This window comes from Siphateles boraxobius, unplaced genomic scaffold, assembly GCF_051911475.1.
Source record: "Siphateles boraxobius isolate OS27281-9 unplaced genomic scaffold, OSU_SipBor_1 66, whole genome shotgun sequence".
Classification (NCBI taxonomy): Eukaryota; Metazoa; Chordata; class Actinopteri; order Cypriniformes; family Leuciscidae; genus Siphateles; species Siphateles boraxobius.
In genome coordinates this window covers 22,036,888-22,158,783 of record NW_027509193.1, presented here as the reverse complement: position 1 = coordinate 22,158,783, position 121,896 = coordinate 22,036,888, and the positions used below count along the sequence as shown (strand labels likewise).

The window sequence follows — 121,896 nt, the reverse complement described above, 5'->3', positions numbered from 1 at the left end:
GGAGATGCACAGGAGATGGAGATAGTCTTGCAGAGGAGATGGAGATGCAGAGGAGATGGAGAGGGAGATGTAGAGGAGATGGAGATGCAGAGGAGATGGAGATGGAGATGTAGAGGAGTTGGAGATGGCCCTGAGGCTGAATACTGGAAGCCAATGGCTGAGGGAATTCCTGGAGGGACTTCATCAGAGCCAGTCACTCCCGAAGATTCAAGGGCCTTCATAAAATGTAAGAGGTCTATGTGTTATTTTTTATTTAGGCTATTTTTGATATTTCCATTAATTTTACTTTGGGTTGGGTTGTATTGTTGTTCCCAACAGATTCTGATGGTAATATCTGTCTTTTGGAGCCTCCTGTCCCAACAGAACCCCATACAGTTGGAAGTAGCCTACTCAATACACCAGAAATTATGACAAATGGTATTATAAAGTGTACTCAACTAAATGCTCATCCTCACAGGACGATCGGGATGAAGAAACAGTTTCTGACGCCACAGAGAGGGCTACAGAGGTAATGTTAATATTATGTGTCTACATATCAAACAATCTCACATTCACATTTCTTCACATTATTATGTGGAGTAGCCTATACAATCTGAGTTTGTATCTAAGTATAAAAGGACATTCCTATCAGAAACGGGCTTGACTTACCCTGCTTTCTCAGGTTTGACATACCTCCCATTCTGAAACGGAAAACCCAGAGTTTCCCTCATTTCAGGGAACATACTCAGAGTTTTCACTTAACCTCCTTTCTGAAAAAGGCCCCTGGTGTGATGTATTACAGCCTTTCTCAATGTTTACTAAAACCCATTAACCGAAATCCTAAACCATAACGTTTCAAACCATTTTACAAAACTTTAAAGATACATTCTCAATTTTACAGCAGTTGCAAGTTCCTATAGGTCTCCCTGCCTCTCACAAGGGTTATACGTATTTTGAAACAAATGTGTTTTGATAGCAATTGTTTTGAATGTTGTTTCAAACACCTAGTTCACAGTCCTTAAAAACAAAAATTTCAATACTATATTTTGTACACTGAAAAACATTCAGATTCAACTATACTGAAGGTGTTTTCTAAAAACTGTGTTTTCAAGCAAGGCTTCTTGTAAATGTCATGGAGAACGTTGTTTTAAATCTTAAAAATCTATACAGTAATAGCCTATTTTCTGGCCCGAAATATATTATTGTGGAAATTGCAGTAAATTGCAAGAGACAACTTTTCACGTTGAGCACACAAATGCATGCGTCATTTATTTTTTGTAGGCAAAACACTGAAACAAAATGGCGCTGAAAATTATGTATGTCACAGTCACTACATATGTCCCCCCAGAATTCACCATATCAGAAGAAGAACCAAACAGTCAACGGGTAGGTGGGCTTATCAACAGGCCACAACGGCTGTGCTGTACTGGAGGTCGAGGAGACCCCACTCCAGCCGGTGTCCCGTCATGACACAGATGTGGGGCACGGAGTGTGTGAGGCTTGGGAGGGAGGGGAGCAAGGGGTGGGGGCAGAGCAGGAGGCCGTCCGCATTGTGGGGGCTGGGCCAGGTCAAAGTAAGTCGGTTTGAGGTGGTCAATGGAGAGTCGCTCCGGTTTGCTGCCCCTGTCCACCACAAAATGTTTGTCCCCCGTCTCCAGAACCCGGAATGGTCCCTCGTAGGGCGGGCGCAGTGGTCCCCTGTGGGCATCGTGGCGAATGAAAACCTAGTCAGCCGTCTGAATTCCAGCTGGGATGTGTGACTGAGGGAGAACGTGACGGGAAGTAGGGACAGGTGCGAAAAGCCTCGCATTGTCCAGTAGATTAGACCACTGGAAAGTAGCAGACCAGGGAACTGTGGTGCTAGGGACAAAATCCCCTGGTACCTGCAGCGGCTGTCCATAAACAAGCTCTGCAGATGAGGACTAAAGATCCTCCTTTGGCGCAGTTCTGATGCCCAGCATCACCCACGGGACCTTGTCGAGCCAGTTGCTGTCTTTGAGGCTGGCACACAGGGCAGCCTTAATAATTAAGGCTAATTATTAATAATTAGGTCAATTATTGATCTACGAAAATTCACAGAGTCCGTTAGCCTGCAGGTGATATGCGGTAGTGCGGTGGAGTTTCACTCCGAGGCTCTGTGCGACTGCGTCCCACAGCTCAGACGTGAACTGCGCGTCTCGGTAAGAGGATATGTCCGAAGGAGTGCTGAAACGGGCAACCCAGGTGCCAATAAATCCCTGTGTCATCTCAACAGACGCCACTGACGTCAGAGGCACAGCCTCGGGCCAGCAGGTGGTCCTGTCAACCATGGTTAACAGATATGTGAAACCGTGAGAGGAGGGCAGAGGACCGACCAGGTCCACGTTCACATGTTCAAAACGTCTCTCTGGAACTGGGAACGACTCTAACGGGGCTTTAGTGTTGCGGTGTACTTTGGCCCGTTGGCACTCAACACAGTTGTTGAATCCCTAACCCAATGCCTAACGTCCTTCTTGAGGCCGTGCCAAACAAACTTTGCTGCAACCAGTCTCTGTGACGCTTTCGAACCTGGGTGGGAGGACCATGGATGGCATCAAAAACTTGTCGTCTCCATCCCTGGGGAACGACCGGCCGAGGACTACCCATGGAGATGTCACACAGGAGTGTGGTGCCGGCATCGCCAAAAACCACGTCTTTGATCTGCAGCCCTGTAGTCGAGGTTTTCAGGAGTTAAACATCCGGGTCTGTGGCCTGAGTTGCCGCTATGCGGTTGTTATCCAAACCCAGATGGACTGCCCCCGCCACAGCCCGTGATAGGTAGTCTAGGTAGATAGGTAGTCAGTACGCAGTTGTTCTTACCAGCAACGTGCTGCAAGTCTGTGGTGAACTCTGAAATGTAGGACAGATGACGTTGCTGGCGGGCGGACCACGGCTCAGCCACCTTGGCCATGGCAAAATTCAACAGCCTACGGTGCACAAAAGCAGGGAAGTGTCAGCCTTCCAGCAGGGAACGAAAGTGTTCTTTACATCCACCAATAGTCCATGGGCACACAAAAAATCAGCGCCGAGGAGGGGGACGGCAACCTTTGCTGTAACAAAGTCCCAGCCGAACTGCTGTCTTCCGAAACACAATTCGACGTACCTCGTCCCATATGTGCGGATGGGGCTACCATTGGCAGCTTCCATAGGGGGGCCATGGCTGTTGGTCACCATGTCCAAACGGGATGCAGGCAGGACACTCCTCTGTGCTCCCGTGTCGCACAGAAAACGCCATCCAGTGATGCTGTCGTGGATGAAAAGAAGCCTGCCTACGCGGCCGACACTCATGACTAGTACTGAACGCCGGCTCTGGCATTTCCCGACCCGCCGAAACTGCGTGGTGAGCAACATTTCTTAGCCTTGGTTCCAAACTTTGCATGGTAGAAGCACAAGCCTGAAGGTTGTTGGGAGACAGAAGACTGCTGACGACGAGAAGTGGTTGCCGCTATGAAGGTGGAGTTGTCCCATGTCACCAAAGCGAAATTTATCAGCCTCCTCAGGCAGTCTCTGACAGTCAGTGATTGTGGTGTTGGCTATAGCAGCTCTCACTTGGGAAGGCAGGTGATGCAGGAAAAGCTGGATGAAAAGAAAATCGGGTCTGTGCTCGCCCAAAAGATCCAGCATATGGTCCATGAGCTCTGACAGTTTGCTGTCACCCAGTCCTTGAAGGCAGTTCAAATGTTTTCAACAGGTGGGCTTTGAGTGCTGTATACTTCTCAGTTGCCGGAGGATTTGTAAGAAGGCTCACCACTCTGGATGCCGTTGAATTACAGAGAGCCGACACAACGAAGTAGTATTTTGTTGTATCCACAGTGTTCTCACGCAATGCGAACAACACTTCAGTCTGGGCGAACCATGCCGATGCAGACGATTCCCAGAATTTGGGGATTTTGAGGGTGACAGCGTTCGTGGTCATGGTCGTGTTGTGTCTCTGGATAGGCTACGTCCAGCAGACTAACGTCGGGGTCACCAGTGTGGAAATTACAGTAAATTGCAAGAGATAACTTCTCACGTTGAGCACACGAATGCGTGTGTCATTTATTTTTTTGTAGGCAAAACACTGAAACAAAATGGTGCTGAAAAAGCATCTCACGTCATCACGCATACATAACATTTGAAGAGACCACGATCCCTGAACAGTCATAAAGAAAAACTCAAAGAACAAAGTACTGAGTTTATGACCAACAGTGTAGAGCTACACTTAACAACAAAGGGGAATTATGTAGGGTACAGTCAATACACAATGATATTTTTGTAAGATACCTTTTAGATTTTTTGCTGTTTCCTGAATTGTTTATCATAATTGTTTACTGTTTTTATGATTTTGCTTTTACCGCTTTTTTAACCATAATAAAAGTATGTGGAAATAGCTGTGAAAAAACAAACTAGGCTATTAAATCGTGCACTCTAAAGAGACATGCATATCAGTTAGCCTACACTAAACTACTATAAAATGTATGTAGCCTACATTTTCCTTTTATAGACATACTAATTTTATCCTAAAACCCTGTTTAAAAAAACAGCTGCATTTTATTTGTCAAGAAGCCTAACAAACAATTCCAGCGTCAAACCTTCAGGCGTCCTATCTCTATCCCTAAGGCGGAGTTATTCACAGGTGTGCGCGCGCGTGGGTGCGGACAGGTAAAGCTGGAGGAGGTGTATAGAAGTTTAGTTCTAACCGATTTAGTTGGTTTAGTGTAAGGACGAATTAAAAACACACATTTTGATCGTGATTCATGTGCTTTGCGGAGTACCAGATACATTCTACCCATTACCCAACGATCGATTTCAGATGTTGCAATCTCAGATAAGGACCTAGACTAAAGTTGAAATTCTCAGGACAAAAGGGACCCTATGAACATGAAGAAAACATATTCTGGTGAGTACAAGACCAGCGAACGTTTCGTGTAAACTGACAACCGATGTGATATCTGCTCTCATAAAATGGATATTAGTCTAGAGACCACTAGCTTATGTAAAAGTGAAAGCAACCTTGAAAAGTTCATTTTTGCTGTTATATCCTCTTTTTTTATTTTAAACAGTCGATTTACTAACACAGCATGTATGCAAATTATTAGAATTCATTGTAACATCTAAAAACTTATCTTATAATTTTATAAACAATTTTAAAGTAGGCATAGTAGGATAGTAGGCACAATTAACCGATTAACTGAAAACTATCTCCCAAATTTTCAATTAAATATTTTTTTTTCTCACGTGCTGTGAATCTTTCGTCAGGGTTAGTTCGATTATTATTAGGCTACTGAATTGATACTTTTTGTAAATAAATATCTCCAGTAGGCTACTTACTTTATGACAAACGTTGGGATCTTGCACAATTATTTATTAGATGTGTTCTTTCCTTGAGAATGTCATACGTTTTGCATGGTGTGAAAATGAATAAAGTTAGCCAAAGTTAGCGCAGTTAGCAAAATGTAATCTTTTTTGTCATACATTTGTGATAAATTTATTATAAACTTATGGGCCTATATAATTTATATGGGCCTATATAACAAACACAATTTGTTGGTGTTTATGTGAGCTACGTGTACCTCCCACACTGATCGCAATTATAAACGCAAGCATCATGCTGTTCTGGTTACCACCTCTAATGAACGCGACTTTGGCAAGTGAAAAATTCGAGTGAAAATACGCACACTGACTAACCTGTGGGCTAACCTAATTTTATGATTTGCAGAAACATTTGAAAAACCCTCTGAAGGAAAAAAGAAAGAAGACTGTCTACCCTTACGAAAAATTAGTTTATTCAAGTGTTCTATTATTATACTTCTTTTAAACTAAAAATAAGAAAGTATACTTTCTATATATTTGATCGAGATATACTTAAAAGTATAATTAAGTATTCAAAGTATACTTGGCTTAACCTATTAAATATAACCTACTTTTTTACATAGTTTTTCATACACTCTTATGAAACTTACATTGTTTGAAAATATGGATTAGAATATTGATATAAAACAGATATGTTTCTAATTCTGCGTATCTGAATTTTTGTGTAGGCTAGTCCACTGGTAGTGTACACTTAGACAGTAAAAGAAATGGACACAGCGACCCCCTTGATTTCAACAGAGAAAACTGAAGCCCGATTAGAGCACTCACTTCCTGATGGCTGAGCGACTGCGCAGGCTCAAACTGAGCTTGAGACAGTCTGACAGTTGTAAATCTTCTAGTAGCTGTGCCAAGACAAATCTGAATCACCTAATTCCTCAAAAACGTTGTTGAAATATTTTGTCCCGTTGCTTTTATGGACTCTCTATCTATGGGCTTCTGCCTTGACATTATTTCCCCCCGATTGCCTCATAGACACTAAAAGATTGTCTGCGAGCTTCTCCTCCTGTCTATATGGTAAATTCTCTAAAGTGCGACTGAGAGTCGCGTGGTTATGACATATTTGTTAGCCTATTTTTACAAAAACGGCTTCTACGGGGCCATAACGTAAGATACAAATTAATGGAGCCTTTTATACATTGTCGTGTTTCTTTAGAAATAAATAATGGACAAATGAAGTTTTTGGACGCCTCAGATGTAAGGATATTCGCTGTCAAAGTGACGCCAAAATGAATGGGAGTCAATGGAATGCTAACAGCAGGTGAAGTTCTGCTACAATGGCGGCTCCCGCGAGGCTTCAGTTTCCGGCTGATGGATTACCCCCTTGTCCGTAGACGGGCTCTGATAGGGTGCTTTTCATTTCTTATTTGTGCATCCTCGTTTCCTTTCCTCGCTTCCTTTCCTAGCGCCTCAGCTCCTCCCCCTATAGGTTGTGAGGGAAGGACGCAAGGAAAGAAAATGAGGACGGAGGTATCAAATGAAAGCTTTTTTTATACATTAGAAATACTTGATCACTTGAGCGTCACTTCATAGCGTCATCAGCAGCGCTCAAAGGATCTGCCCTTATGTTGTTGAAGTTTGTTTATTTAAGAAATTCATAATGAATAATAATAAAGCAAGATACCCTGTTGAAATATGTGAGATGTGTGGTTTATAAAAACAGCAAGGGTAAAGTACAAATTCAAATTGTTGTCACCGATGTGAAGGGGGAGGAGAATGTATATGTGCGTCACGTTTAGTCAATAAAACACTTCCGCATAGGATACAGCTGTGTATCCTCGCTCATGACTCCTCTAAAAGCCTCCTCACTCCTCGATCCTCGACTCCTCACGGTGCAATTAGAGAATTGAGATGTCCTTCAAGATGGCTGTGCTTGATTGGTTTCCGGGTCATAGGATGGAGGACAGAGGAGCGAGGAGACGAGGAGGGATATTGAGAAGCACCCAAAGTGTCTCGTCCCTGGTCATTGTCGCCTATCAATGACGTAATATACACCCTTGAGTGTACACAGAAATTGACTGAATTTTCCAGCTATCCATGTTTTCACTGTTATACGGTAGGGTCGCTATGACACATCTTCTAGTACAGAATATCCGGATCAAAACACAGGAGAAGAAGAAGCTGAAACAAGTGAGTGAAGATTCCTCACGCAAATGTAAAATAACGTGATCATCAAACATTAAACAGCATGTATATCAAAACTGCTTAATGTTCCCAAATGAAATGAAGCGTCACACATGAAGAGAAAACGACTGTGAAGCTTTGGGGGTGTTGGACTCGATCTACCCCATCTGTGTTTTGATCATCGTTCTGAATCTGATCAAGGCAAAAATGTGATTTTCATAACTTTTTTGTTTAAAATATTGGCTTTCTTTATGAAACTTACCGTTTCATAAAGTGTTGATAAAAAAAGCAAGCATGAAGCTAATAAAATATTTTTAAATTTAGTAAAAGTACAGTTAAAGGTATTTTTCAAGTATAAATAATATCCAACTTTGATCATAGTAGTATACTGACAGTGCAAAAATAATATATAAATAGTAAACTATAAGTATAATTTTATGTTCACGTAAAGAAAACTAACAAGTATACTTTGCAGTATAAACTACTAAACTAGTAGTTTACTGAGAGTACACTTCAGTGTGTACTTAAATAAACTAAAAAATTCTACTTGTATTAAAATAGTAAATTACTTGTATACTTATAAGTTCACTTGTAGTAAAGATGTATTAAAATGAGAAACCTAGTTGTGTACATAAAGTTTACTACTGTTACACTTATAGTACACTTAAACGTATACTTTAATATACTAAAAGTGGGCCAATTTAGTCCCAAGCAGTATTGACATAGTATACTTAGAAGTTTACTACATGTACACATTGATATTAGTATACTTAGTACATAAAGTATACTTAAGTATACTTCATAAAATGAACTTGAAGTATACTTCTTTTTCGTAAGGGTAAACCCATTTTGTCAGTTTTAAATACATTCTAAATCATAAACATCTTAAAGAAATTTTCTGACGTTTATTTGATATATGACAGGAAGCGTCCTATGAGGTATTGCAGATGAGCAAAACACTCTGAACATCAAATCCGTGTCTCTGTGATGTGTGGTATCAGGGTAGCGAGATCGCAAAACCAACATGATAAAAGTGTCCGTTTGTTGCCATTTTTGTTGTGTACTTAAATAAGTGATACATTGATCATAATTAATTTGATCATATTAGTCACACAGAAATAAAGTGGTATTTACCGTTAATTTACAAAAGAGAGAGGACACACATGCTTACACGTAGGCCTACTTTCTTATTGTAATCACAATTAGAAAGAATGATAATTTCTAAAAAAAAGTCCACCAAAAATACGACCTGAGGAGCTTTAGCACTCTCTCCAGTGACAGTCCCAATACAGTTAGATTTTCAGTCAGAGAAATAGATGAAGCTCCCAGAAAACTGGAGTTACTTTATTTTATGACATATGCAGAGCTAAATATTGGTTTCAGAAAGTCCGGTATAAAGAGACGAGACATAACGACAGATAAAATAAATAGCCTACATGATTGTGATAGCCTATATGATTTGTCTGATTTCGGTACATTGTCTGATTTCATGATTTGTCGAAGCAGTCGTATTTACCATGTTTACTGTGGTAATGGTTAGCGCGCATCGTTTTTTTGTATTTCATATAAACATTTCTGCTTTATAGGATGATCAGAATCCACATCAAATCACAAACAGAAGTTATTACAAACCCTCGCTGTTGGCTGAAAGTGAGTTTTGAGCTAAAATGATTTTAAAAGTCTTTCATGCAAAAAGTTAATATGTGAAATCATCCATGGCGCTGCCTTTGTTCGTAACCACTCCTCAAGCCCCAGTTGGCCCGCTTTGGACCAAGGTACTCGGCGGACCAAAAAACCCTGGCCGTTGGCCCCGAGAAAGCCCAGACGAGACCCGATTAAGCCCCGGAAGTGACTAGCACGCCCACTTTTGCCCTGACAGTGGAAATACGGCTTTTAAGGCTGGCCACACACTTGTAGATTTAAGCCCAATTTTTGGCCCGTTAGCAACTCCCAATGATCTGGTGGGGTTTGGCCCGATTCGAGGCTTCACGCAACCAACATTTTGTCCAAAAAATCCTCAATTGTGTGGTGTCATTTCGATTATTTTATTGTTCCCGGAGCCCGCACAATCCCCAATCGTACAAATCAAACATGTTAGATTTTTAGGGTTCTTAAGCCAATGAGAACAAGCAAGCTTCAATGACTGGATGTGGCCTGCTTCAATAGCTGAAACTTGGCAACCACAAATTTCCCACAAAAGTGGAGTATTGAGAAAGAAGATCACCAATATTCTTTTACTTGGATATTTTATGGGAATATTTTATGGGAATAATCTTTTACTGGAATATTCCCATAACCCAGTAAAACTAAACTCACGCCATAAGAACCAGCTGACGATGTCGATTGTTCTCCATTTGTTTTTCTTCTTAAGTCACGTTTGATCTCACGAGTCTCCATGAGATCTCGTCTCACTGTGAAAATGTTACTACAATCGACAGGTGTGTGGTCTCGCGGTCCGGACGAATCTAGTGTGTGCTTTCCGAGGATTATAATGTTAAAAATCGTTTGAAATTACCCTTATGTCTGTGGACTCCCACAGTTTTTAAGATTTTAAAATCGTCTGTCCTAGTACAAGGGAGATCATCACATCAACTCATTTGTGTGACCATATTTACTGGACATGCTAGATTCCCTGTATTACAGTTCCAGTGGCAAACATTCATTGCTTGTTCCCAGAGTTTTAACTTCACTATTTCCCCTTCGTTGTGTAACGGAGCCTGCGGCGCTACATAGAGCTCTTCCACTGAGAACAGCCGCATGTTTCTTCCCTATAATCTTGACAAAGTCATAAGCCGAACTCTCTGTGTACACAATGATTTGGCAGGAATGTAGTGTTTCCTCGGGCCTGCCAAAGTCATTGTCACAGCACACCCAACTCCTAGCACACACATGTTGGATCATGTAATCAGTCAGTCCTTTTTCTCCGTCTTTCTCTGGCAGCACACAGTGTATGTGATCTCATTCAGAGAATATCCCTCAGGTACAACTTTGGCCCCCACTCCAAGAACGATGATAGTTCACCCAAAAATAAAAATTCTGTCATCATTTACTCACCCTCTTGTTGTTCCTAACCTGTTTGACTTTTTTTTTGAAGAATGTTTCATCTGCTTTTGCCCATTGAAGGAATGATAACGGTGTCAAAAAACAACAACAACAACATGGAACAACATGACAGGGAGTAAATTATGACAGTGTTATTTCTGTGGCTGAAATATCACTTAATAGTCATCAGCACTTCAAGTTTGTTTTTATTGATTTACATATTTCAAAGATTATGAAACACTTTGTATTGAGTGTGCACACCCTAAGCACTTGAGGTAAATCAGTAACTCACAATGAAAAGTAATCAAACACTAACACAATAAGACTTCACTAGACATGTTCACGCATACAGGGCAGGGCGTAAATCACACAGATAACTTATTAATTATAACATACTCTCAGCTCTTTCTGCAACAGTTTAATGCTTGGATGAACTTATGATTCCTGTTATGAGTCATTTTGTACCTCCATTTTGTTTATTGGACACGGTTAAGTGTGAAGATCATCGGCAAAAACTGAATTTCTACCTGTTGGATTGAATGCAATACTTCCATGTGGAATTCTGTGAGGTTTCATGCTAAAAAAATGTCTCCCATGTCTCATCTGGAAGTGAATAATTTTGAGCGGATGAATGAATCTCTTTGTTAATCCTTTATTTTGGATCATTGCCCAACAGAGCTTACTGAGGCAATAGAGACTCTGCACTATAGCACATATTTTTTATCAGTTTCTGGCTCCTTTTCCTTCACTGCCTCCCTCCCCTTTCCTGACCTGCCCTGTCATCACAGTTGAGTTGACAGGTGAATCAGCGGCAACACAAATCTCCCGTAAAATTAACCCATGCTTTGAAATTCCTCTCCTCTTCAGAGGCATGTCGACTTGGAACGTTGATCACAGTCATTTTCAGGACCATGTCACACATTTCACATGTGCTAGAATGTTTCCTTTGACAGCACTTGACTTGACACTGGAACTGACAGATGGTTTGGTCTTTTCTTCCTACATGTCTCACTGCTTCTGTCTCTGTCACTCAAGACTTAAACTTAACTTAACTTAACTCTGTCACACAAAAGCTTAGTGATTACTGAATGTCCTGGATTGATAATGGCCGCTTCCTCTTGTTGGGTGTGTATGGCTAAGAATCAGGAGAGCGGAGTTAAAGATAACCTACAGTCACTGTCACATGTCCTGCAAGGCTACAGATTTCTGTTAGCATTACCATAAAGTACTGCAAAAATAATGATTGTATCCAAAATAAACTCCACCTGACTGTCACTGGTCAACCAAAGACATAAAACCGCCCCAAACTCACAACATTGGATGAGCCGGTGTTGCTAATACGTCAGGCTGGTCGGTATGTTTAAAAACAGAGTGATGTTTTTATAGCACCACAGATTTACAGTGATTAAATTTTTTCGGGGGAATCAATCTACAGTTTTTTTTACTTATACAATAGATGTGGGATGGATACATTTTTTTAACAGAACAAAAATTACATAAAGTCACTTTGAAATCAAAATTGACAACTCGTATTTTTATGGAATATTGCCGCAATTATTATGAATGACTTATCCATGTACATTTTTTTTAAATTCATGTACCCTTGTAATCTTTAATCAAAATAACTGCCCCTTCCTTTTCCAGCAACATCTCTTCTCTTCTATGATGACGTGTTTACTGGCGCGAGGGCGGGCCAGCCTGTCACTCACATGACATCACAGCAATAGCAAAACCACAACCATCCATCAATTCAACCATTTTTACAATTTCATGCCGACTTTAAGCTTTAAAGCTAAGATTAAACATATCTAAGCTGCTCACATTGTATTTATAACAATTTAGTCCAGTTCTTTCTTGATGTGTCTGGTTTAATTGGAATACTGGTCTATAGAGGAAAATAAAAGGCATGGTTTTGTTTGAGCTTGTTTTTAAACTTGAAGTGGTTATTTTTTCTTCCATATTCTTTATGGTTGTGAAACAGGATGTCTAAACATGTGCAATGTTTGAAATAATTACAATGATAGTGATTTCAAAATTTAACTATTATTTCCCTTTAGATAGGGTTTTACCCAATTAAATTTTTTAGGAGTGGCAGCAATATATATAATCCAAATAGACAATTAGCTGTAGACAGTGCATTAGAATCTTAGTATGTAAACAAATTATTGGATTTATTGTTTATTTTATACCTGTAAACATAAGTAATGCAACAATTTATGTAAAGGATTTTTTTAACTTAATTTTAATTGCTGCCTTCTCGTTTTAAGTAAAATCAACATGGTGCCAAGTTAAAAGTAGCACTGATAAAATGTGTTGCAGTTTTTCTTACATTTTGGCTTTTAGAAAATAGTGGCAACATTATATATATAAATATATATTTAAATATATATATATGAACTTCAATATACGAGCTTGATAAAAATGATCATTCTAGAAGAAAATTTCAGATGGCACTTAGAGGCTTTTGCATCTAAGTGCATATATATCTATATATATATAAATTATAGTTGTAATTGTAGGCCATAATGCATGTAACACAACCCACATTTGAGCGTATGTATGTGGCAATGCTGGCCTGTTTAGTCATGTCCCAATGTTATGCAAAGGGGACCCCTCATATTTACACAGAAAACAACCCAAATGATCTCACCCTTTCTTAACTCTGTAGTGTGTCAATAAAACTGAGGACATTTTCAGCCACTTCATAAAATTTGAATTGTGTCAGCTCACCCTGACTAAATTTAATCTATTCAGTGTTACATGATTGTACCTGGTACATAATTTCTGTCACTCAGTCTTTTTACCTCCATTGTCTGAATACTTCCTGTACTTTGTGGCCTATTGCATTTCAACACCATTACGCTTTTATCTTTAGACTTGCTTAGTAGTGTCTAAGAGGGCTTGATGGGGAAAACAGCTGTAATAATAATTTGTACTAAATTTAGTAAACAATTGTTTTTTTTTGTTGTTTTTTTCACAAATTTATTTGAATAGCATTTTTCATACATGGAATGTAACTCAGTGCTTTACAATCATAAAAATAAATAATGGGAATACAAATTTACACAATGTCAAAATAAAGATATTCGAAAACAACTATAAAAGGTTCACAATGTACAATAAAGGAATTGGCAAAAAAGTTTCACCTCAATATCAATATGAAATAATATAGATTAAACATTAAAAAAACTAGAAGAGAATCAGAAGGTAAAATGAAAACATAAAACACTTACACACAACTTCAATTCAATTCAATTCAATTCAATTCAATTCAAATTCAATTCAATTCAATTCAAATTTATTTGTATAGCGCTTTTCACAATACACATAGTCTCAAAGCAGCTTTACAGAAAGTGCATTTCGGAAATGTACATAGAAAAATACAGTTAGTTAATCATGTATTAATTTATGGCATAACATATCGCCGGTTTTGAGTCGTCTCTTGACAGGCGTCGAGTCGTCTCTTCACAGGCGTTGGGGCATCTGAAGTCTCCGTGAGAGGCTGGATACAAACTGGAGCTGACGAACGCTATTTACCTCGGGACTACAAACCGAGATAACAGCAGAAAGGCAGATGGGAAATAATTAGCATAGCTGATGTTCATAATGTTAATGTATTCGAACTGATTCAGCAGTAGTATTAAAGGTTAAGCATTAAGTGAATGCTTGGTTAAAGAGATGCGTCTTTAATCTAGTTTTAAACTGGGACAGCGAGTCTGAGTCTCGAACAATATCAGGAAGGCTATTCCAGAGTTTAGGAGCTAAATGTGAGAACGCCCTCCCTCCTTTAGTGGACTTAGATATCCTAGGAATGACCAGAAGCCTCGAATTTAGTGATCTTAAAGAGCGCGATGGATTGTATGGCGATAGAAGGTCTGTTAAATACACAGGAGCTAAACCATTTAGGGCTTTATAGGTCAGTAGGAATACTTTGTAATTGATACGTAACTTAATAGGTAACCAGTGTAGAGATGATAAAATAGGTGTTATATGATCATATTTTCTTGATCTAGTAAGAACTCTAGCGGCTGCATTTTGCACTAACTGTAGCTTGTTTATTGAGGATGCAGGACAACCAGCTAATAAAGCATTACAGTAATCTATTCTCGATGTCATGAATGCATGAACTAGCTTTTCTGCATCAGAAACAGATAGCATGTTACGTAGCTTATCAATGTTTCTACTTCACACCATATTGTTTTAAAAATATGTAGCCTCTTTCACTTCATTTGGTAGAAAATTCCAAATTTTTGGAGCTTAGTGGCTAAAAAAAGTACCACCAGATAGATTTACTGTATAATGTGCCAGAAGATTAGCGCTCGAGGATGGTATAAACTACGATTTGGAACGTATCTCGACAGACAGTCTGAAATGTATAAAGGTGCCAGATTATGCAGTGTTTTACAAAGCAATAAAATAACCCTGAAGTCAATCCTTTGATGAATTGGTAACCAATGTAATTCCATTAAAACCTGTGTAATATGCTCTTTACTTTTTAATTTCATTAGTACTCTGGCTGATTTTGTATCAATTGTAACTTCGCTATACAGTAGAACCCTTAGGTAAGCCAGTATTCATAGCATTACAATTATCAAGATGAGAGAACATAAAAGCATAAATGAGTTTCTTAGCATCATCCAAAAATAATAAAAGACAAATCTTAGCAATATTTCTCAGATGATAAAAAAGCACGTTTTTATCACTTGATTAAAATGAGTCTTAAAACTCAGGTCACAGCCCAAAATGACACACGTTCTTTACTTATTTCTTAGACTGTATATTTTTGTTATTTTAATCTTATTTTTGTTCATGTATGCAGAAAAAAAGTAATTACTAAATCATTACAATATCTAAAAATAAATAAAAGCACAGACAGCTTCAGTTTATAATGCAAAATTAACCCAAAGATCAGGTGATGCATTAGAAAAGGTTAGGTGGTCCAATCTGTTGGGAAACCAAAGAACTGAATGACTGTTTCTGGGCTTGATTGATTTAGTCTGAACCAGCGACATTGTGGTGGATAAATAGTACGAGGGCACTGTTTCTCTAAAGAAGTCTATTTTTATCTGTTTGAATTGCACAAGAGTGGTGTGTTGTAAAGCTAATGGCCCCATCTCTATTTTTGCATTTTGTTATATCTGTGACGCATGCTGCTAACAATTGTCAAGGGATTTTGTATCAGTCTGTTGCAATGTTCAGGGAAGGAGGCGAGAACCGACGAACATTCAAATAAACTTTATTAAAATTAGGGCTGCAACTAACGATTATTTTGATAATCGATTAATCGGACGATTATTTTTTCGATTAATCGATTAATCGGATAGAAATTAAATTAGATTTTTTTTATTATAACTAAATAAAACCGTAAATCAGGGTATTTATGTGTAAAAGTGTACTTTAAAAAGTGCAAAAGCCACACATTGAGTTTTACTAATATCAATATTTGCATTGTTTTTAATGATAATTGCTGATGGCAAGTTGACAAACATGATTATTGTTAAAAAAATGATATCCAACATATTATGTTTTAACACAATTTTTGTTAAAACAAATTTACACAGACATGTTGTTCAGATGTGAATATCTGAACTAAAAACAAACTAAAAACATCTAAAATATATAATTCATTTAATTTTTATTTAAAATTAATTATATATAAGGAATATAAGGATAAAGAATATAATATATATTATATATAATATATAAAAGAATAATATAAGGATAAATTGATTAAATAAATATAGAAAGACTGAAAACAATTGTGTGAATGTAGAGCCGCAGTAGATCGCGTTTGAAAAACAATTAAAACTTAGTAGACAAATGCTATAAAAAGAGAACGGAATGGAGGTAACGTTACCAGGCTTGAGTAAAGGACAGGAGAAATTATGCATTAGTGCACAAGCATTCGCTGAAAACCACTGAGTACAGTGACTAAAAAACAATATTTTACTGCTGCTGTTATTAACTGCCTTTATATTTAGTGCTTCGCTTTGTAAAGACCGTTTTAATTGAACCTATTTCTGCGGTAGCGCTATTTTAATCCATCACTTACGTTGCGAGCGAACTGATTGCGCAACCTGATGCTCGAGACAAAATACAGACATCCCAAGATCCCGGAAGTCCCGGGAGTCTCCCGCATATTGATTGCGGCTCCCTGATGCCCGCGAATTAGTTCAAACTCCCGAAATCGCGCAAGCGAGACAGAAGAGACTGCTCCAAACCGTGTAGCGCGCGCGCTCGGCAGAGCGCCTGAGGGAGAGAGACCTTGCGTGTGTGTGCGTACCAGTAAACGCTCCCCGTGACGTAAGCAGACCAACTAATCGATAATGACATTCGTTGACAACGATTTTCATAATCGATTATAATCGATTTTATCGATTAGTTGTTGCAGCCCTAATTAAAATAAAACAAAACAAGCTAAAATACCGCCAGAAGCCCCTCGCGGACGACTGCTGGCTTCCCTAAAATAAACATAACGGCCAGCAGCCCCTCGCGGACGACTGCTGGCTAAAATAAAACACAAATACAAAAAACAAACCTCAACTAAAATGCAGGCCTGTTCCTCTCTCGATCATCAACGTCGTCGCTCCTCCTTTATGCTTCCGCTCCTCCGTGAGAGATGCGAGACCGGTGTGCTTCACAGGTGTTGCTCATTAGCAATCGCACCACCGGCCTCGCGCCGTTCTCTCACGTCCCTCGGCCGTCCTGTTCGCCACACAGTGGCCGTTTCTCAATATGCGTTCTTGTCTGTACTTGTGTTCTTGTGGACTTGTGAAACGTCATCATTCGCTGCCCAAGTACTGTCTCAATACACAAGTTTGCATTTTGGCAAGAACGGTTAAAAATCCCGGAAGTGTTCTTGACACGCCCATTTTACCGAGGATGCATCGGTTGGTAACTTGTGTGAACTTGACGGCAGATATATCCCAGCATTCATTTCGGCATTCAAGGAAGGAGCGTGGAGCAGAAAGGCAGAACAACAGTAAGTCGTTTTTCTACAATTTCGTATGCTATTTCATCACTAAATTCACTTCTGATAGCATTTGAGGCGAGAAATATACTGTGTAGATTTCAAATATTGCCATTTTTACGAAAATTTATGGCGAATCGAAAATATGCTCAAACATTTTCGGTAGTGAAGAATCTCCATAAGCGCACGCGGGTGTAGCTAGCGAGCCAACCGGCCAGTCATGCTAAAAACCTGGCTGTTATCATCAATAATTCTTGTTATGTTTGGGTACTGAAGACGGCGCTGTGTGGGGGTATTGCGCAATACCAGCAAGAACACATCGCCTCAAACTGTCAGCAGCGTTCTGTGTGCTCGTCACCTTGTAAGTTCATTCTTCCAAGAACAACTAGCAAGAGCGTTCTCCCCAAGATTTCCATTACACGAGAGTAGATGTTAAAACTTCATGCTGATTTGTACTCGGCTTTCGCCAAGATAATCACCAACTAAGACGTAGCTTTACAGTAACCTATGCTTCTCCATCCATTTACGCTTCTTTCCATCTAGTGACGTGAATCTTCTGTCTGGTGTTAATACAGTGTATTGCGCGTCAGCACACACAACGGCTGCAACCACAGTGCGGTCCCCCATAACAACCCTCTGGATTGAGCGGAGTAGGGAACATCTCTAGGGTCTTCAAGTGGGCACCTTCCGTCCTCAGTGTTTCGTCGACTAGCCCACGACACCTCAAGAGGGCTCGACAGTGACTCTGGCGTCCCAGAGTCACCCCCCTCCGTCCCCCACTCAACTCAGCCCAGCTTACTGACCTCTACTTCCCTCTTGCTGCTGAGACCTAACCACTATCTCACAATCTCTCCGCAACCCAACCATACGCGCCAACCCGTTTGACTAAGGCTGTCGAGCCCCACTGGTGCGTTAATATGCAGTTTCAGTGGCAACGGTTCCGTATGGCATACCACCTACCACAAAACACAATATCTGCCCAACCACCCGTCATTCACGCAATATACACAGGAACGTAATGACTGTAAATACTATACAACCTATACAAATAAACCCACAGTTGCTGCTGAGACCTAACCACAATCTCACCGCAACCCAACCATACGCGCCAACCCGTTTGACTAAGGCTGTCGAGCCCCACTGGTGCGTTAATATGCAGTTTCAGTGGCAACGGTTCCGTATGGCATACCACCTACCACAAAACACAATATCTGCCCAACCACCCGTCATTCACGCAATATATACAGGAACGTAATGACTGTAAATACTATACAACCTATACAAATAAACCAACAGTTGCTGCTGAGACCTAACCACAATCTCACAATCTCTCCGCAACCCAACCATACGCGCCAACCCGTTTGACTAAGGCTGTCGAGCCCCACTGGTGCGTTAATATGCAGTTTCAGTGGCAACGGTTCCGTATGGCATACCACCTACCGCAAAACACAATATCTGCCCAACCACCCGTCATTCACGCAATATACACAGGAACGTAATGACTGTAAATACTATACAACCTATACAAATAAACCAACAGACCTTTCAAGTTTTCAAGAATTCTACGAAACCGTAGCATGGCGGCCTGTACACAGCCAGCTAGAATCTTTCCGTCTCAACCACAGCCAGTTGCTGCTCCTTTCTGCTGCTTCAGATAAGTTCTTTACTGTACGACGCAACTCTTGGCCACTGAATCCGACGTCTCTGAGGAACCGGGTTGTAGAGTGTGCCACAAAACCACGACAACCCACTTCCACTGGATAAACCTGGACTCTCCATCCTCGCTGTTCTGCTTCAGTGGCCAGATGAGCATACCGCAGTTTCTTCCTCTCATATGCCTCATCTACCGCATCCTCCCATGGCACTGTTAACTCTATCAGTTGAACAATGCGTGCTGATCCAGACCACAAAACAATATCTGGCCATAGGTTAGTGGTGGCAATCTCAGGTGGAAAAATAAGCCGTTGATCAAGATCAACCAGCATCTTCCAGTCCCTAGCAGCATCCAGTTGTCCTGGGCGAGAATTGGTGTTAGCACCTTTTCTTGGTGGTTGCTCGCCTGGGCGGAGGAATATTGTCTTCTGCGTGTAATGTTTTGCTAGAACAGGCGGCAATTTATTGGTCATACTACGCTTGCCTTCCAATGCTAAAGCCAAACATCGCAATACTTGGTCATGGCGCCAAGTAAACCGACCCTGGCTAAGAGCCACCTTACATCCTGTCAAAATGTGCCTTAATGTGGCAGGTGATGAACACAAAGGACAAGATGGATCCTCTCCTACCCAGAGGTTTAGGTTCTGCGGTGATGGGAGAACATCATATGTTGACCTAATAAGGAAACTGATCCTACTCTCTTCCATTGACCAAAGGTCTTGCCAGCCCATTTTGCGTTGTTCCACACTCTCCCATCTCATCCACTCTCCCTGCTTGGCCTGGGAAATGGCCTTTATACATCTCATCCTCTCCTCCTGCTTTCGCACCTCGTTGACAACCAGCTTCCTCCTTTGGGCTGGGCCTGCCTTGTGCCATTTAGGAGGAGCTAAACTGAGCCCAAAACCCCCTCTTCCATGCTGTACCTGTCCCACGATATCCCCAATTTGAAGGTCAGCCTTTGCCTCTACTACAGATTTCTTTGCTGACCACTTTCTACCAGTTTTTACCACAGGGGCTGTCTCCCTTACACATTTGTCACGTGACTCTGCTAAAGTCATTTCCAGTCTGACCTTGGCACACTTAAACTCCTCGGTTAAAGCAGAGACTGGCAGCTGCAATACTCCTTTACTATAAAGTCCCACTCTGCTGAGGCAGCGTGGAACTCCCAACCATTTCCTGATGTATGAACTTATTAACGCTTCCAGCTTATCCACTGTTGTCAAAGAAACCTCATACAAGCCAAGCGCTCTCCTCCTACTACCCATTTTGATGCCCTAATGATTACTTCCATTGCCATGGTAAAAGCCAGTGGAGAAATGGTGCATCCTGCCATTATTCCAACCTCTAAGCATTGCCATGTAGTGCTGAATTCTGGAGTGGAGAAACTAAATTGCAAATCTCCAAAATAGGCTTTCACTAAATTTGTTATCGACATCGGTACCCTGAAAAAATCAAATGATGCCCAAAGAAGCTCATGTGGCACTGAACCATATGCATTAGCCAAATCCAGGAATGTCACGTGGAGCTCCTTCCTCTCCTTTTTAGCTGATTGAATTTGTTGCCAGATAACACTGATGTGTTCTAAGCATCCTGAGAATCCTGGAATGCCCGCTTTTTTGACTGAAGTGTCAATGAAGCCATTCTTTAATAGGTAGGTTGACAATCTCTGAGCAATAATGCTGAAGAAAATCTTACCTTCGACGTTTAATAGTGAAATAGGGCGAAACTGACTGATGCTTGTAGCATCTTTTTCTTTGGGTATAAAGACTCCCCCTGCTCTGCGCCATGCCCAAGAACACAAGTCCGTTCTTTGCATTCTTGGTTTTGAGAAACGGCCAGTCTTTAACAGACATGCCTGTTGATTTTTTATTGGCGCCAGACCATTCAACCAGAGCCAATAGACAGATTCATCTGCAGGAAGAGCAAACTGACTCATCAGAGTTTCCGGAAAGAGTCTCTGGGGATTTGCCAGATACGATAAATAAACCTGCACATGTGAAAGGAAACAAATGAATGCCTTGTCACCTGTTAAACGGAATAATTGTTGCGTCAAACCCATTCAACCCTTTACAGAAACCGTTTTTAGAAGTATCTTAACTAAAGGCCTGTGTTATTTACTTGTATAATGTTCTGTGTTCTTAGAGTGTGATATTATTTTCATGGCAATTAACCCAAGGCTGTAATGTTTTTATTTTTTATGCATAGTTCTCATTAAAAATACTGTAACATAATGCGTTTTATTACAGTCAGCATAAATTAAAGTCATTGCAACAAATGCTACCACAATTACAGTAATGAGAACAAGATAACTCTTCTGCATTACGGTTATAAGAATTAGGAGTTAAAATGTACTTATCATGAAAGTAAACAAGTTTTATGTCATTATTTATTTTGATTTTGAGGTTAAATATCATCTGGATGTGTTGGTCCACTTATAGAAAGGCATGATCACATTTACCAGCATTGCACATCTCAGACGTAGAGTATGACCTACATTACAGTTCAAAACTGTGCAAACAAGTTTGACCTTTACAGGTAAACCTTTTGAGTCATCTCTGTATCTCTGGTGTGTTATAAACCCTGTCACTTTGCAAAACTCTATGATGAATCACTTTTTTGTAAGATGTCTGATACATAACGTGACCATGAAATTTAAAATTGACAATTCAAATTTTTATATGGGATATTGCAGAATGTACTATAAATGATTTATCCATGCACATCATGTTTTGTAATTCATGTGCCCTCATAATATTTAATCAAAATAACTTCCCCTGCCTCTTGCAGCAAAATCTCTTCTCTTCTCTGATGACGTGTTTACCAGCGTGAGGGCGGGACAACCTGTCACTCACATGACATCACAGCAATTGCAAACCACAACCATCCAATTAATTCTGATGGACAAAATCAAGTCCCACCCTACGTTTTTTCTTGTTCGAGAAGCTGTTTCACTTGAATATCAGTCATGATAGAGAGGAAAAGACTATTGCAACTTCCGTTTCATGCTGACTAATCCTGCCGATCTTAAGCGTTCTATTGCCAGCCTAGATTTCAAAAGACAGCAGCGTTTGATCCGTCTTTGTGTTTGTGACCCATCTGATTTTATTTTACAGACACATGCAGCCCTTAATTGAGTGGGCCGAGCTTCAATGCTCTGATGTCTTTTCCCAACACATCTGCTTTCCTCTGCTCCATTTCTTCTGGACACCGTGTCCTTTACATCTTCCTCTATATCCTTCCTCCTAAGCAGATAATTCTGATACGTGTTTCCATTATGTCTTCTGTGCTGACAGGCATTGCGAGGTCCACCAGTGGCAGGCTGAGAAGGCCAGAGAGAGGAGAGGCAACAAGCCCTACTGGTACTGGTACTGGTAAGTGTACATATTCACGCATGGGTTTGCTGTTGTTTATTATAGTGATGATACACTATCAAGTAGTTTCACCAAAAAATGAGCCACAGATCTGATCTGATCTGATCTGTGGACAGGAGCCTTTGACAGGAGGAAAAAAATTAAATGCAAATAATAAAATGCCACTATACAATTATGTATAATTCATACATTTTAAAAGGAGAAGGAACCTCTGTTGTTGATGATGTCAAATGCTGTGCATCCAATTAAACTGTAGAGTACGGAAGAAGGAAGGGTTTGCAGCAAGAATAAATATGGTTTACGCATAATGCTGATCACATTTTTTTTAATGTGGCAAACTATCAGCTGACTTACATCCTTAAAACTATTAAAATATAAAAGATGTTTGAAAGCCAATTTGTTCATATTGTGTTAATGTTATTCATTCGAAATAAAATAAATTAGATCATAGATATTAATACTAATACATTTTTTTTATTTTTTTTTTATTAGTTTTATTATTATGACTGCACACAACACATCCAAAAAAAGTGAATACTGTATGTATGCGTTGGTAAAAGGATCCACTGCATTGGATATTAGGATTTTAATTATGATTGACAATGCTTGTGACTTAAAAACACAGCTGTTCATGGACTGCTCAGAGATAGACTACAGTTAATGGAAATCTTTCATGACTCGAATGGCATTTAGTTTGTGTCAAGTGTTCCTGTGTTTCGTTTCATGTGTGTAGTTCTGTTCTAGTGTTTTCCTGTATGTGTGTTAATTAGGTCAGTCTTCCTCCATTCCCTGCCTGTTTGTCTCCTTGATTACAGTTTTGATTAGAGTCTATAGTTCAGGTGTCTTGTTAACTAGTCTCATTAGTTCCTCTGTTTGTGGTGTACTTAAGCCCTGTGTTTAGTCCTGTTTAGTTGTATGTCTATGTTGCTATATACTTGGTTGTTCTGTTTGTGTTTTTGAAGTTCTCATTTGAAAACCACCAGTTTGATTGAATGATAAAAAATGGTTTGGAACCATGGTGGATTTCCACTTGACATCCAGTGTAATATGTAATATGTATATGTAGCAAAATCAGTGTTTTAGAGTCATACTGATCCAAATTAATGATACATAGACCTAAATGTGTTTTTGTATAGAGTAATTGAGTTTTTAAATGCGTGTGTGCCCGTGTTTGGGGGGTAGTGCTTAAAGCAGCTATTTATTTTTGTTTTCTGTGTGAGAAGGTTATATATTTAGAGAGGGAGAAAACCACAGAGAAGTTGTTGTGCATCTATTGCCGTGTCTCAGGAAGCACTCTCTTGCAGTGGTCAGAGCGAATCATTTCAGATGTTTACATTCGTGGATGTATCTTTGCACATATGGAGTTGCATGAGGGCTCACACCTTGCATGCCTGTGTGTGCGCGTGTGTTATCTCACCACTGAAGCATCCTCTGTCAGCGGGAAGCGCAGGCTGCTTTTGCAATGTCAGCACTTCTGCATAAATGGGGGCTGGTTGAAGATCCAGAGATCTGCCTGACAGACTTCACGAACAAAACATACACATAAACACATGCTCATGAATGACGCACACAAGAGAAAGAATGCTAATTAAAGCAAATTCTGTTTGTGTGCTGTCCAGGCAGTCGCAAATTTTAAACCTGTTTTACTCTTACATAAAACTTAAAACAGATTTGTCCAAACTGTGTAAAGTGTGTGTGGTTCCAGGTATGTGCATGTACATGTGCTTGTTTTTTTGTTTTGTTTTTTGGGTGTGCTAATGTGTGTCAGCCATCAGAAAACATAAAAAAAATAACTTTTTAGAGAAGCATAAAAATAACTGTAATACTAACAAAAAAATTCAGTCCTATTTAAGTTAGAAGTTTTTGTTCTTTTAATGTAGTGTCAAGTTTGCTATTAAACCTTCATAATTATGCAAGTGTGAAGTTGTAAAACTTCATATATATATATATATATATATATATATAATTGAGAATATAAAATAGAGTTAACATATATAGCCTAGAAGTATTGAAGTCACCGACTTGCTGTGGAAAATGTCAACATGTTTTGTCTTTATGTTTTGCACTTAACAAACATGACATGTTGTTGATTAGAAAGTGTATCCTGGCGTCACCGAGTCTAAATGTCTACTTTAAACAGGAGACATTTGGACATTGTTATCATTATTATTTTAAGCCATAGAGCTTATATTTTGGTGGAAAGACGTACAAAAACCACTAAAGCATACGAAAGCCACTCATCCACTGGCATCCATTAAAAAATGTCTCCTCCCCAGATTGGCGCGACTATATATAATTAAATCACAGCCTTTGCAATTTGATTATCACACCAACTGGCAAGTAAAACTGTTTTTATATACTAGCCAATGGCAAATTTTACTTGCATTTGGCACTTGACAAGCGTTCACTTAGGACCCTGGTTGAGATGGGTGTCCTGCACAGTGTCGCTTGCTCTTGAAGTGCTGTCAGATGCAATCCAAGCATGAAATATCTGAATAGACAGCATTTTGCAGTTTGTTTAGTATTTGTTTAAAGGCCATTTCATGATTCACATGGGTCATACTTCTCAGGTCGGAGATTACGGAAATCCATATAAAAAACATTATTATTCAGTAACTATTACTTTAAGTTATTTACTAATCAAGCCTAGTGAGCAATTTTGGCCACATTTCTGAGTATTTCAACCCCTTAGCTGTCACCCCCCCATCCCTCCCCCCGCCTCAATAATATATGATAATTGACATTAAAATGCACTATACAAACTTAAATGGTTGTAATTCAAGAATGCTTTGGAATACAGACCTAAGTTTGGTCTTGTTTTAAAGAAAACAATCAGCAGATTATTACTGAAGCACTTCAATAAATTAAAGTATGAAAAAGTTATGGAAGTTATAATTTACAGTAAATCAAATATACTTTATTAATATATATTTTTTAATATAAAATAAATATTTTACAAAATATTTTTTACTATAAAATTACTATAAAATGAAAGCTATATATCTAACCAAGTTGTGTTCAAATTTCAAGTTGATGTCACAAAAATTGAAGTTCCCATGAGATTTTGTTTAGGCGTAGTACCAAAAATAGCCACCGAGTGCCATTGCATTCCATTGAATTTAATTGTATGCATTCTGCCATAACAAATTAATACATTTCTATCCAAATATCACTTCTGTCACTAAATATGGAACCTTGAGACTCAGACCTTTCTGACAATATGTGTTTTGTCAATATTAGAAAAGGTTTTGATAATAAATTATGAAAGATGATGCCCAAAAGGGGAGGGGCCTAATAAAAAATACCGTTTCTATGGTAACTCAACATCCAATTTCAAAACGGGTTTCACAGGATGAATTTTGAGTTTGTTAGCTTTCAAATGATACCTAATTTATGATAACTACTAAAATATGTGATATAATAATAATAAAAAAATTATTTATATATATATATATATATATAATATATATTATACTTAATAGAGGACTTCTTACTTTACTTTTTAAAATATAAGTTTATCTTTTTTTATTGACAAATACTAGATTATGTTTTATTATGAACTTTTAGCATTAAAAACCAAAGTTTCAATTATTAAAAGTGTGTGTGTCGACTTTTTGTGACAAAGGTCCGAAACTCCTGTAATGACGTCGATTTTTTGAGGCGCACTCTTGTCATAAATTCATATATTACTGTTCAAACATAATTTGTAAGAAAAAAACAGCGCTAAAATATCTATTTAGGAGTCTTAGACCTTTCCAACGATATATAGTTTGTCATAATTAGATTAGGATTTAATAGTAATATAGCGAAGTAAAGTTAGATATCCCGTATACGGGATTGTGACAGTTAAGGGGAAACAGCATTGTCAATTTTTTAGCTCTTCTGAGTGGATTGGAGTGTGTTGTATGTTGCTAGCAAAGCCCGTTTCTACGGTAATACTGTCACAACCTCTCTTTGAGGGATGAAATGTCATGTGTTTGGGAATTTAAGACTGTGAGTCTGGCAGTGGGTGTAGATCTTTGAATACTCTCATAGAGGCAGTATTGTTCCTGTGTTAAGAGGCCTTTAGGGAGAATGCTTTACAAATCACTACTTTACAAAGTACCAGGCTACAAGCGCAAGACATCTGTCAACTTATAACATATTGGCATTTGTTAATCAATATTTTTTTGTGTTGCCATCTTTTCAGTATTATATGCATCAATATGAATATTATTGATAAATAGGTAATTTAAGTAGTACAATATCTATGTATGTATTTATGCTATGAGTCTGGGGAGGCTGATCTTGGCTGGTGTACAGTATTTCTTCAAGTATTTAGGCTTGTCTCCCAGCGGCCTGCTTTGCCAGACGACCCTGCAAACCACCAGAAAGGAAAGCGAAAGGTCATTCCCACTTCCTGAAAAAAGACACATCATCCTGACTCCAAATGCTTTCAAACAGAGGTCTGCATTTGCTCTCATTGAGCAACACAAAGAAAAATGAAGTAATCTGCGTTGTGTGTCTTGGCTGTACTTGAAATTAGGAGCGGCAGGCAGCGCATGAAACTGTTTGTCTACGGTCTGAGTCAGTGTTCAGATGTTTGTTCTTGATCACAGGGGTGTGATGTCGGTCACGTCTATCTCCTCGACATTTCTCTCGTGACTTACCAGAGCCCTGAAGAAAATCAGAGGGCAGTCCAGGATTCCTCAAGCCGCCGAGAGAAGATATTTTGGGACGAAATGCTCATATCACATGGGCTTGGGTTTCCATCTTGTACACAATGCTGCCTCAGTATCAGAGGACGCAGAGAGAGAGAGAGAGAGAGAGAGAGAGAGAGAGAGAGAGAGAGAGAGAGAGAGGACAGTAAAAGCAAAAAAGCAAGGACGATCCATATGATCAGCACATGGGCATGCCGTAATTCTGCATCCGCTCATTATTACGGCACACGGAAGACATTAAACCAAGAAGATTGGGGTAGAGTTAAAGAGAGAGGAGGAGAGAGAGAGAGAGAGAGAGAGAGAGAGGAAGGGAGGGAAAAGCCAAAAGAGAGCGAGGGAAAGCAAACAAGGAGGAGAAAGTGTTGGTGCGCTGGGAGAGAAACAGGAAGTCCAACAAAAAAAGGTTGGAGGAGAGACAGGCTACATGTGGCAAAGGAGGGTGTGCGCTTAGCAATGGAGGGGGACAAAATCGCAGGTAAGAGACCGGCACGCCACCATTGGGACACGACCCAAAGAGATTCTCATATACTGAAGTCTGTTTTCCGCTCTTTTCCATTGCTCTGTAAGATTTTTATGGCAGTGGTCCTGTGTTTGTTGCTTTGGCTGGGATCTGTCACATATGGAAACTTTGCTTCTTCACACATTTTGTAGCTAAAATTGGATTCATCTTGCTTCTTTTTTTACCTTTTTTTTTTTTTTTTTACCAGACATAGCATTTACGCTATACACTTTTGTCCCTAGTGGCGTTGGTGCTGCAGAGCAATGTGCGTTTGTAAGATTTTCCATTGACAGGGCTGGATTTTCCATAGGCTTTGACTGGAAGAGGGAACCTCATCAGGCTGTGGCAACAGCAAATAAAGAGAGCTGTGTGTGTGGATGAAACTCTCTGTATCAGTGCTGTGGTGTGCTCTGCACTGTCAGCACACAGGCTTTTTGTAAATGTGCCAAGGACTCTTAGAGTGGTTCTTGGTGGGCAGAAAAAAAACAGCGCTGTGAAACTCACAAAAAAGTGAATACAGTATATAATACTGGCCTTTATCCTTTATCTGAGTTGACACACCTGGTGCCCTGAGTGAGAGCCAGAGCCAGGATAAATATATGAGGAATGACCCTTATGATCTCCGTGATCTCACAGTGCAAGTCCCAGATCACTTCAGAGATAGTTAGACATCAGCCCAGGTGGGTCTATAATGGATTTGGCAGAAACTGGGAAAGAGAAAAGCCACAAATCAGCATGATCTTAATGTGGGTATTTGAATGTGAAATGTAGTTCTAGCACACATCGAATGCATGCATAGACATAGAAAGGTACATCCATAATGTATTAACAGCATCGAAACATATGCATTTTACATTTATGCATTTTAGGAGATGCTTATATCCGAAGTGATATACAATAGACGAACTAAGGAATTAGTCACAGAGCCAACAATATTATGTACAATTCCAGGTTTTTTAGGAAGCTAGACAATAGGAAGAAAGCTAGAGCAGAGGTGAAATGCAATGAAATAATTTTGTATGTAAGTGCCCTAAAATAATAAGTGTTTGCGGATGAAGTCTGTCTTTAGCTGCTTTTTGAAGTTGTGCTGATCAGACAGAGGTTGGCAGATCATTTCCCCAGAGGGGAACAGAGAGGGTGAAGGTTTCGGAGAGCGACTCAATGACTTTTTGTGAAGGAACTTGGGTTTAATGTGTTTAATAGGTTGATTTATGTTGTATTTGATCAATGACATTAAATATGTTTAACTGCCTCACTTTTTGAAGGATTAAACTCTTGAATGGAGTTGTCATAATCATTTTATCTTGTTTGCCTTTTGATCTTGTCTTTTGAGATCTACTGCTAAAAATGACTACACACCATAAAAGTCCATGTGTTGATGGACAGACAGAGAGAGAGAGAGAGAGAGAGAGAGAGAGAGAGAGAGAGAGAGAGAGAGAGAGAGAGAGAGAGAGAGAGAGAGAGAGAGAGAGAGAGAGAGAGAGAGAGAGAGAGAGAGAGAGAGAGAGAGAGAGAGAGAGAGAGAGAGACTAAGAGTGATGAAAAACAGGAAGTGGTGAATAGGATTATGTAAGAATGAACCTGTAAGGGGTAAATGTGCAGTATGTGTAAAAGGTCACACTGTCTTAGGGTTTACGGTCACATCAAATTTTCACAACCCATGTTTTTGTCCACTGGAATTTTTGGTGAATGATTGACACAGTACCCACAACCTATTTCCCAGGCTATTCTGTTACTTCAGACTGTAGTCTCATTTTCATTTGAGTCAAATGAATCACAACTTGTGATGATGTAAAGTGAGGACTATAATATAATATAATATATTATATTTACAACTGTCCGATTAACCATAATGCAGTTTTCTCACAGAATTTAACAATAAAAAAATTCCGTAGACACATGTCCAAACTCGAGCCACCTCCTCAAATCTTAAAAAAAAAGAGTCTTCAACCCACTGTTTTACAAATTTTAACTTCGTCATGCTTTATACAGCTAAGCTTTATGGCTTCCTCTCTTTTATATTTTACTCATGAAAGATAAAAGAAATGATAGAATGAGAATAGAAAACAAAAGGCATTGGACTATTCAGAATGGCACGGTTCATAAGTCATACAAACAATGAAATATGACGATGTGATTGATCCTTTTGAGGGATGGTATCAGGTCTAATCTTGTCCAGAAACTTTTACTCTTGAAAATCTAGATTCACTGAACATGTTCTGTGACTCTTAAGTTTGTCAACTCCCTATATATAGAGAGAGGAGGAGAAAAAAATACTGTTATTGTGTCAAGAAATGTAGTTTTAAGAGTTTTCAGGTGAGAATATAGTTGTTTAAAGCACCTAATTCAAAATTTAATCTGATGTTTTCAGAGTTGTGAGATCCAGTTGATCTCCGGGCGCTCGGCGCTCATGTACCCCGCCTGGAACAGCCTTACCTTGGCTAGTCCTTCTGATGTTTGCCGCTGGCTCTGATGTCTACCATTTACCATTTATGTATTTACCAGCAGTACGCCTCCTTCTCCTGGAGCAAGAGGAGTGTTCCCTCATGGACACACAAGGGATTTTCTGGGCCTGCCGTGCCTTACTCACTAACCTGACCGCTCCCTCTGTGTGTTACACTGACGCCCAGAGATGGTTTTTCATGGACTTTTGTGTAGAGCTCCTGCACTCATTTTGTATGGGCACCCATTTCCACCACATAAAACAAAATCTTCTTTTTTAAATTATAATTCTGACAAAGACGAAATTCCAATTCATTTGTCATAATTATGGCAGTCAAAATTAAGATAGTAAAAATTATGACAAAAGTCAGAATTATGTCTTTCTATTTGATAATTTTGACTTTTTATGTGATAATTAAGATTTACCAAGGTATGATTTTTTTCTCTTATGCAGCTTCCATATTTTTAAGTTTGTATATTCGATAACACTTTAGACATTCTATTAAATATAAGTGAATTTGCAACTACATGTCAACTAACTGTCATTAGAGTATTAGTAGACTGTTTGCTTAAAATTTGCTAATACTTTGTTTTGTTGGTCCCCCAACAGACATTCTACTGACTATAAGTAACTTAGCAACTACAAGTCAACTTATTCTACTAACCTGAACCCTAACACCAGTCTACTGACAGTCTACTAATACTCTAATGACAGTTAGTTGACATGTAGTTGAAAAGTTACTTAAAGTTAGTAGAATGTCTAAAGTGGACTTTCAAAATAAAGTGTAACCGTATATATTTTTATTATTTATTAAATTCAGATGCCCTGCCCTAGAGGATGACATCATATCCTGTTGCCCATATTCGTTGGGCTTGTGCATTACCACACCTTTAAGATAAACACATCGCACTTGGTACATTCAGCGGCTGACCCTGCATTTGAATAGCATATAGCAGATTATATATTACTACATCAATATATAATATCCTTTAATCTTATTATTTATTATCTGATAAAACTTAATATACCAAGGGTGTTTAAATCCTTGTGGATTAACAACGCCTCTTGTCTGTCAACGTCATCTAAAAGAGCAGAGTTGTCACCAGGGCCTCAGATGTATAAAACATGTAGTGTAAAACTCCTTTACGCAAGGCCAAAAAAAGATGAGACAGAGAAACTTGTAAATGAAAGCTAAAAGACCCTTCAGCAGGACCCTTTTGGTGTGAGGGGAAACAGCCTTCCTGTTTACATCCAAACAATATCTTGTGAAGGTAGCAAATAGAAAATGGTGTGAAGTGAGCTGTTAAACTGAAGTGCGTTCAGTGCAGTTTCAGGGTTGTCATGCAACTAATTTTTTTGTGTGTGTACTTGAGTACCTGTGATGACTGGTTCAAATTGTGATTCATAATTATTATTATTACTACATTTTTAGTAAATGGTAAAATAGTATTTAAATACTTTTTTATATACGCAACATACACACACGTTTACGGCAACTCTCCATAGGCATAATGGTTTATACTGTGCAAACGGTATATTCTATCTCCTTACACTAACCCTTCCCCTAAAACTACCAATCTCACAAAATTTTCTGCTTTTTGTGAATTTCAAAAAACACCTTTTGGTATGTTCTTTTAAAGCCATTTGGTTTATGAGGACACAGGAAGTGTGGACACAGGACATGTTTAAGTTGTCATACCCATGTCATTATACACAGTTGTGTCCCATCAAAACACACACGCACACGCACGCGCACACGCACACACACACGCGCACACACACACGCACACACACGCGCACACGCACACGCGCGCACACACACACACACACACACACACACACACACACACACACACACACACACACACACACACACACACACACACACACACACACACACACACACACACACACACACACACACACACACACACACACACACACACACACACACACACACACACACTTGTTTGTTTTATTTCTAATTTCTTTTTAGATAACTGGTATCAATCTCAGACAGGTTTGTTAAATAGTTTCCCAGGTCTTCTTAGGTCAATGGAAAACCTAACACTGCAAGTGTGTGTTGAACTTTTGATTACTCGATGGGACACACTTATAGTTTTTATTTATTATATTTTCAATACTTTGCATTTTAAAATAAACTTCTACATGTCTGTTCAGTAGTCGCTATGTATCTAAAAGAAGACACAAATTAAAAATTGTGGTGCTTCTAATCAAGTGATAAAAACAGTTGCAAATGTTTTACTAAATAGGCCATATTTGCCATACCATATTTGCCTGGATAAAATGTGCAGCAATTTATGTTTCTACTACCAAATTATATGTTGCTATCTAATTAATTTAAATTACAGTGAAATGATTTCCTCGACAGCTCGCGATTACGGTATCTGGAACATAAAGAACATAATGGGATACGCTTAGCCACACTTAGATAGTGTGGGATTAGTCTACATTAAGGGCACTGCATTTTTAAGACATGGGACAGTCTTTTGCACTTACTTCCTATCACGTGCAAGCACTCTGAAGTGGTCAAGACGGCAAGTGTGGGTATTTGGACAAGGCATAAGTCACAGTTGTCATGGAATACGAGGAGGAAGAAAAATCCTTCTGAAGATGAAAAGCATGATATTGTGCAATGTCTTGCAAAAGGCATGAAAGCAACTAATATTTTTACGAAAACTGAGTAGAGATTGTTGAACTGTCAAAAGATTTGTGAGTGATGTAGAACACAGAGGAAGGCCCTGTCCCAAATGACACACTTTATATGCAATTGAGGTCTTGTGGACTTGGTGACCATGGTACACCATGGTGTCACTTGGCGGTCGATATGCGACCTCAATGCGCACTCTTCCCGACAGTCTATGGCTGGTGTATTTTGAACAGGCTTGATGGCATCATGCCCCTGAAAGTCAAACAGCCGCGAAACTCCTCCCCTCATTTATCTGATTGGGCATTCGCAATGATTCCTGGGTAGGTAACTCGTGTGGAGGGTGCTAAATTGCGGGCTACGCCGAAGTCCGCATCGAGGGCACAAAGGGAGGGCTCGCGAGCACACTCTGAGCGCTGAAATGCCGAATGGGACACCCTACGGACTCGTACACTCGGAGAGCATGCGCAATTTAAGGCCACGAGACCGCGAGTCCACATGAAGTGTGCCATTTGGGATCCAAAATAGACTCGTAGAAAGACCGTGAGTGCTTAGGGTGCCATTTGGGACCCTAAAGTCTTTCCCATTTGGGAAAGTTTCAATTACAACAAATTAATTGTATTAAAATCAGTTATTTGAAGCCGCTGGTGTCTCTGGTGTCTCGAGAACCCCTCCAAGCAGGCTGGCATCTGTGCATAAAGTTGCATTTCAGGTACCCCTAACCAAAGCTCACAAACACACACACACACTCACACACACTAAATTCACTTCTGTCTCAAAAATCTGAGGAGGTACCTAGCATGATGCTTCTGGACAGATTACAGTGCCTTTCGACGACACATTTTACTGGCACATTCTACTGCTCCTACATTTCTACACTCACCTGACAAAGCTGAAAGAGTACATCTGAGCAGTGGTGGCTGATGAAAAATAACTTATGTGGGGCTGTGCCATATTCAGTAAGTTTCAATAGTCTGGTAACTATCGGAGCCAGGTCTTTTAGTGTTGTGGCTCCCAGGTTGTGGAATGCTCTTCCTCAAGACACTCTCCTTCAAAAACCTCTTAAAAACACATTTATTATCTGAATTACTCCTCAGCTCACAGTCTTTAAATTCTACCTTGTTATGGATATGTTATTTGTTTGAATCTTTAACCTAACTTTGTAAGTGAACTCTGTTACTTTCTGGCCTTGGTATGTCTATCTTTGATTTTGAGGTTTATTCTGTTCAATTCCTTTGTAAAGCGACCTTGGGTTTTGGAAAGGCTATATAAATAAAATTATTATTATAACTAATAACCACCCAAAATCAATTTAACACAAACTGCAGGACACCAGTGCTCTGTGAAAAAGTAATTATTTAATGCCAATATTAAAAGGTTGAGGCATTTTTACACAAAAACAAACATATTGCACAAACTTTCCATTTGCATTTGAAATTGAACGTAAACAAGTGATTCATTAATTAGCTGATTAAATAAAAAAGTATTACCTACAACAATTTTGAGTGATTTTTCAAGCAAATATTCCACAACATGTAGCCTACAGTAAATAGCAAACATAGTATTAAAGGGATAGTTCACCCAAAAATGAAAATTAGCCCATGATTTACTTACCCTGAAGCCATCCTAGGTGTATATGACATTCTTCTTTCAGACGAATACAATGAGAGTCATATTAAAGAATGTCCTGGCTCTTCCAAGCTTTATAATGGGAGTGAATAGCTGGATGTCTTTGGAAGTCCTTCAAAGCGCATCCATCCCTGATTAAAGTGCTCCACGCGGCTCCAGGGGTTAATAAAGGCCTTCTGAAGTGAAGTGATGCGTTAGTGTAAGAAAAAAATTAAAAATACATATTTAAAATGTTATAGTCTATAATAACTAGCTTCCGGCAGACAGCCACACGGCACGCATTGATTTACGCCAAAAGAGTAACCCTTGTAGGAGAGATTTCTCCAGCGCCCCAGAGCTGATGAGACGTGCAGAGTGCAGACAGGTGGAGGGGACGTGTAGAAAAACCAGACATTTTGAATTTATAACATATGTTTCACATATACTGGGTGCATTTAATATCTCAAACATACAAAATATTGACAATTTGTATACATGATTTATGCATGTATTTACTTATTTATTTCTTGTATGTATTTATTATGTATGTATTTACTTTATTTATTGCATGCGCCCTAGCGCCCTCTATTGGCCAGCCGCTCCTGTGAACTCACTTACAGTCTTGGTGTTAGAGACCCTCTCCAGATGTTCTGCTGCTGCTGGAGAGTGTTATGGGGTCATGGGAGATGACGGCAGTGGAGATAGCCTGACTGGTAATCTAAAGGCAGTGTGTAAACATGCAGAGGCTCAGGGAGGAGGAAAAGGACACAGAAGCTCTACTTTGCTTCTAAAATCAGAGTTCAACAGACAATGTAGCCTATAGGCCTACACATCAGGACATTTAGCAACACAGATGCAACATCACATGCCACTTACAGGTCCCACCTAAATGAAAGCTAATACTGAAGTGATTGTTTACATTTTCCAGTGTCAGGGATATCTCTCTCTGTGGTATGTGAAATGAGTTATGGCTTTAGACAGAACGTGTTTACAGAAGCCTCTCTCAGCCTGGTACAGCTCTCCATAATATAACAAGTGAGATCGCACCAACTGAGAAAGAAATCATGCGAGTGTTAATAATTTCATTTCAGTTTTTGAATGCAAGAGGTGCTAGAATTCAGACTGACATTCTCAAACGAGTGTCAAATTCCATAATCGTTTGCGCATATTTTGTGTGTTATATGTTATAGCGACCTCTAGTGGTTATACTGCTCTTTTTAATTTTATGAAAGACCGGACAAAGAATGCGAATTTTTGACTGTATGATGTGTTTGAATGTTGTATAGAGTTGTGCACGTCACGGATGAAAGTTAAATTACATAGCCACCATATTTTAAAAGCAGTTAATAAAAACAGTAATATTATGAATTATTATTACAATTTAAAATAACTTTTTAAGTTTAATATATTCTAAAATGTAGTTTGATGGAAAACTGAAATTTCAGCTGCCATTAATCCAGTCACATGATCCTTCAGAAATCTAATTTTGATTTGTCATACTCGTGTATCATTTCCTATTATTATCAATAATAATCAGTTGTGTTTTTTGCTGCTTCTAATATTTTTGAGGAAGCTGATGCATTTTTTCAGGATTCTTTGATGAATAGAAAGTTCAAAAGAACAGCAATTCTGGTTTGTGTCATTATAAATGTCTTTACTGCCACTTACGATCATTTTGCATCCTTGATGAATAAAAGTATTTAATTATTTTAAAAGAATTCTTACTGATATCAAAAAATACGTATTATTTAGCTACAAAAAGGAAATAAATGAATGACTACCGAAGTGACATTGTTAAATCCGAAAAATAACTTCAGAACTTCAGGAGAAATTGAATTATGCTCACTTCTGAGTAGTCTTTCTGAATAATAAGCAAATGAGCTAGGACTTAGGGGTGTACAGTACTTCATCTAATTCATATTTATGAGTCAGGCTGACAAGGTTAATGTCATGTTCCCCCTGAAACTTTTCAGATTGTTCCTATACATTTAACAGGATCTCGTCATCTTTTCCCCTAACAGATTTGTGCGTGGTGTGTATATGGTGTGTTTGCGAGTCTGTATACAGAAGGCCTGGTGTTTGCATTAGACATGCCTGAAGAGCTGTGAAATCTGCTGTATTATTAGTCACATACAGCTTGAATTTCCTGTTTTTGTAGGCTCTGGCCCATGACACTTCAGACCTCAGTGCAACATCATGTAACCACCATCTAGTTTTTCCCATCAGCCAGAGAAATTCACTTCTGGGAGACGCAAAAAACCCAACAAACCAGTCATACAGCGCCATATCTGCAGTTAGCAGATCGAATCTGTAAACAAAACCAGCTCTTCAACTCGGTAGCTAGTGCACAAACAGAGTTGTTGATGTCTGGATGAAATGAAAACGTGTGCCGGTGGTTCAGAAGAAGGTGTGGGCAGAAATGCAGCCCTGATGGAGTCCGAACTAAAGATGAGGTCACTGATTTATGACACCCTGTGGCCTCAACCGGCCCTCCTCTCTGTTATACGAGGAGCGCTGGTGGCCTCAGGCAATAGATGTGTGCTCAAATTCAGGAAACTACTGGGGAAGCCGCAAGCGCAGACGTGCTCTCCTCGGGGATTCTGATGAAATATGTGCCGTTGCTGCCCTCCACTTCTCGCACGGACCGTGCTCTTCCTCCCACGTTACACAATCTGAATGAGTTTAATCTAAAAATACTCACGGTATCTCTTTTACGATTTCAAAAGAGCCTCGTTTCAGGGTGTACGGGGCGTGTTGTAAAGTTCAATTTGAGCATTCACTCAAATAACTCGTATTAGAAGCCAAACAACTCAGTTAGAGTGAGAGAGGGAGGAGAGAGGGCAGGAATGAGAGAGTGAAAGAGAGCGAGAGGGAGTGGGGGGTTGTCATCAGTTTCTCATTCTGAGGTCTGCTGCGTTCAGAGAGCTGGAGGAAGTGGGAAAAACTTAGTTGGTCCTTTAAGAAAGTCGTGGGCTTGGATCTGGGGACCGCTCTGACTGCTTTCTCTTTTTTCCTCCCCCCGTTACCTCCTAATTTGGGATTTGTTTGGGAGCTGGAGAGCACAAAGTCTGTGAGAGTTTCGCCTTACTGGGAAAGGTTGCTTTGATCCTGCAGATTCAGCTTCAAAATGTCTGATTCCACTGTCAATCCGCATTTGGAGGGAATAATCTCAGACTTTGAAGGTTTGTGTTAATTTTTTTATAGAATTCTCTCACATTTTAAAAAGAAAACGTTGAGTTTTAAAGGACAAATCATTGTTCAGATACATTTGAAATAGCTATTACTTTTAATTGTTAATATAATGTGAAGCTGGAGCCTCTGTTTCTATATCTTCCCTGGAGTCTCTCTGTTGTCTATAGCTGAGTGTGCTGTGGATGTGTCACGCAGGTCATGTGGCCGTCTACAGCTCCGTGTGTATTTGTCATACACAGTATGTGCTATTCACTCTTTTCTGTGTGCTGTACACACAAACAGTCATCCATGACAGGAAACGTCCTCACTGCACTAACACGAAAGCAACACTAACCATCACTGACTGCGACTATGAGGATCACACCTGGCTGCTGTCCGTTCGTCCTGCACACCTCCTTGAGCTTCACGTCTCTGTCTTTCATTTTTTTTCATCGCCGTGCTCCTGGCATTGATTTGCTCTGTCATCCCCCCTTCCCCCTTTCCTCTCGCTTTTCCTCTCTCAACACCTCTCATCCAGCTGCGAGAGACCCTGACAAATGCACACACCTCTAATAGACAATACGTATTCCCACTTATTTAGTCACGAAATGCGTTTTGAGACAAATATCGGGAGGTTAGAGGACGAGGAATGTCATGCTGGTCATGGCAGGGTGGTCTTCATAAGTAAGCTGATGACCTGGGTCACCTGGATGAGAGGCTTTAGCTATCCACCTGGCTGCTGCTTCATAGATATACCACTTTGTCTCAGACAAAAAGAGATGCTTTTGTCCAACGGAGTGAGTGGATGAGAGGCTGACAGAAAAGAGGCAGACAGTGTGCTCTGGCTTTGAGCTAAAACATACACAGACTCACTGAAAGCGCTGAATTTTGCGGGTGATGAAAATGGAAGGTTTGCCAGACATCGAGTTCTCAATTTAGATGCATGTTTACGAACCTTGTGTGTTTTTGACAAAGCCAGATATTTGACTAAACTGTTAAAGGTCTGGTCCTCACTGCAGCTTATTGTGGCCTAGAACCGTGTAAGCCAGGGAATATTCTGGGGGATACTAAGCCATGGAATATATTCATGTGTTTTTAAAGATTCAATTGTTAGATGACGGCAAAGGTAATCTAAATGTACAAATAGTGAGCATGAACAATTAAACTCTACTTAGAACAGTATGATAAGTTTTGAAACAAGTTAACATTGGTACTAATATATTGTGAATCTCTAATAATAATGTAAAGCGACCAACCACAGTTTATTTTGTTTTTATGTGCCGTTAAGGGGTTATCTGAAGTAGACTGGTATGAAAAAAATTATTTAAATAAAGGTGCAGCAGTCTTAGAAAATTGTAAGACGTTTTTTCGTTTTACAGAAAAAATTGGAATAGAAACAAGTAAAAAACAAATGTAAAAAAAAGGTACAAATTTGCTACTAGAAAAAAAGTAAAAATTTGCTTCTAAGCCAGCAAACCGGATTAGAGCTTTATAAAACTAGAAAGTATTTTCCTGTTTTGTGTGCGGTATGCAACAGACTGTCAGCGGACTCTGAGCTGCAGACTAAACCAATTCAGACACATTCAGTGTCATTCATAAGTAAACACTGGAGCGAGAGTGCTTGGATGATTGATAGAAACATATTTGTTTATTAGTTTGTTCTCAGACTATGACAATTCTAGACCAGCCCAAGTATTTATGTGTCTCTGAATGAATCCTGCTGGATTGCAGAGTGCTCTGGATGACCTAAATTGGCAACTTTTGGTCATTTTAGTGACACATGACAACTATTTTCAGACTGGGACTCATTACATTGCTAACAAATCAGACATCAGCACAGGAAAAACACTCACATTATATTGTGACCAAACCACTTTCATGTTGTTGCATGTAAAGCTAAATGTTGTATCTAAATTCATCATCAGGCGTGGCTATTTGCAGAACATAAAGGCAGGACTGACCACAATATAAAGAGAAGTATGCACTTTATAGTGTGGTTCTGTGCAATGTTACTTCAGGGTTGGAAAAGCGTCTCGCTGCTATATTAACAAAGACCATAGCTTCAGTTAGTGACTTTCAAGTGAAGATAGGGAAATCTGTTCAGTGTCGTTTAAAACCCCCCAAAAACATTTAGACAAGCATGAATTTCCTGGCTGGTCTAGCTGATGAACTAGCATAGTTTTCTAAACTTAGCTGGTGACACACTTGTCAACCAACATGTTCTTCTTGTTAAAAATAGCTCACTAAAAATGTCTTGCTAGCTAAGAATCCTTGTTGGAAACCTGTGCACTGCATATGCTACACGAGCAATGCTAGTCTTCTTAGCGGGTTAGCGTCTCCCCGAGCAATTCAATGAGAATTCAATGAGAATCTGCTAGCAGTGTCTCCTGCTAAATGCATCACATGACTTACAGTCTAATGCTGTTTTCACTCTTTCAGAGAAGGCCTGAGGTTGGGAACAAAGCAATAAATGACTTCCCTTTATTCAGTGCTGGCCTCCGCACAAGGAAATGGGCTTAATAAATGAGGCTCATAACTTCTGAAATTCATAGTTCTACTCTAGAAGTGAAAACATATTGATATACTCCCTGGAAACATGCTATGTGTCTGTGTTATGGTGAGCAGTCTCATGACTGAATTTTATGGCTATCTGTAACTGAGAGGATATTAAAAGTTCTCATTTATAAAACATCATGCCCTCTAGCTTATCATAATATGCCTGAAGTTAACCATTGATAAGCTACAGTATATGGGAATGGGTGATTGTTACGAGCTTTGGTTTACATCGGTTTAACACAAAAAGTTTTTGCACAGAGCTGGTTTAAGACTGGTTTAAATGCACTGTCTCAAAAACATTGTAAAATCATTTCAAGTAGATGTGTGGGGTATTAACAGTCTGGTGAGGGAGTTAAAATAGAGACAGGTGAAGAGGAGAAAAGAGAGGTGCAGTACACCGATAACAGTTGTGGTATGTTCATACCTTTTCCCCCCAGTATTGTGATAATTTTTACCTTTCTTAAAGGGATAGTTCACCCAAAAAAATGGTCTATTACTACTCACTAGGGGTGTGACGAGAACTCGTACCATGAGATCTCGCGAGACTAAAATGTGGCGAGATTTCCCGTAGAGTGAAAAGCTGTCTCGCGATATCGCCATTACGGAGCATGAGGGTGAAATAAGCATAAAATATTCCACCGCTACACTCACATTCACCTCAAATGGTAAATGGACTGCATTTATATAGCGCTTTCACAGACCCAATGGCCACCAAAGCGCTTTACATATTTGCCTCACATTCACCCACTCATTCATACACATACACCGACGGCGGTGTCAGCCATGCAAGGCGCCATCCAGCTCGTCGGGAGCAGCTGGGGCTAGATGTCTTGCTCATGGACACCTCGACACTTGGTGAGGTGGAACCGGGGATCGAACCACCAACCTTTCGGTTTGTAGACAACCTACATGAACCACTGAGCCACTGCCGCCCCGCTCAACTGTCGTTTTGCTGTTTTTATAAAAAAAATGAAAACCATTATAAACTAATGTAAAAATCTGCTCTGCTCATCCAGCACGAGAAGCCGTCAGTGCAGTAAGAATCACAGTTCACTGACCCACATCAAGATATTAGGTCTGGGAACTCACCATGGCATGCCTCAATCCAAGGGGCGGGATAAACGGTTGTATTTCAAATTCCCTCTGCAGTGCACGCAATAGGATAGCGCTACAATCAAACAGAGCAACGAACGGTTGTGGCTGAGTGAGTCATGCATTTTCCCACCAGCAGAGCTAGTTGATATTTTAAACTTTTGCCGTATCCGGTCGGCAAAACTCCGAACACATCTTCCTTTTTTAAGAATGACTTAAGTGCCGTTCTTTGTTCTTTTCTCAAAGAAAAGCTTAACTCCAAGTCCTCCAAAGTCACGGCCAAAGCCGAATCAAAAGACCGCTGTTCGCCAGCAGCTGTGGTCATCTTCTTTGTTTTCAAGTAGCAGAGAATTCACGCGGAACCGTCACAACTCTACCGTCATTATGTTAAGCCCGCCAACTCTATACACGATGTGATTGGCCTGACTAGAGTTTGTTTTTTCCAGCTCGAAAGCCAACGTTGCTCGACTATACGGGCTGCAAAATACATTTTGCTGCCGCTTGGGTGCGTCTAGATTTCTAGGCTTTGCGATCACGAATTTAAAAGTGAAAGTAAAATATTGCATATTGTTTTCTTTCAAGGCATTTGATAATTCATACTCATTAAGTAGACCTAAAATGACATACATTAGAGGATTATTAGTTAAATGTTAAAACATTTCAAAATGCACCTGCAGACAATTTTTCCAGTCATGAATTTTGTCATTGAGGATTTCTGAAAAAAATCTTGTCTCGTCTCGTTCTTGTTAACCCAATCTCGTGTCTCGTCTCGTCTCATGAGATAAGTGTCTCGTCACACCCCTACTACTCACCCTCAAATTGTTTTATACATGTATGAGTTTTTTTCTTCAGTTGAACACAAAGAAGTTATTTTAAAGAATGTTGGTAACAGAAACCTGCTATGGGAAACAATGGCTACCATCAACTGTCTGGATTTAACATTTTTTAATGAACTATAAAGAGGTGTATTTTCATTCAAAATCTGTCATTTATATAAACACACTGCCACAATCACACTCATCAACACTTACTTTATTTGCCCCCGGTTTCACAGACAAGGCTTAAGACTAAAAAAAAAATGTTTGAGGTGTTTTAACTGGAAGCAACTTGCATTGACATATCTTAAAATATGTCTCTGCCATTGTTTTGTCTCAAGATGCACATCAGTAATGTTTTTTTTCTAAGGCATGTTTATTAAAGCTACTTAAATGTCATAATTGAACAAAGGCATAATCCTGGCTTAATCTAAGCCATGTCTGTGAAACCAGGCCTAGGTGTTGCATTAGTCAATTTATCAACTTGCTGATTTCTCAGTTGGAATAAAAAGTTTAATTTTGTTGCTGGTTTTAGCTGGTCTAAACTGGTCAATAGCTGATTAACCAGTCATAATGTTCTAAATAAGCTTGGTTGTCATAAAGGGATTCAACTAAAACAAAATCAGTTACTCACCCTCCTGTCATTCCAAAACCTTTATGACTCTCTTTATTCAGTTGAAAATAAATGAAGTTATTTTGAAGAATGTTAATTAGGTTTTGGTGCCCGTTGACTTTTATTGTATGGACATCAACACTGAGACATTTATCAAAATACTTTCTTATATGCACAGAAGAACACAACAACATATTTGGGTGAACTTTCCAATTGGGTAATCAACTAGTCGTGAATCACATGACTTCAGTTGCTTCACATGACGTCAGTCATCAATATTGATCTCCATCAATATTGTATGTCACTCTGTTGCTGCATTGCTATAGTTTTGCAAAGTTACCTGTAACCTGGAATTATAGGACAATTCCGGACAAAAATGAACTTAGGGGTAAATAACACATGGGTACTGAGTGGACCGTTATCTGGGATGCGTTTTCATGATAATCGAATGTACCCAGTTTTTTCTTTAGTTTTAGTTTTACCACAGATGAGCTTATAACGCAAGTATATACAGTAGTGCATAGAATAAGTAAAAATAAAAATCGCTAGTTAATACCACTAACAAGGCTCAAAATAGCCCCACACTAACACTGTAGCATAATTAGGGTCTCTACCTGCAAACCGAAGCATTGAGAACTTTGTAAGTGTGCAGACAGTTTAATAAGGAGATACTTTATAAAGACAGTACACTTCGCGTATATAGGCAGGAGTCATCTTTGGAAAACAGTCTCAACCAGTTGAACAACGAACGGCGTCCTACGTGAGCTGAACTGTGACTATCGACCAGCACGTAGCACGGCGTTTCGAAAATGCATCCCAGAGAACGGTCGACTCAGTACCCATGTGTTATTTACCCCTATTCATTTTTGGCCGGAATTGTCCTTTAAGTGAAAAGTGAAAAGAGCATCGCATTATAAGCAAACCACACTTGTGCTGCAGACATTTGAGATGAAGATCATTTTGAATGTTGGAAGCCAAAATTTCTTGCAAGCCTCCCTAAAACTAATCAACTGTGACCCAGAGGCTTGAAACCGTTAGCGAGTAGGACACGCACACAAATTTTTTTTGCACCATGTTTAATCTGGCAATGGAGTTACACAGACGTTTGTTTCCCACCTACATCATCTCTGTTAACAGAGCATTGGACTTGCCAGAAACAGAAAGGGCTCAACCTGTAGATAGTTGCCTCTTTTCCGGACAAATAATTGATGATACATACAACCAAACACAAACTTTTGCTTCCATAGATGTGCATATGTTTGAGCATAGGGTTTTGTGAGAGCAATCACATCTGTGTGCGTTTGTATGTACGTGTTTACTCAAATCTGCAGCTGTGTGTACTGTGGGAGAGAGAGGGCTATTACAGTATGTGTTTTTGTGCAGCCCATTTCCCACCACAGCCCGAGGCTGCGTCACACAGCTCCCAACTCTCACAGATCAGCAAGGCCAAACATATCATTACAGCAGAATTACACTATCTGTTTGTATCCTGTTGTTTTTGTCGGCACATACCTCAAACACCTCTGATTCTCTGGCAGGGGTTGAGCTGCTACTTAAGTCTTTTTCTCAGGTTGGGAAGATGTGACTGTGATAATTACGACAGATTGTTCTTTAGATTATAATTGAACTGTTAAGATCATTTCTGGACCAAATAGCTATAAAATTACCCACTTTAATTTTGGTTAGTGCCGCTTGCTATAAGGCTAGCATCACTATTGCAATTGCTCATACTTTGGAGCGAAACTTGAGACATAGGCTCTTGCTTTTTAATAATAATTGGTTACATTTATAGCGCTTTTCTCGGTACTCAAAACGCTTCACACGGAAGGGGGAATCTCCTCAACCACCACCAATGTGGAGCATACACCTAGATGATGCGAGGGCAGCCTTATTTTTGATTTTTGTCTGCTAAATATTAAAATGGACAAATATCAGAGATTTAAAACTCCTCAAGCTCTTTAAAGCAGGACGGATTCTGATGGGCTGTCAATGTTTTTGTTCATCAGCTAAAAATAATTCCAATGATATCATTCCACTGTGCTGCTCTCAGCTGCTATTCTTCTAAATTTAAAAGTTTAAAACTATAACAACAATTTTTACTAAAACAGTAAAGCACCTTTCAACAACCCATAACATACTAGCATCTGCATAGCAATGGGCTAAATGCTATAACATCTTAGCAATTGTATAGAAATGCACTAATGATGATTTAGAACAACTGCATAGCAACCATCAAGACAAGGAAAGAAAGTCCACTATTATGGGTGTCAGGAAATAAACAGGAGATCCAATAGCAAGTAAAGTATAATATTTATTGAGTGAGTCTTGGTAACGTTAGGTGATGGTAGTAAAGTCCGGTGAGAGAAGCACAAGGCAGCACAGGGACTCTGAGGTCCAAACCGATCTGGATGGATTAAGAGGGTGAAGATGATGATGGTGAGGACCGTATATTTCGGGAGATCTAGGAAATAGAGCGAAGACTGGATAACAGGAAGCTGACGGACGAAGTGCAGGAGTGTAGAACAGACGGAACTGGAGACAGGCAGGATACATGGAACATCCAACAACGATCTGACAAAGACTATGAGAAAACAGAGGGACTAAATAGGTTTCACTGATCAGCTGCAGCTGGCGTGGTGATCAGACGCCGCTGGTGACTGATCAGCGGCAGTGATCAGCGACCCCGACCATACGCACACACACACAAACACACACACGAGACAAGAAAGGAGACAGCGAATTCATAAACCGTGACAATGGGAATGAGTAGGCCTATTGAACAGACAAGGACAGAAAGTGTATATGAAAATCTTCAGAAAATGTAAAAATGATGTTCACCTTTACATGAATGGATTTTTCTTAAAAACAGGCATTTTGATGCAGGCATTTCAGTGCGTTTTGTAATTTGGATCTTTTGGATGCTCTAAAGAGTTTCTGAAACCACAGATAGACTGAGGTTTATTTTTCAAAGTCAGACACCCTTGGAGCGCTCATCAAACATGTCTAGGCAGCTTACCCTGTCAAAAATACACATGCACCACATTGAGCAGAAGATTCTTATAAGAGATCATGCGCTTGGTTTGGCTGTAGTGGACTGTATGGTTTTTATACTGTACTTTATGCAGTCTAAAAATGCTGAGCGATGATAATGGACTACACAATAAAATCTGTCTGTAATCATTCACTTCCTGCCAGTGCATGAAAAGGTTGTTTGAGGACAGAACGTAAGAGCGATTAATCCTTTTGTATATCAAACTATTATGTTTCATACTTCTTTATAGCATGCTGGGCCAAGCATAATATTGCCTGGATACTGACAATATCTCTTCCTGTTTAACACCCATTCACAATCATATACAGGTCCTTCTCAAAAAATTAGCATATTGTGATAAAGTTCATTATTTTCCATAATGTAATGATACAAATTAAACTTTCATATATTTTAGATTCATTGCACACCAACTGAAATATTTCAGGTCTTTTATTGTTTTAATACTGATGATTTTGGCATAGAGCTCATGAAAACCCAAAATTCCTATCTCAAAAAATTAGCATATCATGAAAAGGGTCTCTAAACGAGCTATTAACCTAATCATCTGAATCAACTAATTAACTCTAAACGCCTGCAAAAGATTCCTGAGGCTTTTAAAAACTCCCAGCCTGTTTTATTACTCAAAACCACAATCATGGGTAAGACTGCCGACCTGACTGCTGTCCAGAAGGCCATCATTGACACCCTCAAGCAAGAGGGTAAGACACAGAAAGAAATTTCTGAACAAATAGGCTGTTCCCAGAGTGCTGTATCAAGGCACCTCAGTGGGAAGTCTGTGGGAAGGAAAAAGTGTGGCAAAAAACGCTGCACAACGAGAAGAGGTGACCGGACCCTGTGGAAGATTATGGAGAAGGACCGATTCCAGACCTTGGGGGACCTGCGGAAGCAGTGGACTGAGTCTGGAGTAGAAACATCCAGAGCCACCGTGCACAGGCGTGTGCAGGAAATGGGCTACAGGTGCCGCATTCCCCAGGTCAAGCCACTTTTGAACCAGAAACAGCGGCAGAAGTGCCTGACCTGGGCTACAGAGAAGCAGCACTGGACTTCAGGCATTTTGGCATTTCCTTCTCCCCAGTCTTCCTCCAGACTCTGGCACCTTGATTTCCGAATGACATGCAAAATTTGCTTACATCCGAAAAAAGTACTTTGGACCACTGAGCAACAGTCCAGTGCTGCTTCTCTGTAGCCCAGGTCAGGCGCTTCTGCCGCTGTTTCTGGTTCAAAAGTAGCTTGACCTGGGGAATGCGGCACCTGTAGCCCATTTCCTGCACACGCCTGTGCACGGTGGCTCTGGATGTTTCTACTCCAGACTCAGTCCACTGCTTCCGCAAGTCCCCCAAGGTCTGGAATCGGTCCTTCTCCACAATCTTCCTCAGGGTCCGGTCACCTCTTCTCGTTATGCAGCGTTTTTTGCCACACTTTTTCCTTCCGACAGACTTCCCACTGAGGTGCCTTGATACAGCACTCTGGGAACAGCCTATTTGTTCAGAAATTTCTTTCTGTGTCTTACCCTCTTGCTTGAGGGTGTCAATGATGGCCTTCTGGACAGCAGTCAGGTCGGCAATCTTACCCATGATTGTGGTTTTGAGTAATGAAACAGGCTGGGAGTTTTTAAAAGCATCAGGAATCTTTTGCAGGTGTTTAGAGTTAATTAGTTGATTCAGATGATTAGGTTAATAGCTCGTTTAGAGACCCTTTTCATGACATGCTAATTTTTTGAGATAGGAATTTTGGGTTTTCATGAGCTGTATGCCAAAATCATCAGTATTAAAACAATAAAAGACCTGAAATATTTCAGTTGGTGTGCAATGAATCTAAAATATATGAAAGTTTAATTTGTATCATTACATTATGGAAAATAATGAACTTTATCACAATATGCTAATTTTTTGAGAAGGACCTGTACAGGGAATTTGTGTGTGTGTGTGTGTGTGTGTGTGTGTGTGTGTGTGTGTGTGTGTGTGTGTGTGTGTGTGTGTGTGTGTGTGTGTGTGTGTGTGTGTGTGTGTGTGTGTGTGTGTGTGTGTGTGTGTGTGTGTGTGTGTGTGTGTGTGTGTGTGTGTGTGTGTGTGTGTGTGTGTGTGTGGAATACTAACGTGTTGTTTGTATCTGGCACCATTTTAAGCAGGCTCACTTTGAAATGACTTTAAAGAAAGCCCCCTCTGAAGATGGGACATAAGAAAATGGTCATTCTCTGACTCATGAGAAAAAGTATACCAGTTCAAAACAACTGTATGTTAGAAGCCTGAGTGTACAGTATAACATATCCAATCAAAACACCAGTGGTGTAAGAAAAAAAAACTTTCAAAAATGAATCAAATGCCTGGCAGGCCTCATTTCCATCAAAGTGGAAGGGAGGTACTGTAAAACAGGACCATCAGCTTCCATCCTGTCCTGCTGACCGGAGGTCTTTTTTCCTGTGTGTTGTAAGAAACTGGATCCATGTCCATTGGGTTCAACAAGTCCTTTTGTGTTATGATAAGCATGCCACTGAAAAGCATGACTAATTCCCCTGTATAAGACATTTTTTTAAGTTCAAAATTCATATCATATTTAGATTTTATTTCAGATTAATTTCAATGAATGAAAATGATTTTTAATTGGTTTAGTTAAAGGGTTAGTTCACCCAAAAATGAAAATTCTGTCAGTATTTCCTCACCTTCATGTTATTCAAACCCCGTAAGACCTTCGTTCATCTTCGGAACACGAATTAAGATATTTCTGATGAAATCTGAGAGCTGCATCACTCCTCCATAGGCTTCTTGAGGGATTGAACTTGCAGGCTACAAAAAGTTATTACAGACATCATTAAAATAGTCCAAGTGACTACAGTGGCTCAATCTTAAGTTTATCAAACGACGAGAATACTTTTTGTGCGCAAAAAAACACAAAAATAATGACTTTATTTCAACTATTCATGTCCTTCTCTGTGGACCTCGAGTCAGTTCACTAGTGTAAAAGCGTAGAGCTTCTGTTGTTGTACGTCACAAGCATCACCCACATGACCAGCGTCGGCCAATAGTGAGCCTACGTGTGACGTAGCTCTACGCTATTACACTAAGTTAACTGACTAGAGGCCAACAGAGAAGGAAAATTATAGTTGAAATAAAGTCGTTATTTTTGTTTGTTTTTGCGCACAAAAAGTATTCTCGTCGCTTGATAAACTTAAGATTGAGCCACTGTAGTCACTTAGACTATTTTAACGATGTCTTTAATAACTTTTCGAGGCCTGCAAATTTCAATCCTTTTGAAGCCTATGGGGGAGTGATCCAGCTCTCAGATTTAATCAAAAATATCTTAATTCGTGTTCCGAAGATGAACGAAGGTCTTACATGGTTGGAACAAGTCAATACTGAGGGTGAGTCAATACTGACAGAATTTTCATTTTTGGGTGAACTATCCCTTTAACAAGGACAACACTGCTTTGAATTAAGAGCATCCTGAGCCTAAGTCTCTTAAATGTTCAAGTTTTCAAGATGGATTAAGAATATAGGATTAGCCATATGCAGGTATACTCTTGATTTTCATATTTTTTTCCCACAGCTGGCTGCATATCTGATCGTGCACAAACAGCTATCGTTTATTTCTCATGAATATTGCTGCAAAATAGAACTTCAGACACTTCCTCTCCCACACTTAACTTAGATCAAGCTGGGAATTTGATGCCTTGAAGTTTGTATAACGCAAAAAGCAAGAATCGCAAAGGCCCTTTTGTATCCATCCAGCACTGACTACAGAAAAACAAAATGTGCTAAACTTTGATTTCAGAGTAGCTTCAGTTCAGAGAGATGGCAACAAAAGGTTACAGTAAGTAGATTATACTGTTTATTTTATCTTATTAGGCCAAATTGCTGCTTCAGTCATGAAATAGTCGCTGAGCTTCACAACCACGTGTAAAAATGAACCACTTGGAAATAAGTTACACATGTCCAGTACATTGCCAGAACCAGCATTAAAAATGATGAGATGCTATTAAGAGCAGAGTCAAGCAGCCATGCCATTCTACAAAAGAGACAGAGGGATGTATGGGTTAATGTTTGTACAGACCAGGATGGGATAGCAACCACTTAAAAATTGAAGGTGTAGCGCTGCTGTTGGTCATTACTACTGCTGTGTCTGACTCGAGTGTCTAGAAATTTTCTGGGGATTATTACAGATAAATGTCCTGAGCAACCAAGCATGCCATTGTGTGTCTGTTTCTGTCAACCACCACATTGCAAATAATTGAAAAATCCAATCTTAATGCTCTCCAGCTCCAGTTTCAGAAACTCATCAATGTTTGCACTCTTAGGTATAGAGGAAAACCTTTTGTCTTGATGCAATGCCAAAAATCTCTCTGTAGTGTCAGAAATTAACCAGGGCTTAGGACAAAACTGATGCAAAAATATGTAATGGCAATATTAGGGGGTATTATACTGTTTTCTATCAATTATATATCAAATTTATATATTTAGCTTTCTATGAACCTGACATTTATTGTGTTATATTGTATTATTATTTGAGTTGTATATATGTATCGAGAAAATCATTTGAGGTCAAATATAATCCCTTAATATGGGAATAATAATAAAATAATTTTCTAACACTACTGCTTTCTAAGTGCACAAGTAATGCAAGAACATAAGGAAAGAAAGTCCACAGTTTATACATATTAAGAACAAGATGCATGGACACGAAAATATTTAATAGTTTAAGAACCTTTACGCGAATAGATTCTTTCAAACAGTTCATTTCAAAGAAAAATGGATTCATTGATTTTTTACGTCATCGTGTATCGCGGATCCTGAACGCTAGAATAAAGTGCATAAACATATGTAGTCCATATATTGCTGATTATTAGGTTTTATTTTTTTCTTCAATTCAGTTTTTATAAATAAGAGTGTGTATTGTAGGCTACCCACATGCATACAGCAGTTATCGGTTTAATGACTCGGTTTTTGGCTCCCACTCGGACCGATTCAATGAAGATCTGTTTGTGAGCCGACTCATTGACTCAAAAGTACGATTTGGTGAGGAAGGCTGTGTTTTAAGGCGTGAGCTCTCTACAACTTCAGCTATGTTTACGAAACATTTGAAACGTGTGAAATCAGGTATTTTAAAATACAGAAAGTATTTCCTTATTTCAACCAGACAAGTACACTTTAAGCTTATTTCCACAGCGCATAAGAAACGTTTGTTTTAGCGTCTTGTTACATTTGTTACAGAGTTTATTGCGACCGTGCGAACTTTGTTTTTAAACCATTGAAAAGGTTATCAGTCAACTCAAAATGATGGACTGATGATTTTATCACTCTGGCTTCTTTTATTTTTATCTAGGCCTATAGGCTAGATTTGTTTTAGTATGGCTCTTGTGTTCCTGTTTAAAATATGATTTAGTTTTAGGTTTAGTAAGTATAAATCCTACCTAAACATAACTAAAATTAATTATTTTAAGTATAAACAAATGTTTTTAGTTAGTTATCTATTTTAAGTAGTTTTCCTGTTTTAAGTTGCCTGGTTTTTATGGACTTTTTGTTCAAATTTGTTCACAGCACTAAAGAGGTCATTTGAAGTGGAGGAGGACACATCCACAAACCCTTCTCCTATTTCCCGTAGAACAACCAACCCTCTACGCTCCTCCACCTCTTCTACAACCAGCCGCTTCTACGATGCGAGATCCCTCAACTCCGAATCCACCTCCAGGCATGCTTCAGATTCCTCCTCCAACCAGCGCTCTCCAAAGTCCAGCTTGCGGCGCATGGAGTTATCGGGGGGCCGCATCCAGGACACTGGGTCACGCAGGACAGAGCTCTCCATCGACATCTCCTCAAAGCAGGTGGACAGCTCACCCAGTCCCGGTATTGCCCGCTTTGGCTTAAAGAGACCTGAGGTCTCGCTCCAGAATAAAACCACAGATGCGCCAGTTCACAGAAGGGCTGAGGGTAACCACAACAGACCCCAAGAACCTCCAACACCACCTAGGAGAGCTGACCCGCCAGTATCTACGTCCCGGATCCCAGAGCTGTCCCAGAGGCGAGCAGAGCCTCCAAGCCCTCTTGAGATCTCAGCTCCATCTAGACGGGCTGAGATGCACATTAACAGACAGCTGGACACACCGTCTCCTGCAAGGGAGTCAGAGAACAGCTTCACCTCAGCAGCCAGCATCACTCCTACCTTCAATGAATACAAAACTCCTCCATCAGTACATGAAGCCCCTGCAAGGCCTCCAGAGAGTAAGTCACATGTGCTTTTTCATTTCTGAATTGCTGTCTGGCTAGATGCCTACATGATCTGGATCTGATGTTTACACTGTGAAGTGCACTTGGAGTGTCTGTTAAGACTATTTCATATATACTGTACAGTGTGGTTTGGGTCTGAGTAAAACAATTTTGCACTTTTCTAATTAAATACAGATTTCCGTGTTATATAATCAGCATTGAAATTTGAGTGAAAAGTGAAATTTCAGCACTATTTTTCAAAGAGCATATTGTGCTTACATTTAAGCAAGAGCATCGACTGTCTGTAAAATGTAGTTCACATGGTGAGACGGGTATAGCTGCATGTTTTTTGCATATTTTCATGTTTTAATTAGATTTTAAATCCCAGATTTCCCATCATCTACCCAGACTTTTGAACCCCACAGTCAGTTCTAATGGAATCGAGGTGTGCCAAAGATTAGTGTTTTGAGAAGCAAGGGCCCATGAGAACGTCTTCTTCCTAAGCTCTCTTCAGGTTGAGTAGTGATCAAATCACACAGAATCCCAGCATATGGTAATGAGAAAAACAGAAACTCCTCATAGGAAAGAATGTTGGAACTGTATCATCAAGTGAGATCAACAGATCTGATGCATTGTTTTAGTACTGGATCAACACTAAGATTATCGAGATTCCTTTTAGGCAGTAAAGAAGAAATATGAAAACTTTCCAAAATTTGGTGTTGCTGTTACAAAGTTGAACTTAACCCAAGCAATGGCTATTTTTGCACTCATTGTACTGGAAAGTCCTGTTTTTGGGGGTCAGTATTAGTTATTCTGAGTGCAACACTGGCTTAAAAACCATATTCCAAAGTCATGACTAAAAACTGTGCATTGAGCCAATCTAGGAAAAGGTTAGTGAAGCTTTAAAGCACCAAATAAAGAAGCATTTATGTAAATCTTGAACACAGAAACAATAGTTTTTCTTAACCTTGTGCTAATTGTCATTAACTTTCTATATTTCTCTCAAGGTTAAAGACATAGCAATGAAAATTCTGTCATCAATTAATAACCCTAATGTTTGTTCATCTTTGAAATGGCAGCTTAATCCAAGAGACACGATGACTTGATTGACAGATTTCATTTAGGCTTTTATTCATGTATAAAATACATTAAGCACATCAAATACGATCAATGGAATTCAATATCAACCATACATGGATGATGTGGAAAAACAGACCTTGCTGGTTCTTTCACATAAAGCAAGCAAGATTGACCTGTTTTTGAAACGTCAAAGTTTTGGTGGAATAGACTTTCAATGGAGGGACAGAAATTTCTCAGGTTATACAAAAAAATTCTTCATTTGTGTTTTCATTTGTGTTTCAGCATTTCACTAGATTTGTAACGAAACGCGTTTGTAAAATAATTTTCTGCCAAAACATAAGCTCGACTAGCCTGACAAGCCAGACCCACATCAAGATGTTGGGTCTGGGAACATTCCATTGGCAGGGCTCAATCCGAGGGGCGGGATAAACGGTTGTCTTTCAAATTCCCTCTGCACCCAATAGGATAGCGCCACAACCAACGAGAGCGATGAAGAAGGTGCGTCAGAGCGACGGACTTCAGTGCCTTTCTTTGTTCTTTACTCAAAGAAAAGTTTAACTCCAAGTCTTCTAGAGTCGCGGCCAAGGCCGATTTGAAAGACCGCTGTTCGCCAGCACCAGCCATCTTCTTTGTTTTAAAGTACAGAGAATTCACGCGGAACCGTCGCAAATCTGCTGTCATTATGTTAAGCCCGCCCACCGACTCAATACACGATAAGTGGATATGATATGATATTCACATATGATTGGCCTGACTAGAGTTTGGTTTTTCCAGCTCGCAAGCCAACGGAGAGTTGCTAGGGTGCATCTATATTTCTAGTCTAGTGCAGTTCCGTCAAAATAGATGCTCATGTGTAGAAATTAGGACAGAACTAATTATGAAAGTTTCATTTATTTTTAAGTGCATTTGTTTTAGAATGTATGGCTATTACTGTCATAGCAATAATATTATAACATTACATAATACTACTAATAAAAATAATACTAATAGTGTAATGTAAATTGAGACAATATCACAACTAAAAGAAGTTTGAGTCTTCTTTAAAGTCAATGCACAGACTTTTTCTTTGTTCAATTTGCACACTGAAAATGGGTTGGAGCTCTTAATTTTGAACTACCAAAGTGCAGTAGATTGATGAATTTTACTTTAAAATTTGCAATTTTTTCTACATGATTGATTTGATTTTCATTTTTGGGTTACCTATGCATTGTTTTTCTGTCTGTTACCAAGCACTTCCATTGTAAATGCATCTATTTCTTATTGGTGTAAGTTGTCCCCCCTTCAGATTTCATATTTGCATATGAAAGATAAATAGTCTCTTATGGCTTTCCTCTCCCATCTGGCACAATTGTTGTGGGTGAGATTGTGAGATAACAGCCTTGCACTCTAGCTAAGGGGCTTGTTGGTTTGAGACGCATGCATGCAGCTGGTGGGTGTGTCTGTCCAGATCTGGAGTTCATAAATTGTGCTGCATAAAAATAGACACCGTTTAAACTTTTACACTGTATACGGAACACTGTATCGTAAACATTGTAGACAACGTGACTGGTTTGTGTGTGCTTGCTTTAGACAATGTTTTTCTCTATTTTCCAGTTTTTTTGTGTGTTAGTTTCTTTTCACCGGCCCAATTGTGCTTCTCTTGAGTTTTTGAGTATAAAATAGGACAGAAACACTGAAAGAGATGGAAAATCTTTTCAGGATGTGATCCAGGAAGCATGCGGCACATTTGGGTTTAATTAGTGTTCCTGCAAAGCCTCAGCGTGGATGTAGCAAGCAGAGCCCTGCTGACTCGGCCCAGATAAGGAGAGGCAGAGAGAGATAAAGCACTATGTGCCAGACAGGCCAAATGAGTCACTGTAAAGTGTTTAAAGTGTAGATGAGGGGGCAAAAGAGTGAAAACCAACTGACCTCTGAATAGAGAGAGAACCTATGTTAAAAAAATATATTCCAGCCAGTATTAAAAAATTAAAGCGATATGATATCAATATGCAATATGCTGCAGTTCATTGGTTTAATGCAGTTAGTTTAATATGCTGCAATTATGATCATTGTGATATGAGTCGTGAAAACATCACGCATTGATTTAGGATTTTCTTTTGTTTTTAAATGTAACACTTTCACTTAATTTGACCGTTTAAATTTTTTAATTTACATGCCAGTTTTGTAATTTTGTAATTTACAGGTGGGGGATGTTTAGTATAAGCTAAAGCTAAATTTAGCATTTGCTCTTGTTGGTATTTAATTAACTTGGCTCTAGTATAATCACATTTGTGTGCAAGTATTAAGAGAAGAACCATCAAAAAGACTGCAGTAGAACATATTGTTATATTGAACCTATTGTTTGTTAAATTTTATAAGGATAAAATGTAGGCTATTATTCAAATGTTTTTTTTTTTAAATAAACATTATCCAGCAAAGAAGGAATAAATTGATCAAGTGACAATAAAGACATTTAAAATGTTACAAAAGATTTCGGTTTGAAATAGTTGCTGTTCTTTTGAACTCTCTATTCATCAAAGTATCTTGAGAAAAATGTATCAGTTTCCACAAAATTATTAGACAGCACAACTGTTTTCAATATTGATAATATAAGTAATTGTTTGTTGAGCACCAAATTATCATATTAAAATTATTTTTGAAGGATCATGTGATCCTGAAGACTGGAGTAATGATGCTGAAAATTCATATTTGAAATCACAGGAATAAATTACACAAAAATATTGTAAATTACACAATAAAAATTCTATATTATTATATTTCACAATTGTACAGTTTTTACTGTATTTTTGATCATGCAGCCTCTATGAACATAAGAGATCTCTTTCAAAAAATCGTACAGACCCCTAACTTTTGAACAATCGTGTATATGTTATAGTATGTTTCTACGTTATATTATTTAATATATAGTATATAATCATATTGTTAAACTAAACACTTACGCATTATTTTGTTTTAATATCTTTAAAATCAACGGAATGCTTGAATTACAAAAAACAAAACAAAAACAAATGTATAAATCACCAATAACATAGACATTGAATTTTTTGTCAACTGAATCCAGTTTCAGTTCATCAGTCATCTAGGCCTGTGTGTTGTCTCGATTTATATATTATTACCAGAGGCTGGTGTCATGCCTCTGATATTGCAAAAGTTAGTCCAGGTCACACTCTTCAAGTGAGTTTGAGAAAGAAAGCTTTACTTTTTGCTTCTGATACATGACCTTTAAGAGATGATGAAGAGGGCTTGCTCACTAGTTTGTGGTTTAAATCTGTTATTCATGAATCATGATAAGATGACAGATCCTTCTTTATTTGAGCATTCATGACTTGAACAGTGACTGCTGGATGACTTGATTGTGACTCGTAGGGATGAGAGGGGGATGAGCTTTCACAATGAGCTGAATAGAATGACACATTTACCAAGTGACCGTTCGTCTGTTTCTGCCATCCTGCCGTCTGAATTCCCCCTGTGAATGTTTGTGGGAAAATTCTGATCAGCCAAAAAGAAGTTCTGTCAGAAAGCTAGTTTTGTCATTGAAAGTTTCTTCTTATCTATTTTGATTGTAATATGTACAATGATCAACATTCAAAAAATATTTTCCCATCTCTATGATGATCGTCGAAATACGTCTAAAAGGAAAAATTTGATGTGTATATTTCTGTGTATATTGATGTGTAAAATTAGTGAATATTCTGCTATGGGAATTGTGCACTGTGAGGTCCTCTAACTTATTGCGAGTATCTTTTTGCGAGTGGCTTTTTCAGGGAGTTTTTCTATATTATAGCATGCCTTTTTGACTAGTCACAGAACTTGGTGGGAGGACCTTCAGTGACCTGCAGTCCGTTGTGTGTGTATTCCCTTCTCCCTCAACCCTGAGGCTAATGGAAAGTTATATCCCTGCAGGGACTGACTCTTGTCATGCCAATTTTCTCTTAAATGAGGTGTGACCTCTGATTAGACCCCAGCCAGCCTAACAGACCTCTTGAATTTGTTCTGCTGATACACAGGGCCATCAGCAAGCATTTGGAAATTGGATTTGCATATTGCAATGAATGTTGTGGCATTAAGAAATAATGTTATTTAAGCTGTCTGTAACCTGCAGTTTTTACCGGGTTAATAGACATTTTTATTTCTATTAATTTCGTATGCGGGTGTTTCTTCAAAAATCCGCTTCTTTGGCCCTGTGAACTTAGACTGTGAAAAGTGTGTTTAAAGAGCGTTTTTGAGTAATATATTACTTTCCCCCTAAAAAGTCCAACTGTAATTTTTGTAATTTTCCTGAAACTTACATTTTGTGCATGTGGTGTAAATTACATTTAAACATTTTTAACTTTTGCATAACTTTGCAGGACTATCCATAACTTGACAGTTACACCTGGACTGGAAATTATAAAAATGTTAAAATATTGTTCACATGTGATACTTGCATTGCATTGATTTAGATTTGGTTTTATCCAAATTTCTCATATGTATGTTTCAGATTTAATATGTATTTTCCTCTGAAAAATTGTGTGTAGTTGAAAACGCACTCATATTTGGTGGAAAGTTAAAGAAAAGCTCTTGCTTTGTTGGCTTCATCAGGAAGTGATCTAAAGTGGAGTTCATATTCTTACACAAACACACACTCATGCGCACATTTACACAAGCTTCCTTCCTTGAGCCATCAGCTGTGACTGGCTGACCTTGCTTTATTTCCTTTGGACTCAACACGGTAAACGGCGCAGAACTGCTCCCAGCATTTACAGGAGCCTTTTAAGTTTGCTCATGGGCCTGTTGAAACTATGACCATCATTTCTAAGGAGCTGGGGAGAGAAACAGAGAAGGTGTCACATTTAGGTCATCACTGTCATTCTGCTCTTTGCCCAAGGCTGAGACGAATGGGGAAAGAATTACTTTAGTGATTCAGACGTTGTTCAGACACGTATACCTCCTGTTTTACTTAAAAGTGACCTCCACCCTGACTTCAGGAAGTAGTCTGCACACATCCATGTGATTATAAGGCCAAAGCCCTTGCTAATAGTCTGAAATGTTTTAGAGATATGCACTTAAAGGGATAGTTAACCCACAAATGAAAATGCTTCATTATTTGTTCACCCTCACGTTGTTTCAAACCTGAATGACTATCTTCTGTGGAACTGATCTCCATCCATAAATCTGCTGACCCATTTAAGTATTAGAGACCTGCTTACTATGTCTGAAACCATTGACTCTGAACCTAAGTGGGGTTTGTTTCCAAAGACAAGACCATAATTTGAAGGTTACTAAGATCCTAATTGTGGTAATTGTGCTTGGCACTTGATTGAAAATGTCAATTAATTTACTTCTTTTTTTGTGTGTTTCGGTCAGAAAATTGTTTACTTCTAAATGTGGGAAGTGCATATTTCACAAAGGACAATGAAGTATGTACTGTTTTAAGAGAGTATACAGATTCACTTCAATTAATTCAACTTAAATCAAGCCTGTTTTTCTATACTGACAGAATATCAACCTTGGTTCACTGGAAAATATGTGCCTCTGCTTTTTTTTCACTACCCCAAAAACATACCTATACATACAAATTGCAGATTCCAGCTGAAATTAACATTTTAACAACTTTTATTCCTTTTCACACAAATTATGATTACTGGGGCAAATGTTCAATTAATAAAGACTTATCTTTGTGCAGTTCCTTGCACAATACTATGTTGTCCTCAATACAATATAACCAAAGGGTAAAGGTCTTCAACCTTGCTTCTAGGGAGGAGGGACCCACTGTCCTGAAGAGTTTGGCTCCAACACACCTGCAGCAGCTAATCAAGCTCTTTAGGATCGCTTAAAATACACCTCCACATTCAGACCAAATGGTTCTAAGAACGGTTTTAGTTGAAAAAAAAATCTGTTCCAGCTGGCCCTCTTCCGGTCGGAATGGAACAGTTAAGCAAAGAGAACGGTTTGACCCGATGGTGGAAAAGCAGCTAAGGTGTGCTGAAGGGGGTTGGGAATAAACTTTACAGGACATAGTGATCACCAGGTATAGCATTTCTTATGTAATAAACTTGCTCAGTAACTTTCCAAGTACAGCATTCCAGTTGTGATGTGGCGCATTTGGGTACAAGTCCCATTCGGTCCCATTTTCAAGTGCGATAGAGCATTAATCTTTTAGCGGCACTCACCGAATATTTCATTTCCAAGCTGAACAGGCTATTAGCACCACTCACTGGACATTTCACTTTGAAAGTGTTGCAAAATATGCAAGAAGTAATGCAATATCATTTTGCAGAAATGTCGCCACCACAGGCATGTTTTTCCAATGAAAATTACGGTTTACAGTTTCAAACAGGTTACCTGAACTTCCTTGCTTCGATCCTTGCATTGGTCGCTAAAACCGATTGTCCCTTGCCAAACTTGCACCACGAAGGTCTGGATTCTCAGAGCAATGTTTTGATAGCATCACAGCGTTTGTATGTTTTGGGAGAATCAACCTTCCAATGTTTTACTTTTGTTTCTGCAAATTAAACTTGGATAGCAAATATTATAACTTTGAAAAATGACATGCATCACCCTTATTGTCTGAAAAATGGTTTATTGCAGACCATCGTCCACTACTTCACCTTTATGTGCACTAGATGACCATGCATCTTTTCTAGAGGGCTTTAAGGAGTGAGTTCCTGAAGGGAGTGGAATGCAAAGAGCGCTCTTAATTTCACACAGTGTGTTTGGCACACACTTTCTCCTCAGAGAGCCCTGCGAATGTCAGCGATGGGTTGATCTAGAAGTTTCCAGCTTTTTTTGTTTTCTTTTTTTTTCTTGTGTGAGAAGTTACCGAGACAAAAGAGAGCGAGAGAGGGTGATCTGGAGTTTACCGCTACTCATTGATGCAGCAGTTAATGTCACAGTTTGCCAAGCGATCACAGTACCTGACCAAATCTGTGCCTTCAGGCCTCTGTGTGTCACATGTTTAACTTCTTCCCTTCAGCTGTCTGGTCAGAGACAAGCAGATTGAAAATGAAAAGTATATGTTTGGATTCTTGAAACATTTGTATTGATCTCATTTGAGGCTTCACCGCATCAGCAAACTTTTCCTTTAGTGATTTACACACACACACACACACACACACACACACACACACACACACACACACACACACACACACACACACACACACACACACACACACACACACACACACACACACACACACACACACACACACACACACACACACACACACACACACACAGTTTTGGATGGCTGAGTTGGCTTTTGTTGGTAGTTATTACTCAGTCCAGAACTATTCCTGTGAATAGTCTCCTCCCTCGATAACATTTTGTTATTTGGCAATATTTTCTAGCTACATCAATTTCATTTAGACCAACTTTAGGCTCAGACTGTATTCCGAATATAAAGATTAATTGAAGAAAAAAGTGGATATCAAGAACTACATGCCTGTGAGAGTAAGATGAATACAGGATGTGGTTTTGATGGCTATTGTGCTTGGTTACATTTCCACTCATAAGTCGTTTCAGGTTGAATTCCTATAAGAGTTGCGAGCTACGCTATCAAAGGATCTCTCACTTGCACACTCTCTTTTTCTCTTTCTTTGCAGCTGCTTTAAGTGCCAGTAGGAGTCACTGTTCTACACAAGTCTTACCTTTTTCCATCAGGTGAAGATATTAGGCCACATTTCCGTCATGGCAGTTCAACAAACCTGTTTTTGAGATCAGATCTCTGTAATATATGATTCACCGTGATATATATCCACACTGAACTACTTAAATGCAGCCTTTTCATTTGTAGACATCCATGACAATATTACTGTGATGCTGTGCCATCATGTGGCCTCATTTTTGTTGTGGAGTTGGATATTGACACTGCCTGCAATCTTACTGCCAACACAGCCGATAAAGCAACATTCGGCCAAATGTGGTTTCAGGAAATCTTTTGTTGAGAGTATGACCTGATGTCTTGTTTAATGTGATTTCTTTACTCTGTACTCACAAATAGGTGTCTCTAGCAGTGGTTGTGCCCCCATCAACTAAGGATTAGGATAAAAAAATGTTTTTACTCACCATTTCATATTTCACAAATTATTTTAGAGCGTGGCAAGTTGGCATAATAAGAAAAAATATTCATTATAAAAATGCTCATGCCCATTTTAATAATTAACATGAATTTTCAGATCTAGAACACTTTTAAAAATGAGGCCACGGCATATATCGCCTCAAGGCTGTTGGAACTCTGGTTCTGCAAAGAAAAAAAATACAGCTGAGGAGATGAATTCATATAAGAAATATCCATTTTAATGCTTGTTTTGTCTAATTTTAAGTCATCTTGAGGGCCCTTTGGAAATTTTCTGATGCCCCTATAGTGGGCCTTGGTCCCCTGGTTGAGAACCACTGATATAGAGATACATATTATGCATTTAAAGGGTAGATGAGCAAGTTGGATAGTTCTTGTTGACTGGTTTTAAATCACAAAAAATCATAGAGAAACCTCTCTGGTAGACTTATTGTGGTAGAAATGTAAATTTTGAAATAACCCTTTAACTCCCCCCACATGTGCTTCCCTCAGGACCACGTCACACACACACCGCCCCGTGAGACGCCTGCATGCTTCATTTGAAATGGACTTTACTGTGGCGGCTTTGAAATGCTAATAGCAAGAGTTTATTCCTCTTTGGTCGCCTCCCCCTCGATTCACACAAACAGTAGGAGTTTACATAGTTTTGATACATGCTGAATCTCTGCGTGTGTGTGTGTGTGTGTGTGTGTGTATGTTTTTTCTTTTTGTCAGCGGTTCTATATTAACTCTTTGATTTGAAGCTTCACTTTATTTCTCTTTTCCCACAGAAAGAGTTGATCCTGAGGTTAGCTTGTCAGTAGTTTTTGGCTTGGCCGATCAGTGGTTTTCAACTGGGTTTTTTTCAGAACCTTGATTTTACATTAGCAATTAAGAAATGACCCAACACTCTTACTAATCATAAAGTTAGTGAATGTTTATTGAAAATGTATTTTATTTACTTTTTCCATAAAGCTAATAGAGCCTACCAGTGGCCTAGAATAGATCTCTGATCTGAGGGAGACGTTTAGAAACGGAAAGCGGTCTAGGCTACTAAGTCATCTTCCAACAAGGGTTCACATGTCTCCTCCTCAGGCTCTCTTTGCTGGAGAGAACAAAAGAGCTGCTGTGTGGTGCGGAAGTGACTGGTGGTTTCTCGTCTGCATGAAGCATGCAGCAATTTTGGACGCATGGTGACAAACAGGCCTTTGACTGCATCCAACACTGTTTTCTCTAACAGCCTCCTCACCATGACTCTACATTCCCAAAAGCTCTGGAAAACAGGGCGGCAGCTGCCCACTGAGGGTTACTGCTCTATCAGCTGTTTCCCATGTAAAAGGTTAAAAAAATTATGTTATGAATTCGGTTTGGAGTTTGTTTGTTTGTTTGTTTTTGCTCTGATGTTGTAGTTTAGCATGTTGGTAATATGTAAGTCTAAGATTGTATTGTATGTCAGACCCTTGTTGGAAGATCTAGACTGCTTTCCATTTCTAAACGTCTCACTCAGATCAGAGATCTATTCTAGGCCATCGGTTCTGTTAGTTTTATGGAAAAACAAATACATGTTCAATAAACATTCATGGAGCTTATCACAATGATTCAGACTGAGTTAGTCTCTTTAAGAACTTTTTTCAGCTTTGTTTTGGACATAGTATCTTGTGTTGCTAGGGATACAAAAATCTGTAGTGTGGTTTTTTTATTGTTTTTGAAAAATGTTAACCATGATTGTGGTCTGGGCAGTCTTTTTTTATTTCCTTTTTTTTTTTTTTACATATTTAAAAGAGGAAAAAATATATTAATATTTTTCACTACACAATTTCTTTGAGTCCCCCTGTAGTCAATAAAATGTTTTTCCTAAAGAAAAAAATCTTCATGCCTTAAAGGGGTCCTATTATGCTTTTATATTAAAACTTTAGTTAGTCTGTAATGTTGCTGTTTGAGCATGAAAAAAGATCTGCAAAGTTACAAAGCTCAAGTCCACTTCAAAGGGAGATATCTTATTTAACAGAATCCACTTTTCAAGAACTACAACGAACAGCTTGTTTGAACTACAACGCACTTTTTCCGAATCTTATGAAGTCATAATGTTCCTCATTTAAATAATCCCCGCCCATAGAATACGCAAAAAAGTTGGCGAGTCCTGGCTGAACTGCACTAGAGAAGATGAAGTGTGTTGTCACTGTTTTTTTCCATCCTGGAATCATATATACTGTATATATATATATTATATATATAACACTGTTCCTGAACATTATAACCTCGACGTTTGTGTGTGTGTGTGTCTCTTTTGTGATTGATTACTGTTTGAATTACCATAGTTTTCTGACAAATATGATCAAATGGTGAATAACATCGTATCTATAAGAAAATTACAACGACATCAAAAAAATACCACTCTGAAACGCAAAAAACATTTTACAACAAATAATTTTAATATTTATGCAATTATAATCAATTTGACAAATACTGTGACCACTTTTAATTTAATCCGAATTGGGCAATCATTTAAAATAATATTTAACCAATTTTACCTGATGGATTCTAATTTTGACAAAACATCAATTACATATGACATGACCAGTGGCAGAACGGGAGTGTGTGAAGAAAAGCTTTTATCAAATGCATCAAACAAACTCATAGGCTCAGTATGAAGTCTACGGAGTCACTGTCAGTATCTCTGGCTGTTGGCACTGATTCTGCGGGGCCGCGGTGTGAACGGGGCCTGCCACAACTGTGAGTGTGTGATTTGTGCAGCTCTTATCCTTTTACAAACCCTAGGCTTCCTCTTTCTCCACTTGGCCTTGTGGTTTCGACTGGGGATAAGCAAGTACAGCTGTCTTCCCTGCTCCTGTGTCAGGGTCAGAGACCCTCTGTGCCAGCTGTACCCCTCACCCCAATCCTCTCCACAACTAGGGCCAGATGGACAAGCTGGCACGGCTTGTGACAACAGCTTGTGGGCATATCATGTCTCATGGCTTCCAAGAGATATCTGAATAATGATATCTGTTCCTCTCTGTCTATCTGCATGTTCTTCAGGGGATAAACCCAATCCCAGCAGTGCGGGCCAAGCTGTTGATCAGACAAATTAGTGCTGGATCAGAGGATGGGGGTCATTGTGCAGTCAAAGCTTTGAGGAGACAAGAGGTTGTAAAGTGATGCTCTTGTTGTTTATTGGTGAAGCATGTTGAGTGATCAGTCATCTGATATAGCTGTTTTTGCATATTCATTATATGGTGGCCTGCTGTGATGTGCCAGACTGCCACTCAGTCTTTTTTCTTCTGTTAGACAAATGCAGAGTAGACAGACTTGTGACTACTGGCTGGGGAGGTAATATAACAATTCTGGCAAATACGATGATACGAATACGATAACCTAAATATTATTAGAAACTTACGTTTGGTTCAGTTTGCCTCTTATTTTTGCCAAGAACTGGCAATTTAGATCAGAATAGCCATCTGACTAAACCAGTTTTTTTTATGTGCCATTTAGCTGGAAAAAAGTGTTACTAAAAGTGTTACTTTCAAATACTGTAGGATAGAAAACACAGAAGAAATTGGCAGAAATGGGTGTATGCAGAATTCATCTGTCAAAAAATAAATAACAAAACTTGATTGTTTCAAAGACAAATTGTGGAAGCAAAAAAAAAAAAAGAAAACGCAGTTCTGTTCTTTTGACATCTAATTTATGTGCTACTGAGTGACAAAACATTCAAAATCTTTCAATGATTTTAGTAACCTGGCAAACCTTAAAATCCATACCTTTCCTATAGTAATGCATATGAACTTCTTTCTCTGCACAGCTCCCAGCAGACCTAGTTATCTAATGCAGAGTGGTTAATGGTTCTCTAAGACTGTTTGACTTTAAATAAAGTAATAGCTCACTCTGTTTACTCTTGTGGTTTAAGTAGGAAGAAATCTAAATGAACCACTGGGACCCTGATGTGAGTAATTGGTGCCAAATCATGATCTAATAATGATCAGATTCCAAAATCTTGTTTGTTTCATACAGACTTTGGTTTTAGTTTCTTTCTGCAACAAAGATGCAAGTGAATAACATTTGAGCAGATGGATGTAGTTAATTAAACCAGTTAACAATGTTCCAATGAGGCAAACTAGCAGCTCAAGAGTGATCATGTTTTCTGAACTACAAATTAAAACCCCAAAAGCATGAGATTACCTCCAATAGTGAGCTTGAAATTTCCTTATTGACATTTTTGTCACTGGCTAGAATTCAGCTACTTTATATTCTATTAAAAGTTGCTCCTATTTGCTGTATGAGGTGTTTTGCTCATAACAAAACATCTGATCCTCTCTTGTATTACATACTCTCACAACCACGTTAGCTGTGCATTATGATCCTTGTAAAAGTGAATCCTTGATACAAATGGTTTGCATTAGTCTTACAGAGGAATAAATCATCCCTTCTTTCTCAGCACTGGGGAACAATGATGACGCAGCTCCACTGTTTATCTGCTGTAAGACCTCCTAGCAAGGGAACAAATGTCTCCTTAACTTCTTTCTCTCCTTCTGACATCTGCATGCAGGGCTTTCCAGAAATTGAATATGGAACGCAAACAGAGAAAGTCAATAAATGCTGTTCATCTGATAGAAACATTGGAGATGATGCATGTTGAGGTTGAATAGTTATCATTGTATGGTGAGTACATTATGTCAGCAAGATCGCCTGCTGGCTTATGTTGGAGGAGAGGAACAGATCTTTCAGGGTTCGTACGAAAAGCATTGTGGGAAAACTTTGGCATCTTTTAACTTGAAAAGAGTAGGTTTCTTTATATTTTGGGGGAAATGCTCAACCAATTAAGCAAATGTCTGCGCTGTTCTGAACACAGGTTTGAGTGGATTACACGGAGTTTGCTACTTTCGCCAGCATTTCAGCAAAGGCAGAAAGCCGGCCTCCTGGAAAAGTGCAGAGATGCATAATGTGAAGGATTTGTCCTCGGAGAACAGGACCGCTGGCTCTTAGAATTGTTGTAAACCCAGCCAAACATCGGAAGGGTTTATTTTTGCTCTGTGTTAATAAAAGCTGATGTTGAAACTCGAGCCCCCCTCTGGCGTTTGAAGAAGGGAAGTGGCTTATTGTCAAGGGCCACGGCCTGCAATTTATGCGCCCTACATCAGGAGTTGCCATGAGTGCTGCTTGTTCAGTTTCATGGTACATGTTTGGAGTGACCGCAATTATCTGGCACGTCTAATTCAATAATGTAAACAATATTATTAGTCTTACTCATTTCCCTTGAAAATACAACTCTGGATTTATGGATTTATTAATCCTCCCTGTACTGATGATGTTTTCTGTGAAAGTTAAGGTGCAGTTTTTCAGCTAAACTCTCTGTAAGAAATGATGTGAGATCTGCTGATTTGATTTAGGGACACTGATTGTTCTTTGCGATTGAAAGCATGTGTTTTATTTTTTCTCTCTCTTTTCTTTTTTGTTTGGATTGAGCCTAAACTGAAAAAGAAAGAGTGGGGGCCAAAAGTCTTCTGAGACCACTATATTGAAAATGCTTTTATTGTGCATTTATATATTTTATTGTACTATTTATTTATGACAAATTATATTATTGGTATTGGGATTTTGTGCTTAATTGGAAGCAATACATTTAATTAGTGGTCTCAAATAGGGCAACTACTGACATAAAGATTTATTTAATTAGTAATGACATATATATAATTTTTTTTTATTTTTTAATACACATATAGCCTACACAGATTTTTCTCAGGATCAGAGTAGTTTCTTTTAAATCAGGGTGTCTCAAAACTAGTGATTAATGCAACATAACACATTCCCTCAAATAGAGATCTCGCAAATTCCTTGAGTTGGAAGAACAAAAGCTGGGCTCAGGTAATTCAGAGCTCATAAATCATTGGTGCTGGACAGTCCAAACTCTGAGCTTGCTCTGTTTTCTCTCAATTTAGGACTGAAAAGGGATAGCCAGCCGCTAAGCTTTGTGCATATGTGCTTTGTCAGGCAGATAGACATCCTGCTTTCTTTCTCTCTCTCTCTTTCCTCTGGCCATCTCTTTTCTCTTTTTTCTCTGGAGTTGGAGAGGGGTGCGGTGAGTTAGTGTCACATGACACTATGTGGGTGGAGTCAGAGAGAAGCCCAGAGACTCCAGCTGAGGCTCACACTGGAGGTTTGAGCCTGAGCAGGGAGAAGCAGGAGGGTAGGTCAACACACTTCCACTCTTTCTTCCTCTCTTTTTCCTTTTCCTTCACTAAATCTCTTCCTTTCTGGTTGTCCATTGCTGCCTGTTGGCAATTTGCTTCTTTACAAGCGTTAACTAACAATGTAGGAAAGTTTAGTTCAGAGCCAGTTGAACTTTTGTGTGTGCATGTAGGTGAGTGTAAATACACGTCTATGATTGTACCATGTTCACAGCAGAGACTCGGCCTGTTTTTCATGTTAGGGCTTCACGGATGTTTAAACTGGAAAGTTCTGTGCGGGGAAGATTTATTAGGTCTCTTAAAGCATCTGTAAGTTTGCATAGGGGGCGTGTTTGCCTGTTCTGGTCTCCCTTTTCATCCTTTTCTCCCTGTCTGCACCTTCTCTCTTGGCCTTGTAATTAAAAGTGTGCAGGTTACAGGGTTGCATGAGACCCAGACACTCTAGTCTTGTGTAATTTCACCTCCTCAAAGCCTCCTTTTCAAACTTTTCCTATAGTTTTACTGTTTAGGGATTTATTTATTTTATTTATTTTTGCCTTGTATTTTTATGATTGATTGTATTTTGGTATCACAGTAGTCATTCATTTATGCAGATATAAATGTTAAAATAAATTCTGTAATGAAACAGGGTATATATTCTTTTTTATATAAATACTTGTTCGAAATTTTTGTTAAACGTACAAAAGCATTACAAAAAATATAGCACAATAAAAAGTGTATTTTGTATTTACATATGTTCTTGAGATTCACCCTTAAGCTTTGATCTGACCTTTTGTTTAATTTTTTTATTGCTATTGAACTTACAACAGTGACTTTCTTAACGTGTCATTTATGTGTCTGCCCACATCCTGCAGGGGACCAGGAAGAAAGCCACAGAACTTTCTTCCTCTCTATCCTGGTCATGTCCATGTCATTATCCATTTGTTCATAATATATTAGAGAGAGAAAAAAAAATTCTCATCCGTTTCCTTCAGCCCATTTCAGTTGCCACCCACTATCACAGATTTCTCACCGTTCTTTGAGGTGTTAAAAAAATGAGAAGAGCTATCTGTAGTAACAGCATAGCCAACGTTTGATCCTGTTGTCAACAGGTTTGACATCCAGCCATCCAGCGTAGAAATGAAGTCACTGAAACTAAAAATAAATAGTTTAGGCCAAGTATCACTAGCACAGTCTGTATGTCTCAGGTGGTATTTTATAGCATATCAAAGATATGTTGAAAGCCAGAGATGTTCACTGCTAACAAAGTGAAACCATTTCTTCTGTCTTTCCTACACCACGTTGTGTTCCTAAGTTTTGATGAGTCATTTCAAACTCCTTGCTGGCCTTTCTCTATTTATACAGTCAACATACTCTCCCAAACCCAGGGCAGCTGCAGGCCTCTGAGGGTTTCAGCCCACTTCCACTGAAAACTCCACACAACCTTTAGAAGGATTCTTGTGAGATGGAAATGTTTTCCATAATTGGGTTTGTTGGGAATATTCATGGTGTGAATGTTTCTACTTTCCTGTATATGTCTACTAGCACTGAACTTTTTGGTCTTTGGCAGAAATGGAGCATGGTTAGACCTAGACCTCTGATTCGTCCTTTCTGTGGTGAGGGCGAGCGGCGGCTTTATGGTGTCATAAACACTTGCCGGGCACATGAGGTTAACACTTATGCTTTCAGATTTGAGACACGGCTAGTGTCTGTCATCACACAATGCAATTGCAATGCAAAGTATTGCGGAGCGTCTAGGTTTAACAGATGGTATGGAATTCATGCCTGTGACTTTCATAAACTGTAATTAATTGTCTTTTTAAGACTCTTTGAATAATTATTCTTGTTCCTGTGAACAATTGAATCCTGTTTACCATCATTATGATTGTGAATTATTCAAAGAGCTTTCGGGGCTAACTTTAAATATCACCTCAGGCTATTTATGTAAACATAAGTAAACATTAATTTTTCATAGCTTGCCTTTCCAGTCTGTTCATGTTCACGTTCGGTCTGTTCATGATCACATTTCAAGGATCATCAACTCAAATCAAGATGGTTTTTAAGCATATTTGGACAATAATACGACATATTTAAGCGCTCAACTATGTGAGTGTGTTCATTTATCTCAATACAGATAGTGTACAGGAATCTCCATTGAGCCTGGTTCTAAAGAACTGATACTGAATGTAAAAGGCCTCTTTGATACTAGAATTTAGGTTCGCCTGAGAGATGAAGCATGCTGAGGAAAAGCACCCACACTCACTTGCTTTCTATCTCTCATCTGATCTCTCATGTGATTTTCACAGATTTTCCGCATTATAAAAGTGATGTCACCGTGCAGTATCAGCTTTGCCTTGATTCCCAGATGTTCTGGTTGTCGCTTTCACCTTGAGGTCAGATCCAAGAATCTTCATAGGTCATTCCGGTCATTCCAAATATACACTTTAACCTCTCTGGACTACTGTTGGATCATTTGTTAAGAATGCCAGGGCCATATTTCCAAAGGCTCTATCGCTCCAGCTACGCACAGGTGGCTCATATCTAGTTAGCTAGAAGAATGGGTTGTGAATGACTTCATTTTAACTGAAAAGCTTATTGGCAGAACATTTCCTCTTTGCGTATTGAATGTTTTGGCAGTCAGGAACATTTGCAGTACGTACTATAACAACATTAAGAGTTGGTGAGCTGGTCGGCCAAGTCACATTTTTATTTTCATTTCAGTTTTTTCAAATGTTAAACTCTAAGCAGAACGTTTCGCAATGTTTCCTCTTCTAGATTGTTTTTCACACCATCCTTATCGCTCACTTACACTTCTGCTGTCCTTTGCCAGTTTGGGAGTAGTACGATATCCCTCACTTCCAGATGTTTTTCCATTGTGTGCATGACACCATCTGCTTTTACAACCCCAAGCTTTGGAGGTCACCCTCGCCGGCCCAGCAAAGCAATGCACGAGCGGCCATCACACCCACACAAATACTATGAGTCTAACACTCTGTTTGTGTAGAATTAACATCAATCTCCCTTCTGTATTGATCCTCTCTCTGCAGGAGGCCAGAAGTTTGCTTATTCCCTCTCTCCTTTTGTCTTTCTCCCTCTCTCTTGTGCGTCGAGTTGTTGATCTTCCTGGTCTGACTTTGCTGGATTCGTTCCGTTACTTTCTACATGGCTGGGTCTTGCCTCTGGGTGTCTTTTGTAGTTTACCGGAGCTTAATCGTAATCTTATATAATTGTATGCATGTTCTCACATAATGCATGTCCTCAGGCTTATTCTATGCTTATTCTTATTCTTTTTTTCTGAAGTCATTTCTGAGAAAGAAAGGTTGTAGCAAAGTGATGTCTCCCCTGAGTACTGCCTATATTTTCTCAATCTTTGAAACGGTAAATGGTACATTTTGACTGGATTTATCTTGTCTAGAAGACATCATTAATTAATCACATTCCCATTTTTTCCTTGGAATCATGTGTTGGGGAATGTGTAGAGAAGAGCAGACATATTGAATGAGTTTGTAACCATTTTTCCAGAGCTCACAGGAAATGTCATATTAGGTGATGTTAAAAGATATCTTTTAAATGTATGTGTTATATGTCTGGTCATCTGGGGTTCCTCTCCAGGAATGGAATGATAATGTTTGATTGTTACAGGTGCAGTTGAGAATATAATGGCTAGAGATGCACCATTTCTACCATAATGGTTATCAACTTACAGTATATTAGATGTTGTTTGAATTGATCTGTATTGATTGATCTGAATTCTGTTAATAATTTGGCGTCGGATTGATTTTTTAAATGTTTTTGAAAGAAGTCTCTTATGCTTACCACCAAGGTTGCATATGATCAAAAATATAGAAAAAACGTAATATTGCTAAATATGACAAATAAATTAACTCTTTTCTATGTCAATATATTTTAAAATGCGATTTATTCCTGTGATCAAAGCAAAGTTTTCAGCATCATTACTCCAGTTTTCAGTGTCACATGATCCTTCAGAAATCATTATGCTGATTTGCTGCTCAATAAGCATTTCTTACAATAAAAATTTCTTATTTTTATCAATTTATGTTTCTGAACATAACATGAAAATAATTATCAGCTCATCAGAATTTTAATATTGATGTACCGCTACTAAACAGTTCTCCATACATCTATTTTGACTAAATATAATCCGTTTGTCTTGATAGTCAGAATACCGCTCAAGATGGAATTTTTGCAATGGCCCAAACAGGAAGTTGCTAAATTTTTCAATGTGGTCTGACCTGAGCCCTATGGACTCCTCTTAGACTAGGATGAGACTGTTTCTTTCTCCTTACACTCTTGCAAATCCTCTGGGTCCACTTTACAAGCGTCACACCTCAGACACATTCTGTGTATTGCAACCTTCACCTCAGGCTGAGAGGAATAAATCAGTCGTTCAGAGTGACTTCCTCTCTTCTTACTCTTTTTACTGCAGAGTCGCTGGCATTTATTTACAAAGCTATTGAATGCTTGGAGACTTGGAGACAGGCAGCAATAGATGAAAGATGTTTTTTGCCTGTAATTGAAAACAGAGAGTGGACTAATACCGTCCAACTCCTCAGTTTCAGATGGAAAGTTTTGTTTTTGTCCACTGAGACTGTGTAATATCTTCTGGTCTTGTTGGATGGTTTTTAACCACTGTGATATGCAAAAAGCTTATTTAAAAAATATCAGGTACAATGTAGTTGAATTCTCACTGATGATGATAATAGCTGCTTGTGTTGTTTATAATGGCAGGAACTGTGATTTGGTTCTCATTACGTCAAAAATGTAAAATGTTTTTCTAATGATGGCTTGGAAACAGATTCGCTATTTGTATAGATCCCATGTTGGTTAAAAACAAATCTCAGGGTTAAAACATTCCCCGATTCAGGAAACCGCTAATCATCAGCCGCAGGACTGTGTGTTCACCTCTCCTCTCACCCTTATGTTGTTTTTCTCTGCGGGTGTTTCAGTGTTCACTTGGCCCGTCTAACTGTTATCTCCTCAGGCATGGAGTCTGTTAGCGGCGGAGGCCCCTCAAACCCGTCAGTCGACACTCTGTCTGTCACACCGGTTCACTGAGTGATGACTCACAGGAATGAGAGAGAATTGCATGCATTTTCACTATAGCCTTTGATTTCACTTTAAGTTGCCTTTTTTAATGTCTTCATCCGAAAATGAAAAAAGACCTCATTGCTATCATGTTGTTCCTAATCCATGACTTTTTTTTCTACTGTAAAACACAAAAGAAATAGTTTCTTGCAACCAGACAAACTTAGCCTTTATTTCGTTTTTTTTTTCTGTTCTCTTATAATGTGATTTTAATGTCTTCCAGCTGTTTTGCTTATTTGGCAAGGTTGTAGTGCTCGGGCTAATGGTACTGGAGATTTATGGGGTCACTCTGATTGTGCGCAGGCACCTGTGTTCACAGCTCCTTTTACTGGCATAGATTTCCATTCTCTATGACAGGCCATGGGGTCAGTTTACTTTTCTGCGGTGCACAATATCACTCAGGAAAGACGTCACACGTGGTCCTGCATGAAGGGAAATCATAGATTTGTAGGTCAGCTTGTTTCTTCTGTTGCCTGTTGTCAGGGAGTTTAGACACTTTAAATATGTTTTGCAGTGATGGCTAATGGGTTTATGTTCCATTAGAGGCTGAAGCTGAACCAAGAACCAATGGTACAAAATGTGCCATAGGCAAACATTTCTACAAAACACAGTTCTGAAGAAGGTGTGTATATATAGTGTATTGGCAAGAAATCCACTCTTGATAAACTCAACAAACTGGCAATGACGAGTTTTCTGAAACACCAATTCCTTTAAAAAGTAGGGGGAAAAGGTTTTAAATTGCTTTTCTTATGTGTGTTTAGTGAAGTAAAACCCAATTTTTGTGTGTTTGATCAGTCTTTGTGCAGTTTGTAGATTCCTTTGTCAATACAGGTGGGCTTTTTAGCGACCTCCAGCTATTGTAAAGCGCTCTCCTTGATTGTGGGTATTAAGATGCCGGACATTACATATGAGCCAAAGAGGATCTCCTCCAAATTCCCCTAAAGGCAGCTAGTGAATGTTCTTTTCTAGAACCGCATAGGGGGACTTCCTATCTACTGACCCCAAAATTTTGAACGGTAGTGTAAAACAAATACAATTCTTAGCAGTCAGTAGTACTCACATTTGATATTTGCAAAAGCAATAATTTTAAATGACAAATAAGCAATATGACATGTAAGGACATGTTGTTTTTTTAATGTTCATGCTTCCTGGTTTGAGGTTTTAGGAGCCGATGTGGAGCCAATTTATCTGCTCTGAACTGTCATTTTCAACTGTTGGCACCCTCTCACTGGAAAAGGGCCCTCAGAAATTTTACATGGACTAGTCTAATGGCAGAAGGTCTGGATTCCATCGCAGCTTTCATTGGCCAAGGAGTTCCCAAGAGGACGCCTGGCCAACGTGTAAAACAACCAATCAGAGTCCCTACAATAACAGACTGGCGTCCATCTAATAAATTATTAATTGGAGAACATTGTGCAAGTTTACTGTAAAAATGGTGAACTGAACTGCACATACTTTTAAAATCCAGCGTTTCGTTTCCAGGTGGACTGTTAAAGAATGCAACGCACGTCTTCCAGGAATCCTGTAGAATTCAACCATTCAGAAACTCCCAAATTTAGGGCTTGGTATCGAATCAGATGTCCTGATTAGAATCCAAGACAAGATCTCAATTTTCAATTTGATTCCCGATTTTCGATTGATTCACTGGTCTTACCACACACAAAAATAAATGAATAAAGTAGTTATTGTTTTTGTGCCTTGTATTGTAATAAATAAGGTTATGACACCAAAATTGTAGATACCAGAAATTTCACGCACAAATGAATAAATACAACAGAATAAACATATAAATTAAATAAACAGTGCTTTTCAGGTAGGTCTAACAGTAGTTTTCAGGTACAGAAATTGAATAAAGTATTCAAATGCAAAATAACACTGCATAGTCTGTATAAATGAAATATAGATTAATCCTTATTAAAGTCCCCATGAATTCAAAATTGACCATACTTACTTTGTTTGCCTAAATTGATCGTTTTGTGGTGAACAATTCATCCATGCAAGTCAATCCACACAAAAAAATTTTTTGGCTTCGTAATCTTTAATCAAAATCTGAAATTTCCCCTCCCCTCTGCATTGGAGGACCTTCCCTGATGACGTAGGTTTGACGGTTTGGGTGTCTGCTTAACATCCGTAACCACGCCCCTCCAACTGACAGTACACAGGCTGCCTGTGTGTTTCAATGAAACACCTACTTTTCTAGATCCAATCAGGTGCTAGTTGGAAAAAAAGCCACGCACACTATTTTGCCTCATTTAGTATTCCGTTTCTCTCGGAAATACGTCACAACACTGGAGAAAAGTCGTTTGCAACTTCCGGTTCACGGGGACTTTAAATTTACAAAAGTTATTCAGTCAAGAGCAGTGAGCGATTATTATTTTTTCTCTCTTTTGATGTTTGATTAACATTAAAACAGCAGCGTAATAAATCTTCTGCTGTCTAAGACAGAATGCACAGATCAAATATACTGATACACATGCATTGTCTATCTCTACTGTTTACGTTGACTTAAGCTGTAACTGACTAGGATACTAGCCAAGACAGGCATTTTGAGATAATTTTGTGTGAACTTGAAAACATTTTATAGTTTGCATGCTGTCTGAGATGCACTATTCCCTACATTAGTTCACTTATATAGTCCTCCTGAAGGAGTGAATCAAAATGAGTGCGCGAATTCGGACACTGAGTGTGCCGGAAGGGCTTTTGCGTAATTTGTGCTTGCTGTTTAATAATTTATTAAGGCCCTGTTTACACAAGAATGCTCGCGGGTGAAAACTAAAAAATATTTTCTCAGATGTGCCTTTCGTTTACACAGCGACGGCGTTTTTGGGGCTTAAAAACACAAAAAAGTGAAACCACCCTCCAGAGTGGAAATCTTAAAAACCCTCCACCGTCGCGTTCCCGTCTAAAGGGTAAAAACACACTCTCGTCACATACGCGTTTACGTCATAGGCATGCGCCTGTACAGGAAAATAACAACCAACATGTCGGATTATTTGCATACGTCGGACCTTCAAGTTGCCCTGGCAACTCTGATTAACGTACACGAGTCTTTTTGCTGTTCGCTTCGCCATGTTTTGATTTTGCGCTACTAGAGAAAGAAGTAGAAGGAAGGTTGTACGCAGGCTCGCGGGCTTGGTGTTGTTGTGTGGCAGTGCTTCACATTGCCACCTAGCCGGCTGGAGTGCATGCTACATTGAATTTCACACACTTTTGCGTCACCATATGCACGCAGATTTATACCCCCATAACGCTCGTCTAAACGCAGAATAAAAAGTGATAACGCAACGCCACTTTTGCGTTTTCTCTTCAGATCGTTTCCATGTAAACAAAGCCTTAAGCTTAGCAAACTTTCAGCTCCAGTAGTTAGATATCTTGAACTCTGTCATGGAAACAAGCATGTATAATCCTTAATTAAACAATTTATAAAAATCAATAAAAAATTAATTTATCCCTGTATGATATCACGCTGTAGCCACATCGGACCAGCGGTTTGGAAAATGGATGGATAGATGATTCCTCTGCGGGCACCATATTCTGGTCAAATTCAGGGATTCATTTGGCACGACCCTTACAGTGCAGTATGGGTATTCTCTAGTCATTGAGTGTACATCAGTTGTACACTCGTTTTTGCGATGCATTGTGGGATTGAATGAGCGCACTCGACAATGTCCACTGTGGTTTCAGACACCACTACAAATGGCTGTCCCCTCAAATAGTGCCGTATTTAAGGGTGATTTTGGACACAGCCAGGGTCCCCGCTGTAACATCGTACAATGTAAATAAGAGGATGACATCTAGTGGAGAAGACTAGTAATACGATTAACGTCAATCAGACATTGTTTATTGTTTGTGGAAAGAAATTCAGAAAAAAATATTGATTTGTGGCTTTTGAGAATTGATATTGAATCAACAACATTTTAATCGAAAAAAATATTTTTTGCCCAGCCCTACCTGAAGTGTTTTTGTTTTGTGTGCCTTGATGTATCAGACGTTCAGCCAACAATAACTACACATGGACAACTTTAGAGACCATCTGACGGAATAGTTTAAATGGTTTTTAAGACCTGTTGTAATGTATATTATAATTTCCTTTGAATCAAGAGTAGGCCTAATATAAATACTGTTCTGCTAACTGTTTGACTTCTGTTCCCTTTTGAGGAAGTTTTTTAATACAGCCGAGCGGCCTTGTCTTAAGTCACTTAAGCCATTTGAATGCTCCTTTGTATCACCTTAACCTCTGTTGACAATGGCAAAATAGGAGCTTGAGATGACTCTTTCCCTCTCTGCATACATCTATGTGTATTTACCCATGAGGAGGATGCAGATACCAAGCAGTGGAATGTGGAGAAGGTGATTCTTGCCTTGACCTGGCTAAATGGAAAGGAGGAGGGGACACAAACAGTTTTAAATGAACCGGGGATGTAGTCTGTGTGCCATTAGAGGTGGAGGCTTTGTGTTTCCTCACTGGGTGCAATGTAATGGCAGTATGAACAGGGAAATATGACTCTCTATTCAGACACCCTTCTTCATAGGAAAAGTGTTGTTGCCACATGCCTGCCATCTGTTCCCAGAATGCTTAATCAGAGCAGAGAGAGCTAATTCAGCTGTTTGAACACACTCATTCAGGTGAGAGTGTTGTTAAGAGGTGCATGGAGCTCCATTTTCCATGCTGAAAGGGTGTTTTAGTTGTTTCTCCTGGTTTGATCGGATTGTGTTTCCAGTCTATGCTGACAAAAAGAAGCTCAAGAGTGCGATCCAGTCAGCATATTTGTACATGGAGATATTTGACTGAAGACACTGGATGAAACGATTTTTCAGTACCATTAGTTATTGCCTTGTGTTAGAGATTTTTATTGATCAATGTTAGTTCATATTGGATATTTATTTGTACTTACTTGTTTCCCATTTTTACATGTAGATACTGTATCACCTTTGCCACCATGTAACGCACACTGAAATTGTATTTTGAAAAACACTAATTTAATAACACTGTTAAATATAATATTTGGCAAATCTCAAAATGAACTTCTTTATAACTATTTATTTACATATCTACAATTTATGTAGGGTTTATTTAGACAGTTATTTACAGACAGAAAAGCCCAGAATTTTAAAATCTGACAATTTATTGGTTATTTGAAAGAATTGTAATATCTGTGCATTTAATTTTTAGTTTTAAGTGATTTATTTAATAATTTATTTTAATTGTTTATTTAGACAAAATAGTATAGAATTTTAAAATCTGTCCATCAATATCATTAAATCAATGATGGTTTTAATGCTCATACTTTATATAAATAAACTTGACAACTTGGTTTTCTATTCTCTGTGTTGAAAGAGATGGATTCTCTTCTCTTTCATCACCTCATCTCAGTCAAGGTGAGACATTAGACTGAACCAGTGAGTAGAAAGAGATTTTTGATCTCTTGAAGAGTGTTGTCAACTTGTCTTGTTGATACGACTAGTAGGCTAAAACTGAATTGCCCTACGGGGATAAATAAAGTTGTTTGAATTGAATTGAATTGATATCCTGTGAACTGTGAACACATTCTAAATGTTTCAGTTACTATTCAAAACAAGTTTCTGTGCTGCCATTTGCCCTAGCATACCTGTAATGTATTGTAACATTGGAGAGTCTCTGGGGAAGAGCAGGTCTTTTGTGGAGCGAGGAATCCAGTGGCTGTGGGTCTGTTGGCTTGACGCCCTGACAGGGTGGAGAGGAGCCGACAGGCTTTCTGAATAACTGTACTGAGCCCGGAGAAGCTGCCAGTGGATCAAGTTACTGACTGGAAGAAATTGTAACTGCCTTGTCTGCTGGAAGGACTCGCTGATCCATGGGGCTCGCTATGGGGCCGCAGGCTTGGTGATGGGGCCCGCTGAAGAGGTACACTCTGGGGCTCCATTGACTTCTGTTGAAGTTTTGTTGCACCTTCTATTTAAAAGAAAAGACGTACAAACATCATGCGTTGTTGTCTTTCATTGCTAGCATGATGTTTTGATCACCACATGAGTATCTTATCACTGAATGTGGGTATTTCTCACACAAAGGACGTTGTTCATGTATTTTTACCATGAAGGAGTCTGGTGGGAGTTTTGTTTTAGATATCAGGTATTTCTTATCTAATTCTTGTGAAGTCTCTTGCGAATGTCCTAGGTTACACAATTTTGGTGTATGGGGGGGCGGGGGATTCTTGTCCACACTTTTTTCTTTTTCTTTTTTTACAACTTCTTTCCAATGTGTCTGCAGCATGATTAGATGGAGATCTGATCATACTGGCTATACTTATGCTGGTTGTGTTACTCGAACAGTGTCTTTAATTTACTGAACTTAAAAACATTGAAAGAATCCATTCAAAATTCTTTCTGCCATTTCCTGTCAATACAACTCCCCTGGCATTCCAAGTGATTCTCACATTTCTTAGTCCATAAATGTGACTTGATTTATCAGCGCAACCGTATTACGTAGTACTTGCATAGCTGAATGCACTTCATAAAAATGCATTTGCATTTACACCTTTATTTAAATGTAGTCAAAATATGTCCCAGATCAAATGTGGTTTTAGCGATCTGATCATAATCCATAAACAATGTGCCTTGGCTTCTACTGTAGTCTAGTGGGATCCCAACCTGATCCGATCACTGAGGGGTCATAAGATTGTTGTACTCTAAATGATGTCAGTATAATGTGGAGAAGGGGGCTCTTTTACATGATGGATGCATTTGAAGAGAGATGAGAACATTTTTGGCCCAATAATAAGCCTCAAATAAATGGATATTTGTATAAATTGAGAAGTAAAAATGTGCTAGCTGGCTGCAGGCCGGAGATGAGTTCCCTGTTTATTATGTCTATATAGTCCACATGTGTAGAAGCACATTCTCTCCAAGAGTGTCTGTATCAGACTCCGCTTATAAAATACCTTGTAGGGTGAATTCTGTTGATTGCTGTGGAGTGCATATGAGCCTTAAATCAAAATACCCCATGTTTTACAGCTCCTCATTGTATCTTCTCTTCATGTCTTCAGGGTCAGAGGTAATTTCCAGCTACAGCAGCAGCAGAAGCAGCAGCAGTAGCAACATGGCAGAGTCTGTTATACAAGAGATGCCCCCGGCCATGTGCATGGAGAAACCCAGCATGGACTTTAGCTACGTGGGCATCGATGCCATCCTGGAGCAGATGAGGAGGAAGGCCATGAAACAGGGCTTTGAGCTCAACATCATGGTAGTGGGTGAGTCAACATTTCCAGCGTTGATCTAGAACATATAAGTCAGCTACATTTAAATTAAATGGTTGTATTGTTATTATGTGATGCTGGACAGTTCATTTTTCTCATCTCAATAGCTTTATTTTAGACATTTTAAAGTCTAAAATTTTATTTTAATCCCCGAACATTGGTCATTTTAATAATAGCTTTGCTATTAAAAGAGATCTGTAATTTAGGCATTAGGTTAGACTATTTTTAAAAATAATAAACTGGAAGTGCCATAAATTCTAATTGTACAGATGCATTTAATTACTTCAGTTTTTAATAAAACATGCTTATGGTAATCAAAACTTCAATTTTTGATTAACACTTCCAACCACACTACTACTCGAGGCAAATACACATAGGCTTTCATAAGCAATGCTCAATTAAATGCCACAAGTCAGACTGTGTTATTCCATGCGTATTTTAATGTTCGTTCTGACATGTTAGTTTATTTTTTGCCTGCATGCATTTATTCGTGTTTTTTCTTTTGGCTCATTGGAGCGTATCAATGTTTGTATTTTAGTCCATTAGATGCAGTGTTAATGATAATGAGATTTATTAGATTCACATCTGCAAAAGTGAAAGATTAACATCTACTGAAATTAAACTGACACTCATGAACTGATTCACTGATTGTTCTTCTAGTGCTCTCAATGTGTTATTTGTTGTTAGCTTACGTTCAGAGAAAAGGTAATAGTTAACAATACTTGACAGGCCACATATTTTAGGAGACTAAAATACCCCGTACCAGTTAAGCGCAAGTCACCTGTCAGGAAATGTTCAACTCAGAGTTCAGAAAAAACACAGATGGATCTGATAGTGACAAACAGTAACGCTGTTCATCAGGATGTGTTAACCGCGATATACTAGGTTAATTGTAGAGTTTTGGTTAGGAGTTAGTATTTGTTTCAGTGTTGTGTTGGCAAGTTTGCACTGAAAGGGATACTTCACCCTAAAAGTAAGATTCTGTCATAATTTACTCACGCCCAAGTTGTTCCAAACCTGTATTCATTTATTTTTTCTGCTGAACTTTCTTCTTCTAATTATGATTAAATCTTCACATTTCCACAAGAAACTGAGAAATGCTTACCTGTGCAGAAGTTGCTGCAACTGTATTAATGGTTGCCAGGGTGTTGCTATGCTGTTTCTGAGGTGGTCTTAGGGTTTTTAGCACATTGCTACAACATAGCTCAGTTGTTCTGGGTGATTGCTATAGTCTTTCTATTTGAGCCAAGTAAGAACAGCCCAGCACGATACTCTAGTCCCTAGATTATTCTGTGTGATTATTTTCACCCTTATTTATTGTTCATCAAATCAGTAAACATGAAGCAATTGAGCTATTTAAGTATGAGCTCATAGTGATGTTTACATTACAAACATAACTTATTATCAATAAGCCACAAGAGGCCACACAATTTTTGCAGTAATTCTGCATTAATATGAGAACCAACCAATGTTCAATTAAGATTACATTTATAAAAGTTCACAATAAACAATTCTTGCGTTTGGTATTGCATTTCATTAACCTTACTCTAAATCGTTTATGGTTGTCAAGCAATAAATTAATTATAATTTATTATTAATAATTAATAATATACAACTGACATGCAATCATGCATGCACATGCATTATGGATGTGGCTCATCCAATGAGATTTTAGAGCTAAAACTATACTGTTGTTTTGCCCTTGATCACAGAGCAAACATGAAGTTGCTGAAGTCTTACAGTTTGTTTATGAAAATTGGGTTAGTGGGTTAATAACTTAAGACTGTTGAAATCTGAAATGGCGAAATAAGAATGTAAATTAGGGAAAGACATTTATTGAGTAATGTGTTTAGGGCATCACCTGGTGGTATTTTTCTGTTTTAGCATTAGCGTCCCAGAAGACACCGTTCCTCAATTAAACTTCTAATGATTTATATGGAGTTTACAAGAGGAAATGATTACGAGCTCTGTTGAAGACAGCAAAATGAACCTGTATTTGTGCAAGGCTGCAGCTGGGTTCTCACATGTGGCTCTTTGGGTCAATGTGGCCAAACCTGCTGTTGACTTAACCCAGTCAGAGCGGAGAGAGCCAACCCTCGGGATCAGCATTGTCGTTCCCAGCTGCAGCCTGTTTATTCTGACTCCTGTCTCTCATTCCATCACATTTTCCTGAAGAAGGTGTCTGAAACCTGAAAGGTGCTACCTTTGTAGGCAGTATACTACAGGCACATCTGATCCAAAAATTTATAGTGATAATTTTTTGGCCGTATTGCCCACCCCTAGCGGTGGGATTGGATGACAGGGTGTTTAGAGAGAGATAATGTGCAGCCCTGCCCGTGCAGAAAGGAACAAGCCCTCATTACTAGTGTGATGAACCCAAGGCTGACGGATGTGGGCTAGCGGAGGGGTAAAGAAAACCACAACTAAACACAAGCTCCTGTTAGCCGAAGCCATAGGAATGATAGTTTCATTCAAACCACAGGACAACCTGAGTGTCAAGCCACAGGACAAGCATCACTTGTGATCTGTGAGTGAATAACCTACCGGGTATATAAACAATTTTCAACTTCCTTGGAAGTTTTCGGGGTTTAATGCTTTACTTTGAATTTATTTCTTATTTTTTTACTTGACAGTGACAATAATCAAAAGAATAATGCACTGCAAATTCAATTATATATTTAAAGTCCCCCTGTAGTCAATAATTGTATCCCTTAAAAGTCATCTTTGATCACCAAGATGACATTTAAAAAAAAATAATAATTCTCCATTTGCTAAAGCCTGCCCACATGTTCTTCAGTGTTTCCCACAGGATTTTGTGAAACTGTGGTGGGTGGCAATAATAGCAATAATATTGTTATAATATTATTACTATGATAGTAATGTGCATTTATTGTAAAAGAAATGCTCTGAAAAAGAGAGGAAGTTTTGTCCTAATTTCTGTACATGCAAGAGTTAAACATGTGAGCTTTTATTTTGATGGAAACTGCAGTCACGCTTTTATTTTGCCGAAAAAACGAGTTTACAAACGCATCTCATTACATATGTAGTGAAACACTATAATCGTCAACTATGCAAATGGAAAAATAACGCGTAACTGCGTTTCCAAATGCACACTAAACTCAGATGAACACACAGTTCACTGCATTCATTCACTGTGAATCAGTATTGAGAATCGATCATTTTCTCTAGATTGTGTACTAATATAGATTATAATTAAAACTTGACATTGTTTACTATGAATATTATTGACTCTTATTGCTTTAAGCCATTGTTATGTAGCTTTGTGCTGATGTGCAAGCATCGTCTTTCATCCCAAAAGAAAGATACTGCCACCACTAGGGCTGGGCGATATATCGCACGATATTGTTATGCGCATCTCGTCAGTAAAGCCGGTTCCTTGATTAGTAGTAAATCGCCTTCACCTGCTTTCAGATGCAGCGGCATTTATATCGCATCAATATCGCATCAATATCGCGGACGTATCGCCAGCGATAATTGATGCGATATGGCTCAGCTTGTCAGTTAACTACGGCTCTTTGTAGTAAATGCCGCTGCATCTGAAAGCAGGTGATGGCGATTTACTACTAATCAAGGAACCGGCTTTACTGACGAGATGCGCATAACAATATCATGCGATATATAGCTTTTTTCTAGCTGGCTGCAGAGTCTCCCACATGCCTTATGGCACAATGTAGCCGAGATGCAATGTGACATTTTTGAATATTGGCTTTCTCTTCACCACCCTTCCATCAAACTGTGAAACTTTTTCAGTCACTGAAGCTGAATTCTCAAGTCTCATTGGCTCATACTCTCATACTCTAGAAATATTTACAGTTGTGCCGTGACATTTCTATTTCTTAATGATTGATTTGATGATTGTTTTATTTGAGATATTGTGTATAGATCTATTTAGTAATTAGTCATGTGTTTAGTGCCATTTTGAAATCACTGAAGTGTATATTCTTGTATCTCTCTTTCTTGTAGTCTTTGCTCTCTTGCAATCCTTGTAAGCCTGGAAACAAGTAGGCAGCTTTTGAAATTCAATGAGATTTTAAAATACTAGGCATTACACACTTGTGAACTTTGAAACTTACAGAAAAAAAAACTACTTTCAGGTCATTCTTAACACAACAAACTCATGAAGAAACATGTGCCTCATTGCAATGAGATGCATGACAAATGAAAACAATGTGTTATTAAATTGGCTCAATATACCAAACCCCTCAGACTGGATGAAATCACACTATGGGTAAAATCTGTCAACTCTGACTGCCCAAAATCAGCAAAATAGCTCAGACTTTCGGCAGCCAGCGTTGGCTCATCCAGACTTCAACTGAGGGCAAAACTCTGAGCAAAATGAGTGTAGTGTATTGCAGCCTTTAGTTAATGGGTTGGTAATGTGTATTGTTTTGCATGTGAACAGGTCAGAGTGGTTTAGGGAAGTCCACACTGATGAACACGCTCTTCAAGTCAAAGGTGAGCCGTAAGTCTTTCCTGGGCACTGCTGAGGAAAAGATCCCTAAAACCATCGAGATCAAGTCCATCAGTCATGGTAAGGCTGCACAGCTGGATTTTCTATTTCTATGATTGTCCATAAGCGCGTCATTGATACATTTATATATGGCCATTCAACCATTTTGATCTTGAGTTCATAGCATGTAATCTGACACTGAAATGCAAAATATAATCATTTAATTTCAGATGTCGAGGAGAAAGGAGTTCGAATGAAGCTGACAGTCATAGACACACCAGGGTTTGGCGACCAGATCAATAACGAGAATTGGTAAAGACCGTTTGTTTGTTTGTTTGTTTGTTTGTTTTTTTGTGACCTCAGTTTTAATATGCTGTAAAATTCGCTCAGTTTAGTCAGCATCTCTTCTGTGAAATATATAAAATGACAGTCTAAAGCGGTTCTGTTAGTGTTGGCGGTATAGTTTTGTTCTGGGCACGCTCCATTTATGGAGCCATGCTTGGATGCAGAACACCATTCAAACTCCCAAAAATAAAACCTCTCCAACCATCAAAGGGATGGTGACCCAACCCCACCAGGTTCTGAAACAAATGCTCCAAACGAGCCCGGTGTGAAAATGCCCTTAGAGATACTTGAGGGGAAAAGTGTCATTATATTACACTCTCTCTCTCTCTTTTCAACAGTTGGCAGCCCATAATGAAATTTATCAATGACCAGTATGAGCAGTACTTGCAAGAAGAGATCAATATTGACAGGAAGAAGAGGATCCCAGACTCACGAGTGCACTGCTGCATATACTTCATACCACCCACTGGACACTGGTTAGTAAACATACTGTACATCTATGTACTTTTTAGAAGTGGCATTATGAACTTGAAACGATATGATGGATATGTGGACCTAAACACTGGATATGTGTTTGCATGTCATGTTGTGTGTTTGAATACTCAAACTGTGTGTAAGGATCACCCTGAAAGTCTTGTGCTGCATATACTGCATGTCTAGTAACTAATATCAGTTGTGTTAGCATGAATAAGTTTTGTACATGTGTGCATTTATTCAAATGTGGCTTGCCTAATGATGTTTATGTTCAGTAAGGGGGAAAGCTGGTGGAAAAGGATGGGCCGCTAGAGGGCAGTGATGTTCAATAGTTACAATAGTCAATAGTTAGAATTGTTTTCAACATTGATATTAATAGTAGATGTTTCTTGAGCACCAAATCAGCATATAGAGTGCTGCAGGTATGATGTCATAACCTGTTTTTATAATGGGGTTTTTCAATTTTTGTGTAAAATAATCTTGTTGATACTTTGACATGTTGTTTTACAACTTAAACTGCACACACTCACACCAATACTGTCTTATCTAGTTACTTATTAGAAACAAACCTTTTCAAAAATAATAAATAACAGCTTCAAATTCACGTTTTAGCTATGAGTGTGTGCGGTTACATTGTAGAACAAAACGTTAAAGTATCATCAATTTATGCTTGTAAAATTGATGTTGAGTAGAGTCACCACACTTCTTATTTTTACAAGACCTTGTATAACACATTACTGCCTGACCTCTGGCTGGAAGGGCAGTTTTTTAACAATGTGACTCTTACAGAAACATTTGGCAATCCAAACAGGATTTTTTTAAACTTAATTTCAGTACATGGTTCTTTGGGATATTAAAACATTTTATAGAATGAAATATCCTTTGCCATCCTGAGCAGCTACTGTTTACATCAGGGATTTGTAGTCACTATTTACCCTTAGTAGATTTCCTTTTTACATCTAAAACATCTTTGTGCCAAATTAAGTGGGTGGTCTGTTCTGTTGTTTGTCTCTGATGGAGAATCATTGTGTGTGCTTGTGTTTTTATAGCTGTTGTTGGACAGCATGAGTCTCTCCAGACATTTTGAATTATTTCTCATTTACTACAGGAGAATTTGTAGCAACCTTCAAAATAAAACGTGTATATTAAATATATGTGTTAAATATGTATACAGTATGCACAGTTATCCTGACAGATGCTGGGACCCGTATTAGGTGGGATCCTTTCTGTCTGACAAACATCTGATAGTGCAGAATAAGTATTAAGAGCCTCTGGACTAACAAGTTTGAATTAGACCACCTAAATAGAGTTTAGACCAACATTTTTTGCTGCTTTGGGAATAAATAATAATAATGTTGCCAACCATTTCTGAAATTCCCTTGAAAAATATCAAATAAAATAATAGTAAATATATATACACACTTTTTGAAAGCAGTCTCTTTAAACAAGGCTGCGTTTCTTTGATTAAAATACAGTAAAAGAGTGATATTGTGAAACATTATTACAATTATTAAAAATTAAAAATATCTATTTGAATATATTTAAAATGTGACTTATTCCTGTGATGGTAAAGCTGAGTTTTCAGCATCATTACTCCAGTCTTCAGTGTCACATGATCCTTCAGAAATCAGCTGAATATGCTGTTGTCAGTGTTGAAAATAGTTGTTACATCTTTTAGAATTATTTGATAAATAGGAAGTTCAACATTTATTTATTTGAGATAGAAATCTTTTGTAACATTATAAATGTCAATACTGCCGCTTTTGATCAATTTAATGCATCCTTGCTAAATAAAAAAATGAATTTCTTTTAAACAAAAATCTTAGTGACCCAAAGCTTTTGAACGGTAGTGTGCATATGTATTTATAATTCCATGAATTTTCTTGTTTGATGAGTTCCTCTTAAGAGTCCATGTCACTGACCTCTGAGACATAAGATCATGTATTCATTCATCCATTCAACTTATTTTGGAAAAAGGTCTAAGCACTTTGAACGCACATGCCAACCACACACCCGTGGATTTGTTGTGTCCTGATGCCCCCAGAGTGTGTGCTGCAGTCCTTTCTGTGGCCCGCTATGAATGTCTGACTGTTTCATGTCCGCCAAACACTGCAGATGTCTCCTCCCAGAAGCTGCATTCTGGCTTTGTACAACTTGGCCAATTAGAGTCCAACAGTCACTCTGGCAGGAGATCTGTTTGCCTTTTTATTTTTCACTTTTTTCATTTCACATCCAAAGGTCTCCGTTCACCTTCTGTTTGAATAGTCTTTCCATCCACAAGCATCTTAAGAGCATGCCACATCTTAGAGCAAGGATGGGCAACTTCGGTCCTGGAGGGCCACTGTCCTGCAGAGTTTAGCTCCAACCCTGACAAAAACTCTTTTCAAGTAATCCTGAAAACATTGATTAGCTTGTTCAGGTGTGTTTAATTGGGGTTGGAGCTAAACTCTGCAGGACAGTGGCCCTCCAGGACCGAAGTTGCCCATCCCTGTCTTAGAGCAAGTATATTTTGGGTGTTTTTCGCCCTCTGGTGGTTAAGTTACGGCCCTGTTAACAGTAATGTAGGTTTCGCTATACTGTACATCTATTTTTCCTGTCATTTCCTCAGTCTTAGGCCTTTGGATGTGGAGTTTATGAGACGTCTCAGCAAGGTGGTGAATATCGTTCCTGTCATTGCTAAGGCTGACACCCTGACTCTGGAGGAGAGGGATTTCTTCAAAAAGAAGGTGAGCTCAAATTTGACAGACAGATGAATGCTTAATGTTGTTACTCTCTTGTTTATAAAGTGAAAAGTCATGCCACTATACTTATTTTTCTATTGTGACAAACTATTAATTGTAGAACAAGCAGTTATTTTGACTGACTGCCATGTTGTACTGCTGGTCATTGACTTTTTGTCCAGATTTATTCATCAATTCCATTCATACATAAAGTGGCAAACCAGTGTTTGCTAAGTCTTTTTAGAATTAAAATGTCAGGATGACCCTGTCCTAATAACATTATAAAGAAAACATATTTAAACAAACTAAATTCTTGAAAAGAAAACCTCAGAGTGGTCCTATAATACTTTTTCAACTTTAGATAGTCTGTTGTGTTGCTGTTTGAGCATGAAAAAGATCTCCACTCCAAAGGAAGATCATTTATTTAACAGAACTCGTAGTCCAAATGAGCCTTTTGTTGTAGTTTTTAGAAAGTAATGCGTTTTTTCCGGCTCTTATGAAGTCGAAATGTTCCTCATTTAAATAACCCCCGCCCACGGAATACGCAAAAAAGGGGGACAAGTCCTGGCTGAGCTGCATTATAGAAGACAGTGTTGTCGCGATGTCAATGAGATGCTGTTTTGTCCACCCTGTTTCCAAAACTCATTTGTTTGACCTTCCTAAGGCTGACGAACTTTAGAGCGGTTAAAATGTATTTTAAACATCATAACCCCAACGTTTGTCTGTGAGCTGCACATTTTACGGAGAGCAGCTTCTAGAACTAAAGAGAGTACAATGCAGTCTTAATAAAAAGAAAAAAAGAAACATGCCACTCTGAAACATCCTGTGAAAAGGCAATATTGTATGATGTACAGTCATGCCAATAAAGCAATTTTGAATTGAATTGAAATCTGTGCTTGCAAAATCTGTGAATGAAATCCGTTCTGCACAGTCCTCTTGATTGTTAACATTCTTAAGTCTGAATCAGGCTTGAATTGGTTTGAAATTGATGCCATCCTTAATATTTACATTTGAGTAGAGCTCGCGGTTATGAAGGGGCGTGACAATAACAGACAAAATGCAGTGTGCATCTTTGTGGAGTGAGCCCCGGTAGGATAATATGAATGCCACAAGTCGATGCATTGATGTGTGAAAGAACTGGTAAAGGCTGTCATGATGTTACTCTAGCTGTAGTTGGCAAACTGAGTCTTTTTTCTGCCCTAGGAGATTTCCCAAATTGCAGATGGTGTCTCTAAAGATTCTATAGAAACACTGCTTCCCTGTGAAAGCACTAATGCAGTTTTATTTGTGACGGGATGGTGGATTACTTAATATGCATGGCAAAAAAAAAAAAAAAAGGACTGTATTGGAAGCCCTAAACTTTTTGATTATTCTGAAACAAATCCACAGTGGACTAGTTTATGCAGTTTCAGAGCAGTGGTGTGAAGCTGAGATGACGCATGGTGTGATGAAGTGTAGGTAAGAAACATCTGTTCTGGGGTTGTTAGTGGCGTTTCACATAGCAGTAAGGAAGCGCTCGCCAACCTCAACGGCTCCTTGTGCTTGTGCTGGCGTGCCTCTTACAGGAAGAACACATGCTGTTTGGAACACAGACATGGATCTTTCTCCGTTTTGGAGAAATCTCCTGAACGATTCCAAAAACGTTTCTTTGTTCAACTTTAATGGAAAAAAATTAGAATGTCACAATATTGACGTATTAAAGATTTTTTGATGTTAGCAGTGTTTCTAAAGACTATACGTGGTTTTTCTTCTTTATCCATTTTGTATATACTTTTCTCCTGAAGCAATTAACTGTTTTAATTTTGTGTAGATCAGGGAAGAGCTTCGAGCCAATGGGATTGACGTCTATCCACAGAAAGAGTTCGATGAGGATGCGGAGGACAGAACAATCAATGAGAAAATAAGAGTGAGTTTGCACTACACTTAGAAAAGCATCCATAGTTCATTAAAATATTGCGATATTATCTGTATCCTTTCTTTTACCCTTAGGAGATGATTCCATTTGCAGTAGTAGGAAGTGACCAGGAATACCAGGTCAATGGGAAAAGACTCTTGGGAAGGAAAACAAAATGGGGAACTATTGAAGGTATTGTGACTCTTTGGTCTCTAAACCTCTTTAGAGAAGAGAGAGAGAGAAAGTGATTAGCGGACTATGCAGACAGTAACATTCCAAAAGCACATCAGGGGAGCTCATTAACCACAGACACACGGTTATGAGTCAAACATCAGAGAGCCTTATCAAATGAAGACCCACTCAGAAGACCATTATGAGTGCGTCATTTTGACTGTGAGTCAGCAAGCTGCTGGACTGTTAAATTGCCTTTATCACGAATAATCATTTATTCTTACTTGAGTATTCTTTGATGAATAGAAAGCTCAAAAGAATAGCATTCATGTAGAATATAAATCTTTTGTATTATTGTAAATGTCATATATTATATTAATTATTATATATTAATTATATTATATGATTGTCTTTTTCACAGACTGTTATGATGCATTTCCAATTATCAACATTGCAATTTTATTTATTTTTTATTTGTTTTTAATTATACACATGTATAACGCTATGCTTTGTTATATTACCTTGGCAGTAAAAATTACAAAAAAATTATTATAATAACATGAATGTTGGCGCGAGAGTTTTCCTAATATAATGGCTGAGGGACTGATGGAAAATTTGACATCTTTCTCTCTTCTAACTGCTGTAATCAATGCCTCATTTGGAAACTCGTGGAAACGCTATCACAGTTTTTCTCTTTTGCTTTTAGAGCAAATGCAAATATGAAAAATGATCGTCTCCCATTCATCGCTATAGAAGTTTGACGACTTCTGCTTCTGAGAAATGTGAAAAGGGTCTATTGTAGAGCAATATACAGCAGCCTTGTTTGAATAGTACTGTAACTACTTGAATCTGGGCGGTCGATGTGCTTAGCTGCTTACTTAGTAAAACTCTTTAATTTTTGGTGAGCTGTTTTGAGAGTCAAATGACTCTGTAATTATCCTGTAATCTTTTTGAAGAGCTTGACTCCTCTTATTAAAGTCTCTTTGAAAACCTTTCATTTCCTGTACTGGATGTCTGCTCCATGGTGGCGTTCTCTGTCTCATTCATGGAGTTTGACATAATCTATAATTCATAAACATTTTTTCACATCCAGGCATTTGTCAAGCTCTCATGCTAATCTTTCAGGAAGGTTTTAGTTTAAATGGAATTACTAGAGACTGGGGTGGTTGTCTTATCTCTGTCCACCGCTTTACTTAGTGAACAAGTGGTCTTTGCTTTTTATGTTGCTCCAATTGGCTAAAGAGGAAGAACTTTCAAATTGATCTAATAAGTGCTCTTTACCTTCTGTTTTTAACTCTGTCTGTTGCATTTTGTTATCTATAGTTGAGAATATTGCCCACTGTGAGTTTGCCTACCTGCGGGACCTCCTTATAAGGTCAGTGGATTAAGTCTATGTTTAACAAACAGTATTACAGTATACCCTTGTAGAACCGTGCTTAATTGTGTTAAATGTGCCCTTGTAGTGTACTTTAAATCCTAAAAGTTCCAGACTAATAACTACTTCCAGATAATAAAATATGAATTAAATAAAAGGCCATTTAAGTGTTATTAAAGAGATTATATAAAATATACTTTTTTCTTAACGTACTAAAGTACACTAAAAAAGTGCGCCTTGTAATGTCAAATTACTTTTAAAAGTACATTTATATCATGTTTTAATATTATCATGCTTCAAAGAAGCTGTTGACTAACATACTCAAGCAAATATCGCTTGGTTATAATTTGAACTGTAATGTGTTACCTAATATTTAGTTTTAAATATATTATCTTTAAATGTAATAAATTGCTACTTGATCATTACACATGTATTGAGATACAAGTTGCAATAAAAATGACATTTAAGTATGGTTTATTTTATCATACAATCCTTATCAGGACATTCAGCAGTGGTATTTAAACATTTCAAAGACAACAGATGTAATTAAGAAATTACATTATAAAGATGAACTTAAGTATTACAAAAAAGGCACTCTAAAGTTCAGCTAATTGCATTTAATATAAATTTTCATTCAATTGCAAATAACATGCACTTAAGGGAGTCCACAAACAATACATATAGTTTGTTCTAAAATATCTTATTTTAAAGCAGATTATTTCTCTAATAAGTATTCTTTTTAAAAGTGTGCTAAAGTGTACTGCTTTTTCACAATTGTACAGCTGCGATTGTTTATCCAAAAATGATTTACTGTCTTGTGTCCTTCCAAACCTGTACGACTTTCTTCTGTGGAAAACAAAATATCCATATCCAAACGTTGTTTTGCACCCTTTGACTTCCGTTGTATGGTCAAAAAAATATATATATACTTTTTTCAGAATATCTTATTTTGTGTTCCACAAATGAAAGTAGGCCATATGGGTTTGGACCTTTTTGAGGGTCATTAAATAATTGTAATTTTGATGTGGACTGGGCTTGTTTTCATCATCATAACTCTGTGATTGGTTCATGTTCTGCAGAACCCACATGCAGAACATTAAAGACATCACCAGCAGCATCCACTACGAGATGTACCGCGTCCGTCGGCTCAACGAGAATAACACTCAGACAAACGGCCTCGGAGAGCACCATCCGGCTTCCCACGAAATCTAGCGCCCCGAAATAAACAACCCCTACGCCCCTGTTCCTCACTCCTCTCCAATCCCCAACCCTCCATTCACCTTACACTCCTTTCCGCCCCCTTCAATCAGCCATAGACCTGAGGTGAAGAGGTCCATCAAGAGGAGCACAGAATGACTTAACCTCCAAGCAACTCCAGCACAGTGCTCTTAAACCCTCAAGCCATCTGCACGGCCACTGGAGGGGCGAAGAGGTCAAAAGTACAGCCGTTAAAGAGCTTCTCTATATACTGCATGCGTTTGACTCACTCTGTTGATGCTTCAGGTCTGTGCGTGCAGAAGTTGATTACGAGGCAGTTTCTGATTGGTCAAGCTGTGTAAAAAGCTCTTCACATGCAGCATCACTCTTCCTTTCGATATCGCCATCATTATTTTACAGGAAAATGCTCAGAACGCTCCTTTTATGTGATTCGTCGAATGCTCTCTTAATATTTATGCTTAATTTTGAGCGAGACAGATAAGAGACGAGGCTGTCATCTTTTGAACCCAGAGCTAAAGTGGCAGCACCTTTTAATTTCCATTCCACTTTATAAAACTACAGGATATCTGAAGACTATGCATACAAAGCAAATACTAGTTGCCTACAGCATTGTGGAGAACCTGGTGTGCCATTGTTTCTGCTATTTTTTTTTTTAAATCAAATCTGTGCAAATAATAACAGGAATATTGACTCATTGGACCCCCAGTACCATATAAAAACATAGTGATGAGGTTTGGGAGTTGTGTTGGAAAGATTATCCAAATTGAATAGTATTTATGTGGATTAAATGAGATTGTCACATAATTTATACAGACGATCTTATTTATTGCAGAATGTGACCTGAACTGGACAGAGAATAGCAGTGTTCAATGTATTTTAATGAATCGTTTAATTGTGTGTATACTGTTCACCTGGTACACTGTTTTTATCAGGCCATATTCAGTGCCATTTATCTTAAACCTTCCAGAACGCCTCGTTCTCTTCCAGTCATGCTGAATATGTGGAAATCTTGTCAGTTTAGGTGTCTTGTTTTGACTTAGCCTAGAGGAAAGGGCCTACAGGAGAGGAAACTTTAGGTCCCAAGATGTCTGTGTGCCTTAAAGCTGCCTGCCACGTCTGATGAGGAGCCACTTTTAACAACGGTGAAGTTCCTCAGGCTTTGTTCTTGTCTGCAAACCCCTTTATTAATGCTCGTCATTGGGAAAATATCTTTGTTTTGTACTGTGCTGTATATTCATAGTGATAACATTTTTGTATTGGTATTCAGAGTAACACAAATAACTTTGATATCCTGTTATTTTAAGGAAATAAAGATTTAAATGGTAAACAATTATTTTGACTCTTTTTATGAATGTAATTGCTCATATTATGTGGTCCTGGGACAGATTTTTTGATTAATAATGGGTTCTGTTTTCCACTCCATGATGTTATTTTGCATCTAGGTACTAAATTAAATTGTCCGTCAGATTAAATTACCTGCTTTTATTAAAGCTCCAGTAGGTATCTTTTGTAAACAAATATTTGCTAAAACTCTCATTATGTCCTGAAAGTAGAATATGAGACAGATAATCTGTGAAAAAAATCAAGCTCCTCTGGCTCCTCCCTGTGGTCCTACTGCCATTTGCAGAAATACACCGCCCCCGGTCAGAAACAACCAATCAGAGCCAGGAGGAATGTCTTAGCAGTGTCAATCACGCTCGTGTACGCGCTGATCACCCCTCTCTTGCACAGCGCGAGCGCGTACCGTCGTTCGTGACTCTCCTGTTCAAACTCGTTTATCCAAATGAACGAATCTTTTTTCGAGTCATTTCGTTCGTTGAATGAACGAAATGACTCGAAAAAAGATTCGTTCATTTGGAAAAAGATTTGTTCATTTTGAACGAGTCTTTTTTGGAGTCAGTTTGTTCATTCAACGAACGAATGACTCGAAAAAAGATTTGTTCATTTGGATGAACGAGTTCAAACAGGATCACGAACGTGCATCACAGAACAGAGTAAGGCGAGCATTTGTGCTTATAAAACTTAAAGTTTTTTATTTATTTTTGAAATGACCGATCGTTTCACTAGATCGTTTCACTATTATTCATCGTCTGGAAGGCTATCGTTTAAAACCCTTTGAAGCTGCGCTGAAACTGTCATTTGGTCCTCGAAACGTTTGTGTCCTATTGAAGTCCATTATATGGAGAAAAAGCCTGGAATGTTTTCATCAAAAAACTTAATTTCTTTTCGACTGAAGAAAGAAAGACATGGACATCTTGGATGACATGGGGGTGAGTAAATTATCAGCAAAAGTTTTTTTTTTTAAGTGAACTAATCCTTTAACGTTATCTTAGTAGCTATAACTTATAGAAAGAGTGCAACCTTATAAAGTTACATGTATTGCAAAATACATAATGATTTGAGGACCAAGTTTGTAGTCAAAGTATGGGCAGGCCATAGTCAATGTAAAGCATATTGTTGATGTTTCGTCCCTATTAGTGAATGTTCCATAACTGTTTATAATCCGCCGTCATCGGTGGTCCTGCTTACTAGCCTGCACGTTCACGGCAGGCTCCGCTGTGGGGGAGGAGCTGTGGAGGGAGGGCTGTAGCGTAGCAGAGAGCAAGGGGGTTGGACCTGTAAGTTGTGCTTGTTCAAATTTTCTGGCTAAGTCAACATTTCCTCGAAACTCCCTACTGCAGCTTTAAACCCATATCATTTTGACATTCATTTGACATTTGCTTTTCAACAAATATATGAAAATTGCTTATTTCTAATGGCTCTCTCTATTAATTGCTTTTATTAATAAGATTATAGTATATTCATTATGTCAGATGTATTATTTGGCTTTTAGCCAATTGTATTTATATCTGGATCAATACTGATTATATGGCGTTTTAACAGGGCAACTTTAAAAAAAAAAATGTATTTAGTGTAACATGCTCTCATTTCCTTTGGATCCATTCTGCTTTTTTAGCATAGAGATGAACTAAAAATCTGATGCTTTACGTGTACTGGAAGCCTTACAGAATTGATACTCCAGATGCAAGTAATTCATCTTTTTCAGTAGGTACCATGTACAGCGTTTTAGGGCAATGCTTGGACTTAAAGGAGCAGTATGTAGGATTGTGGCCAAAACTGGTACTGCAATCACCTTCAAATTACTGTAGAGCGGTGTATCCCCCCTCCCCTCCTCCCTGACTCGAGGTTGCCAGATAGGCTCCAGGATACAGCAGGAACGTAGGCTGCTACAGAAGCTTCCAATGGCAAGTGACGAGTCCTACACAGTAGGCTAAGTTTTTTTTCTGTTAATTATGTTTGTGCTTCAAATGAGAGATGTTTTGCAAAGTAATTATATATCGCAAAAATTTACTAACGGCGATTAGCCAAATATAATAGTAAAGATGTACGCTCGTATGTGACAGTACATTGTTAGAACAGTAGCTGTTGGTATACTAACGGTAAGTATCTGTCATTAACGTAAGTACAAGCACAAGCCTCGGTCACTGTGTGTAATCGATATCAAAGATACAGCTATTCATTTAGCTGACACTATAAGTGAAAGCGACCAGCTGTATTTTTTAACTTACTCTGCAGTACAAGTCCATAACGCTAAAATATGTGATGTGAAAGATTACATGTCATTCTATTATTTTTGGCTGTAGAACTTGCATGGTAAACAAGTAGGCTACAAAACGTTCCAAGTGGGACAAATTATTGACATCATAGGCTACAATGTGCTTTTCATTGGTGTTATGGACGTTAGAAAAAGTTATTTTACTGTGACATTGCGCCTATAGTGCTTCAAATTCGATGACCCACCTCCTCCATATGAGCTAACGTAACGTTACTTTGCACGAACATGCATAACTTTGTTTGACTGTCATGAATATTTGAAATGTCCATGTACATCAAGTACAAGTTAGCCAAACATGAAGATGAATCTTACCTGTCCAGAAATTCTTCTCCGTTTTCAGCCGTCTCCATCTTTCAAAGGCTTCTCCTATACAGATCCTTGTTTTATTTCGGACTTTGTAACGAAGTATTTCGGATTCATTACGAGTTTATCAGTTTATCTGATTCACAACGCTAGACTTTTTTTTTTTTATCCGATTCCGACACGTTTGTAGCTGCAGCTGTGGTAACTAGCAGAGCTGGCAACCCGGATGCCGCAACACTACTGACTTCGTGATTGGTAGATAGGTGGAGGGTGGCGCATCAGACCAAAACACAACATGACAACATCAACATCAGTTGAGGGCTGCAACTTCATTTTTTAAATGACAATATCTTGGCCGGACTACTGTTGTCAGTGATATAAGTATTTGAAATGAACATGATTTCTTAATGTCTAGTGACGTATCAGGGCCATTTTATGATTAATTTAAATAGATTTCTTACATACAGCTCCTTTAACAGCTTACTTGAATGAGGTATCTTACCGTAGAGCGCAATCACACCTGAAGCCCCTGTCAGTATCACACTTATTGAAGTTTTATTTTATCACCTTGAAATGTAATTATTGAACATAATTGTATTTTTTTAGGATCATTTAGGTGCTTGGAGTTGATCTTAAACAAGCACCCAGGCATTTCCAGCAAATATCTTATACACTTGTAAATGCCAAAGATGCATTTAAAATAATGCCCTCTTTTGCATCATCATTATCATTGTGATGCGTTGCATATCTGTATTTCTGTCCTTTCCCCATCCATCTCAAAATGGAGATGCATTCTTATCGCTGTTAAAATGGCACCCCGTTTTCTCACCTTCACCTTTCTTCACGGTGTGAGACAGCGGGGCTTCTGTTCCGCACTACGGTCTGTTTGCTCTCCCTCCCTCCTGCTCCTCCCTTTATTTGCGCATGCATGTTGTACTTTTGCATGTTGCTGTAATTAAATTAATTTGCCATTGGAATGAGCATAGTTTGTCTGTTGATGCCATCTTAATGAAGATGAGAGAGCCCCTTTATTAGTAGGCAAAGCCCCCCACTGTTACAGTGCACTAAACTCTAAAGGTGGCACATTTATTTTGCCCCTGAAGACTAATTCCTGATCTCTGCTTGATGCACGTGTTTGTATTTGCGGTCACTCTAATTATATGCTGTCTTGTCTCATCTGCGCTTTGGGAAAAATAAATCTGCTTAGCAACTAACGGTTGTCATCTGACCAGCACCAGCAGTCGAAGACTTGAAATTCTGTACAATGCAGATAAACTGAATTGTTTTTATGGTATGGCCAAATAAAATGCTATACTAATTTGTCTGATGAATTTTAAAATAATTTTAAATCCTGTGCTATTATGGCTTGCCACTGTAGATCGTAAAGCCAAACCAGCTGAGAACCACTGGTGTATACACTTTCTCCATTGTCTATGTGTTTGTTTGTTTGTTTAATTAACTAAGCTACTGCGGGAAAAAGCATCAGTCCCATCTCCCAAACGTATAGCTTTTCCTCACATTGAGGAAAGCTATGGGGAGGCAACAAATGTTTGGACCACATTAATAATTATCAACACTCAATCTGCGTTGTAAAAAAAAAACGCTTTGATATGTTTGCATGGTGTGAGTATTCATGCAATTACCAAATGTACAGAATGTATAAAGAGGTGTGGGTAATCATCTAGAGTAGCTACTCGTCTGCATAACCTTTGTTCAATTCTCCTGATTTTTTTCCCACAATGATCAGTATATGCTCCATCCGTCCTTGAGGTCTCCTTCGTAGTAATTAGCAGAAAGTCAACAGCTCTAGTTCTGACTCCACCTCTCTAATTTGCATTTGTTAGCTGCTATAAGACTGTGTTAATTAAAACTGCCTATTTCCTTTTTGAAGGACCCTACTTTAATTAGACGTATTACCTGCCGTTTTGTTTTATATCTTTGCTCAGAGCAGGCATGGTTGTGGCCACCTGCCGTCATGCTCCACATTGCCCCTTGATTGTCTCTGCAGGCATCTGTGCGATTTGTTTCAAATTTGTTTTTCTCTCCTTTCTACATGACTTAATTTTCCTGTTGTTGTTTTGGCTCTACCTTACTGCCTTTCTTCGTATCTCTCTCCCTGTGTTTCATGTGTCTGTTCCTTTCTGTCTGCTGGCTCAATGCCAGGCTCTCAGACATGCAAGAGAGGGGTGGATGCAGCCATATGCAAATTATACTGGCCTTGATTAGGAGACAGCAGCAAATTCAATTAATGTGTGTGTGTGTGTGTGTGTGTGTGTGTGTGTGTGTGTGTGTGTGTGTGTGTGTGTGTGTGTGTGTGTGTGTGTGTGTGTGTGTGTGTGTGGGAGTTCTCTCAAGTGTGATTTTTTTAACATTTAAATTTTTACAGAAACCGTTCCAATTTTGGTTTTGATACATTCATCTTACATGTAGTATTATTTTTTATAACTTTAACAATTTATTTATTTTAAATTGATTTTCTTTTTTAAATTGAAAATTTTTACATTTCATTTAAGTTTTTTATTGTAACATATTAGTTCAAATTTTTTTATGAAAATAAGAAAAACTTTGTGGTATCAGGTGTCAGATTTTGTAATCGTGCTGTGTATTTCTATTGCATGCATGTTATTATTTTACATTATAAATGTATTTTGTTAATTCTTAATTTTATTATTACTATTTATTATTTTTAATAAGAAAATTTTCTAACATCAGGTCTCCGGATTTGAAATCAACGAAGTGTGGTGCATTTCCTTTGCATGCGCAACGGTTTATTATATACGTAAGATCATAATTTTGAGAGAGGATCCTCCCTCATTTCCTTTTGATGTGATGTTTTTTCCTGAAGCTAATGGATGAGAGTAATTCTGCAAAAATTTTCCAGGGTTCTTGCTGCCATAACATAGAGTGAGACAATGGTGTGGTTTTGTTTTGTGCATGTATACTAAATAATTGTGCGAGTTTGTGTGCTTTCATTAGTGTGTATGTGTTGTCGGAAAAGTAGGCTCAAAGGGGTGGCATTCATTTATGCAGTTACGGCTCAATTCAAATACTGTACGTGTACAAGTTACCAACCTGACAGCATCTTTCTTCATCCTCCTTAGCTGTTGTTTCAACCTTGACATTTCATTCTTGTTGGACTGCTCAGGGGTCTGGGTCTTTGTTAAAGACTGAAACGTCAATAGAATGGAAAAAAGACAAAATAGGTGGCTGAGTGCATGCGACACATTGAAGGTTTTTGGTGTCTGATTCACTCTTTATGGCAGGGTCTCTGGGGTTACTACACACCTCGGTCATATTAAGAGTCTCACTCTCAGGCTGTCTGATGATGATGTGTGGTTGTGTGGGCGGTCCCTAATTATGGGTATTGCTCTTTATTAAAACGCACATGGACTCTGCTCCAAAAACTAGTAAGCTGTCTAAGGAAGCAACATACAATGCATGAGTGAATGCACCCATACTAAAGTTGACTAAAAAGAGGAATAAAAAATCATCTTTTGGAAATTGATCTTAATGCCTTAATTTAAAAAATGAGGAAAAATGCAACCTTTAAGGACACCAATTTTCTTTGTGAATGAATAATGTATCGTAAATAAATAAATGTTCTTCCTTATATACATGGTGTATTAGTCAGTACATCCCTGTGTTAAATTCCCATAGAGGCAGGCAGATTTTTTAATTTTTTATTTAGGCCAGTTATTTCATGGATCCAGGATTCTATGCATCCTGATAAAGTTCCCTTGGCCTTGGGAATTAAAACAGCCCCACATCCTCACATATCCTTCACCATATCTAGAGATTGGCATGGTTTTATTTCAGTTAGCCTAATAGCTTGATTTGCATTGAGAGATGATCTTATGGAAAGTTCCCCAATGCCAATTATGCTTATTCTAAGCACTGTAGTTGCTCTCAACGTGAAAATCATAGTTTTTAAAAAAAACTTTTATGCTTTCACCATTTCTTATATCCCTCCCTATTCTAGCTTGTACTATTCGGGATGATGCTTGAAAAACTTTGAATTGCTAGTGCTTCTTGTTTTATTGCCTCTTTAAGATGAATCGCTTGTTGTAATCCTTATTTGTACGTCACTTTGGCTAAAAGCATCTACTAAATGAATAAATGTGAAAAGTAAATTATGCAGCCTTAAATCAAAACGGTGCTTGATATTTTACAGCAGCAGATTTAAAAACAAGTTTGAGCCTACTAATTTGTTCTACAACAACACATGAAAGTCTTTTGAGTTAATGTTAACCACACACTTAAATTTGCTTTAATTCGAAAAGCTGCATTCTAAAATCACTTAGGAAATTCACAAGGGATCTTCTAGACTTTTGCATAAAGATTATGATTAATCTTGCATTAAAGTTATGTTGCATTATGAAATTTGTCTGTACATTATAGCAACACCGATTGTCACTATAACGCATACTGAATTTCTTATAATTTCTCAAGAGCAATAACTCAAGTTCTAAAGGTGTCACAATCACAGGCCACATAAGAATAGGTGATGGTCAAAATATTTTGAACATGCCTGTCTTATAAGGCATTCTGTCACTTTTGCAACCGACTGCATTCCACAATTTCATTTTCAGCTTTGTCCTCTAGATGGCTCTCTGATCTCCATCTATGGGCAAGACCCTCTGTAGATCAGTGTGATGTAGTGCGAGTAGTTCCTTTTATAAAGAAGATGACACGTTGTTTCTTATCGAAAGTAACAAAACGCAGAGCTTATATTGCGATTAATGGGGGTTAGGCTACACTCACACTGCTGTATTTGTCGTGTGCTGCTTTCGTCTTATCCACCTGTCTTTGTCCGTTGTTGTAATGTGTACTGTTGTTGTTCATCTTAGGTTGTATTTACTTAATTTTAATACCTGCCAAGGTCCAGATGATTTTTTTATGTCCTGAATCCTGATACATAAAACCATAGAATTCAAAAGGGTGTACCCTACGTTCTCATATATGTGTGTGTGTCTGTGTGTATGTGTGCCAACCAAACATTCAAGTATATTTTTGAGCATTAAACAGGGCTCTCTCAGACCCCAAACAAACTTCAAAATGATGCAATTAAATTTTGTTAGTGTTTTGTCTGAAAATCAATTTGGTATCACAGGAGAATTTTTCCATCTTTCATCAGTAGTCAGTGGTCTGTTTCTTTCTCGGGCAGGATGTTGTTGTGCTGTGCTGAGTACGTGCCTGCTGTTGCTCCATTGGAGTTAATTATCTGCATTAATGAGAGAAGCTCACTCATTTATCATAATCTCATTCACTCTGCAAGCGCCTGACTATAGCTGCACTGCCCCCTATATCAGTAGCCTGAGATTTGAGTGTGTATGTGTGATACCATGCTATTTGCAGTCCCCTAAACTGTTTTGATTTCCATGCGATTCTACATTCAGCATTTGTATTCAGAATAAATTTACATGTAAAATAAACATTTGTTCATGCACACTTTTATGCATTGAGTCACATGCACCACAGGTTTTATTTACTTTGAGAGTGTTATTTTCATCTCATCCAAGGTGAGATGAAGGCCTCTTTGACTCTTCGTTGAATCACTTTCCTCATATATCATCTTCTATCTGGCCTAATGGTGGCTTTATAACCTTACATATAAGAAGCAACTGGCCGATCCTTGCTTTGCAAGAGCTACTCAACATCAGGATCCATAAAACCAGTTATTAGTTTTCTCGCTGGAGAACGTGAGTGTATTCCATCTGGACAGCGAGTGGACAATTGGAACGTTATAACACAATCAGGGCACCTCTTTAACCACACCTTATCTGTGTCTTTCTATCCCTCCTGCTTTTCTTCATTTTGCGCCGTTCATGTAAAATATGGAGGGTTTGGAGAGATTGTTTGATGTATTCAATCAGGTGCACTCGATGTGGGACAGATGATGCATGACCGCAGGCTGGCTGGAGAATGAGTTTCGGATGAATAAAAAGAACAGGGTGTGACTTAAGAGATGATGAGTGGTCTTATGGCTGTAAAGAAAAGGCTGAAGGGGCTTCCATCAGGTAAATTGCCCTTTACTAGCATATTGCAGGAGCCAGTCTCTATTTCATTCGACCGGGGAGTCACGTCTGCGTCCATTAAAGTGCTGATGTGGGACATTGGGTGGACAAGTCGGAGCTAAGGCTAATAGTATAATCAGGTACTAAGGAATTAATTTTCTCCTTGGCTGCACTCTGCGTGCAGGGATGCAAAGGGGAGTCGAGAGAGAGATCTGCGGGTTAACCTGTGTCCCGTTAGCCCACAGTAAGTCCCAGACCCAGCGCTAAACTACAACCTCTATAACTCCCTCTGACTCAGAGAAAGGTCATATGTCAACAGTGAAGCATTCATTTAATGCTCATACCACTTAAAAAGATGATAAAGCTTTCTTTACTGTATATAGCACCATACTATTTGTTTTATTTGATGTAACAAAAGATCCTGGAATGCTTTCCTGTTCCTGTTAATACACTCACAACACTGTTTGTTCTTTGTGTGAATGACCCACACAAATGCTGAGTGTGTCATGCATAATGTGATATTTTATGTCTGGTATTTATTCCGCAGTATCTGGGTGAGTGTCACAAAAACGTGTCAAACTTTGGCTTTTCTACGGAGTCCCACACATGTAATGCTGGAAAAAAATATGTGTGTTGTGGCCACTTTAACAATTCGTTCCCACAACTTATACTAATACTGTACGTCAGCACGTCTTGCTAATTTGTTCCCTCCTATTAAGTAGACCGAGAGCATGATATAATAATTTGTTCCTTCGTTATACTAAATCATGGCCAGGTTGTAGTAATTAATTCCCTTGTTTTAGTTCAATCAAAATGAGGGAACGAATTGGTTCAGACGTGGACATGATTTACTAAAATGAGGGTAGGAATTATTATATTGTGCACATGATTTAAACGTGCGAACGATTTAGAAAGTCTTATGAATGAATTGTTAATATGTGGCCACAATGTACATTTATTCCCACATGTCATATTCACCCCCTAAAAGCGTAAATAAATAAACTGAGAAAATACATTTGCCAAATATAATAAATAATGGCAAAAAAAATGTCTTTCTTTCTTTCTTTCTTTCTTTCTTTCTTTTTGTTTGTTTGTTTGTTTGTTTGTTTGTTTGTTTGGTTTTATAGAGAAAAATGACCAGGGCTGCTTGCCCAAAAGCATATAGGCCTAAGAGGATCGTTGCTACCAATGATCTCTATGATCAACTTGAGATACACATGTTTCCTGAGATCTACTCATTTGGTTTATGAATAGCTTATTGTTTTTGGGTGCTGTAGGTGTTGTGCCACGGTGTGACTGATCCTAAACTTGCTGGTTTTGCAGCACAGTGCCCCTCCACTTGCATCTCTGCCGCCAACCTTCTCCCTCCCCCTCCAGCCTTATCTTCCTCTCCTGTTTACCACTGGCTCACTAATGGAAAAAATTTGCAGCAATATGCAAAAAAGCCGCTAAGGCAAATGCAGGTTGCCCAGGCAACAAAGAGGTTATATTCCTGGGCGCTGATGGAAATCAGTGTATAGCACGCCTAGCTCTCGCATCCTGCCGAAAATTAGATAGAGGAAAGAATACAAAGAAAGAGACGTGCAAGCGTGAGTAGGAAGGGTCCCAGGGGCCAGTTCGACTTCAAGCCATGTTTAGTTTTCATCAGCGGCCTTGGCAGACATGCCGGCTTTCAATCCTTTATGCATTTGTGTGGAATTACAGGAAGAAATCAGAGTCTCACAGCAACAAATATAACTGTGAGCCATAAAGTCATTGTTATATTGCATATTGTAATATTTACATGTAGCTACTTTTTTTTTTTTTTTTTTTTTGCAGTTTTAATATTCATTTTTGGACCTCTGCTCTAAAAGTATGAGGTGATTTTTTTTTTTCAGTCATTTGTGGGTTTAACCTGCTGTGCTTTGAATGTGATGATAAACAGTCTAGTCTCCAAATGTAATCTTGTTTCGTTAACTGGCAGTAAATGGAATGTGCCGTCAGGCATCTGCAGAGACACAGTGGACCACGAGTCATTGCAAAATGTAGTCATGGAAGCTAGTGAATAAAGAAGAGAGATCAATTAAAATGAGAAATGTCATGGTGTTCATTTCTTCAACATTTAAGAGATTAGGATTTTGCCCCCAGATATTCTTGAAATTCATGTGTATTTTTAGCAACGTCAGATCTGAAAGCTACATTTTCTTGGAATAGAATAATAGAAAATAAATACTATAACCTTGAGCTATTAAATCTCAGGTCTAGTGTAAAACATATCTCCATAATAATATCAGTGTATCTTATTAGTTGCGCCTATTCTGAGTAATTACACAGAAGACAACCACTGAAAAGCAGTTCAAGGCCAAATTCCTTGTGAAAGAAGATTATATTTAGAATATTTTTTCCCTCAATCGCAGAGTTTCCATTTTCTTTTTTCATGTATGAGCCTTTAACTTTCATCACTTCATATTTGGTTATATTTACATTTTCATACAATTCGATGTATTTGATTTTGTAAATATCGTTGTCCATATTAATATGCTCTAATGGTATTAGAGAGTAGCCTAATATCTATGAGAACAGCACTTTAACCCATGTAACCCTGCTCATTATATCTTTTTTTATATTATTATTAACTCCCAATATTTGACTTTCTTTTTTCTAGCAGCTTAATAAAATCCTAAAATACAAATTCTGATTGGCTCTGAACAGCCCAGCTCTTTTTCCTCAGCTGGAGTTTTCCTGCGGGAATGGAGAAATTGATGTATTGCGAGCTTCAATCTGCTTGCCTCTTGATATTAAACAATAAAGGGAAACACCATTGCCTGTAGAAGTGCAGTGTTTATTAAAGGTGAACGAGGGATATGGTCCTCTGAACTGCGAATATGTTGCTTTATTTCTCTCCTTGCTGTTTTATCATCATGATAGTGTAGCCTACTGTTTTTATGTTGGATTTCTCTTCTAACATGTTAAGACAGTATAGTGACATTTTCTCTTGATGAAACAAAATGGAGACGCAGTCATGGTTAATTAGCGACTGATGTGCCGAAATCTATTCATCAATTTAATATTAAAGGACAATTCCAGCCAAAAATGAACCTAGGGGTAAATAATGCGTTTTTATGATAATCGAATGTAGGCCTACCCAGTTTTATCGTTAGTTTTAGTTTAACCACAGATTAACTTATAACGCTATAGGGCATAGAATAAGTAAAAATAAAAATCGCTAGTTAAACCACTAACAAGCCTCTAAATAGCACCACACTAACACGGTAGCATAATTAGGGTCTCAAAACCTGCCAACCAAAGCATTGAGAACTTTGTAAGTGTACAGACAGTTTAATAAGGAGATACTTTATAAAGACAGTACACTTCACGTATATAGGCAGGAGCCATCTTTGGAAAACAGTCTCAACCAGTCGAACCACGAACGCCGTGCTACTTGAGCTGAACTGTGACTATCGACCAAGCGGCAACATTCCAATCTGAAAAATGAAGCCTACTTGGAAGTGCGAAAAACTGCAATACATTGAAAATCCGTTAGGGGCAGGTCCCAAAAGGGAGCAAATGTCCATAGACCCCCATGTTAAAATGTCCGTTTTCACAGCATACATTTATGTTTGTACAGGTTGGTCCCATGCACTTTTTATTGTATTTTTCGATAGGTTCCGAGTGCCTGAAAACTGTGAGGGGCGTGAATTTTTTATCTAACTCGTTAGTTTAGATCGTATTTAGATATAAAATGTTTGACAAATAAGGGCATGGTTAACTTTGATTGACAGCGTGATTGACAGCTGATAATGGGCTGCGCTGAGTGGAATTATTGAAATTTGACGTCTCGGCCATGATCTGACACAACACATCATACCACCTCTGTATCCTTTCTGAAAAGATTTTCCGAGATGGCGCAGTCCATACCCCCCATAAACGGCCTCAAAACCGTTCTTCAGAAAGTCTATGGGTGATGTTACAAACGCTTTGTCCATATTTTTTACAGTTTATGCTATCGACCAGCACGTAGCACGGCGTATGTGGTTCGACTTTGGTTGTCTGTTTACAAATATTGTCAGATACAAAGAGAATACATTTTTCAGAGTATGATTTTTATTTCATTTTTTATTATTGATTATCTAACCACACTCCATTATCTTCATTGTCCTCTTCCTGATCTTGTTGTTCCCTTTTGTCAGTCTCTTTCCTGTTTGCCTCATGATGACTCTATTGTGAACATGATAGCAGTGATGATGCTAGACCAAGCACATCAATCTAACACAGGGCTGTAATTGTGTTTTTCTTGAGATGCCTAATATTTCCATTCTGACATAGGCCTAAGCTTTTTTCGCACAATGAAGCCCATATATAACCTTTGGGGTCTTCATTTAATCATCAATGCTGCATTTAATTTATTTGATTTATAAGATTTATAACAGTTATTTTATGGGTAAGAGTTGGGTTTTTTGTGTACAATGATATATGGATGAAGCACCACACACAATTAAAATGTTCAAATGTTCTGATTCCTTTGTTCAAATGCTTTATTTTGGCTCTTTATTTATTCTGTGAGCAAAAGTGTCTGATAAAAAGGGTGCATCCATGTTAAAGTAAATAGTATTTTGCTGGTCGTGATGTTGGCTGCCATGAGGCGACCTTCTCCATATAGATTAAAACAGCTTTTATTAGGCTAATGATAAGACCGAAGTCTTCATGTGTGTGTGTATTATTTTAAAACCTATTCATTATATGTAAAATGTTTAATCGTGGTGGAAAGTACTGAACCTTTAAATCAGGATATTAATCTTTTAAATGCAGTTGATGTCTCTGTTAAGCTCAGTCAAAACGTCCTGACACTGTCTCTTAGTAACATCTGTAAAAAGAAAATCTCCAAAAGCACCCCAATAAAATAGGTAAAATCATTTAGGATATGAAATAATCGTATTCTCCTTAAAATTAAAACTTTAACTCAATTATTTAAGCCATTATTTGCCCTAAATGAGCTGTGAAGTGGACTCAGCAGAAAGGGGCAGACATTTTAATCAGGTTTTGACTACTGGTACACCGTGAATCATAGTGTCAGATAAGATTATTAACTTGAGGTATGATATGATCTCTATCTTTATCTGATAGGCCTCATCAGTGTCAGGAGCGGAAATGTAAATGAAGGAGGGATGATGAATGGATAAGTATAAAATCTTCGCTCTGTCCTTTGACTATACTCTGACAGCAAGTGCTCCTCTGTCCTGTGCCACAGCCACTCCACTAGAGGAAATGAAAGTCAGCTGGACTGAGCCACAATTACAGGCACAATTACTTCCTCTACAAATCGCCCCAGATCCCTATGCCTGATTATCAAATTAGAGCTATTAATAAGCTTCTCGCTTGTGTGTGCATGTGCTGTAGAGAGTGCTTTCTCTGCCCCGAATATACGTTAGCATCCTTTCCATCCATCCAGACGAGCAGTCGGATAAGCTGTTTGTGGAGAAACGTGATTAAGCAAAAGCTTGAATTCTGGCTTTTTATGTTTTTAATAAAATTTTATCACGAAAATAAATTAAACAAAACAGTTTTTTTGGTGCTTATCAAATGGTCACAACTGGTATAGCAGTCAGAAAAAGTGATCTTTTTGCTTTTTCTCTTTCTTATTTTTATGAAATCGGATGTTACAAACATACTAAATGTTCCTTTCCTTAACTAAAACAGAAATTATATATGAATGTACTTCATAGTAAATGAAAATAGACTTGACAGAGAAAGGTGGGACCAAATATGCTGAATTAAATCTGATATTAGGCAATGTGTTGGCTCGATTCGGGCCTCAAAGCAGGGAGAACTAACCATATCTCTAAATCAGAGTCTGTATATTGAAAGTGTCACCTAATTGAAAGTGATTTAGGGCCCTGCATTGGCTGGCAGAGCATATAAATTCACCCCTGACAGCCACTCGAAAGCCTACCGCATCAACATTATGAGGCATTTGCATGGCAGAGCCTTGAAGATTATGCACCATGCAAATGATGTAGCTCACTGGATGAGGTGATTTCAGTTCTCCCCGCACCCGTCCTCACACCCCAGGGGATAGGAGCTCCGCCTTTGTTCGCATATTCATTTTTCCCTCCTTGTTTTGCATGTCCCTGGTATTATACGCTCGCCTGCTTGGGCATCTAAAGGCATCAGTGCTCACAGGCTCCTGGGACACAGAAAGCCATTTTTCATTTAAGACGCGTGGCAGCCCAGCACTCCGCCCAACCCCCCATTCTACCTTTTAATAATGCCCTCTTGGATATTTCAGGTTTTTTTCCATATCCAAGTGGTATTGTAGAAGATGGCATAACAATAGATGAATAGATCAACCATTGGATAATTCTATAAAATAGTATACCCTTATCTTGCGCTATAACCAAAAATTTTTACAGCTTGAAAGCTATAATAAAAATTAAGCATTTTCTATTTAACACAGTGTCCCAAAATGTGATTGGATGCTTTTGGATACTTTCAGTAAAAATCACATGTGTGGATTTCATGGCATTAGATGCAAAATGTCAAACAATATGGCATCTGTAAACTAATTTCACTCTTCCGAGCCAACCTTGACACATTACTCGATGTATAAAGTCAGTTCTCCTTAAGTTCACACAGATCTTTAACAAAGTAATCAGAACTTTATAAAATTAACTATGAACATGTTTCACTTACATTTGAAAGTGTCCAAATATGTTGTATATATATTTGTCTTCATTTTAAACAATATATCTATTGTTTGTCATTTAAACCTGAACAATTGCTTTTTGAAATGTTTTACGTTTACACTTATGCAGTTGGCAGAAGCTTTCACCCAAAGCGATATACAATGCATTGAAGGTATACATTTCATTATTCCATGCTCTACTGTTTGAGCTACACGAATGCCTTTTTTTTCTATAACTTGTGCTATATACTGTATATGCCACTTGATATTCTGCTATATAATCCAAAAATATACATTTTAAATGTGGCTCGTCCAAATACTTTTTCCAGATATTGACACTATTTGCTAGCCTGGATGTCAGCAGAACTTAGCCCCGCCCACAACATTTGAAGTCAGGAAGTTCGGTCTGGACTTGATCCCTATTGGAGCAACTATGCTCGAACTAGAGCTGTTTGGGCCAATCAAATTGTCAGGGCAGGCTTTATACGATGATGGACAGATTTGAGGTGTAGATTCCGCCATCGCGACTGTTATAAGATATCGACAGCTCATTAATTTAAAAGAGGAACAGAGAACCGCGATCAAGTTATTTGTCGATCGGAAAGATGTTTTTGCCGTCCTTCCTACGGCATTTGGCAAAAAGTTTAATTTATCAGCTGGTCGCTAAGAAGTTGGGGCACAATGAAAACCCTGTGGTCATTGTGGTTTCTCCTTTGGTCGCACTCATGGAGGACCAAGTGAAAGAAGCAACCGAAATGGGCATCACGGCGTCCACGACGAGGTGGACATAACCAACGGTCGTTGCCAGTGTTCCAACCATGTTATTAAGTTCTGACAGGACCGACAAATGCGATAAGATTTGTTTGCTGTATGGTCGAGTTCTAATCCTAAATGGAGAATTTGTTCGTATATGCATTCACCTCTACTATTTCTCTCAAAAATGATGATCGTGTTGGTAAGTTCTCAGTGTATCCTTAAATTCTTTTTACAACTCCGGCAAAAATCGTTTACACTCATCTTCGTTTTCTTCTACTTCCAGCCATTGGTTGTAGGTCTATCCAATTGAGTGCACCGGAATTTTCGCTAACACTTTATTTCGACAGTCTAATTTATACATTCAACTAACTATAAGTAACTTTGCAGCTACATGTCAACTAACTATCATTAGAGTATTGGTAGAATGTCTGCTTAATATCTGGGTCCCCCAACAGACATTCTACTAACTATAAGTAACTTAGCAACTACAAGTCAACTTATTCTCCTAACCCGAACCCTAACACCTAACCCTAACCTAACAGTCTACTGACAGTCTACATTAATGACAGTTAGTTTACATGTAGTTGAAAAGTTACTTATAGTTAGTAGAATGTATGAAGTGGACTTTTGAAATAAAGTGTAAACGAATTTTCTTTCCTGGTTCTGTTGAAACACGCCCCATAATAACAGCCCAATGGAGCAGCATCAGACTCATATTCTGACTAGAATCTGAGTATGATGACGTCAGGCAAACTATTTGCACTTCAATCCCAAATGCTTTGGTTAATCTCTCTCGCTCTCTCTTGCTCTCTTGCTCTCTCTCTCTCTCTCTCGCGTTCTCTCTCTTGCACTCTCTCTCTCTTGCACTCTCTCTCTCTCTCTCTCTCTCGCGCTCTCTCTCTTGCACTCTCTCTCTCTCTTGCACTCTCTCTCTCTCTTGCACTCTCTCTCTCTCTTGCTCTCTCTCTCTCTTGCACTCTCTCTCTCTCTTGCTCTCTCTCTCTCTCTCTCTTTATTTTTTCCCAATGCTGTATCAGCTTTTATGGCCTTATGTGTTATTAACTTTGGCTCTGGTCTCAGATAGTGACCGTTTCCTCGTCTGCCTCATGAGATGGCTCCTGACACCTGTGTGTTTGACTACAAGTGGCAGCGCTTCATTCACTGTGTATTAGTCTGCCGCTAATCTATCTACTGCTGAAACAAGTGGATTAAGACTTATCATCCAGACAGGCAATAGCATCTGATGGATGACACCCTTCACTCGGCCCTGACAAGGGTTTCCCTCATCGCAACAGAAAATAGGATCAGAAACGGCTCTCTTACTGTAATGACATTTTTCTCTCTGTGTAATAGGATTTTCAGCACAGTCCACAGCTATACTTGTGTACAACAGCAGAGGGAAATACTCACTCTGTTGTTTGCATGCTTATGTGCATTACTGATGTTGGTAGTTGGTAGTAATACTGGCAGGTGCAGCTAATGTAGAACAGAACATCATATTATAAGTTTACATTAACTTCAAGATAAAAGATTGAGTAATACAGAACTATATGCACTACATATAAAAGGTCTGGGTCAGTAACATTTTTTTATATTTTTGAAAGAACTCCATTATGCTAATCAAGGCTGCATTTAAATACAGTACAAACTGTCCCCGGTGAAATGCTTTTTTTTTATTTGAATATATTTTAAAATGCAATTTATTCCTATGATGTCAAAGCTGAATTTTCAGCATAATTAGTCTAGTCTTCAATGTCACGTGATCTTTCAGAAATCATTCAATATGTTGATTTTCTTTAAAAAGATCTTACTGACCCAAAAGTTTGAACATTTTGTGTACATAAATAAACTATGTATCAACATTAAATAGCAAAACATTTAATACACCATCCCTATAAATTAATTCAGAAATGGCAATATCAGTCAAATCAGATCACACGATATTGAATGCTTTCTCTATGTTTTGACTGCTAAATGTATATATAAATGGCTAACAGACTTATAAATAGCAAGACAGGTGCTCCTTTTTTCACTTTGTATAAGCAAAGCTAATGGAGCTCAAAGTGTTCTTTAAGAGCAGAATCGCTGGTTATGCTTCGGGGTCATTACGGCCCAGGCCTGCTGTGTGTTTGATTAAACGGATTGAGTTCACAGAGAAACAACAGGATGCTAATCGCAGTAAAGATATGGGAGATCATCCTCCATTTTCCCTCAACACCAGCGCTTTGATGTAAAACATGGAGAGGAAAGAGAAAGTTGAAGAAAAAGACATGAATAACAGAGCAAGAGAGACAGCTTTGATTAATTAAACCTCCTACACTCATCAGGCTCCTCACATGGGTGACTGCTTGTCCTGATCAGATGTGAATACCTCAGGGAGCTCAGACAGAGCAAGCTGGATGGAAAAGGATGAATATTAATGCTTCTCTAACACTGTTTACTCACAAATGGGCCATGTGTTTGTTCGGGCCAAGCAGGGTTGTTGACAAGACAGGAAATATGTACCCCACCAATGCTAATCAAAATTCTGCATGTTGAATGTATTGTGGTTTCAGGGCAGGGAGGCAAGCCATGACGGTCTTAGAGGAACAGAAGTTTTCTCATGCTCTCATAACACTTCGCTAATTATTTTGCATTTATTCATCTAGGCAACTTGATGAAAGATGGCCACTTGATTATTTACTGAGTAGTGAACAAAATATTTTGTTTCTCAAATGCATCTAAATGCATGCTCTCCCTGTAATAATTCGTATTATAGGGTGGAATCCAATTAATGTTTTTTTTTTGTTTGTTTTTTTAATATATTTAAAAACTTTTCTGTATAGGCACGGTCTTGGGGACAAAAATTGCTATTCAACATTTCTGTTGTTATTTCCCAGGAAAAGAAACAAAGTGAAATGCCCCTAATAATTGCACAGTTACAGTATATGCACACAGTGTGTTTTGGTATTAACACAGAAATAAACACATGCTGCTTTTATATGGTGGAAGCCATTAGTGCTACTGTTTCTAGTTTAGTCAATTAAAATGTTGTTTAAAGGAGAAAACAGCATACTAATATCAATTGAATACATATATTAACTAGTGAGTATAATATTAAAACTGGCCCCAAAATGTGCCCTAAAATAACTACATTTAGTTAACTAACATTTTGATTTTGTTCAGGCTGCAGTTTATTTCATCTCACAGATACAGCCTCAGTGCTGTGCACGTCTGAGAGAGTCCATGAAGGACTAATCAAATCGGTGAAAATAATAAATACTTCATGTTTGCCCAGGATCCTCAGTTAAAGAATAACTTCATCAAACTCCAAATTAGCGGCAGCTATAACTTTATTGCGACCATAAATAATTCACTTGGGCCATCTGTAAAAGTGGCTGATTTAATTCTGGTGAACGCAGAGCCAGGCCATGAGTCTGTCTGGTGTAGAGGGTGAATCCAAGAGCATCCTCAGACACTCATAATATTCAAAGCATGAAGGGCATCAGAGACAGAAAGCATTGTATAATCAGGATCAGAAAGCTGCCACCGACTTTCAGAATTAATATTCTCACCAGCACTTTTGAATTCCTCAAATAAATACTTTTTCATATTTTCCTTACTAGGTAAAGTGCATGTGATGGAGGAAAATTAATTAATTAATTCATATTAAACTAAATTAATATAACATTTTTAATGTAATTTTTATTACATTCAAGATATTTTGACATGCTATTTATTAAAACCAACTTGCATCAAGTTAAGTTAGTCTGTGCATGTCCCACAGTTTGACTTTGCAGAGTAGACGTGAAACGAAAAAAGGTGAGCATTATTATAGCTTAGACACACTAACCTGCCAAACACAGTGATGTCTATCATGAGTTTTCGCCTGTATTCGCCACTCATCATCACATTCCCGCTAACATGAGACATGAGGTCTTTATGTTAATAACCACTGCACAGCCATTATGACTCCAGCTGCAGTGAGATTACAACCACAGACACTTCTTATTTTTTTGTGTCATAAACTTATCGGCTTTTGGCCCAATAACTTGCAATACAGCAACATTATTTTCATAGTGAGCGATGGAAAAATATCACTGCCTGGGATTTTGTGTCATAAACAATCAGGTTGTGTTAGTGTAACAGCAGGATATATGCTAAAGTGGGTCTGTTGTTAGGCAGAATGGGGCTCCGGGGAGCGCTATCTGTTGTTACACCTGAAGCCCTGCAGCTCCCACAGAACCCCCCCATACCCCACCCCCCACCCCCACCCCCCCACTATTCCAGCTCAAACGGCACTGGAGTGACAGGCCAATATAACCTGGCTTCGAATGAGATCAGTCCTCTCTCAGCAGACACTGAACTCTCATTCTGGACAGAAGAACACAGAGTAGATGCTCATCCCAGGCTGCAATGATAAATGGACAGGGAGATTATATAGAGAGTATATAGATTAAATTATATGGGAGATTATTTACATATTTTTCTCTCATGTTTCAATTGTACTCTATTAAGAAACGGATAAGGAGAAAAGAGACATGCAAAGATAATTTAAATGAATGATCATATTTTGTCTGCTGGAGTGTTGACAAATGGACATATACTTTTTAAATATCAAGATTTTAGGTTGAAATGTATATATAGGTATATGTGAAAGATATGGCTTTTAGATGCTATGTCATGTCTGTTCTATGTTTTGTTTAATGTTCATGTTTTGTGATTACCTGTTCCCCTCATCATGTGGTTCATTGTTTTGATTGCTTTCAGGTGTGTTTTGTTTAGTCATTAGTCCATGTGTTTATTTTATAGCCCCCTTGTTTCCATTGGCTCTGGGGGGTATTTCAGAAAGCAGTTATGTGACATAAGTGGATATGTAAGTGGATAACCTCAGCTTTCACATTTCAAAAAATGGAGGTATGTTTCATGGCAGATTTCTCACAATGTTATAAAGCACACACACACACGCACGCACGCACGCACGCACACACACACACACACACACACACACACATATATATATATATAAACACAACACAAGACAGATTGTTAATGAGGCTCGCTTGTTGGAATATATTTAAGGTCATGTTTATTTTATTCTAATGTACAGTATTTATTTTATTCTCATCCCACACAATGTGGATCTGCATTTATATATTTTGTTTTTGCAACGAAATGTTTTCTATGCTATAATGTATTTCTATAATAAAAATTTAAAAAAATCTTCAACCATATTACCTTTTGATTGAACTAAATAGCAGTTTGTGCTTGCACTCTTTTTATAATTACCATCAAACAAACAATACAATTCTAATTCATAGTTATTATAGATTAAATATTAAATGAAAAGACTAAAAAAATGCTTGCACATCCACCAATTAGGTGTCGATATGCACTAAGAACGTAAATTGCCTTTAAACGAAAGAAGTATGGTGCGATTTTTTTAGCGTCTGTTTCGGTGGCTCATCGATTTCTTCGCTCTGTTGAGAATGTCGTGTGTGTTAATCGTGAACATAATCCGGGTTGGCTGAATTAACTCCTGGACGCGTTTTTGGAGCCAGCATACGTCAAGATAGCAAGGTTTGGTTTAATCAACAGAGATATTGACAATAAGATAACCTTGCTTTCTGGAATACACCCCTGGTCTAGCTTTGTGTCAACCTGCTGTCAGAGTGAGTCACTGTTTGTCAAGTCAAGTCTTTGTTTATTTACAATAATGAAGATTCATCATGTGAAACAACATAAACTATGAAAACGACAACAAACAATGGAACATGGAAACAGCATGATGTTCTTCAATACATGACAAAGTGCGTGAGAGCTTATACTGCACTCATGCCATAATTACCGTAATTTCCCGATGACAACTCGTGACGTTCTACTCAGAGCGATTGTATGGCAACACCATCTACACCTAAATGAAACTGCAGCAGTCAGGTGGTACAGTGCGTGGTAGGAGCTCTCAGAAAATTCCTTGTTTACATGTTGTAATGACAAACTCTACATTAACGTCTACAACGTCTAGGACGTGAACGCTTTTTTCAAGTTGAAATTTAAGACCTTTAGATACAAGACTATGGGGACAGAAACAACCAATGAACAAACAGAACTAATGAAACAATGAACCAAAGGAACCAACCACATGACAAGATCACATGATAGGATCACATGATGGGAACAGGGAATCACAAAACATCCATTTTTTTAAAAGCAGGTTATCACCACTAATAATATTTCACAGTTCATTTCACAGAATGACAAATATATTTTAAAAGTAAAAATATTCAATAATTATAGTACAATCTGTATAATGATATTTGAAGTAGTTTATTGAAGTAGTCAGTATTTATTTATTGTTATTACCATTTTATACCTTTACAGCTAAAAGTATTTTTTAAGGAAACATGAATTTTCGTTTTTCTGTTAATTGACCCATTTCACATTTCTGGGTTTCTCAGAAGCGGAAGCTGTCATAGTTGGGTAAACTTCTAGAGTGGTGAATGAGTGACTACATTAAATATATTTTTAGTGTTCTCATTTGCTCAAATAGCGAAAGAAAAACTCTAAAAAAAGTTTTAACTTTCAAAAGAGGGGGCAAAAAACAGAGAGAGATTGATAACAGCGGTCAGAAGAGCGAAAGATGTCAGTTCTGTCAATCACAGAGCCACTGTATTAGAAACACCCTCACAGCAGCATTAACTATTTTTTTTGTAATTTGATGCAAAGGTAATATATGACAAAGTATAGTGTTATAAATACATGCATTTAAAAAAATGAAATATAAAAAGATTTACGATTCTGGTCTTCTTCTTCGAGTCCGTTGCAATCTCAAATGTCGTTCTGCCAATATCTGGCGCAGATCACAGCTGATGTGGTCGGTTCAGCCAGGTCCTGGGCGCTGCACTGAGGGGCGTTTTTACACTCCAGTAGATGGGGCATTGTCTGTACTGCACCGCAGCTACATGTGTCGTCTGTCTGGTGGTTCCATGTTTTCATAAGTGCATTGCACCTCCCCTGTTCCACTCGTAATCTGTTGAGGGTCTTCCAGGTTAGCCATGGGAGGTCGTGCCCGCTGGCGAGACATTCAGTCGGAGTGATTCCTCTCTCCATCCAGTCCAGGGCTCGAAGGTTTAGCTGGTTCCATTCATCTTTCCAAATGTTGGTCCTTGCAATTTCTTTGGTTGTCTGGAGAGGTGGGACTGTCAGTAGGAAACTGGCTCTTGATTTCAGACGGGGTGGGGGTGCTATGTGTCCGTACAGGGGGTGCCTTGTGTCAGACTCCTGTGCTCTCCGCTCGTCTTGGGCGATGATGGATCGTCTGATGTGGGGGGGGGGGGCAATGCCGGATAGGGCGTAGAGGCAAGGGACTGGCGTTGTCTTTATACACCCCGTGATAATGCGGCAGGTGTCATTGAGAGCGGTGTCAATCAGTTTGGTATGGTGGGAGCGGCTCCAGCTTGAGCAAGCGTATTCAGCTGTGGAGAAGCACAGGGCTAGGGCAGTTGCCCGGATGGTTGGTGGATCAGCGCCCCATTTTGAGTTTACCAGTTTGCGCAGGATGTTATTACGGGTGTTAATCTTGGCTTTAGTGTTCTGAAGATGAGTTTTAAAAGATAGTGTCCTGTCGAGTGTGACTCCCAGGTACACGGGGTGAGGGTGGTTGGAGAGTTTGTATCCATCCCATGATATGCTCAGTTCATTTTTCGCATCTCGATTTTTAAGATGGAAGCTGCATAGTTGGGTTTTCGATGGGTTGGGTTTCAGGTGGTTGTTATTGTAGTAAGTTGTCATCTCTAGGAGGGCACTTTCCAAGACAGGCTCAATCTTCTGGAAGTTCTCCTGTTGGGTGGTGATGCAGAGGTCGTCCGCATAGATAAAACGGCGGCATTGTGGGTGAAGTGGTTGGTCATTAGTGTATATGTTGAAGAGAAGGGGGGCCAGTACGCTGCCTTGTGGTAGGCCATTCTTTTGGGCTTTCCATTTGCTCTTCTTGTCGTTTAATTGTACAAAGAAGCGCCTGTTGTTAAGGATGCTTTTGATGATTTGACAGAGGTCGAGGTCACCAGTCATGTCAAAAAGTTTCCTAATCATGGTACGGTGCTGGACAGTATCGTAGGCAGCAGTGAGGTCTATGAAAGCTGCTCCGGTGATGAGTTTGCACTCAAAACCGTCCTCAATGTGTTGGGTGAGGTTCAGTAGCTGTCCAGTGCAGGAGCGGCCAGGACGGAAACCAGCTTGATCTTTAGTAAGCTTAGGGTCTATAAGTGGCATAAGGCGTTGGAGTAGTAGCCTCTCGTAGAGCTTGTAGGTGATGCAGAGGAGGGAAATTGGTCTGTAGCTCTTTGGAGATGATGGATCCTTTCCAGGTTTGAGAATTGCAACAGTCTTGGCCTTTCTCCATACCGGTGGGATTACTTTCTCTGCCATGCATGAGTTCAGCATTTCTAAGAGCCAAGTCTTTGCTTTAGGTCCCAGGTGCTGTATCATTTCCGCCAGTACATCATCGATTCCTGCTGCTTTCCCAGGTTTCAGCATGCTCATTGCAGCTTCAAGTTCTTGTGGATCGAAAGGCTTGGTGAGTGCTCTGGCTGGTTGTGGGTGGTCCGGTACCGCTGTCCGGCGGTATTCTCCTGTGGGTTTGCGCCGGTTTTGGCTGCGACCGTTTGCCACCAGCTGTGCTGCAACTGAGTTTGCTGTGACTGTTGTGAGTGTGGGCGGAGTGGTATGGTCTTCACCGAGGCGGCGGATTGTGGCCCATGCCTTCCTGCTGTTGTTGGTCATGTTGGTGTTTTCTAATAGCTCCTTCCAGGCTTTCCTTCGATCTTCCCCGACTTTATTCAGCACGATCTCTCCGAGTTCCATGGTGGTGGGGGAGAAGGGGTCCTCATGGTATGCCCCGTGGTAGGCTTTCAATAAGTCACTAGATGTTTCCGACAGCCCGGAGATGTACTCGGTCTGGCATCCTCTTGGTATATGTCGCCTGGCTGACCTTTTCAACAGGTCTATAAACATGCTGTAGTTGTTGGGGTGTGATGGAATGCTGGAGATGGAGTTTTCAATCTCCCGTTGGAATGACAGCCAGTCTGCCTTACGCAGATTGAACCTTCTGCGGAAGGGGACGGTTGTTGCTTGGAGAACAGATCGGATGGTTATAGTGATTGGCCGGTGTTGCGTGTGGGGGATAGGGTCCAGTACCTCTTTCACAACTCTCGATGTTAATTCACTGCTCACACACACGAGATCTGGGTTATATCCTCGTTTCCATCTGGCGCTGTGAAAAGATTTTGGCTGTTTCGCGTCGTGGATCAGAGTCAGGTGTTTCGACTCGAGCCAGATTTCGACTTCATCTCCGTCTTGATTGTTCTTTTCATAACCCCACCATGTGCTATGGGCATTGAAGTCCCCGATACTGATGTGGTATTTCCTCTTGCATCGGTCTGGCAGTTCAGGGTGGAGGAAGGGACTTTGGGGGGGTTTATACACTGATGTGACAGAGACGTTCGGGAGGGCAACTGTGATGGTTTCCATTTGCCCTTCGGTGATGTGGGTGTAGACCTCTTCGATCGCAAGGTTTGGTCTGCTGAATACAGCTGACCCATACTGCCTGTGTCGGATCTCGGCCACCAGCTTCATTCCAGGGATGGCTGGTCGGTCGTGTGCAGGGCCGATGTGGGTTTCCTGCATGCACACAATGTCGAAGCGTCTGACCACTGTTGCCAGTATTTCTGCCTTGCGTCTGGAAGAACCTTCAATATTGATTGAGGCGATTGACAGTGCAGGCCCCGAGGGGGGCGGGTATCTGTTGCGCTTTGGCATCGTCATCCGTTAGATTGCTCGGGTAGGTATACAGATATTGGCCTACTGTTGGTGGTAATATCAGATAAGAATATCAGACTGTACCAGTCAGCGTTTCCCAGGCTGCACCACGGGGAGGTTTCTGTATTAGCAGCCTTCTTCTGATTCTGGTGACCAGTAAAATACGTCATCACAGTCTGTGAAAATAATTAATCATATGAGACAATAGATGCTTTATTTGGTTTTAACAACAACAACAACTTCAAAAAATATATTTCCTTCAGAATTTCACGATTAATTTGAAGCATGCTGAAGTGATTACATTTTCTTTCTTAAATGCATATATGTACATGTTTGTCATAAAGGGACAGTAAAACATATTATAAGAAATATCAGAACTAATTAATGATTTTGATCTGTAGCCATATATATATACTGTAAGGGGTATACAGTTAAAGACCCAGAACCAGATATGAAGAATGAAGACCCAGAGTCAGAATTATAAAAAATTAAAGAAAATATTTACTGAAGATAGTTTGCAGTTTCATCAGCAGAAGTCAGCTTCAATACTCGCACAGGAGTTCGTAGGCCGCCCCGCTTACAGTTACAAAGATCACAGCAGTTATACGATTTCCAAGGTCTAAGCTACGTCATTGCTTACAGGATGAATGATTCTCATTGGCTATGAAATAGATAAACACAGTAATTTTCCACACATATACAGATAGACTGAAGCATATCTCCATCGATTATGCAGCTGAAGTTAGGCACGTCATGACCTTCCAGGTCGCAGATTTGGGTTGCTGGGCGCCAGCATGTCCAGAACTACAACTCAGTCAATCTCCAATAATGCCAGTGGTTCCTTAACCTGTAACCAAGAAGACTAACACACACACCGACACACAGCTTTTCCAAGGTTGGATTTGGCCAGGCTCTCACTATAAACAGGAGAGTCCTCTCAAAACATCAAGATAATGCGTTCTTTCTCTCAAGGATAGCTAAACTTTAGTCTAACTGGAAAGAAAGGCTTTAACAAAGAAATGGGCCCTTAAACTATTGGCTTCAATGACCCATATATGTTTTAACACATTGAAGACCTTTCTCAAACACAAAACAAGTCCCTATTTCATTTCTGGAAGCTGGGTTAAATAAGCAAGCACTGCATTCAGATATCAAATACAGACATTAAAGAATACATGAAAAGAACATTTCAGTAATCACACTGGTAACTTATATAAATAAAGTAAAATCTCCAGAGAAGTCATTCAACTCATTTGATATTTAGAAGGAAAAATATTGATTAATACCTTAATTATAATCAATCATTACATATACATTGAAGCAGCAGTGGATTCCAATCCACACCCTTCAATATATATATATATGCAAGATTACTGTGTGGTAGTGCTCTTTACACACACTCATCAGCACAGAACTCAGTGTCTTAATTAGCCTCCCCCACACTTTTGTTTAGAGCGGTGAGTTTTGCATGCGCAAACTTACTTAACTGTCCCTAAGCGAGTTGATTACAAGATGAGCAGAAGAAAATGAAAGCGATGTTAAATTAAGCTTTAAAAAAGAATTAAAATATCAATAGTGGTTCAATTTGCTGCAACTCTTAAAGAGTGGCCCTTTTTTCACCCAGTGTTTATTAGTGTGATGATGAAGCTAACATCTTAACCTCCAGCTGAAAATTGTGTTTATTTTGTCTGAACAGAAGTGCAGGGCTGGTCAATTAGAAATGACTCTGGCCTGGAGCCTGTATGATGGAGATCTCTTCCAAGCAGAATTGGGCCATTAGGCCATAGAGGATAGAGTATAAGGTTAGGAGAGCATAATTCTCTCTTAAATTAATGCTATTTGCACAGTTAATCCCACAGAAACACCCTGCTGCTTCTGTAATGGTGCCGTTTTGTCCACACAAACTCTATATCTCTCTCTCTGTCTCTCTATCTCTCTCTCTCTCTCTCTCTCTCTATATATATATATATATATATATATATATATATATATATATAATTAATACAATAATATTATTAATAATAATAATTATTAATAATAGATATGGTACAGTAATTTTCACGTTCACATGCTCGGAGCATGATGCTCCCTGAATTAGCTTTAACCAATTATTTTATTTTTAGATTTTATTTAATTCATTCCTTTTTTAAACATGTCTCCTAAAGATTTTTTGTTTATTTTATGTTTTTATTCCTCTGCAAATCATACCGCTAAATTGTGCCTCTTGGCCAACTGTTGTTTTGTTCTAAAAAATAATCTGAGCCCTTGCCAATGACCCACTTATTATAAAGAGAGAAAGCAAGTGAGAGAGAGAGATAGGGAGATATAATTAAGCTGAATAAACATGAATTGTACAAGTGAGATATACAGATGACAAGTCTGTCTTAGCAGCTGCTTTGACATCACAGGGAAATGGACGATCTGGAGGATAAACATTTCTTTTCTTTTCTTTGTTGTATTTTTTTTTGTTGTATATATCTCCAAGGAGGTCCATAAAAAAGTCCTCTATTAGCATTTCCATTCATCTCAGTAGTAGTTGCTTGGCT

The 121,896-nt window shown here is 38.7% G+C and overlaps 1 protein-coding gene across 7 annotated transcripts; it reads left to right on the top strand.

Moving 5' to 3' along the window:
• Positions 1-4,593: 4,593 nt before the first annotated feature.
• On the top strand, positions 4,594-93,535 carry septin9a (septin 9a). 7 transcript variants are annotated; one of them, XM_077212979.1, is made up of 12 exons: positions 4,594-4,876; positions 22,429-22,506; positions 51,255-51,935; positions 79,328-79,531; positions 83,961-84,089; positions 84,239-84,320; positions 84,692-84,829; positions 87,436-87,553; positions 89,358-89,453; positions 89,537-89,633; positions 90,936-90,987; positions 92,067-93,535. In XM_077212979.1, exons 1-12 carry the CDS (start codon positions 4,852-4,854, stop codon positions 92,197-92,199), a joined length of 1,833 nt encoding a protein of 610 aa, XP_077069094.1. In that variant the 5' UTR covers positions 4,594-4,851; the 3' UTR covers positions 92,200-93,535. The 7 variants fall into 7 exon arrangements, with proteins under 7 accessions (XP_077069094.1, XP_077069093.1, XP_077069092.1 ...); XM_077212978.1 differs by having other exon boundaries at positions 4,621-4,876; positions 22,429-22,512; XM_077212977.1 differs by lacking the exons at positions 4,594-4,876; positions 22,429-22,506 and adding an exon at positions 27,066-27,681.
• The last annotated feature ends 28,361 nt before the right edge of the window (positions 93,536-121,896 follow it).

Excerpts from the sequence above, each read along its gene's own strand:
- septin9a (XM_077212977.1), top strand. The coding sequence starts at position 27,228 with ATGCTCATATCACATGGGCTTGGGTTTCCATCTTGTACACAATGCTGC. Across the intron at positions 79,532-83,960 it reads GCTCAACATCATGGTAGTGG|GTCAGAGTGGTTTAGGGAAG; the intron begins GTGAGTCAACAT and ends GCATGTGAACAG. Across the intron at positions 89,454-89,536 it reads CAATCAATGAGAAAATAAGA|GAGATGATTCCATTTGCAGT; the intron begins GTGAGTTTGCAC and ends TTTTACCCTTAG.